Here is a 144179-nt window from a genome sequence, read left to right as displayed (position 1 = left end):
CAGTTTGCATAAAAAAGTACCCCTGTAGAGCATAGATGGTCCACCTGCAGAGTCACATATACGTGGATGATGACCTGCGTTCTGGCTGGCAGTTTCACTGAACAATAATTGCGTAGCTAGCATACACACACAGAAAAAGAGCTTTTTTTGTGGAATGATAATTATTAATATGAGCTTTTATTTTTTTACACTGTGGAAGAGCACCCCTGGATAGGCAGTGCACTCCTGGAAAACACAGCACCCCTTTATGTAGTGCAGTTCTAACCCATTGATGGACAGGACAACACAGCAGCACCCCATTATGTACTGCAGCCCCTGCCCCTTTATGGACAACACAGCAGCACCCTTTTATGTACTGCAGCCCTAGCCCCTTGATGGTACTGCAGCCCCAGCCCTTTGATGGACAGGACAACACAGCAGCACCCCTTTTTGTACTGCAGCCCCCCTTTATGTACTGTAGCCCCAGACCCTTTATGGACCACACAGCAACAGCCCTTTATGTACTGCAGCCCCAGCCCCTTGATGGTACTGCAGCCCCAGCTCCTTGATTGACAGGACAACAGTGACAGCAGCCCCAGTCTGACAATACTGCACCCTTGAGAAGTTGAGAACACATGCACAGGCAGAGCAGCACAGAGCACGTCTGTTCTGTACATTCTCCACAGGTGGAGTGAAAATGAAGCCAATCACTGGGACCTTTATAGAAACCAAAACCCGCGAGTATCCGACAGCGGGATGATGAAGATTTGCCTCATTTTGAATTCCGAGTTAGGTGGGAAAACCCGACCCAGACTCAGATCCTACTCGGATCTTCTATGTTCGGGTGGGTCCGGTTCTCCGTTCATCTCTAACTAGAATAGCATAAGACCTATCCCTGACAAGTAATTACTGGACATACCACCGTTACATGTGTTGCTGCACTACATGACTTTGGTACCGCATAATAATAATCTGTTCTAATATAATAGGACATTATAGGACATGTTGGTGTATGTGGTTTGTGCGTATGTGAGTGTGTGGCCAACTAAGAACCAGTAATGTTATAAGAGATTAGACAAATGGCTGGACAACTGCTTGTTTAAAAAGACTGGAGTGTGGTCAGCAATATTAAAATGTTATTTTAACATGTTGGTTAGTGAGGTAGATAATGCTGTTGGTGTGCATGTGTGTGTGTGTGTGTGTGTGTGTGTGTGTGTGTGTGTGTGTGTGTGTGTGTGTGTGTGTGTGTGTGTGTGTGTGTGTAAGTCATTTCTGAAATACACCCTTATCTTTTTCAAAGACTGTGAAAAAGATAACTTGTTTATTGAAGCGTGTCACAGATGTTGAGAGCATTAACTGACTGGTAAGGAATAGGAGCATTTGAGCCGGGATCCCGAGACTTTTAGCGTGGGACTTTGATATGACTGTTCCACTAGTAATCTGGTAAGGAGCTGAAAGGGTAATGTTTATATGAGAAGCTGAAACAGTTTTTATTGCTTGCAAGTGTAACTATTAAATGTAATTATTTTAAGATTAGTTATTGTACTTCAGTATATAGAGTTTTATTTTCTTCTATGGTATCTATATGAAATTCAACTTGCTGTCAAAAGGTCACTTAAACAGAGGAGAAAGAGACCTTGAGATATACTCATTTATCATATGGAGCCAGTAAGAGCAACTGAGCACACTAATTGAAAATCAGTTAAGTAAATATAAAATAACACATACATATTTGGACACTTGGGTGTTATAATTGTGTCTGTTAAACTTTTTCTGGGTTTTTTTTCTGTATTTTCTGTTTTTTTTTATGACTATGGATTGATAAATACCACAATAAGAAGACATTTGTAGAAAGCACAGTTCCTATCAAAAGTAATTTATTATTATTTTTCCCATTCATATATGTCTACTTTCGAGCCCTTCGCCAGCGTCACATGCTTTCCATAACATATGTGGCATACCCTTAATTGAAGAAAAGAACATAAAAAAACAAGATAGAATAAGTCCCACCTTGATTAATTTGCCTGATCACACATTCCCAAACCACATAACTATGGGCCCGATTCAGACCCAGACGCTAAGCCGCGGACGCACACGCTATGGCCGGTAGTCGCCCGTCTTTGCATGCGTATGCATCACAGTGCACGAGCACGAACCAATCACTGCGATCAGGAATCGTGCGCTCGTAGCACAAAGTCTGAGCGGTACTATGAGTGACAGATAGTGCTGTTTGTGAGTGGTCACAGGGGAAGGTGCTTATGAATGGGGGAGTGGTGGTGCGAACACAGGCGTGTCTGGGCGTCAAAACATAGTTTTATGGGTGTGCATAATTAGCATGGAAGAACTAATATAGGATATACATATTATACAGTTTATAAGTTTAATGTCATGATTCTTTCTTTATAATTTTCCAGATACATATATTAAAAAATTATCCCATATCCATGTCAACTTTTTTTTTTCCCCATGAACAGGTTGATTTCCTTTGCATCAGGGCTCAAACAGTTTATACATAGTAGTATTACACATAAAATAATAATTGTATTGCATACTGTTTGTATTACATTTGTCTTAATCCAAATATACATCAGCAGATGTTTTTATTGTATTAAAGGATGTGGCCACATTTTAGTATTTGTTTCAAGTTCATCTGTACACAAGTCTGCATTCTTGCTGTTAGAAATGATGTGAAACTGCATTTCTAGGACAACAGGCTTCTGGGGCTAGTTGAAAACAATATTTTCTGTCACACTTGCCGTTTCCAAGTGCTAATAATACACAGCAACTAGTCAGCAAGGTGCAAAATTTGTCATGACCCCAAGTTGTATTGATAACCTACGGTACTGTTACAGTAGAAAACTGTGATACAGTCGGGGGAGGGCTGGGGACAGTAGAGCATCAGAGGCTGCAGGAAATGTCTAGGCAAAATCTAATCAACTAAAACGTTATAATATTACAGGTGATATAATTTCCAATTACCATCATATTTCACAAGAAAAGTGGTGTGTTAGTCAAGTCTTAGAGCCTCATATTTTAGCGGTCTCCTTATTACTTTAATACAGTATCAGCACATGCTGCTAGGAATGCTAACAACACAGCATTCTTACAATGTTATTGCACTGTACATAAATTACATCAAGTAAGGGTAGGTGCATTATATGAGGGACAGAGCGGAGAGATTTGATATCTGCATTCTAGCAAAGTGGGCAAAAAGAAAGGAAAATTCCCATACAGTGTCTTAGCATGGATTAAAGTAATATTTGCTGACTTTAAAAAAAGTCCCTCTTTGAGAGTCCTAGAGGCAATAACCATGTTCAAGGTGCTGGTGGTGTGGCAATGTGATCATGTTATTGTGACTCTGCCATCCGCTGTTCAGACCTGCAATTCAATGCAAATTGCATCAACAATCCCCCGGGCTTAAAGCTGGATTAAGGCTTTGGGGGGGGGGGGCACTAAGACTGGGAGGACCTAATGTTCACTTCAGCAGTATCTTAATGCCGAGTATCCCCATGTACAGTGCTTGGCAATATGATACTGCTGAAGTGAACATAGTACTGTAACTCAGTGTGGTCCCATGGTTGTCACTATGGGAGTTGTTCTTTATTTGATGTTTGATGCTATATTGGGGAAAGATTATACCCAATTCTCGAGCTGTGTGAAACCCAATTAGTTACTGAAGTAAATAACCCTGACCCATTTGATAATGTTACTGATACAGTAGCAGTGGGAATGTTCCCTGAGTCTGAAGTGTTCCCTTTACTAAGCATGATTGGGGAGTCAGAAAATGATGAGAGCAGTAGTGGAGTGAAGAATGATGTCCCACTACTGAAGTTGAAAATATTGTTGAACCAGTTGATTATAGTCCTGATCATGAAGTGAGAAAATACATTTTTGCCTCAGAACAGTTACAAGACCATACTCTGGTAAAGGTCAGAGAGAATGTAAAAGTGATTGATGGAAACCCGGTGGAGTCTGATAGTAGGTTGTCATACCCTCACATGGCAGTACAGCAAGATATTTTGTATGAAATTTCCACAAAAAAAAGAAAATATTGTAGAACAATTGATAGGTCCTAAGGCATATAGAAGAATGATGTTAGACATGGCCCATGGTCAAAAAACTGTGGGACATCTAGAGAGAACCTCTGGCCATGGGATCATAACAATTTATCTGACTACTGTGCATCTTGCCCTGAGTGTCAGTACAAAGCTCCCAGGCCACATTATACACTTATCCAATTAGTCATTTTTGAGGTCCTATTTAAGAGAATAGCTGTATATTTGGTTGGACTTCCAATAAAGTCTGCCCAGGGTCATCAAAATATATTTTGGTGGTAAATGATTACCCTACCAGATACCCGGAAGTGAAACCATTGCACAATATTTCAACAAAGACAATTGTTAGGAAACTAGTACATGTCTTTAGAAGAGTGGGAATACATAAGGAAATCTTAACTAATTGGGTTTAAGATACGCCATTTATGTCAAGAATCATGAAATAGATGTAGTTGTGTTGCCTGTTTAATCTAACTCAACTAATGACCCCTGTGTTTCACCCTCAAACTGATGGTTTAGTGGAAAGAATTAACAAAACCTTAAAGAATATGCAAAAAAAAATGGTGGATAAAGATGGTCAAGATTGGGACTATTTATTACTATATTTATTGTTGGTCTTTAGAGAGGTTCCACAATCTTCCATAGGGTTCTCACATTTTGATTTGCTGTATTGGAAACAACCAGGTTTTTTTTGGGATATTGCAAAAGAGACATGGGAGGGGCAACCCATTCCTTATAAGATGGTCCTTATCAGATCCAATTTGCCTTTGGATTCAGCTACTCCATGTACAAAATGGGACTTAATTGTAGTTGTATGGAGGACTTAAGGCTTCCTCTTTGGAGTGAGTAGTATTCCTAAAAGAATTTTAAGTGGTGACAGACAACAGTGAGTAATATATTAATAGTGAGTGGGAGAGATAGTGGGAAGTGTAATAATTATGGCAGAGAAACCAGGTGGTTGTTTTTTTGATTAACTCTATGTCAGACACACATCATGCAGGCTCAAGTGAGTACTGATCTAGATCAAGTTATGGACAGCTGTTACATATTAGAGCATCTTGGAACTGGGTCCTTGTCACTAACCTTCCAAATATATTTCCCTGTGATTGACACACATGAGAACCTAATCTAAGAAGATAATGAGATTAAGCAAATTGTAATCGTTGCTAGATGACTACCCACCCATTTGCCTTCATGTTAGACTTTCAGGCATTCTAATATTTGGGTCTAGCTGGAGATCAAAATCACAGCTGCACATGACATAACCAACATCCCAGTTTCAGGCTAAAATCACACTCCTTCAGTCTGATGCAAACTGTCAACATGAGCAGGATTTGAATTCCTGAAGGCTGAATAGAAAATGTCAGCAGCGTATGATAATCTAGGTCACATGGGAAGGCTTGGCCAATCATTCTTGGTGATGATTCTGCCTCTCAAACAAAAAAAAGACCAAACCAATGCTTAAATCCACATATAAAATATGTTTTTGTCCATTTCTTTTAAGGGCCTCTGGGAAACAGCAATTGTTTTGCATGATCAATTACAAATGTGCCCTTGTAGGGTAGTAGAGCAAGTCAAAGTTAAAGGGAATGCACACAAACAGTCAAAGTGGCTAGAACCCTTGGAGATTTGCTGGCAGACAGAGCGGGGGGAACAGAGCTTACATCAGGAAGCACAGAGTAAAACCCAAGGGACAGTAAGTTGTTCTAGTGCAAACACATGGGCCGCACATTGATTGTTTCCTGTCAGCTGCCCAACCATCTAAAAGTGTCATACACAGAGTTGCTATCTTATAACATTAAACATTGATCAGCTCAGTAGATCTGCCAATTATCTTAAAAATTAGTCTTTCGGTAGCTGTAATGCACAGAGCTTTAAATTGTACACTTGGATTTACTGTAACCATAAACTAGCTATCCCTGTATTTAGTAGGTAAAATATATATTCTTATATTGAAGGTGTTCCTCACTTATTAGTAGTATTTACTTGTACTTGATTGTTCTTTGAATGCTTTGTACTCTGTACAAGTTATATTTTTTATACACAATAATTCCTCTACATATTTATACTTATTGATATATATAAGAACTAACATTTTGCTTTTTCTATGTAGACAAAGTCCTTTCTGGTGCAGGTTCCCCCAATTGAAGGGTCAATGATATTTCTTAAAAAGAATGCTATTTATTAGGGATTCATCACAGATCATAAATTTAATCACATGTCTTAATAGGCGATGATCCAATACAGTTTACATAAATTCTGCATAATCGCTTGGTACGGTTTCAGGGGACTACTGCCCATTTCTAATGATTGAAATCCCAAATCTTGGGGTAAAAATAGTACATTTTATTAATTGCAGTGTTTTGGGATTTAACCTGTTTTCTGTCAGGAGTTCAAATAGTGGGCCTGATTCAGAGCCGCTCGCTCTGACAGAGCGCTCGCTCTCAATCAGGGCCAGGCTGTTTTTTTTTTTGGAGTGGCCTCTTGGCCGCTCGCATAGCTGTGGGTGACCACCCACAGTTATAGCGAGCGGCCATGATGATTGTCGCGATAGTCAAGACCATCGCGACCATTGGGCTTGCGACGAGACCCTTGTGGTAGGGTCTCGTTCATCGCAAGCCCCACTTGTGATGTCAGTGGGGCCTCCCCCAAATGGCAGGCGTTCTCATGGGAACGCCTCCATTTGGGCAGCCACCCCCCGACCAGCCCACCAAAGGGGGTGAGCTGTCACTCAAGATTGACAGCTCGCCCCATTTGGGGTGAGACCCGGAGTGACAGATTGCCCATCGCTAGCTGGGTCTCGCGCATGCGCATGACGGAGCCAGCTCCATCGTGCGCATGCACTGTGGGCCACCATCGACCCGGTTGCGAGCACTTAGCGCTTGCAACCGGGTCTGAATCAGGCCCAGAGTGCTTTGCCTGTCATAGCTAAATTCAGTATCCTGTTTAGGGTGCCCGTCTAATATAAGACCTAATTGACCACACACGGCAGCATACATGGACCCAAAAAATAGTACAGGATGTTGGTTATCATCCAAGCACAATATCTGTGCCCTCTATGAAATTTTTTCTCATCAAAGAACGTCATAAAAAAATGCATTCGTCAAAGAAAGTAATTACTAAAAAAGTTTTAGTAGCCATATACATGAAGTAAACTTATAAATACATTAATGTACAGCTTATTCAACAGGTGTATTTTCCAGTATATATTTACATACACAATCATTTATATAAAATGTTATATTGTAACATTTATGTTTTTAAAGAAAAATAATAAGCTCTAAAATGAAATTGCGAGTTTATGAGTCCATCTGCTCTCATCCACAATTAATCCTTCAGTGGTCATGATGTTTTAAATATAATTTCTCCTTTCCCTTGTACTCAATAGCTATGTGCTTGTGTAGTTGAATTATTGATGAGCTGTTGAATAAAACAGCTGCCATGCTCTCACATCCCTTTGATATTCCTAAAATAATGGATGGCTCCTAATTTAGCAATATATTACACAAAATGTAATTCTATAACCCAACATAATCAACATGTATGTACATTCTAACTATGTTTCCAGCATTAATCATCTAGGGAGGGAAACAAGAAATACTGTACAGAAATTAAAAAATATATATATACAGAATAGAGAGGTCAAATACTTGTATGTTGTATAATCATAATATCAATATAATAAGACCTAACACAAAGTATCTAAGTACTGTTGGAAGTATCAATCTAATCTTGTTATTCTAAACTGGATCTTTTTTTAATTTGTTCATAGGCTATTCCCTCATTAGTGTCACTCTATATTATATTTATTTAGTTAGCTCTACTTTTTAAGCATCTAAAAATCTGCAATTGCATTTTTACTTTTACAGTATGTTTATTTGACAAATGGAATTGCTTATTGCTGCATGTAATGTATTGTGCTAACAATGTATGTATGTATTTTATGACCATTGTACAGTTCTTAACTGTTGTCAGGAAGAGTTGCACACTGGCCGTCATCAGGGGGGGACTGCCGGGCCCATAGTCCCGGGCTTGGAGAGAACGGGGGCCCAGATGGCAGCGGTGCTATTATGCACCTGAAGCCAGGGAGAAACAAACAGCACTGCCGCCGGCTGCGAGCAAATACAACTCGCGGACCAGCAGCCAATCAGGAGCGGTCGTTCCTGATTGGCTGTCGGTCCGCGAGCTGTGATTGGCTTGCGGCCGGCACCATATATATGAAAAGTGTCAGCGGCAACGCTGTCTGTTTCTTCCTAGCTGCCGCTGCATACTGCATATCTGCCCTCCCAGTCCAGCCAAGTTGCCCTTGTTGCAGTGTCCGGTGTCACGGTGGAGTACTGGGAGAGCCCCTTGAGCAGCTGGCCCGATACTTTGAGCAGACTCCGGAATAGCGGTGGCTGCAGGAGCTCAGGTCCCGGACCAAGAGGGAGTCCAGCTCAAGCTCAACGACCCCTATAGGATGGGCCAGATGGTGAGGAGGGGGCCACACTGAGAGGTAAACACTGAGGGGGAGGAGGGGACCACACACATACTGAGGGGAAGAGGTAGGGGTCACACTGAGAGGGAGAGGAGGGGGCATTACATTTAGGGGGGTAGAGGGTAGAGGTAGAGGGCTGGGGGGGGCCTGCCCTGCTTATTTTGTCAGTACCGAGCACCACAATTTCTGGTGGCAGCTCTAGTTGCACATACTGTTAATATTGCCTTTTATTATTGCCTTTTGTTTGTGTACTGTAATATGCCTATTGGCTATTGTATCTGCACACACAGATGAAGTGCAGTAGGGGTCTCTCTCCTGGACAGTGGTGATGCATGGTTATTGATCCGGTTGGACTGGTCGCAGAGTCACAAAGTTCCAGCTGCAAGTGGAACATGAACACATGAACACATTGAGCACTGGGCATGAATCAGACCCGGTCGCAAGGCTGCGTTCACACACAGCCGTCCAAAGCCAAAATATGCAAATCCTGCTATCTCTAGCAAGACATTAGCAAGCCCACTATGTTTTGCCGTGCAATTGCGTTATGAAATTAGATGCCCACCTGCCTGACACAAGATGCCCACTTTCACTTAGTAACATACGTCATCTCCAGGATGTGCATGAAACAATCGGTAACATCGGCTGACATCAGACCCATACGCACCACTTGTGGCTGACCATACCCTGCTGTGTTTAATTCAGCCATGTGACGTGTATGCTGACGATGCGTCTTAATTATGCACGCCACTGAAATGGTGTTCCAATGCACAGACACGCCTGCATTTGCAGCACCACACTCCCGTTACCATCGACCACCCCCTGTCACCACCAACAAATGGCACATCTTGTCACTCATGCTTGCAGAGCATCTGTGTACTGGTTGCGAACGTTTCCCAATCGCAGTGACTGGTTTGCGCACGCGCACTGTGTCTTGTATGCATGCACAGATTGCAAACATCAGCAGGCTGTGTGCGACAGCAGCCTTGCAACCGGGTCTGAATCAGGCCCTCAGTCCCTACCACATGGGTAGAGGAGTGAAGAGCATACTGTAGCTTGCAGACTATATTGCACATCAAAATGGCTGGGACAAAGACACTAGTTAGGTACTTATTGTGGTGACCTCCATGATATTATTGTATCGGTTTTACCATTATTTGTGCTGCTGGGAAGACAAGGGTTAATGGATAAGTATGGCCTATAGGTAAACCAGCAACATTTATTATTTTGTGGCAATAAAAATGGTCCACACATCGTAAAATAATATATGTCGACCCATTATAAAAAAACAACATGTTTTTACACCAAATACCCATTAATATATTATTTTAGTTCACAATATTGCTCTCTTAGGGATATATTTACTAAAGTGCAGGATTTTAGAAGTGGAGTTGTTGCCCATAGCAACTAATCAGAAAAGTCATAAATCCACTGCACTCGCCACTCCCAGATTTGGGGTGCAAACCTGCACTCGCCATTTCCAGGCCTGCGGTGCAAAGTGGCTTGTGACCACATTGCTTAAATAAATAAAAGCAGAAAACTCAGCAATCACCATTTTTAAATTACTCACATGCTACATAAATAATGGGGGTTTGGTTCATGGATTGATCAATGCATTTAAGCCTGCAGCCCACATCACGGGACCCCATTTTTCTGCAGGTCCTACACTATATATCATACTTATGGAAACCTGGTAGCTGCTATCACAGAGTTTAAACTGAAAACATGCTAACTGGTTTAAAGCTCACCTGCCAACTAACTTATGGCTTTTCAAGGCAAGGCAGTCACCAAACAGCTTCTATCATACTACCAAAAATGCTGGTTAATATACATGAGCTTGCACAGGGGTGCATGAGAAAGCTGTGATCACAAAAGGGTTAATTAAAAATTAACCAAATAAACAAAGTAAAAAATCCTTGAACCAAACCCCAATTATTTATGTAAACTGGGCGGCCACTTGCATCCTGACCTCCCGCCTCTGTTGCGGTCGTTAGGCTGTGGGTTAACACCCACAGCTCTAACGACCGCTCGGGTGATGGTCGCGATGGTCAGAGACCATCGCGACCATCGGGGCTTACGACGAGACCCTAGGGTAGGATCTCACTTGTTGTAAGCCCCGGAGAGCTTCTGGCTCTGTCAGAGCCGGAAGCTCTCCACTGACATCATTAGTGATGTCAGTGGGGCCTCCCCCAAACGGTATGGGAACGCCTCTGTTTGGGCTGCCACCCCCCTGGCCCGCCTTCCAAACGGGGCGAGCTGTCAATCAACATCGACAGCTCGCCCCCTTTGGATCGAGACCCGCTACGACCATCGCTGTCGGTCGTAGCGGGTCTCACGCATTCGCACGACGGCGCCGGCGCCATCTTGCGCATGCTCTGTGGGGGGCCATCGACCCGGTCCGAGTGCATCGGCGCTAACGACCGGGACTGAATGACCCCTTGTGTTTCCAAGAAGTATCAGTTGAAAAAAAGTATAAAATAAAGTTTTAAAAAATATATTTTGTACTGTTTTGTGTTGTTGTACCACAGTGCGTTTGTTCACATACAACAAAGCCCTTTGAATCCCCACAGTGTGAGCTGAGCTGCAAATTGAAAAATGGATAACAATCAGTTAAGAAAAGACGAGAAGTAGGAACAACATCATGCAGCTGCTGCCACCAGTCATGATGATACTAGTCCTTCAACTGCATCTAAAGCCGATGCCAAAAGGCATAGAGGGTTTAAGTCAGGGCATCTAAAATCAAAGAACCAATATTTTACAGTGGTAAAGAAAAAACATCAAAGTTGGCTGCAGAAAAACATAAAATTGCCAATATGCCATTCATGACAAGGAAAAGCTTGGCCTTTATTTATAAGTGTTGGTTCTGCAAATGTCAATGAGGCATGTTCTTCTACCTCTTATTATGACAATGTAAGTTCTTTTCAATCTAATAGAGGTGTGAAAAAAATTAAAACCACTAAGGCATGGAAACCAACTGTGTGCTCAGAAACATCACACATCCCTAAGGAGAGTCTAAGTGATTCTACGGGTGCAATGTGTGAGCCTGACCTATCCAATACTGTACTCGAAGAGGAGTCTTCTTCCACCATTTGCGTGCCCTCTGCAAATGTTGGGATGAGCAGCACAAGGCAACATGCTGACATAGAAATTGAGGATGCTGCTGTGAAAGCGCACCAGGATGAGGAGGATATTTGTGTAGCTGACACTAATAAGGATGTTGATGATGAGTATGTGGTTGAGGAGGATGTTGTTTGTGTAAATCAGGCAACAGTGAAAACAGTTGTTCCACATGATAAGAAAAAGCTCATTGCCATACCTGGGCATAAGACAGAAAATCTACCACTTATGTGTGGAATTAATTCTACCCAAGTCCAGACAACAATTGTCAAGCCATCTGTAGCAATTGTAAAGCCAGAGTAAGTAGAGGTAGGGACCTTAACCATCTAGGAACCTCTTCCCTGTTACGTCATCTGCAGCATATTCATCAAAAGTTTTTGCTAAATTCAGAAACTTTGGCTAAAAAAGCAACAACAACCAGTCTAGCATCAGCTAGCTCCCTTCTGTCTGCTACATCCAAGCACCTGCCATCTCCACCACTAACACCTTCATCAACAATATCCTCAATAATGATCGGAAATAGTTCTGCATCCAATTTGATAAGGCTAGCTGAGTCCTCCCCTATCCAGGATTCCTCAGAAGAATCCTTGAGCACTACACCTGCTGCCGCTGGGAGTGGAACTTCATCCCAGAAGGGGATCAAGAAGTCTAGAAGTAGTAGTTTAAAAGAACAATTGACTGTTAAACAGTCATTTGCAAGGGGGACCCAGTATGACAGCAGTCATCCAGTTGCATAGTGGTTCACTGACGCCATGATGGCTGTACTAGTATTAGATGGTGTAAATAATAGAAATTGAGGATGATAGTATGGAGGAAGTGCAAAAGGAGGATGAGGGGGATATTTGTCTCCTATCTGACACTAATGAGGATGTTGATGATGAAGATGTTTGTGTAAATCAGCCACCAGTGGCGGCAGTTCTTACTCGTGATAAAAATAAGACCAGAAAATCCACGTCTTGTGTGTGGAATTATTTTAACCAAAATCCTGACAACAGTTGTGAAGGCATTTGTACCATTTGTGAAGCCAAAGTTAGTAAAGGTAAGGACATTAAACATCTAGGCACCTCCTCCCTATTACGTAATTTGAAGTGAGTTCATGCAATTTGTTTAACAAAATGATAATCATTTGTAAATTAATAACAAACAGTCCGGTATCAGATACCAGCAGTTTGGACCATTACATGCAATCTCCACCACCAACACCCTCATCATCAACCTCCTGCTTAATGTTTGGAGGTGGTCCTTCCAAATAATTGTTTTGTGGGGGCCCAAACAAACCTAGGACTTCAGCCACAAAAGTATCAGTCCTTGTTGCTGAAGTGTTTGGTTTTTTAAACTGTGCATGTTCTTTTTAATATCCCAGTTAAAAGAGTGTGGGAGGGCCCTAGGATAATTCCATCTTGCACCTCCTTTCTTTACATTTTGCACAATTTGGTTTTGCTGACTGACATTTTTATAGTTTATTAAACTGCCATCCTATCTGCTACTGCTGTGTGGTAATGTTTATGTACTAATAACTGATTTTTTATAATTTTTGAAAAAAATACAGATCCAAAACTAAAACATGCAAGGGCGGTTTTGCAAAACCAAAGTCAGATCCAAAACAAGAAGGAGGTACAGATCCAAAACCAGCAAAAATGGTCCGGCGCACATCTCTAGTCATAACATATATTTCAGTCAGGGATCACCTATATCCTGGTTTAGGGGTTAATCAAGCTTTTGCTAGGCAGTTTAGATTAGAGATGTGTGGGCCTTGTTCTCAGGAAACTGACAACAACAAACTTAGGGGTTCCTATTCAAACTAGGGATGTGCAGGCTCGGATAGGTTCGAGTTTGCACGTGGAGTTCGGATTTTTCCCTCCAAAAAAACGGAACTCAGAACGAGGCAAAACGTCATCTTACATGGACGAACATCATCATTCCTGGTCTTTTGTCCAGGAATGATGATGTTCGTCCATGTAAGATGGCGTTTTGCCTCGTTCTGAGTTCCGTTTTTTTGGAGGGAAAAATCCGAACTCCACGTGCAAACTCGAACCTATCCGAGCCTGCACATCCCTAATTCAAACCAGATCTTCCTGTGGTTCGGAACTCAGATATAAAAACCAAACTCGCGTTTTGGATTGTTTGAATAACAGGTCAAAATTATGTTATTTTAGCTGTTTTTTTATTTAAAAAAAAAAATACAGTTCCAAAACCAAAACACAAAGATGAATCTGGATCCAAAACCAAAACACGGGGGTCAGTGCATATCTTAGTTTAGATATGGTTGTAAGTTATAGTGCACTTCTTTGTCTCATTTTGACCTCGCATTATATTACTTCTCACAGGGGCATTTTAAGAGAGGAGGGGGCCTGCGTGCAGTCTCATTTGGGCTCCCTCCTCTCTGGTAGAGCAGTAGATTCTGGCTTAATGCTCATAAGTGAGTGTCCGGGAAAATGGCGCTTGCACCTTATTCCTGCGGACATCTTTCCGCGCATGTGCGAGTCACTGGGAAAGTGGGAGCCGCTATTTTACCTGTGATTCTTACTGCTCTGCAGTGCCAGCCCAGCACTGCATTGCAGCACTCTGGAAACTGCAGATAGGTAAGTATAACTATATATGGGTGCAGCCTGTGCGGTGTGGGTCCCTCTGGACCCAGGGGCCCGTGTGCACTGCACACCCGGCACCCATTATAGATACGCCCCTGACTCTTCACTAATAACCTACTACAGGAGCCAAATAGAAATCAATAAGGCAGACAAGTCAATCTTGCCTCACAGCATGCTCTGATGAACACTTTTACTGGCCTAGATGCCGCATCTAGATTACTGGCCTAAATGCTGCACCGTAGGTACAGCCTATATTGATAGGAGGTTCATTATTATAAATAAATAAATAAACACTGTTTTATTTTAAAGCATCTCTGGTTGTCACACTAGGCACTCTCCTAGACTGCCAAAGGGTAATCTGTTCCAGCTCAAAATGACAAACCAAAAACTCTCCAGTGTAATATTCAGATTATGGGGTAGCAACCAATCAGATTCTAGCTATTATCTTCTAGAAGGAGCTAAATAAATGCTAAGTAGTATCTGAGTGGTTGCTATGGGCAACAACTCCACTTCTAAAAACTAGCACTTTAGTAAATATACACCTATGTGTGTATGAATGGGATCAGTTTTGTTTCCATTATTACATTATTGTTTTCAAAACTGAGGCATCAAAATATCCTGATCCCATTATTTCCCCCCCCCCCCTGCACAGGACAGGAGAAACCAAACTGATTTTGATCATTCTTTTAAACCAGTACTAGAGTTAAATTAATGCAATTATAGCATGTATGTAAACACATTGGACGGGATGTACTAACCTTGTGGAGTACATCCCGCCAGTCACCGCATCCCTACTGATCACATATGTACTAACATATGCGATCAGTACCGCAAAGGACAGCTCTTCCGATAAGAGCTGTCTTTGCAATCAGCGCTGTCCCTGGACTTCCAGGTTTAAGCGCGTCGGCGTGGGGCATGCTGGGAGGGATCCGATTGGATCCCTCATACCAGCGCGATGCGGTAGAAGCAAATAGGCTTCTATAGGGTAACACCAGCAAAATCTGGCGTTACCCTCCGGATCGGAGCCCCAGTGGCCACCCAATTGTACATATGGAAAATGTGGTAATACCCCCGAAAACTGGGTTTTTATTGCATTTTCCATTTAGTACATCCCACCCATTGTGTGTTTACTAGTCCAGCATGTAAACTATACTATTTTGTGCAATATGGGCTTTATGCAGATATGAGAGAAAATAAAAAAGGAACAAATTTGCACTTTTGGCAAAACCATGTTGCACTGCAGGGGGTCATATGTATAATGAGTATATAGATTCAGCATTGGGAAGGACGTGTCTGACTGTTACCTAACTCAATTCTAAATGTCTGTGTAAAAGCAAAGCTGCCCAGTGTTTGTGTGCTACATGCAAGATCATCTTGTATTTTCCCTGCATCGGGGAGAGATGATGAGCTGCTCAGCAATATTTGTACAGTCTAAAAAATCCTTATTTTAATGCCTGTTGGAAAAATCACATATCTACCAGCATTTGTACTTGCAGCATGGAGCATTTATACATCTTGCACTGTTTTTTAGACTCCATTTCTTGTGATCAGTGTAAATGAATGCATTGGGCATAATGGATTGTCCTCCTGTGAGGAAATGTTTTGTAAAGACATTTAAAGCAATGCTGGTGGGTTACCTTGAGGCAGTGTGTGAGTGACATAGACTCAGGAGAAACCAATACATCAGACAGGGGAAGATTGGATTAACAATAAATCATCTATTGATCAGACAGCTAAAAGTGAAGCAAATCTATCCTTTCTTTTAGGCTAATGATAAAAAGCAATTTAAACATAACTAGAGTAAACCATAGAGCTACTTTCATTTTCAAAAATATTCTGTGGATCAGGGATCAATCAATTCAGTCAATTGCTCCCAAGTGCTACAGTGACTTCACTAACTACACTAGCATTTAACTGTGATGACACAAAGGGGCAGATTCAAGTAGCCGCGGTGCTTACAGAGCAGCTAAATCTCTGCCTGGTGCTATTCAATTACTACTGCTTTTGACGTGAATTTTTCCATAGTTCCAGAAACTTTAGCTGCACAATAAGCCCCACAGCTAATTTAATCTACCTCTCAGTATCATTTCTATTTTTAGAGAGAACGTAGTACAACTATTACTGTGCTGAAATGCTTTGGGTCATTCTGGGTAGATAACCCAAGTAACTCATTATGAGATAGGAATTATTATCTGTGCTTATCAGGAATGCATAAGACACAGGTGTCTATTCATTATGATAATTTTCGGGGTCCGGATGGACCCTGATAATTAACATTCCTACTCGCAGCGAACGCCGGAGTAATTCATCATTGCAATTCATTAAAAAAAATCACATATCTGTGATATCTCCTGTATTACTTTTACTATGAATGGCCCCAAAACTTAATTTCTACAAAAGCAGGCAAAAATTTTCGCCTGCTTTTGTAGAAATGAAGTTATAATGAATAGAGCCCACATACTTAAATGACCTCTTTCCAGTTCTGTGGTCCCATTCTACTGTATTGCAATTGACAGCTCTGTAATAAAGTTAAAAGTGAGGTTCACAGAATATGAATCTACCGTATACAAAGAAAATGTTGGGTGAGTGCACTTTAATATTTCTGTTCGTCTTTACACAACAAAATATACAGGAAAGTGGTTTCAAAAGTTTATTTCTGTACTGCAATATTCCTATGCCAGGACACTTATACCCAAGTGACAGAAGCAAAACAGCATAAATATGTTTCTGCATCATAACAGCTGCAGTCACAGGAGTTACAGTGTCTGACTCAGGCCTGCAAAGATATAGACACACAGAGGGCCTGATTCAGAGCCGAACGCTCTGACCAGAGCGCTCGCTCTGAATCAGTGCCCTCCTCCCTAAAAATGGAGCAGCCTCTTGGCCGCTCGCATAGCTGTGGGTTACCACCCACAGCTTTTGCGAGCATCCATGATGATGGTCACGATGGTCAAGACCATCGCGACCATCGGGCTTGCGACAAGACCCTGTGGTAGGGTCTCGGTGACCGCAAGCTCTGGAGTGATTTTGGCTCTATCAGAGCCAAAATCACTGCCACTGACATCACTAGTGATGTCAGTGGGGCCGGACCCAGACATTAGGCGTTCCCATGGGAACACCTCCGTCTGGCAGCCACGCCCCTGGCACGCCCACCAAAGGGGGCGTGCTGTCAGTCACCATCGACAGCACGCCCCCTTTGGTGCGAGACCCTGAGCGACGTATTCCTCGTCACTCGCCGGGTCTCGCGCATGCGCACGACGGAGTCCCTCCGTCGTGCGCATGTGCATTTGCCCAACATCGACCCGCTTGCGAGCGGCCTTCGCTCGCGAGCGGGTCTGAATGACCCCCAGAGTCACACACACGTGCACATAGTCACTTAGATACTCTGGGCCTGATTTAGAGAGGTACGCTAATGGAATCGGCATTAGATACCACCGGACGTGAGCTCGGCGGACCTAATACCGACAACAAAGTTAGAAGATGAAGATCCCAACAAGATAATTTTTTTTCCTTTCGCTAACCCTTTCCCCTGTCTAACCCTAACCCTCCCTTAGGGGTGCCTAACCCTAACCTCCCCTCTAGTGCCTGACCCTAACCCCCCCTAAGTGCCTAAACCTAACCCCCCCGTCCCCGCAGCCTAAACCTAAGTCTCCCGTGGGGGTGCCTAACCCTAACCTCCCTCCAGGGGTGTCTAACTTTAACCTTCCCTTCCCTAGCCTAACCTTAATGCTTCCGGGGGGGTGCCTAACCCTCGTTCCCCCCTAGGAGCCCCTAACCTAACCCAGCGCCCGGCTTACCTTCTTTCGATATGCCGGGCGTCGGGCTCCCAACGTAGGTATTTCGACGCCTGTCATTTTTTCCCCTCCCGGGATTTGAGAGTCGGGAAGCCGGCGGTCAGCATTTTGACCGCCAGCTTATTGACTGCATCCCACGCTAATGCCATCAGAGCTGCGATCTCATGGATTTGCAAATTCGAAAACATGCTAATGATTCATTTGCCATCCAGTGATAAGAGATGCCCACTGACAGCATCTCACATCTGCCGCTCACGCACAAAATAGAAAACATCAGAAACATTGAACGCAGATCAGGCAGCCATCAGCCTTCTAAGTAAGTCTAAGCTGCCGCAGACATAGCGGGTCTCCAAACATGGAGAGGGGTCTCCTGCTGGGAGTAGTGTCTAAATTATGTACACCCAGAAAACAACATTTAAACAATCCTGACTTACCTGCGTTACCTGTTACCTCCTCCAAATGCTGAATACCTGTCACTCACTTTGAGAGTGAATCCTCTGTGCAAGCTTAATCGGTGCACGTGCACAGTGTGTCTTATAGCAACAATGGCTAAATATCAGCAATGTGTCCATCTCTGAATCAGGCCCTCTAAGCATGTCTGTGTGACCCTGTCCATAGTAGCTTTGCTGTTTGATGTGGTACGGTCCCCCCACACACTTAATCCAGCTCTGAAGCAAAGTTGAGAGAGAAAGTTAGAGAAAGTAGTTTGGGGACAGAAGGAAATGTGAATTGTCAATTGGGATGTTTTTGGGACAAGTTTATAGTGTCAGAATATAAAAAATAAAGGAGCCAGGTAGATAAATATTCAAAGAATTCCTAGGGTGATCCAGTGGGACAATGGATTACAGATACACATAGTCAGAATAATTGTATATGCTTCAAAACATGAAATACTGAGTGTAGCAAAACATGAACTACTAAGTGTAGGATGTGAGGTAAAGAGAAGCGAACCCTGACCTCCTTTTCTACTTTGAGGTCTGAGTGTGGGTGGGAAAACTGGGTTTTAGGATACAGACTATCCAATATTTGATTGCACAAGCCATCTAGCTGCTTTTAACAAAAGGATGACATTGTTTAAGAGGAACAGGTCATGGAGGAAAGTTCCTTATTCCAAAGTACATTTAAAGGATTTTGAAAGTGGCATGAAACTGATGATATGCGATATGAGTATTTTCTGATGTCAGTAGTGTGCCGAATCAGAATGAAATCCATGGAAGATTTAAGGGGGCCTGAATTTAGTCATGTGGACCTAAATTTGGTGACTTGGTTTCTAAAAGCAGAAAGATTTTTAGATGTAGAAAAGCAGTTAGTAGATTTAAATAGTCTCATTTTGAACAGTTTGAAAAACTTGCAGTAAAGGATCAAGGATAAGTGAGAAGTTTATGAATGTTATGAGCCCTATTCCTCTCCTTTACCTCCAAAATACTTGAGCAACTTGTAACTTCATATATAGTTTTCTACCCCATACCTATCTTTACTGTCTTTGCATTGGGCTTCTACTACCAACATTCTGAGACTAACAAAAATAATCAAGTACACATGTCCATATTCTTCCTCTTGGATCTCTGTGTTGCTTTGACACCATAGATCACCCTCTTTGTCATCATACAGTGCCATACTTCATTGCCTGTCATTACACATTTCCTCCAGAACTCATTACCTATCCAACTATTTCTTTAGTGTCTCTACCTTTGGCACATCCTCCCATTGGGTTGGGTATGGGATCCCAGCAGTCAGGATGACAGTCACAATCCCGACATAATTTTGTAAGTGTTATAACCCTTACCATAACCCTCCCCTCCTGCAGCCTAACCTGTAACCCTCTCCTCTGGCAGCCTAACCCTAATCCTCCCCCTAGTGACTTAACCCTAAACCTAAACCCTAATGCTCACCATCGGGATGTCAGCGGTCGGGATCTGGAGCCGGGATTCAGACTGCTGATGGGATTCTGGCACCAGGAATCTCACCGCCAACATTGTGACCATCAGGATGCTGACTACATCTCCCTCCCATTGACTCCCACTATTTGTTGATGTCCCGCAAGGCTCTGTTCTTGGCCACTTCTTTTCTCATTGTACCCCTCTTTACTTTGTGCATTAATTTTCTCATCTGACCAACAGTGTCTCCTTTATACTGGAGATACACAAATCTACCTCTCCTCCCCAATGGGTTGGGTGTGATATCCCGGCTGTCGGGATGCCGCTAGTCAGAATAACGATAGCGGCATCCCAACAGTCAGAATCCCAACACCCATAGGAGTGAATGGTGAGTAATTTTCTAACCCCTACCCTGACCCACCCTTCCCGGTGCCTATCCCTAACCCTCCTCCCTGCACCCTAAACCTAACACTCCCTCCCCTGTGCCTAAACCTAACCTCCCCCACTAGTGCCTAATCTAACCCTCCCTCCCCGATGCCTAACCCTAACCCTCCCCCTTGTGCCTAACCCTAACCCCACTAGCTGACGCTAACCTCCCCCTGCACCCTGATACTTACCTTTGGGATGCCGACGGTCAGGATACTGGTGCCAGGATCCCAACCCTTTTGAGATTTTGGCGCTGGTATTAAGACCGTCGGCATCCCGCACGCCAAGATGCCAACTACATCCCCTCTCCAACCTATCCTCTACTCTAATATATTGTTTGACCAACTGTCTCTGTGCTATTTCCTCATGGATGCATCAATAGTGTCTAAAGTCTATCAAGTCCTAAACAGAGTGAAAAAATTGTGCACTATCGAACGTAGTAAGGTCCCAAAGAGAATAAACAGAGAATAAGCAAATACAGTGTAGCAATTTTATATAAAAGATTTAAGAAAGAAGAAACTAATGTACATCAATAAAATATAAAAAACATCTGGATAACAAGAAAAAGTCCAAAGAGCTTGAGCAGAGTATCCTGAGGTCCCCTCTGCCTTGCAGATAATTTATTGTTTTATTTTTCTGTTACAGTATGGAACCACTTATTGCCACTGTCAGCAGTGTACTAATGTGAGATAAAATACAACACAATAGGTGAATTTTCTTTTTCAAACAGTGACTGCTGAGATGGCTGCCATCCTAAACAGCTGAAAGGTGTATTTTACATATCAGAGTGGTTTTATGCTATCCGGTCTACTTCAATATACAGTATATATATATATATATATATATATATTTGTATATATAAATATATATTTATATGTAATGCAAACGGCAGCACTCACAGAACTTCTATTTATATACAAGATTTAACGCTTACAACATGGTACTGACAAGTATTGAACAAATCAACATTTTTCACAGTAAATATTTTTGTAATGGGGCTATTGTGATGAAACCCATGCAATCCACACATACAAAGAAATGAAACCATAGATGTCCACAAATTAAGTTATTTGTAATAATGTGAAATGACACAGGGAAAAAGTATTGAACACGCTTACTGAAATTTATTTAATACTTAGTACAAAAGCCTTTGTTGGTAATGACAGCTTCAAGATGCCTCATGTATGGAGAAACTAGTCGCATGCATTGCTTAGGTGAGATTTTGACCCATTCTTCCACACAAACTGTCTTCAAAACTTGAAAGTTCCGTGGGCCTCTTCTATGAACTCAGGGCCTGATTCAGAGACGGACGCTATTTGCGGACGGTCATTCTGAAAAAGGGGCTGAGTGTGTCCAGGTTCCCATGGTGACAGAATTGCCATGTAGTAACCTGGATACAGAATAGGGCGTTACAGTGACATAATAAATATCCAAATAGAGTGCACATCACAAAAAATCAATGAATATACAGTGAATACATGTTCCAGAAACAGTGGTAATAAAACAATGCCATATACAAAACCTATACTGTATAAATATATCTTAAAATGTTGTAAAACAAAACATTGCATACTGGATAATTAAATATGTGCTCATTCTAACTACTTAATAGTTTAAAAACACACGAAGATGTTGCTGCCATTCAGGTTAATCCATTTTACTTAATGCAGAGACCATGACCCTGCATATATAAACTTTTAGTGTCAATGCCACCATTGCATCAAACTGCAACAAAAATGCAAGTTAGTTAGTTAACTCCTTTTCTTCGAGGTCCATAGGGTCCACAGAATCTACCTTTGGGTATGTAGTTGGAGTAATACATTGCAAAAAACAGCTTACAGCTTTGAAGCTCCCAGCATGCATAGGTCCTCCTCCCTATATACCCTGTCCCCAGCCACAGGCATTTAGTTTGTAAACAAGCCTAACGGCAAGTGACGGGAAGTGAAGAAGGAAGTACAATGTACCCAAGAAACACTCTCAAAACACGAAGAGGGATACAAAAAGAAAGGAACAGATCCCAACTGAGGTCAGGTTCATCAGGGTGGGTGCCCTGTGGACCCTATGGACCTTGAAGAAAAGGAGTTAACTAAGGTATGTTATAACATAACTCTGATTTTCTTCTTCAGGGTCCATAGGGTCCACAGGATCTACCTTGGGGATGTCCTAAAGCATTTCCCTTAAGGGTGGGGATGCTCCAGAGCAGAGAGGAGAATCCGCTGCCCAATGGAAGCATCCAGGGAGGCAAAAGTATCAAATGCATACAATTTGATAAAGGTATAGATGGAAGACCAAGTGGCCACCTTGCACAGCTGTTCAGCCGAGGCACCATGTCTAACCGCCCACGATGGTCCCATGGGCCGAGTAGAATGTGCTGTCACCTTGTTCGGGACATGAAGATCAGCCTGTGTATAGAACTGAGAAATAGTCATATGCAGCCAGACAGCCAAAGTCTGTTTGTTAGCTGGCCAGCCTCATTTGTGGAAGCCATATAACACAAAGAGCACATCTGATTTCCTGATGGAGCTGGTACGATCCACGTAGATATGCAGACCTCGGACATCCAAAAATTCTTCACCCCTAGAAAGGTCTGAAAGGCAGGTACTACAATCTCCTCGTATTAAAATGGGACACCACTTTTGGGAGGTTACCCGCTCTAGTACGAAGGACAGATCTATTTTGATTAAAAATCAAATATGGCGAGTGACATGACAGTGCTGCCAAATCAGAAACTCTGCGAGCTGAGGAAATAGTGAGAAGAAAATGTGTCTTCGCTGTCAACCATCTAAGGTCCACCTTATCCAAGGGTTCAAAGGGAGCAACTTGCAGTGCCCTGAGAACCAATGATAAATCCCATGGTGCCACCTGAGGGACTAATGGAGGTTGCAGATGGAGAACCCCCTGCAAAAATGTTCTAACATCTGGCAGGGGAGCAATTTTTGCACTGGAACCAAACTGACAATGCAGAAACCTGAACTCTCAAGGTAGCCAGGTGAAGACCTATGTCTAATGCAGCCTGAAGAAAAGCAAGCACTCGCCAGACCTTGCAGACTTTAGGGTCAAAATATCTGTGGGAATACCAAAGAAAAATTGAATGCCAAATCCTGTGATAGATGCGGGCAGAAGCCGGCTTCCTTGCCCTTAGCATCATTTGGATCACAGAAGTAGAGAAACCCTTTGCCTTTAAGATGGAAGACTCAAGAGCCATGCTGTCAAAGCCAGCCAAGGTAAATCTGGATATAGGCAGGGACCCTGCTCTAACGTGGACTGTCTATGGATAGACAAGTCAGATCTGCAAACCAATGGTCTCCTGGGCCAGGCAGGAGCTATTACTATTATCCTGCCACCTTCCTGCTTGAACTTTGTGAATACCCTTGGGAGGAGGGAGATTGTAGGAAACATGTATGCCAACCTGAAGTCCCACCTCACCACCAGAGCATCCACAAAGGCGGCTGAGGGGTGCCTTGTTCTGGACCCATACCTGGGGACCTTGTGGTTGTGATGTGATGCCATGAGGTCTACGTCCGGTAATCCCAACCTGTCCACCAGTATTTGAAAGACATCTGGATGAAGAGCCCATTCTCCATCGTGTATGTCCTGATGACTTAGAAAGTCAGCTTCCCAGTTGAGGACTCCTGGAATGAATATTGCCGAGATTGCTGGAAGATGGAATTCTGCCCACAGCAGAATGTTTGCCACTTCCCTCATGGCTGCTGGACTTCGTGTGCCTCCTTGATGGTTGATATAGGCCACTGCAATTGTGTTGTCAGACTGAATCTGGACAGGCCTGCCTTGAAGGAGGTCCTGTGCCAGAATGGGCTCTTGGTGCACTGCACAAAGCTCCAAAACATTTATGTGACTTTCCTGAGCCATCAACCTTCCCTGAAAAGTGTGATGACTTGTCACCACTCCCCATCCTTGCAGCCTTGCATCCATGGTGAGGTGTACCCAATCTGGGACCCATACCGGGCGACCCTTGTCTAGATGAGTCATCTGCAGTCACCAGGTGAGGGAGAGCCAAACTTCTGGCGAAATGCAAATCATCTGAGACTATCCGATGATACTGACCATCCCAATTAGACAGAATCCATTGTTGCAGGGACCTGGAGTGGAAATAGGTATAAGTCACCATTTTGATTGTGGATACCATGGAGCCCAGCACCTGCATTGCCAAGTGAACTGACACTACTTGCTTGCAAAATAGACTGTGCATGCGGGATTGTAGTGCCACAATCTTGTCCTCTGGTAGAAGAATCCTCTGACCCAAAGAGTCCAGCAGTGCCCCTAAGTGCACCATTTGCTGAGTTGGAGAAAGAGAAGACTTTTTCCAATTGATTATCCAGCCATGCTCCTGTAGGCAGACAATTGTCATCTGAAGATGACACTGTAATTTCTCCTGAGAGTGTGCTAATATAAGGAGGTTGTCAAAATATGGCAGTATCCTGACTCCTTGCCATCTGAGATGAGCCATCATCACTGCCATTATCTTGGTAAATACCCAAAGGGCTGTGGCCAGCCTGAAGGGTAGTGCCTAAAATTGGTAATGTTGCTGATCTACTGCCAACCTTAGAAATCTTTAGTGGGATCGTGCAATCGGAACATGCAGAAATTATCCTGTATGTCCAGGGAGACCATGAAATCTTCAGGCTTCATTGCCAGCATAATTGACTGTAGGGTTTCCATACAGAATTTGGGCACATGAATGAATCTGTTGAGAGACTTCATATTCAGGATAGGGCGATGTGACCCATTTGGTTTCTGTACCAAAAGCAAATTTGAATAATAACCCCTTTCCTGTTGCTTCACAGGAACGGAGATTATGACTCCCGACCTCAGGAGGGCCCCAATAGACTCCTGGAAGGCCGAAGACCTGACCAGGTCTAAAGGTAGGGTTGTACCAGCAATTCTTTGAGGGGGATGCCTCAGGAACGTGATGACATAACCCTGAGAGACCACCTCTCAAACCCAGGCATCTGTCGTGGTCTGATGCCAGGCCTGAGAAAACTGTAGGAGTCAGCCTCCAACCCTGAGACCCCCCAGGGGGAGGCCCGCCCCATCAGGCAGTGGGCTTACTGTCTGGCTTGGAAGCAGGACTCTTGGCTGACCAGGAATTCTTGGTCTGCTGTCTTCAGTGGGAATTATCCTGTCTAGAGGAAGACTGTCCATTTGCTGTACCCTGTGGGCAAAAAGACCGAGCTGACGACTACCTATACTTAGGGGTAGTCGTAGATGGCAACTCCGCAGTTTTAGACATTGCCAGAGAAGACACTATGTCATCCAGCTCTGGTCCGACCAGTACTTGCCCCACAAAAGGCAAGGATTCCAGGGCTTTCTTGGAACCTTCCAGGTTTTTAGCCAAAGGGTTCTTCGAGCTGCAACTGAAGATACCGAAACCCTAGAAGCTAAAATACCTGCATCAATGACCGCTGCCCCCATATGCATAGCTGCTTCTCACATCTGACAGAGGGAAGACAGCTGCTCTCTGGTAGCATTTTGCATGCTATCCTCCAAAGACTTTGTCCATTCTTCTGTAGCCTTGGCTACCCAGGCTTCAGTCATAGCTGGCCTGGCAATAGCCCCAGATAATGAAAACACTGATTTTAAATAGTTGTCAAGTTTTCTATCTGTAGCCTCCTTCAACGAGGATGCCGTAGGAATGGGTAATGTAGAGTTCTTGATCAATCTAGTCACGTGAACATTTACTGATGGGGGAACTTCCCATTTGCTACATTCGCCCTGAGCAAATGGATATCGAGAGGTTAAATTCCTTGTAGTACGGAAATGCTTATTTGGAGTAGACCATGCTTCAGACATAAGATTTGTCAGTTGCTCAGACTGAGGGAAATAATTATAGCCACCCTCTGACACCTAAAGACTGGAGTCTTAGCGGTTGGCAGCACCTCCTCTTCCTCTATACTGAGGACAGATCTAACTGCTCTCACCAGAGGGGGGACAGCCACAGAGGATTGATGGTCTTCTTACACTGAGTAAGACCCAGAACCCTGAGTATCAGAGTGTGATGAGGCGGCCGAGTCAGAATCCTTAGACAATGTCTGAAGAGAACCTCTGTTATGCCCCTGCTTTACTGCCAATGGTCTATTCACCTGCACCTGCTGAGGGGCTATAGATGGCAGCATACTCTGACTAGAGTGACCAGAAGAATCAAACCAACATGGATACATAGGGGACATGTACATAGAAGGATGCAACTGCTGTGGGTATCCCACAGTAAAAGTCAATATAGTGGCAGGAGCATGCAACGCTGCAACCTTATCCACCATATGCGACAAAACCTGCGACCAAGATGCCACCCAAGATGGCTCTTGTGTAAATGCAGGTGTACAATATAGGAAACGTGGCTCTTTACAACAAGCACTACGCAATCCATCCTGCACAAAATCCTGTTTAGACAGGCCTGCCAAACAGGATTCACATGACCCTTCCCACCTTTACCCTCAGACATGACCAATATGTGATCAGTATAAGGTGTAAAGTATAAATGCAAAGTGACTCACTTGAAAAAAAACCCACACACCTTTTCAGAGGGATGAGGAGAAGCACAGTGATAGGTATAACTGACAGTTTGAAAAAGCAAAAGGCAGTATATATACAGCAGCTAGCATGAAAGTCACATTCAATGCATAAATACAAACATTTGTTCTGCAAATTGACTCTGAATCAACTGACCAGCCCTGCCGGGGAAATGGCAGGATATAGGCCCTGATTCAGAGCCGTACGCTCTGAGCAGAGCGCATGCTCTGAATGAGGGCCGCCCTCCATAAAAATGGAGCGTCCTCCTGGATGCTCGTATAGCTGTGGGTCACCACCCACAGCCTATACGAGCGTGCAGTTTGATGGCCGCGATGGTCTTGACCATCGCGACCATCGAAACTGCGAGCCGGAGCCTGCGGTTGAGGTTTTCAACCGCAAGCTCCGGAGTGATTTTGGCTCTATCAGAGCCAAAATCACTCCCACTGACATCACTAGTGATGTCAGTGGGCCGGCTTCTGATGGGAGGCGTTCCCGTGGGAACGCCCCCGTCAGGGAGGCACGCCCCTGGCACGCCCACCAAAGGGGGTGTGCTGTCAATCAACATCGACAGCACGCCCCCTTTGATCAGACACAACGAGCGAAGGACTTTCCTTCGCTAGTCGCGTCTGGCGCATGCACACAACGGAGCTCCCTCCATCGTGCGAATGCTCAGTGCAGAACATCGACCCACTTGCGAGCGGACAGCCGCTCGCGAGTGGGTCTGAATCAGGGCCATAGAGTGCTATTTACCAGACCCAGAGGAGAGGTATACAGGGAGACAGACCAGACCTCTGAGACAACCAGCCTGCAGCAGTATGCACAACTGTGAACTGCGAGCGTCTCACACACGAGGTGGTCAGAAGTAGCAACCCAGAGGCGGGAATCCATAACTGGAAGTTGAATCTGGGTTAGGGGAGGATTGGTCGGGGGAGCGCCCATCTCCCCTAAGCTGTGATTTTGATGGCACGGGTACGCTGGCCTCATAGTAGTAGACGCTAACTAGTACGCTCTAGTGCATCTACTACCCATCCCCGGCGATAGACAATATGGCCCCGGCCGCCTTAGTGAGTACTCATTACACGAGGCCTTCACTCGCAGCTGCCTCTATTGCGTCTCCTGCACCAGAGGCCTGGACTGCATTGCACACGATTCCCCTCACAAGGAATCGCTTACCTGCCATCTCCATGAATCCGATTGCAGTCCAGACCCCAGCAACGCCGCTAGCTAAGCTTCGCTGGGGCCCACCAAAATCCCCAGGCATATAGTGGTACTGGCGTTTCGGCATCGGCGGAGGTAGATGGAGTCGCAGTATCTGCATCCTATTCGACGCCTAGTACTGCTTGTCTCAGAAGTTCAAAAAAACGAAGGTAAATCATAACAGAAAAAGCCTGCCTAGGAAGTCCCACTATTAAACAGCTGTGTATGGATACTTGCCGCACACCAAACAAAAAAATGAATGCCTGTTGCTGGAGGCGGGGTATAAAGGGAGGAGGACCAGTGCATGCTGGGAGCTTCAAAGCTGTAGCTGTTTGGTGCAATGGATCTCTCCAACTACATACTCCAAGGTAGATTCTGTGGACCCTATGAACCCTGAAGAAAAAAACACTGAATTTAAATAGTTATCAAGTTTTCTATCTGTATCCTCTTTTAATGAGGATGCTGGAGTAATGGTAATGGAGAGCTCTTGATCAATCTAGTTACATGAGCATCTAGTGATGGAGGAACTTCCCATTTGTTACATTCACCAAGTGCAAATGGGTATCGAGAGGTTAAATTCCTTGTAGCATGGAAATGCTTATTTGGAGTACACCACACTTCAGACATGAGATTCGTCAGTTGTTCAGACTGAGGAAAATAATCTTTAGCCACCTTCAGATGCTTAAAGACTGGAGTCTTAGATTTTGGTGGAACCTCCTCTTCCTCTATACTGAGGACAATTCTAACCGCTCTCACCAGAGAGAGGATATCCATAGAGGATTGATGGTCTTCTTCCACTGAGTAAGACCCCGAACTCGAAATATCAGAGTGTGATGAGGAGGTTGAGTCAGAATCCTTAGACAATGTCTGAAGAGAACCTCTGTTATGCCCCTGCTTTACTGCCAATGGTCTATTCACCTGCACCTGCTGAGGGGCTATAGATGGCAGCATACTCTGACTAGAGTGTCCAGAAGAATCAAACCAACACGGATACATAGGGGACATGTACATAGAAGGATGCAACTGCTGTGGGTATCCCACAGTAAAAGGCAATATAGTGGCAGGAGCATGCAACGCTGCAACCTTATCCACCATATGCGACAAAACCTGCGACCAAGATGCCACCCAAGATGGCTCTTGTGTAAATGCAGGTGTACAATATAGGAAACGTGGCTCTTTACAACAAGCACTACACAATCCATCCTGCACAAAATCCTGTTTAGACAGGCCTGCCAAACAGGATTCACATGACCCTTCCCACCTTTACCCTCAGACATGACCAATATGTGATCAGTATAAGGTGTAAAGTATAAATGCAATGTGACTCACTTGAAAAAAAACCCACACACCTTTTCAGAGGGATGAGGAGAAGCACAGTGATAGGTATAACTGACAGTTTGAAAAAGCAAAAGACAGTATATATACAGCAGCTAGCATGAAAGTCACATTCAATGCATAAATACAAACATTTGTTCTGCAAATTGACTCTGAATCAACTGACCAGCCCTGCCGGGGAATTGGCAGGATATAGGCCCTGATTCAGAGCCGTACGCTCTGAGCAGAGCGCATGCTCTGAATGAGGGCCGCCCTCCATAAAAATGGAGCGTCCTCCAGGACGCTCGTATAGCTGTGGGTCACCATCCACAGCCTATACGAGCGTGCAGTTTGATGGCCGCGATGGTCTTGACCATCGCGACCATCGAAACTGTGAGCCGGAGCCTGCGGTTGAGATTTTCAACCGCAAGCTCCAGAGTGATTTTGGCTCTATCAGAGCCAAAATCACTCCCACTGACATCACTAGTGATGTCAGTGGGCCGGCTTCTGATGGGAGGCATTCCCATGGGAACGCCCCCGTCAGGGAGGCACGCCCACCAAAGGGGGCGTGCTGTCAATCAACATCGACAGCACGCCCCCTTTGATCAGACACAACGAGCAAAGGACTTTCCTTCGCTCGTCGCGTCTGACGCATGCGCACGACGGAGCTCCCTCCGTCGTGCGAATGCTCAGTGCAGAACATCGACCCACTTGCGAGCGGACAGCCGCTCGCGAGTGGGTCTGAATCAGGGCCATAGAGTGCTATTTACCAGACCCAGAGGAGAGGTATACAGGGAGACAGACCAGACCTCTGAGACAACCAGCCTGCAGCAGTACGCACAACTGTGAACTGCGAGCGTCTCACACACGAGGTGGTCAGAAGTAGCAACCCAGAGGCGGGAATCCATAACCGGAAGTTGAATCTGGGTTAGGGGAGGATTGGTCGGGGGAGCGCCCATCTCCCCTAAGCTGTGATTTTGATGGCACTGGTACGCTGGCCTCATAGTAGTAGACGCTAACTAGTACGCTCTAGTGCATCTACTAACCATCCCCGGGGATAGACAATATGGCCCCGGCCGCCTTAGTGAGTACACGTTACACGAGGCCTTCACTCGCAGCTGCCTCTATTGCATCTCCTGCACCAGAGGCCTGGACTGCATTGCACACGATTCCCCTCACAAGGAATCGCTTACCTGCCATCTCCATGAATCCGATCGCAGTCCAGACCCCAGCAACGCCGCTAGCTAAGCTTCGCTGGGGCCCACCAAAATCCCCAGGCATATAGTGGTACTGGCGTTTCGGCATCGGTGGAGGTAGATGGAGTCGCAGTATCTGCATCCTATTCGACGCCTAGTACTGCTTGTCTCAGAAGTTCAAAAAAACTAAGGTAAATCATAACAGAAAAAGCCTGCCTAGGCAGTCCCACTATTAAACAGCTGTGTATGGATACTTGCCGCACACCAAACAAAAAAATGAATGCCTGTTGCTGGAGGCGGGCTATAAAGGGAGGAGGACCAGTGCATGCTGGGAGCTTCAAAGCTGTAGCTGTTTGGTGCAATGGATCTCTCCAACTACATACTCCAAGGTAGATTCTGTGGACCCTATGGACCCTGAAGAAAAAAACACTGAATTTAATTAGTTATCAAGTTTTCTATCTGTGTCCTCTTTTAATGAGGATGCTGGAGTAATGGTAATGGAGAGCTCTTGATCAATCTAGTTACATGAGCATCTAGTGATGGAGGAACTTCCCATTTGCTACATTCACCAAGTGCAAATGGGTATCGAGAGGTTAAATTCCTTGTAGCATGGATATGCTTATTTGGAGTATACCACACTTCAGACATGAGATTCGTCAGTTGTTCAGACTGAGGAAAATAATCTTTAGCCACCTTCTGATGCTTAAAGACTGGAGTCTTAGATTTTGGTGGAACCTCCTCTTCCTCTATACTGAGGACAATTCTAACCGCTCTCACCAGAGAGAGGATATCCATAGAGGATTGATGGTCTTCTTCCACTGAGTAAGACCCCGAACTCGAAATATCAGAGTGTGATGAGGAGGTTGAGTCAGAATCCTTAGACAATGTCTGAAGAGAACCTCTGTTATGCCCCTGCTTTACTGCCAATGGTCTATTCACCTGCACCTGCTGAGGGGCTACAGACGGCAGCATACTCTGACTAGAGTGAACAGAAGAATCAAACCAACAGGGATTCATGGGGTACATATACATAGATGGATGCAAATTCTGTGGGTACCCCACAGCAGGAGGCTGTATCACTGTGGCCCTATCCACCAAATGCGACAAAACCTGAGACCAAGAGGCCACCCAGGGTGGTTCTTGTGCTGGTGCAGGTGTACAAGATAAAAAAAGTTGGCTGTTTACAACAGACACCACACAACCCATCTTGCACCAATCCTGCTCAGACAGGCCTGCCAAACAAACAGGATTTACATGACTTCAGCACAGGAGGCACATCCTTCTCTCCTTTACCTTTAGACATGGCAATGTGTAACAGGTATAAGGTATAAATGCAATGTGACTTAACACAAATGAAAAACCCCACACACCTTCAGAGGGATGAGGAGAAACACAGTGATAGCTATATCTGACAGTTTTGAAAACAAAAAGGCAGTATAAATACAGCAGCAAGCATTACAGTCATATACTATGCATAAATATAATCAAATGCTAATGCAAATGGATTCTGAATCAACTGACCAGCCCCTCGGGGTATTGGTAGGATGTAGAGTGCTATATACCTGACCCAGAGGAGAGGTATACATGGAGACAGACCTAACCTCTGAGACCATCAGCTTTCAGCAGCGCACCCAAGATGGACTGTGAGCGTCTCACACACGATGTGGTCAGTAGTAGCAAACCAGATGCGGGAATCCATAACCGGAAGTTGCCTCTGGGTTGGGGGAGGAGTGGCCGTGGGAGCGCCCATTTCCCCTAAGCTGCAATTTTTACAGCGCAGGTACGCTGGCCTCACAGTAGTAGATGCTACCTAGTGCGCTCTAGTGCATCTACTACCCGTCCCCGGTGACAGACGATATGGCCCGGCCGCCTTAGTGAGGACACGTTAAACGAGACCTACACCCGCAGCTGCCTCAGATGCATCTCCTACACCGGAGGCCTGGAATGATTTGCGCACAATTCCCCACATCTTACCTGCCATTTCCGTGAATCCGATCACAGTCCAGACCCCAGCGATGCCGCTAGCTGAGCCACGCTGAGGCCCACCAAAATCCCCAGGGCATATAGCAGTACTGGCTTTTCGGCATTAGCAGAGGTAGAAGGATTCGCAGTATATGCATTGTATTTGGTGCCTAATAACACTAAACTCTGAAGTTCAAATAACTAAGGTAACTCAAAAAAAGGAAAGCCTGGGACAGCCTAGGCAATCCTGCTGGGGGCGAGGTATATGGGAGGAGGACCTATGCATGCTGGGAGCTTCAAAGCTGTAAGATGTTTGGTGCAATGGATCACTCCAACTACATACCCCAAGGTAGACCCTGAAGAAGAAATAATATACTGAATGTGCAATAATGTCTTAGCTGAATTGTAACAACTCAGATTGAATGCTTCATTTATCCCACTAGGGCTGATCGTATTTAGAGTAAAAATCCATTTGCTTTCTATCTTCAGCAATCTTCTGGAACGATCAGCTCTCATGATGTCATGTGGTACATGATCTATCTTCCAATAGTGGGGCATGGCCATATTATGGTTGGCCTCAGCAAAGTGATGTGCCACCGCTTGTTCACTACTACCCTGCACTAAGGCAGCTCTGATAGCTGCTCTGTGCTGGGCCATCCGTTCGTTGAACTGTCTCTGTCTTGCCCACATAGTGTAACCCACATGGGCAAGACAAGAGATACACAACAAATGTAGAAGTACATGTCAGGGGATATTTTATTAAATATATCTTACCTGTGTATGGGTGAGAAAACTTATCGCCTGGTACCAGAAAACTGCATGTTACACAGTCTGTACACTTATAACATCCACCGTTCCTGCTCATGAAATGTGTTTTGGTCCTACCTAACCCAGTTATATCAGTACGAACAAGTAAATCCTTTAAGTTAGAACCCCTAGTATAATTGGGTAATCATTTGCTATGTTGCAGCATCTTCAACTGTGGGTCAGAAGTAACTACCAACCACAGAGCTTTGACTCTTTTGGTAGTACTGTATAATGACTTTTGAGATTAAATTGATTGACCCATGGAATGCAACTCGCTGCTGTGCTATTACATGGCTTCACTGTTAACAAAATATCTCTGTCTATTTCACATGCTTTTCGTCTAGCTCTGACTAATTCCTTCATGGGGTAACCCCTATCTAGGAATTTGTGCACCATGATATCCAATTGTTTTTCACGATTCCCTAAGTCACTATTGATCTGACAAACTGTGAATATGGTAAACTCATGATGGTAGATCTGGGATGGAAACTGTGTATATATCTTCATTTATTGACTATATCCACTGTTCAGGTTTCACAGCTCACTTACCTGTGCCAGAGTATTATTGCCTTTGTAACAATGTATCTCTTTTTGTTTATATGGCAGTTGATCCTTTTGGTTCTTGAATTGGCTCTAATTTCTTGACTCCAAAGATCTACTTTTCTCATTGCACTTCTCTGCATTGCTGAATTACCTGCTTCTTTCTATCAGTCTATTTCAGTGGATTTAGATTCCAGACATCATTCCTCAAAGTTATTTCTCTTCTTATCCTAAGGAAAACTCTGCACCAGCATTGTATTTGTAACAGTCTAAAGGAATCTACTTCACTGTAATTAACCATGCGTGTATAGATTATGTTTACCCAGTCTGCTTCTCCTGCATTTTACTCCCCAGTTTATTTGATTGTCTGTACACAGCTTGGAGGGATCAACTATTAACTCATGCATTTCCAGAGAAAATATATACAGTATCTGCAGTTTCAACTAGAGATGTGCACCGACTCCCGTGTTTTGGTTTTGGTTCTTATTTGTCATCGGGTTTTGGTTGTTCCAAAACTGCCCACACGTGTTTTGGTTTTGGATCTGTATTTTTTTTTCAAAAATGTATTAAAACAGCTATACTCACATAATTTTATGTGATTTTGTTCCTACAGTACTATTAATCTCAACAACAGTCATTTCCAGTCTATTTTGACCACCTCACAGCTCACAATATTTTCATCCAGTTTAAGCCAAAAGGTTGCATCGATTAAGCAAAGTGACAGCAGTGGGCGGTAAAAACACATGGTAGTTCAACTTCCAACATGGCACATCAAGGAAACAGAGTGGCACTGCAGTGGCAGACAGGATGGCAGTTTAATAAACTATTCAACTCCATAAAAATAAACCAAGATTGTTTTCATTAATCAAGAACTAGATCAGAGGCCCGAGGGAGGTGGAGTATGTATGTAGTTGAAGGCAGGGATAGGTAGGAAGAATTAATTCATTTGTAAATGTAATTACATTTATTTGATTCCAAAGCAAATTTATGAGGGAGGAGGGGAGCACTTTACAGAGAAAATCTGGACATTAACATCAGTTCCTACCCCAGTGGAGCTTACAACAATCTATGTTCCCTATCACATGCACACACACATATACACTAGGGTTAATTTTTTTTTGGGAACCAATTATTAACCTACTAGGTATATTTTTGGATTGTGGGAGTAAAACGGAGTACCCATAGGAAACCCACCAAGCACAGGGAGAATATACAAACTCCACACATGCTTACTGTTGATAATTTAACCATAAAAAAGCAAATCAGAGAAGTGGAAAGCATTGTTAAAACAAGCATCCAAAATCCCAATGAATTTGATTCTTCAATATTTTAGGCCTAGTCAAATTCAATAATTAATTATACGATTGCATGGCACTGCAAGATACAAAAGAACATGAATGCCCCAGTAAATTACAGTAATATACAGTACACAAAAAGTGGTGCAAGATGGAATTGTCCTTAAGCACTCCCTCCCACCCTTATGTTGTATATTAAAAAGGACATACACAGTTTAACAAACCAATCACTTTAGCAACAGGGACTGCAACTTTTGTGGCTGAAGTTTGTTTGGGCCCCCACAAAACAAGCTACCAATGTACAGCTGACATTGCTGGCAATGATCTCTACAGAGGCAAGATGTTGTCACCATTATCATTCTCATCATCAGTGTGTACATCATCTTCACACAATATTAATTCAAACCTCGCTGGAATCCACCATTGCAGGTGCCTTTGTACTTTGACGTACTTACCGATAAAGGTCATCATTGTGGAATTTGTAGTTAATTTTGATGAACATCATATTTTCCACATTTTGAGGAAGTAGTCTCCTATATCGATCGCTGACAAGGTTCCTGGCTGTGCTAAAAACTCTTTCTGAGGGTGGGCAGCAAAAGCCAGTTTGTACAAAGGCCTCCAAATTTACATTATTTCCTCCCAGTAGTCATTGGGACTGTCTGACATGCCTATTTGGATACTGTCTATAAAATAATCCTCCACCATTCTTTGGATGGTGACCATATTAGATGAAGTCACAGTAGAGGTGTCACTAATTTTAGACAATTCTTTTAGACCCGACCAGATGTCAAAATGTTGTGTTGGTTCATCTGCATCACCAGCGGGTCTCTTGAGAAAGCTCATTTTTTTCCTGGCAGCAGCAGTTGCTGGAGAAAATGAAGGAGGAGATGTTGTGTCATGTGCTGCTTGAACTGACAACTTGCTTGCCAGGAGCTCTTTGCATCTCTTAAGATCTGTGTCCATTGGAAAGAAAGACATGATGTACAACTTAAATCTAAGATCAAGCACGTCCGCCAAAATACAGTTATCTAAATTCAAGATATGAATAATCTTGGACTCTGGCAAAGTGAATAAAGGACTTGATCTACGAGTATGACATACTTATCAGAATCGCTTCATTTAATCTCTCTCAGTTTCTCTAGCTGCTTTTCCAAAAGTCTAGAGAATCACGTGACTCAAGCTGGCAGTGTCTGAACTCACTTCACAGGTCAGCACCTTACACAACACGGAAAGTATTCTCCACTGTGCTCGAGTAAGCTACATTCCCCCTCCTCTCCCTTTGTCATGGCTTGTTGTGCAGCTTTGGTTGGATTTTTGCTGTTCCCCCATCTGCTGAAGCATATAAAGTGTGGAATTCCACCTTGTTACTACCTCTTGCTTCAGCTGGTAGAACTGTTGTTGCAGGTGCTGCAATCTTCTACATGCAGCTGCTGAATCCTGAAACTGTCACAAAATTGTTCGGGCCACAGACAGCATTTCCTGAACACACTTGTCATTTCTTTTTTTAAATCTGCACCACTAAATTTCTTGTTTGAGAATAACATGGGATATGTTTGTAATCAACCAGCTTTAGTGCTCTCACAATATTTATGGTGTTTTCAGAAATCAAGACAGTCCAAGCAGGGTAAGCCGTTTTGCAAAGACATCCCTGAGTTTTTCTGAGAGGTTGACACCAGTAGCCACTGTCGGACTGGAGCATGAAGGGCCCACCGGGGGAATGCAATGGTAGGGGCCCATGCTTTGGGGTGTGGTCAGTTGCTACAGGGGATGAGGCCAGCCCCCACAGAGGTTTGGACAGACATTAGAGACCATGTAACTGACCCTCTAATAGAGTAACAATTTTTAATTCAAGTGCACAGTCTGGAACCTGACATTAGAGCAAGTGGTGGGGCCCTTAGGCAGTGGGGCCCACTGGGGATTTCCCCTGTAACCCTGTGGGCCAGTCCAACCCTGCCAGTAGCCTCTTATTAAAACCGGTGATACAGAGAGTAGCCTGCCTCTGAATGAGCTGGCGTTTGTTAGATGTTGCTACTGTTCATGCTGCTGAAGGCAATACACTCACCCAGTAGACTGTCACAGTCATGTAATCTTTAATTTGTGACTGTGGGTACAACAGCATTTTGTAGGCCAATAATTATGTTTTTTTAACATTCATCTACAGGCGGGGAATTACTTTTCTAGAAAAATGTAATCTAAATGGGATTTGCTAGCAGGGACACAGGACTTCAATTAACTGTCTAAAACCTTCTCTATTAATGGCAGATATTGGACGCAGATCTAATACTAACATAGCCATCATGTTGTCAGTGATACGCTGTGAATGCTGTCATACTTTCTTCCTCTTGCAAAGGATTGTTTAACAGTCAATTGTTTTTTAAACTACTACTAGTATACTTGGTCTTCTTCTGGAATGAAGTTCCACCCCCAGCAGCAGCAGGCCTAGCGCTCAAGGATTCTTCTGAGGAATCCTGGATAGTGGTTATATTAAGAGTGCCATATTAAGGAGCCAAACTTATTTAATAATTATATTATGAGGGTTATACTACTTCATTCTTAATGGGAGCAATACTAGGAAATAATAAGTGTTGCTCCCATCACAAATAATTTAGTATTGTCCCAATAATAAATTTTTTTAATAATATTGCCCTCTTAATATAAGCATACATTAATTTGGCCTCCCCAACACAGTGCAAATTAGTGATGGACACTATTTAGATGTTTTTAGCTGTTGGCCAATGTTCAATGATCTGTGCATGCACAGGAGCCACACTGCACATATACAGATCTGGGGATGCGATGTCACTCACAGTGCCCCAAACACTGCAGCATGATTGACATGGGGGGCATGCTTAAGCCAGTAGCTGTATCCTCGGATACATCTTCTGTAGCTTTGGCAGCATGATTACACCGGACATCTGAGTTAACCTCAGGTTTACTTAGATGTCTGATGGTCATGGAGAGAGATTCGATGCTGTGTCGTTGGATGCAGCAGTTGATCAGAGAACTCATTAGGAGGCATCTTTTTACTTGAGACACCTCCTGCGGCATTAGCATATTTTACCACAGCTGCTGTGTACAAAGATGGGTTTGTAAGACTGCTGGAGAGACATAGGGGTGAGGCTGTGGGAGAGACACAGGGATGATGAGGTTGCTGGATGGTCATAGGGGGCTGATGCTGCTGGTGAGACAAAAGAGGGCTGAAGGTGTTGGAGAGACACAAGGGGCTGGGACTGATAGAGAGACACATGGAGTTAAAACTTCTGGAGAGACACATGGGGGATGAGGCTGCTAAAAGAGACAAGGGTTGGCTACTGGAGAGACACATGGGGTGATGTTGCGGGAGAGACTCAGGTGGAATAAGACTGCTGGAGAGACACAGGGGGTGAGGCTGTTGAAGAGACACAGGTGGAGGCTACTGGTGAGACATGGGGGATTATAATGCTGCTGGAGAGGCACAGGTGGGATGAGACTGCAAGAGACAAAAAGGGTGGGGTGTGAGGCTGCTGGAGAGACACAGGGGGGTTGGGCTGCTGGAGTGCGACATGTTGGATGAGACTGCTACTGAAACACAGGGGAGATGTGGCTGGAGAGAAACAGGTGCTGGAAATCATCCACAACTTTCAAGATTAGAAGGAAAAAGACTAGGCACAATAATCTTCATTAAGACACAAACTCTAAATAAAAAAAAACATATTACTGATAGAAATGTATACCACTTTAGCAAATATAGTTTCATAATGCAAAACTATTTGATCAGGGAAGTTCACATTTTACCTTGCCCCAAAACTTCTGTTACTATGCATTATCTGGTTGAACCTTTGTTATGTGATAATTACATTTGTTATATTTCTTTGCAAACAAGAGTCTTCCAGACCATGTTATCTCCTACATAACAGTAAAAACCAGGGATGTGCAGTCAGGGTAGGCAGAGCCTCCCCTGTCATACTTCTGAGATTTGATAGAAAAATTATTCAAATAATACAAAGAAGATATTTAAAACTTATAAACATCTTCTTTGTTTATTCTAATAATTTTTTTATAGTTAACACTCACCAGCTTTGCGTAGGTTTGGGACTGCAGGGAGACAAGAGATGAGGCAGCAACAGGCCAGGCTGTTTGCAGAGCTGGCGGTGGGGCCACACCATGGGCAGTAATCTGCACAAAAAGAGAGGTAATAGTGGCATGCCTCTGAGTATGGAAGGCGAACCTTGAGCACTGATGGACACCTTGGATGTGTCATGTGACCAGGAAGTACACTGCAATGTTTAGAGATTGCAGTAGCAAGAGAAGACACTGTGATGCAGGTAGAATCAATGGAGACTGAACTTAATGTAGTGAGGGGAGAGTTTCAATGAATAGGGGGTGAGACAGGCTGCCAGCACTTAAACCCATATCCATGTGTGCCCCCACAGCCATTGACCGCCTGTCACTGGCAAAGACCAACTGAAGACATTGTTTGCTCAAGGAGGATACATTTTTTCAGAGATTACCAGTTGCAGAAAAACTGCCTTGAACGTAAGAAAATACTTAAAAAGGCCAGCCTGTACTTACAGGGGAGAGAGGGAGGGGGGCACCAAAAACATACAGTAAGTGATCTGGGTCCCACAATTTATGTTGCAGGTCCTGAATCTGCACCCACTACTCTACTCCCCACTCCCTCTATGCGTCTGTCATGTAGGACTGAGCTGGTGATCACTAGAACCTGCTGGAGCTCAGATAGAGAGGCCTGACTTCTGACATGTGCTACTGCCCATGAATGCAGTCTCCGTGCATCTTTACTCAATGGCATGGATGATGTGATCCAGAAGATTCTCACCACTTTTGAGCCTAGCAGTGCCACTGTATTACCTGCAAGTACACTATACCCCCACTGTTTTACACTACACTACAAGTGCTACCATCTAAAAGTGCCAGCACTGCAATCAAACACAGCGCACTATAATGCCAAGCTATAATGAGCTCCGGGCTGCCAAAAATCTATATGTTATGCCTACCGCTTACCGCTGTTACACCTATGATATTCCCTGTGTCATATGCTACCTCCTGTTCTACCTGATATAATAAATCTAAGAACTGGTTAAGCATACCACATGTGGACTAACCGCCATAAGCAACTACTGTGTTACACACCTATTCAATATTACTCACATTCTGGCCAGATATATTATAGACTTATGCCCCAACTTGTCTGGAGATCTACTGCACCCAGCACAATTCACTTTGCACTTTATATTAAAATCAGCCCACATGTACTATAATTGATAATTCTGCCATTGCTCTGCAAATAGTTTATGGACTCAGAGTGTTCCAATACATTACTCTGCTAATAGTGCAATGCTTTAATGTTTAGCATCTTGCAGCAGAAGGCAGGATACTAATGAAATGCTTTGCAGCATCATCAAACCCCCAGACTTGTTGCTTTACTGGGGAAGTGGGTGGGATCTAAGAGGCTGTTCTACTCTCCTGGGAGTTCGGGAGATCTCCCCAAAATTTTGGGACAGTAAGATAGTATGTACTAGGGCGCAGGAATTTGTCTTTTTTTCTATGTTGATATGGGCTTCCTCTGGACAGCTCAGTATGATCTGTTGACAGTGATGCTCAGTTTCAGACAGAGGCATGAAGGGCCCACCAGGAAAATGCTATGGTAGAGGCCCATGCTTAAGGCTTGTGGTCAGCCAACATAAGGGAGTGACACAAAGGCATGGCTAACAATTAGATAGTGCATGGTCTTGACCCCTATATATACTAAGAGCTGAAGGCTAGAATGAGCCCCTTTTGTACCACCATTGGTATAACAGGGCATCAACTCCCTACAAGCCTAGGCTGTTACTAGGTGCATTATACACTGACAGTTTCCCCAAAGTGAGTGATGCTCATGCAGCAACAGGTACAGTATAAAAGGAATGGCTGGGGACCAAACCTTGAGTCTGCTGGGAAAGCTGGAGTGGATAGGAAACTGCGCAGCGAGAATGAATGTGCATTATCAGAGAGGCAGGGCTGAAGGGAGAGAAGGAGCTGCCAGCTGAGACCCCTGATATGCCCCATGGAGGTGTGTCACGAGGAGGCGGTTGTTGCTGTGATACGGGAGGCAGCACCACCAAAAGAAGAGCCACCCACAATCTCTCCGGAAGATGGATGCAGCACTGAAGGAGAGTTGTGGAAAGAGGGGGTATACTATCCATCATTACCCTGCCAGTGACAGCTTTCAATTGCCCATATCAGTGAAGGAGGGTGGTATCCCGGCAGGAGAAACAGCAAGGATAAAGCTAGAGCCAGGAGCGTAACAAGGTTTTTGAAGGTCACATAGCAAATGTTTGTAAGGGTCCCTATGTACCACCCAATGGTGAAAAATGAAGCTTTGGGTCCCATAGCAGCTGCACCCCTTTCACCTATGGTAGTTATGCCCATGGCTAGAGCTGTCCAGCTGCACCCAGTTCTGATCTGCTGACAAAGGCAAGGAAAACAGATGGTATTGTAAATACCTTTCAATATTTAACAAACAGCGGTAAACTAAGATTACTGCTGTTTGTCAGATCAAGAGAGTTATCTGGTCCTCATTGCTGGCAATGGGGATCCAGTAACAGCCTTTCTGACTTGCAGGCTTTAATATGTCCCTGCCAGGTGAAAGTGTCATATGCAAGTGCAGACTGGCGCATGACACCAAAGCCTATAGTCGGCAAAGAGGTAGGCTACCATCAACAGAGTGGAGGATACCACTGATGAGGGGGTCATCACTGGACCTCGCCAGAGGGGCAAATAATGTTAAATATCAGTGGCATAGTTGTTAGTAACACTGCAATACTAAATGAAATATGATCCTGGTACTAAGGTACATCAGTAAATGGGGCCCTAAGTATTGACTCAAGGCTACAGATATGCCCATCTATATCACATGAGTTTGTAGAAGGGGACCTGAGTGCAGGAAGTAGGCAAGATAAAGATGGCTGAGGCAGGAGGGAGAGCGACCTGGTGATATGGTTATGTGGTGGAAGGGTATGCTTTGATTAGCAGGTGGGTTATCAGTGCACATTTGAAGCTCTGCAAGGTCGGGGAGAGCCTGATTGAGTGTGGGAGCTCATTCCAGTGGAGGAGGGCAGAACGGGCAAAATCTTGGATGCGAGCATGAGATGAAGTAACCAGGGTGGAGGAGAGGTAACAGGCATTGGCAGACCGGAGTGAGCGGGAGGGAGTATGTAAGGAGATGAGGTTGGAGCAGTAGAGTTAGAGAGGGCCTTGTATGTGAAGGTGAGGAGTCTGAAGAGGATTCTGTAGAGGAATGGGAGCCAGTGCATGTTTTGGCAGAGGGGAGCAGCAGAAGTGGAATGGCAGGAGAGGAAGATAAGTCTAGCTGCAGCATTGAGCACAGATTGGAGGGGAGCCAGATGGCAACGTGGGAGGCCAGGCATGGCGCAATCAGCCACAATGTAACTGGGCGCATCTGTACCTTAGCTGAGTAAGGCAGAGATATAGGAAAAGGCCACAGCCTTGTAGGAATCATCTATTGTTACAGCTGCAGTCCTGCAGAAATCATCTAGTGTTACAGTTGCAGCCTTGCAGGAATCAACTAGTATTATGCTGGGTACACACTATGCGATCCTTTGAATGATCTATCATTCCAATGCTGATCACTACAATATATTGTGTGGATCGCATAGTGTGTACGGACTAGTTGCACGCCACTCCTGCGGTCGCATGCGATATTGTCTGGTCAGCCGTGCAGTATGGCCAACCATACAATATCGCATGCTGCGCCATTGTAGGTAATGAAGGATGGAACAAGGGATCATTCCGTCATTCATTACGACTCTCAATGTGTACCCACAGTACGATATGTCAGTCCGTTGGCCCGACATATTGTCCGGGAACACATGAGCAAGTGTGTACCCAGCATAACAGTTACAGCCCTGCAGGAATCATTGAGTATTACAGTTACAGCCCCGTGGAAATCCTCTACGTCAGGGATCTTCAACCTTTATGGGCCACATTAAAAAATGTCACGAAGCCAAGGGCCACTAAGCTATAGTGCGGTATTTAGACTGTGTCCCCTCCTCACAGAATTATGTCCCATAACTGCCCCCCTCTGCAGTGCCCTCAGTAGTACCCCTTATACAGTGCCCCCCAGTAGTGGTCCCCCTTATGCAGGCCTCCAGTAGTGATCCCCTTATGCAGCGCCCCTTACACAGTGCCCCCAGTAGTGGTCCCCCCTATGCAGTGCCCCCAGTAGTAGACCCCCCTATGCAGTGCCCCCAGTAGTAGTCCCCCTATGCAGTGCCCCCAGTAGTGGTCCCCCCTATGCAGTGCCCCAAGTAGTGCCCTTTGTATATTGCCCCCAGTAGTAGTCCCCCCTATGCAGTGCCCCCAGTAGTGCCCTTTATATAGTGCCCCCAGTAGTCCCCACCTATGCAGTGCCCCCAGTAGTAGTCCCCCCTATGCAGTGCCCCGAGTATTGGCCCCCCAGTAGTGCCCCAAGTAGTAGTCCCCCCCCCCGATGCAGTGCCCCCAGCAGTGCAGACAAAGACACATACGTTAAAAAAAGATAAAGAAAACAATTACCTGAATCCCCGCTCCGGCTCCTGCTCCCGCTGCCATTTACTCCTCCGTCTCCTTGGGCCGGCCTGCTCTGCATTATGTGAGAGACATCATGATGTCTCTCCCATCACCCACTGCGGGAGCCAGAAGATGGAGCTCATGAGTGAGCTCCAGCCTGGCTCCTGCAGTGGGCGCAGCAGCCAGTGAGAGTCTGTCTGACTCTCATTGGCTGGCTGGCTGGCTGGCTACCAAAGCATACACACTGCTGGCGGTGGGCATTGTGCTTGTTTCTGTGTGTAGTGCAGACTGCACTCACTGCGGTCTGCACTACAGTAACCATCGGCAGGCCACGGGTTGAAGACTCCTGCTCTAAGTTAAGTATGACTCCTCAGGAGATGGAAAGCAAGTAATTGTGTTTGAAGGAGCTACAGTTTTCCAAAATTCCTAATTTTTTTTTAACAGTGTAAACGTTTTTCTACTTAAAGTGGTCACTTAAAAATGGGGCGTGTCAACATGACACACCCCTTTATTTTCATGCTGAACATTCCTATCCATATGCACCTTAACCCCAGTAGTACCCCTTATACAGTACCCCCAGTATGCAGTTGTGGTCCCTCTTATGCAGGCCCATAGTAGTGCCCCTTATACAGTATCCCCAGTAGTGGTCCCTCTTATACAGCCCCCAATTAGTTCCCCTTACTCAGTACCCCCAGTAGTGGCCCCCCCAAATGCAGTGCCCCATGTAGTTTTCCCCCTTATGCAGTTTCCCCAGTAGCAGTCCCCACAATGCAGTGCGCCCAGTAGTGGTATCCCCTTATGCAGTGCCCTTTATATAGTGCCCCCAGTAGTAGTCCCCCCCTATGCAGTGCCCTTTATATAGTGCCCCCAGCAGTAGTCCCCCCCATGCAGTTTTCCCAGTAGTGGTCCCCCTTATGCAGGCAACCAGTAGTGATCCCCCCTATCCGGTGCCCCCTGTAGTGGCCCTTCATATTATTGCCCCCAGTAGTGGTCCCCCCAGTGCAGTGCCTCTGGTAGTAGGCCCGTTTTATAATGCCCCCATCGTAGTTCCCCCCCCAAGCAGTAGCCCCCAGTAGAGGTTCCCCCTCCCGATTAAGTGCCCCCAGTAGTAGCCCCCCCAGTAGAGGTCCTCCCAATAATGGTGCCCCCAGTAGTAGCCACCCCTCCCCCGTTGTGCCCCCACCCCCAGTAGAGGTCCCCCCAGTAGTAGCCACCCCCCTCCCCCATTGTGCCCCCAGTAGTGCAGACAGGTTTAAAAAAAATTATATAAAAACATACTTACCTGAATCCACGCTGCTGCTCCGGACCGCCCGCCAGTCCTCCCGGGCTGGCGCACTCAGCATTATGGGAGAGACGTCATGATGTCATGACATCTGTCCCATTACCCACTGCAGGAGCCGGACGGAAGCCCGGCTCTTGCAGTGGGTGCTGCAGCAGTCAGTGAGAGTCTATCTGACTCTCATTGGCTGCTGTTTAACACACGCATCGCCGCCAGCGCTGGCGGCGATGCGTGTGTTATGCACAGCCTGAGCCCGCCTCCTGGCGCTATTCGGCAAGCGCTCAGGGGGAGGCAACGGGCTCAGCTGTGCAGCACAGGAACGGAAGAAATGTGTGATTTAAAATAAAGGAAATGTAACTGAATAACAAGGAGCTCTCAAGTTACGTGCATGAATGTGGTATAAGAGGATTGGTATCCATTCCAAATCCATTTTCTTGGAGGGTTCTTAAAGTATAGGTGTTCTATATATGTTACACATATGTGTATATATCATGACAAAAGCACTGGTAGGGTTATACACAGCAGATATATCTGTCCCAGATTTCTGATCTATATGTACTGTATTAAAACCCCAGGAAAATGTCTATGATTGCAAAATAGACTTGATAGACATTTGGGCTTTAGGAAAAGCTGGTTAAGGGTTCCTGGGGTTATGGGGTCTCATGAGAGAGGGAATCTGTGTGTTTCATCATCATCATCATCATCATCATCATCATCATCATCATCATCATCGTACGGGACAAATCAAATTCATCATGCCCCTTCCTCATGAGGCCATGCCTCTTTTTCAAGCTCACATCTTATGTCTCTAATTGAAAAATGCTCTTTCTTGCACAGGGCACAAGAAAATGTTGTTACACACAAAATTGGAATAGGGAGTATAGCACTAGCTATACCCATGCTGGTGGAGACCTGGGTTTGGGGGACCTCTTATAAATGTTGCTATGGGGCCCACAAAGTTCTAGTTACACCCCTGTATATACCATATATATATATATATATATATATATTTATACACATACATGTATATATATATACAGTATATATATATATATATGTGTATAAATATCTATGTGTATATATATATATATATATATATATATATATATAAACTCCAACAGGAAGAACGGCACTCTGAGACTTAATACTTGCAAACATCCATGTATTGTAAAGTCAGTCAGCACATGTTTCGGGGATACCACCCCGTCGTCAGGACCACATACAACAAATGACATACATTCAAAACACCCCTTAAATACCCCCCCAACAGTGTACCTGAGCTCCAGTCACCCACAATACTCACATGTCCAGCCATTGGGCTTCCGTTGACGTACTTCCGGGATCTGCCAGGATGTGTTACCATGGTAATGCACAACTTGTTTTCCATAGTTCTCACCCTCCTGCGCTCCACCGGATACTGCCGCCTGAACTCCCGTCGGCTGTAGGACCAGTAGCGATAGGTGATAAGCACATAGTATCACAACAAAGCTGAAAAACAGTAAACATAAAAACAAAAAATCAGACAGTACAGTTAGATACAACAAATGCAACTTGCTGAATAGCAAATCACAAACCCCTATTTTTTGGTAATGGATGAAAACCCCCCACATACACAGAAACTTACTATTATCGTTATATCAAAAACACAAAGGCCCTCATTCAGAGCCGTACGCTCTGAGCAGAGCGCACGCTCTGAATGAGGGCCGGGCTCCATTTTCATGGAGCGTCCTCCTGGATGCTCGTATAGCTGTGGGTCACCACCCACAGGCTATACGAGCGTGCTTTTTGATGGCCGCGATGGTCGAGACCATCGCGACCATCGAAATTGCGAGCCGGAGCCTGCGGTTGAGGTTTTCAACCGCAAGCTCCGGAGTGATTTTGGCTCTATCAGAGCCAAAATCACTCCCACTGACATCACTAGTGATGTCAGTGGGCCGGCTTCTGACGGGAGGCGTTCCCGTGGGAACGCCCCCATCAGGGAGGCACGCCCCCGGCACGCCCACCAAAGGGGGCGTGCTGTCAATCAACATTGACAGCACGCCCCCTTTGATCGGACACAACGAGTGAAGGACTTTCCTTCGCTCGTCGCGTCTGGCGCATGCGCACGACGGAGCTCCCTCCGTCGTGCGCATGCTCAGTGCATAACATCGACCCACTTGCGAGCGGACAGCCGCTCGCGAGTGGGTCTGAATCAGGCCCAAAGTCTGCATATATATATATATATAAAAAAACAAACTTATACACAATATAGCAGATGACTATCTACATAATACTGTTCCAATTAATTTTATCATTAAGTCCGGTAGGGCCAATAGTGTCTAAACGAACAATCCATTGTGCTTCTCTCACAAGGAGTCTTCTAGTTCTGTTCCCACCTCTTAATGAGGGAGGTACATGATCAATCATGAAATATCTGAGTGTTGAAAGTGGATGGGCCCTTTCTTTAAAGTGTTTCGCCATAGGTTGGTCAATAGTTCTGCCACTCAATGACAGCCGAATGGCAGAACGATGAACTGCCATGCGCTCACTGAATTTTCTCGTAGTTTGACCAATGTAGCTAAGACCACATGGGCTTACAATCATGTACACCACATGCGTACTGCTACATGTCAAAACATAACGGATATCGTAAATCTTGTTGTTATGGGGATGTTTGAAAGATTTGCATGATATCATAAAAGAGCATGTTGTACAATTATTACATTTATAGCAGCCCTGTGGTTTATGATAAATATTGGGTGAATTCCGAACACCCCTGCCAGTAATATATGAGTCAGAATCCCCTATTAAGTAATAAGTTAAATAAACAAAAACCATTGAATGAGAAGGTGTGTCCAAACTTTTGACTGGTACTGTATATATATATATATATATATATATATATATATATTTGTATATAGTTAATAACTATGATGGAAGGGAATCGGTATGAAATACTGCCTCGCCGACAAAAGCAGAGTTCCCGGCAGCGGAAGCTCGACAGCGCTGGAAATCCAAATCGTCGATAGGTAAGTACTTACGAACCTAACCCCCTAACCCTAATCCTCCTTAGGGGTGCCTAACCCTAACCTCCCCCCCAAGTGCCTAACCCTAATACCCCCTCTAAGTGCCTAACCCTAACCCCCCCTTCCCTGCTACCTAAACCTAAGTCCCCCGGTGGGTGCCTAAACCTAAGTCCCCCCCGGGGGTGCCTAACCCTCCCTCCCCCTAGCCTAAACCTAACCCTCCCGGGGGGTGCCTAGCCCTAAGTCCCCGCCGTGTGCCCTAAACCTAACCCTCCCCCCTGCGGCTGTACGCTCGCGGTGCCCGGCATCCCTTCGATCGGGATGCCGGGCACCTGTCTCCCGGTGTCAGGAAAATGTCAGGCGTCTACATCTAGACGCCTGGCATTTCACCCTCGCCGGGATATGACAGTCGGGAAGCCGGCTGACGGTATTAAGGCAGCCGGCTTCCCGATTGTATACCGATGGAAGATGATGATGGGGTGTCTAAATAACAGACTGAGCATGTTAATGCGTTAAAATGATAGGTAAAACTACCTACGCTTCTTGTGCAGCACTAGCTATACCCACACTGGTGGAGACCTGGGTTGGGGGGTGACCCTTAATAATTTTGCTATGGGCCCACATAATCCTAGTTATGCCCTTGGGTAAACCCGCAGGCTTTGGGGCCCACTGGGGATTTTCTCTGTACCCCTGTGGGCCAGTCCAACCCTGGTGATGCTGTCAGCAGTCAAAATGTGGACTACATTATGTCGACCAAAGAATGTAAATGTAGTAGTGTTATTTAAAACATTTTAACCATGTTAGCATAATAACTTTATACATGATGCTTTATCATCAACTGTAAAGTTATAATGTTGACACACTTAAAATTTTTTAAATAACATTACTACAACGTTAACATTATGCTGTTGACATTTTAACTGCTGACAGCACCACTTTCAACTAATTAACCACCCTTCCCTCTGAATGCTCGGGTTTTCCACCACATTCAAGAATCCTACAGATAAAATAATTAGCGTCATATTAAATTGTCCTAAACTCATCTAAGGTAGGGACTGGTGCTACTAAACTTTCTCTGACTGAACAGAGCTGCAAAATATACTGGTGCAAAAGAAAAGGCTATTCATAATAATAATAATAATAATAATAATAATAATAATACAACACACAGTAACACAGATTATATTTAAGAATTAAATATAGGAATTCAGCACTAAATTAAAATGTAGATAATTTACTGCAGTATCCTGCAAACTAACACAGCTCTTAATTGCAAATGTTCAAATGTATAATATTCTTTTCTCCATTTATCTTATTCCAGATGATCGTGTTACGAGCACAGCAGTCACCTCCTGTGAATTCATCCCACCCGTCTGAGCTGCAATAATTAATCACCCACGTTGCCGGTGTTGGTGATTTGCTCCAGATCTGCCTGGTGTCCACCCCTGCTGTGTCTATAGAGGAGAGGGCCAACACCAATAGGAACAATGACCACAGAGGCGGAGCGAACTGATAGCTCTGCTGATGCAGAAAGCACAGAGGCGGATCTAGATAGTATGAGAGGAGGATGCCAAGCAATAGATGCTCGCCAGCCTCAGCAGCAGCAGCAGCCGGCAGAAGCAGGGCTACAGGCAGTACATCAGCACAAGCAGCAGACCCAGAAGCATGTGAGCCAGAACGATAGTGCCAGGAGGCACTCAATGGAGGAACATGATGAACATCCGATTCCAGGAAGGGCTCAGGATTTAGTGAAAGGAGTCTCATTGCCTGTGCTGTCATCAGGCATTAGTTCGGCTGCACAGCAAACTGGTGAGTTGAATAATAGATTTTTTTTCTTCATGTATATCCTGCTGTTTTCTTCTTATCTCAGCTGGTGAGGAAATTATCTGATTTGCAAAGTCAAACTGTTAATAAGCCCTTAGCAGTGGGACAGTGAGCCCCTGACATGTAAATCTGATGATTTCATAAATCACTTGTACGACTGAATGATGTGCTTTATCATTTTAAAATCCAATGAGATTGTACACATAATGCATTCAGCCTCTTTCCAATATTTCAGAGTTTGTCAGCTTTGCAAGATGTACAGTACATAGTGTTAGTGTACAAATGTGTCTGGCAGAGATTGTGGTCCTTTGGCATTGGGCCATAAGCTTAAATATTTTGATCAAAATGTGAACAAAATCCCCATGCTTTTATTTGCTAGATACACACAGATTGTCAATGCTAGTGTTTGCGCCCACAACAATTGTCTGTTGTCACTTTCCCTTTTGGGATTCTTGTTAAATCAGTTTGTTGGAAAGGCAGACACAACAGCTATTGCAACAATGTATTCTTTTTTTCCTGCAAAATTTTTGTTTGATGGAATGAGAGTGAGGAGTACAGGAGAGCAGCGTTCTTAACAATTGCTGTAGTTTTTGCTGAGGGTCCAACGCCGGACGGTTCCCCTTGTTTCCTTGGAAACAGGCCCCAGACTGCAGGGCCCCCGAGATGCAGCGTGCGTGTGCTAAGCACCTCTAGGTCGTCTCCTTGTATTTGTCTCAGTGACATCCGACCGAGAAGAATGCTTGCGTTCAGCCAGGTCTCTGCTGCATGAATACATTTGTATCTATGTTGGATCGCTATGGCAACGTGCAGAGCAGCACATGTGAGACACACAGAGCTCGGCAGCTGCGAGCAGTTCTGCAGGTTCCCGAAGACCATGTCGCTGGGGGTGAGTGAGCTCAGCTGGCTCAGTGGGAAAGGGGGCAACGTGTGGAAGGAGGCTGTATGTGTGATACTATCCTCAACCTCTTTCAGACCTTACACACATATTCTGCAATGAAACCCTTGCCTGGTTCCTAGAAGACAAACTGTACATGCACTATGTGGTATTTCACTAGCAGAATATAGGGAAAGATTTTTAGAACATAAACTCTAAATTAATTCTTGTTATTTGGTTTCAAGTCCAGTTGAATAATCTTAATGAGCTAACATTTTGGTTCTATGCAATATGGCATATGAATAATTATATCCTGAAGGTCTTTCCTAACTGACATTTATAGCCCTTTAATGGCACGTGGATGAGTAGGTGCTGGTGAAATTGCTTATATATATGACCATCTGCTTTCTATTTAAGTCTTACAGCGGACAGGCAGGGTAGTTTTAATGTGTTCCTCTCCCTACGTACAGTATACAACATTCCTCAGCTAGAAGGATTATGCTAAAATATAGTCACTATATATATGTCACAGGACGGCATCACAATTCAGTGAGTCTAAGTTGTGTTGGAGGCATGTTTAAGATAGTGGTCAGATACAATCAAATAACACATTGTCTATTTGTGTCCTAAAATCACACTGCTATGTTCTACTGGTGTGTTGCAAGTGCACCCATTAGTCCCTAGAGTAGGTCAGTGACTGGTTCCATTGATTAGCAATGTAATTAGCTATTACCAATGCTCATTCTGGGCAATAATAGCTTCCAAGCCCTCAGATGTGTATGTAATAAACAAGGAGTATTATTTTACCATAAACCATATGTCAGTCAGCCTTTCACAATAATCTGAGGTTTAGGAGTATACGTACTAAGCTGTGAATAGCCTGAGGCTGATGTGTAATATTATACAGTAAGCAGAGGTAATATTGGTAATGCATTATTATGCATCAGTGCAGTAGTATTGCCTTCTCCATACAAAGAATTAGAATGAAGTGAAATATATACAGGGCGTATTATATTTGAAAGGGTATGCAGTGAAGACAGATATAGATATAGCATATACAGTATACACGTGGAAATATTAATAAGAATGTCAGTGTGTGATAAATCTGAGTAGACAAAGAGGCCTAAGCAGTGTGTTTTTCCAGAAGCGATCAGTTAGTGACTCCTGTGTTAATGGATTAGAAGGGAGTGAAATATACCACATGTTAATGTACAAGGTCAATAAGGTTAAATATAGGACATTTTAAATTGTGTTCATTCCTTATTTACCTTTTTTATGTAGCTGAGACCTCGAAGGTCATTTTGGCTTTGTTCTGTAATCCTCAGTACAGGTGGTTTAAAAAATAAATATTTTGGGGTCAATTCAATTAGTTGCGAGTTGGGCCTGCAAGCAGGGGCGTATCTATAATCTGTGCAGAGTATGCGGGGAACACGGGCCCCTGGGTCCAGGGGGGCCCCGCACCGCACACCCTGCACCCATAATATTACTTACCTCTCCAGAGTTCCACGTCTCCAGAGTCCGGCACTGTAAAACGACTGGAAAATGGCCGCGGCGGCCATTTTCCTGCCATTTGCGCATGTACAGTACAGGGAAAATGGCCGCTGCAGCCATTTTCCCGGTGACCTGTGCAGAAACTATAGACTCTGGGCACACTCTAGTGCCCAGAGTCTATTACTCCGGTGCTGGCCGTGCACAGCTCAGTGTGCTGCCGGCCGCCAGGCGGAGAGGAGAGGGCCTGTGTCGGAGACTGCACACGTGCCCTCTCCTCTCTAGAAATGCCCCTGCCTGCAAGCCGTACTCACGATGAACTCGCATATTACATTTGCAATTCAATTCCAAATACGCATTGATTTTTCAGAGGAGATGTGCTTTTTTTGTGTGCATCACCCTGAGCAGGTGAAAAGGTAGAGAAAAATCTTTATTTTAAGGTAAAAATGTCAAGTCAAAGGGCCAGATTCAGAGATCGGTGCTAATGCGATTTTAATGTAGATCGAGTGATTGTTTACCATTGTGGATGCGTATAAGCTACGCTGCGCATGCGTATAAGCAGCGCTGCGTATGCGTAAAAGCCGCCCCTGTGCATGTGCTGTGATTGTCTTGCGATTCTGCATGCACAGAGAACCCATTCGCAAAGTTAGTGACAGGTAGTCAGCGTTTGGTGGAGGTAACGGGGGTGGTCAGAAAAACGCAGGTGTGTTTCACCGTTTAAACACCATTACATGGGTGTGCATAAATTAGAAATTGCGATTACATATGAGGTATGAAAGCTCTCTGCATGTCATAAAAGCTACAGTATTGCGGCCGGTCAGACCTACCACAAGGGCAAAATGACTACTTGGTGTGCGTTGATATTACCGATATTTACGCAGGTAAGTGACGTATTCATATGAGAAGGCAGGGGTGGGCGTCCTGACGCTCTGCTAAGCTTTGGAACTATATATATATTTTCGCAGCTGCATTCCATGTGAAATCACAGCTGCAATCGCATTGGCGTCCATTTCTGAATCAGACCCAAAGTGCAGAACCTTTAGTACACCCCTCCCAATGAATAATCATGTAGTTGGAGAGGTTTATATAGCATTCTTTGTTCAATAAAGAAATGTCAGTTTTCAGGTGAATTTATGTAAAAAGTTCAATAATTGGTTAAATGATGCAGGACAGGTATGTGGAGGTGTAAGTGATATGGGACAGGTATATGGAGGTGTAAGTGATGTGGGACAGGTATATGGAGGTGTAAGTGATGTGGGACTGGTATGTGGAGGTGTAAATGATGTAGGACAGATATGTGGAGGTGTAAATGATGTGGGACAGGTATGTGAAGGTGTAAATGATGTGGGACAGGTATGTAGAGGTGTAAGTGATGTGTGAAAGGTATGTGTAGGTGTAAGTGATATGGGACAGGGATATGGAGGTGTAAGTGATGTGGGACAGGTATGTGGAGGTGTAAATAATGTGGGACAGGTATGTGGAGGTGTAAATGATGTGGGACAGGTATGTGAAGGTGTAAATGATGTGGGACTGGTATGTGGAGGTGTAAATGATGTGGGACAGGTATGGTGAGGTGTAAATGATGTGGGACAGGTATGTGGAGGTGTAAATGATGTGTGACAGGTATGTGGAGGTGTAAATGATGTGGGACAGGTATGTGGAGGTGTAAATGATGTGGGACAGGTGTGGTGAGGTGTAAATGATGTGAGCCAGGTATGTGGAGGTATAAATGATGTGGGACAGGTATGTGGAGGTGTAAAAGATGTGGGACAGGTATGTGGAGGTGTAAATGATGTGGAACAGGTATATGGAGCTGTAAATGATGTGGGACAGGTATGGTGAGGTGTAAATGATGTGGGGCAGGTATGTGGAGGTGTAAATGATGTGGGGCAGGTATATGGAGGTGTAAATAATGTGGGACAGGTATGTGGAGGTATAAATGAAGTGGGACAGTTATGTGGAGATGGAAATGATGTGGGACAGGCATGTGGAGGTGTATGTGATGTGAGACAGGTATGTGGAGGTATATGGAGGTGTAAGTAATGTGGGACTGGAATGTGGAGTTGTAAGTGATGTGGGACAGGTATGTGGAGGTGTAAATGATGTGGGACAGGTATGTGGAGGTGTAAATGATGTGGGACAGGAATGTGGAGGTGTATGTGATGTGAGACAGGTATGTGGAGGTATATGTAGGTGTAAGTAATGTGGGACTGGAATGTGGAGTTGTAAGTGATGTGGGACAGGTATGTGGAGGTGTAAATGATGTGGGACAGGTATGTGGAGGTGTAAATGATGTGGGACAGGTATGTGGAGGTGTAAATGATGTGGGACAGCTATGTGAAGGTACAAATGATGTGGGAAAGGTATGTGGAGGTGTAAGTGATGTGGGACAGGTATGTGGAGGTGTACCTGATGTGGGACAGGTATGTGTAGGTGTAAATGATGTGGGACAGATTTATGGAGGTGTAAATTATGTGGGACAGGTATGGTGAGGTGTAGATTATGTGGGCCAGGTATGTGGATGTGTAAATGTTGTGGGACAGTTATGTGGAGGTGTAAATGATGTAGGACAGGTATGTGGAGGTGTAATTGATGTGGGACAGGTATGTGGAGGTGTAAGTGATGTGGGACAGGAATGTGGAGGTGTAAGTGATGTGGGACAGGCATGTGGAGGTATATGGAGGTGTAAGTAATGTGGGACAGGAAAGTGGAGGTGTAAATGATGTGGGACAGGAATGTGGAGGTGTAAGTGATGTGTGACAGGAATGTGGAGATGTAAATGATGTGGGACAGGTATGTGGAGGTGAAAATGATGTGGGACAGGTATGTGGAGGTGTAAGTGATGTGGGACAGGCATGTGGAGGTGTAAGTAATGTGGGACAGGTATGTGGAGGTATATGGAGGTGTAAGTAATGTGGGACAGGAATGTGGAGGTGTAATGGATGTGGGATAGGTATGTGGAGGTGTAAATTATGTGGGACAGGCATGTGGATGTGTAAGTAATGTGGGACTGGAATGTGGAGTTGTAAATGATGTGAGCCAAGTATGTGGAGGTAGAAATTATGTGGGACAGGTATGTGGAGGTGTAAGAGATGTGGGACAGGTATGTGGAGGTGTAAATGATGTGGAACAGGTATATGGAGCTGTAAATGATGTGGGACAGGTATGGTGAGGTGTAAATGATGTGGGGCAGGTATGTGGAGGTGTAAATGATGTGGGGCAGGTATATGGAAGTGTAAATGATGTGGGACAGGTATGTGGAGGTATAAATGATGTGGGACAGTTATGTGGAGATGGAAATGATGTGGGACAGGCATGTAGAGGTGTATGTGATGTGAGACAGGTATGTGGAGGTATATGTAGGTGTAAGTAATGTGGGACTGGAATGTGGAGTTGTAAGTGATGTGGGACAGGTATGTGGAGGTGTAAATGATGTGGGACAGGTATGTGGAGGTGTAAATGATGTGGGACAGGTATGTGAAGGTACAAATGATGTGGGAAAGGTATGTGGAGGTGTAAGTGATGTGGGACAGGTATGTGGAGGTGTACCTGATGTGGGACAGGTATTTGTAGGTGTAAATGATGTGGGACAGGTTTATGGAGGTGTAAATTATGTGGGACAGGTATGGTGAGGTGTAGATTATGTGGGCCAGGTATGTGGATGTGTAAATGTTGTGGGACAGTTATGTGGAGGTGTAAATGATGTAGGACAGGTATGTGGAGATGTAATTGATGTGGGACAGGTATGTGGAGGTGTAAGTGATGTGGGACAGGAATGTGGAGGTGTATGTGATGTGGGACAGGCATGTGGAGGTATATGGAGGTGTAAGTAATGTGGGACAGGAAAGTGGAGGTGTAAATGATGTGGGACAGGAATGTGGAGGTGTAAGTGATGTGTGACAGGAATGTGGAGATGTAAATGATGTGGGACAGGTATGTGGAGGTGAAAATGATGTGGGACAGGTATGTTGAGGTGTAAGTGATGTGGGACAGGCATGTGGATGTGTAAGTAATGTGGGACAGGTATGTTGAGGTATATGGAGGTGTAAGTAATGTGGGACAGGAATGTGGAGGTGTAATGGATGTGGGATAGGTATGTGGAGGTGTAAATTATGTGGGACAGGCATGTGGATGTGTAAGTAATGTGGGACTGGAATGTGGAGTTGTAAGTGATGTGGGACAGGTATGTGGAGGTGTAAATGATGTGTGACAGGTATATGGAGGTGTAAATGATGTGGGACAGGTATGTGAAGGTATAAATGATGTGGGACAGGTATGTGGAGGTGTAAATGATGTAGGACAGGTATGTGGAGGTGTAATTGATGTGGGACAGGTATGTGGAGGTGTAAGTGATGTGGGACAGGAATGTGGAGGTGTAAGTAATGTGGGACAGGCATGTGGAGGTATATGGAGGTGTAAGTAATGTGGGACCGGAAAGTGGAGGTGTAAATGATGTGGGACAGGAATGTGGAGGTGTAAGTGATGTGTGACAGGAATGTGGAGATGTAAATGATGTGGGACAGGTATGTGGAGGTGAAAATGATGTGGGACAGGTATGTGGAGGTGTAAGTGATGTGGGACAGGCATGTGGATGTGTAAGTAATGTGGGACAGGTATGTGGAGGTATATGGAGGTGTAAGTAATGTGGGACAGGTATGTGGAGGTGTACTTGATGTGGGACAGGTATGTGTAGGTGTAAATGATGTGGGATAGGTTTATGGAGGTTTAAATGATGTGGGACAGGTATGGTGAGGTGTAGATTATGTGGGCCAGGTATGTGGATGTGTAAAAGATGTGGGACAGTTATGTGGAGGTGTCAATGATGTGGGACAGGTATGTGGAGGTGTAATTGATATGGGACAGGTATGTGGAGATGTAAATTATGTGGGAGAGGAATGTGGAGGTGTAAGTGATGTGGGACAGGCATGTGGAGGTATATGGAGGTGTAAGTAATGTGGGACAGGAATGTGGAGGTGTAAATGATGTGGGACAGGAATGTGGAGTTGTAAATGATGTGGGACAGGTACGTGGAGGTGTAAATGATATGGGACAGGTATGTGGAGGTGTAAATGATATGGGACAGGCATGTGGATGTGTAAGTAATGTGGGACAGGTATGTGGAGGTATATGGAGGTGTAAGTAATATGGGACAGGAATGTGGAGGTGTAAGTGATGTGGGACAGGTATATGGAGGTGTAAGTAATGTGGGACAGGAATGTGGAGGTGTAAATGATGTGGGACAGGTATGTGGAGGTGTAAATGATGTGGGACAGGTATGTGGAGGTGTAGATGATATGGGATAGGTATGTGGAGGTGTAAATGATGTGGGACAGGTATGTGGAGGTGTTAATGATGTGGGACAGGTATTTGGAGGTGTAAATGATGTGAGACAGGTATGTGGAGGTATACCTGATGTGGGACAGGTATGTGGATGTGTAAATGATTTGGGACAGGGATGTGGATGTGTACCTGATGTGGCACAGGTATGTGGATGTGTAAATGATGTGGGACTGTTATGTGGAGGTGTAAATGATGTGGGACAGGTATGTGGAGGTGTAATTGATGTGGGACAGGTATGTGGAGATGTAAATGATGTGGTACAGGTATGTGGAGGTGTATATGATGTGGGACCGGTATGTGGAGGTATATGAAGGTGTAAGTAATGTGGAACAGGTATGTGGAGGTGTAAATTATATGGGATAGATATGTGGAGATGTAAGTGATGTGGGACAGAAATGTGGAGGTGTAAGTGATGTGGGACAGGCATGTGGAGGTATATGGAGGTGTAAGTAATGTGGCACAGGAATGTGGAGGTGTAATTGAAGTGGGACAGGAATGTGGAGGTGTAAGTGATGTGTGATAGGAATGTGGAGATGTAAATGATGTGGGACAAGTATGTGGAGGTGTAAATTATGTAGGACATGTATGTGGAGGTGTAAATCATGTGGGACAGGCATGTGGATGTGTAAGTAATGTGGGACAGGTATGTGGAGGTATATGGAAGTGTAAGTAATGTGGAACAGGAATGTGGAGGTGTAATTGATGTGGGACAGGTATGTGGAGGTGGAAATGATGTGCGACAGGCATGTGGATGTGTAAGTAATGTAGGACAGGTATGTGGAGGTATATGGAGGTGTAAGTAATGTAGGACAGGTATGTGGAGGTATATGGAGGTGTAAGTAATGTGGGACAGGAATGTGGAGGTGTACGTGATGTGGGACAGGTATATGGAGGTGTAAGTAAAGTGGGACAGGAATGTGGAGGTGTAAATGATGTGGGACAGGTATGTGGAGGTGTAAATGATGTGGGACAGGTATGTGGAGGTGTAAATGATATGGGATAGGTATGTGGAGGTGTAAATGATGTGGGACAGGTATGTGGAGGTGTAAATGATGTGGGACAGGTATGTGGAGGTGTAAATGATGTGGGACAGGTATGTAGAGGTGTAAATGATGTGGTACAGGCATGTGGATGTGTAAGTAATGTGGGACAGGTATGTGGAGCTGTATTGACGGGTGAGGGGTTTTTAAACTTGCAGATGAGAGGTAAAGTGTTTATTCCAACTTTTTACAAACTTATATGAAAACACAGAAAAATTACTTTACCGACATATTTCTGTACCCCAAAATGCAGGGAAAGGCTTTAATTTGCTGAAAACTACTTGCTTGCTATCATTTTTCAATCATTAATAAAAAGTGCACAAATCAGTCATTTGACACCTGTTGAGGCCCTCCAGTACTTTCCTTATAGCTACTAACATCCTTCTATTTGGTCCTACTATCTCAGTTGTCATTTTTTTTGTAGAAAAGTCGCACAACCTCGTAGTGAGCACGGCAAATTGGCATTTCTAATTGGATTTCGCATTTCTCAGATGTGTGCATTTCATGAAACAAACTCGCTCCTGATTGAATTGATCCCTTTATATAGATATAATTATGGTCTGAAACAGAAATAAAAGTATACCTGTTTTGCTCAGAACATGCTCTTAAAGTGATGCAGAGTCGTACGCATAAAAGTCGCATATCTGCTTGCGACTGAAGTGATGTAATGGGGCGTTCTCAAGGAGGCAAAGGTCAGAATGCTATACTGTATGTCGACTTGAACTGTGCACTATGCAGTTGTATAGGCTGGTAAACCCGGTGGGTGTTTATGGACAGGCCAAAGATCTGTACAGCTCTGCATATGGGCAAATATACACATTTATTTCTGTGCACGCAATGTGGAAGCAATACGACTGACTTGTGTTCTATTTTACATCAGAACCAATTCTTACACATTCTCACATCATTCTTAATAGGCCCATTACACATGCTGAGCGCTATTTTCTGCATGTTTGTTTTTGTGACAGAGCCATTCATTATTAGGTGCCCCAACGAATCCATCTAGTATTCAGCAAACTCTGAAAACTGCTTGCAGGGAACCAAATCCATCTTCAGATGGTGTTGATTCTTGGAGGCCAGCTTCTTCCTATGGGAAGGAGGTTCAGTGCTGTGAAGAGAGATCCGAGCAGATCCCTCCTCCGCCTCCCCACTCATGCCCTTTGGCCATGTGCATGTTTGATCTTAGGTCACGCATGTTCAGTCAGCTGGCACGGCACTGGCAAGTAACACTGCTACTTCGATAGCAGATTAGGGACTTGCTGGGACAGCTGCTTTTCAGAGCAGTCATCCCCACACTGAATTTCTCTGGCATTTAAATATCCACCACCACAACTCACGGCAAGCTGGATACTTAATTATTGGGGTAATCACTCAGAATGTGTCTCCTATTGATCACAAGATAGATGTGCCTGTCAGGATGCGGATCACTTGTGGGTGCTCGACCCCTGGTACAAATGGTAAAAATGATGATGATGATGATGATGATGATGATAGAAAACTGCTTCTGATTGTCTGATTGCATATACTGTAAATGTATCAGTTTTACTATTACTATTGCAATGTGGCTCCTGCAATCTATACCCATTATTACAGTGATATTTGCTATTGGGCCTCAGCAATAAAGCATATCCATAGTTGGTCTTTTATAGTTGAAACCATCAGATATTTGTTTTGAATTTAATTAGTACTTTCATTTTGTCTTTATGTCTTGTACTCATTTCTGCTTCTATTTATTAGGTATTAAAAAGATTTTTGAGACATACCGACATACTGTATCATGTATGACTTGTGCATCTACTATTATCTATGTGAACCCACATCTCCTAGCGTAACTCAGTCCCATAGTCATCCCTTGCTGAGCTGGATGCATCTTGCAATATGGGCAGCTCTACAAGATAAGTAAAATGCATCTTTTTCTGGGACAATCCAACTCCTCATAATCCCTATGTGCTCACATGTAAATTCAATATTATTCTAAGGGATATTAAAGAATGCTGATTCAGTGGATTATCAGGCTCATGTCTATGTAGAGTGTGACCTGCTATAAGCCCCAGAGCTGAAGGGACCTGGCAATATCTACAGTAGTTCTGGATCACAATACAAATGTACAGTATGTGGCCTGCATGAATACTTTGGGAAGCAAATTTGATCTTTGAATTCTGCGAAATGTCTGCCTTGTTGAGAGAGGCTATTGTATACCTCACAACATGTTTACTGCAAGTCATTATTCTAACGGTTTCTAAGTACAGTACAATCATGGAATCTATTATCCTGAATGCTCAGTACTCAGGGCATTCCAAATGAGTGGTCTTCTCTGTAATTTAGAGCATCAAACGTTTTAAAAAATATACATTTAAAAACGACCTTTGTTTCTCTTCCATACATATTTTAATGGGATGTAGTCAAGAAGCCAGCGGTCGAAATGCCGACCACTGGCTTCCCGACTGTGAAATCCCGGCAGGGGATTAATGATAGGCATCAAAATCCCGACGCCTATCATTATTCACCCTCCGAAATCCCGACGCCCAGCATACCAAACAAAGGTACGTTGGGCATCGTGAGCGGACAGCCGCGCGGGGGAACTAAAGGGTTAGGCACCCCCCCGGGAGGGTTAGGGTCAGGCTAGGGGAAGGGGGGGTTAGGCACCCCGGGGGGAAGTTAGGGTTAGGCACCCCCGGGAGGGTTAGGGTTGGGGTGCAGGGGAGTTGAGGGGGGTTAGGTTTAGGCACCCCAGGGAGGAGGTTAAGGTTCGGCACTAGGGGGGGAGGTTAGGGTTAGGCACCCCTAAAGGAGGGTTAGGGGGGAGAGGGGAGGGTTAGGTGGTTTTCTTACCTCCGTTGGGATCTGTACTGTTCGGGCTGCCGGCGTCAGGATTTGAACTGCCAAGCTCACGTTCGGCAGTCATTCATACCGATCCCGTTTTAATATGTGCTCATCACAGTGACAATAGGAAGAAATACTTGTGTACATGGTATTATTACCAGAGGAGCAATTACTTTTTTTATCAACCTTTCTTAAGAACTACTTCCTGGATAATAGATCCTATGCTTGTATTTCCAATGTGCGGTAAAGAACAGATAATAGGGCCTGATTCATCATGGATCGCTATTGCGTAATTGCACGCAGTTGTGCTGCGAAAATATGCTAATGTTTGCAACCACTCAGCCAGCATAGAGACGCCCACTATTGCTTTCTCACATCTGTAATATCTCACAGCAGAGCCGTAACTAGACTTTTTGGTGCCCTGTGCCAACAAGAGCATTAGCGCCTCCCCTTCCACCAATTTATTAAATAGGGACATAAAACACACACCTGAAAAAGGGCCATGGCCTCATGGGGAAGGGCCAGGGAAGAGACAAGGGAGGCCACGATATGCTAGGGATAAAAGAAAAGAAAGCTACAAGTGAGATTGATAATAAATAGAAAATTGACAGGCCCGAACAGCGCCCCCTGCCATGCGGTGCCCTGTGCCATGGCACTGGTCGCACCACACTAGTTACGGCCCTGCCTCACAGTTCTGCATATACATCGGTAACATCGCTCCCTCATTCAGAATAACAGTAGCTCTGTCAAAACTAAAAAAATTGCAAGTCTCATCGCACGCAGTGACTACTGAAGCTGCGTGCATCGGCGCAGTGGCTAATTTATGCATGCCTATGCAACGGCGTTCAAAGGGACAGGCACACCTGCATTTTTTCAAGCACTCCCCTGTCACCACCCCCAAATGCTGGCATCCCGTCACTCACTCTGGGATGGCTTTCTATCTGCGTGCGTGATCGCAGTGCCATTGCAATGCTATCCTGCACACGCACACTGCGGTGCATAGACATGCACAGTGCGCATGCGCAGTATGCATCCTCGGTCGATCTGCGCATGCAATTACGATCCATGCTGAATCAGGCCCATAATGAGAAGAATACTGATGTAAGAGAACAGAATGGGGTATAGGACAGGTTGGTTTTGCAGTAAGCCTTTACTGCTACAAATAAATTTAGCTCAAACTAAAAGAAAAGTCAGTTGTGTCAAATAAGTGGCAAATGTTTTAGCTTCAATTACATTTTATAACTACAAACATAAGAGCTCTATTTGCTAAGAAGTAGGGATGTGCAGGCTCGGATAGGTTCGAGTTTGCACGTGGAGTTCGGATTTTTCCCTCCAAAAAAACGGAACTCAGAACGAGGCAAAACGTCATCTTACATGGACGAACATCATCATTCCTGGTCTTTTGTCCAGGAATGATGATGTTCGTCCATGTAAGATGACGTTTTGCCTCGTTCTGAGTTCCGTTTTTTTGGAGGGAAAAATCCGAACTCCACGTGCAAACTCGAACCTATCCGAGCCTGCACATCCCTACTAAGAAGTCATGCCTTGTGTCTCCCTTATGTGAGAATAGCTCTCTGTAACCAGATGTATCATGCTGTGCACTGACAAGTGTTGTGTGCAGCATCAATGTATCTAGTGTCCTTGATCCTGTGCTGCTTGTAAATCAGCTGTCAAACTGCTTAGCATTTACGTTGAATTTATTAGATAATTAATATTTTAACTTGAGATTGATATTTTAATAAAAATGATACTAATTTTTGAAACATGATAAATTAGATTTTTTAAAGCACAATGGGGGTGATGTAAGAAGCCCTGAAGCGGTATCAGTGCACGTTATGAGCGCTGATTCCGCTTCTCCCTGATGTATGATCGGGAGGTTGGGCAGTAAATGACAGAGGCGCTATGCACCCCTGTCATTGTCGGAGTTGCCATCTACAAGATAGCAGCGCTGATAGCCTGGTTCCTTTGTGAATGGTCAGATCGCCTGACCGTTAAGCCCCGGTGTCGCTATCGACAGCTACAGCCTGGTGCTGCCCTATCCCCACAGCAGGGACAGCGCTGTCCCTGCTGCAGTGGCTGCCGGCTCCAGGCTACACGCGTGGATTTCGCGATGCTTGCGAGATCCCGCGCATGCTCAGTGGAGCCGGCCGGGACTGAGACACAGCGCATCAGCACTAGGCAGATGCGCTGCGGTCTCTAGCGGGTAGCACCGGAGGGGGGAGTTATCGCTCCCCCGCTTCAGTCGATGAGATGTTTATACATCTCATCGGTAGTGCTTCCTGCTTCGCCTCATTAAAGAGGCGAAGCAGGAAGCGATATAGCAGCACGTTAACTATAATACATCTACTCCAATGAATGCAACCTGCAAAATGCCACAGTTTTGACCAGAAAACGTAGATGGTTTGCTGGACCGTAGATGGTCTGCTGGACCCACATCAAGGTGTATGGATCAGCAGCAGACTCTACAGCAAAGTCCAAATCCTAACAATTTACAACCAAAAAATAAAATGTGTCAGTTATTCTACTAAATACTGCTTGGATTATAATATTTATGGCCTAATTCAGGGGTAGGCAATCTGTGGCACTCCAGCTGCTGTGGAGCTACACATCACAGAATGCCCTGCCACAGTTTTAGCATGCTCTATCAACAAAACTCTGGCAAGGAATGCTGGGGTGCATAGTTTCACAACATCTGGAGTGCTACACGTTGCCTAACTTGGCTTAATTAATCATGTGAATGAGGCACAAACTAAAATATCATACTTGCACTTTCTCACAGAGGACGCACTCCAAAATAAACACTGTTCTGGGTTGGGTATAAATGTCAACAGTTATAATGTCAACATTCATCATGTCGACATGAAAATGTCAGCATGCTCATGATGTTGACTTTGTCCATGTCGACATTTATCATGTAGGCAGTGATGAAATACTGTGTGTTGGAAATCATGTGTGTGCAGATGTTGATATTGCAGAGTTATATAGGCACACACCAGCGGATGACTCAGTCTACTGTATGAACAGCCCAGTTACTTAACCAGTGATGTTGGTTTATTGATAGACAGCAGGTACAGCTGTACTCACTGTCACATGTACACTTGTAATGGAGCAAAATTTGAGTGGAACAGGGTCCTTGACAGCTCAAGTAGTGCAGGATCCTGGAACAGCTTTAGTTCTTGGAGCTAATTGGAAGACATCTGTCTTCCACTGTGACACTCTCACACAGTGCAGTGTAAAGACAAAATGGCCCTTGCTCAGTAGTGATCACAGTGGCCATCTTGGAACAGGGCATGAAGCCTACCTGGAGAAGCAAGCAGATTGGAGTCTGCACAGTAGTGCTCTCCTCTTTCAACAATTAGAATGTCCACACTTTGTCCTAGTGGCCTAGCGGTAACTTCTCCTGGATGGCTTCAATGGCTCCAGAAGCATCTTCTGGGTCCTGGCAGTCATGTGATTATCAATTCCGGGTCAGAACTCTGATCCTCCAGCATTCCTGTAAGTATTTCTCTACCCTATCCCAACCCTCCCTCTAAAGCATAACCCTAACCTCCCCCCTGCAGCCTAACCCTAACCTCCCCCTGCAGCTTAACCCTAACCCTCCCCGCAGCCTTATCCTAATGTCAACATTTTGACCATGTCAACATTTTATCTGTTGACATTCTGAGATTATTGTCCAGTTGCCTGTCAATATTTTAACATTGTTGAATTAACAATCAACATTGTTACTGACGACTTTTTGACCTTGTCGATGCCTGCGTAACTGTCTCTTGCCTGTGTAAATTTCTATTTAAGGGACACTATCTTGCTTCATAACCCTATCCGCATTGACGGAAATCTAGGTGCACATGCTTGATGCTAGTGTCGTATTTACCCATGGCCAGATGTCTAGGCTTTCAGGTATTTCGGGCCCCCTCCGGCACTTCAATCTTTTACCTTACTACAGCTGATAGCCTGATCCTGGTACGGTAGCTACAAGGCTACAGTACATAGCACTATATCCATTTTGAGGGTCTCCTGAAGAATTCTATTCACAATTTTTTATATATTTTTATTGTGCGAGTAGAGCTTTTCAGGAAAGCACATTTTGGGGGTATAATGGTAAAATACTGTATTATTTTGAAGTAAATACAATTTTTATTTATTAAAACATACAATTTATGGATAAATGTTCTAATATAAGAAACATTTTTTCACTGCAATAAGGAAGCAGTTAATTATCTTATTAATAGAGATGTGTGCTGAACAATTTTGCTGGATATGGATTTGGCTCTGATTCATTGTCCAGCTTTGGATTTGGATTTGCCAAACTGCCGTGACTGGTTTTGGATTTGGATTTTTTACAAAAATTGCCAAAAAAAGCTAAAATCACATAATGTGTTTTTTTTTTGTTCCTACAGTATTATTAACCTCAATAACATTAATTTCCAGTCATTTACAGTCACTTTAGACCACCTCACAGCTAACAATATTGCTTTCGCCATTATTGGCCAAAGGCTGCAGTGAGCTGGCTGGTTGCTAAGTGACAGAGCAGTGGCACAGACACCGCAGTTTAAAGCACATCTACAAAACATTGCCAAACAGCAATGGCAGAAATGAAAGGTAGTGTAAGATTGAATTGTCCTTGTGCCCTCCTACCCACCCTTATGTGGGATGTTAAAAAGGACATGCACACTTTAACAAACAAAGCACTTCAGTGACAGGGACTGCCACTTTTGTGGCTGAGTGCTTGGTTTGTTTGGGCTCCCACAAAACAAGCTACCAAGCGGCTTAAGGAAATAGCTCTACAGTGGCAAGATGTCACAGTCATTGACATCCTCACCCTCATCAGTGTGTACATAATCGCCACACAATATTATTTCATACCCGCTGGTATCCACCATAAGTCTCTGTACTGTGATGTAATTGCCGGGAAATGTCTTCCTCATGGAATTTCCTGTTCATTTTGATGAACATCATCTTTTCCACATTTTGAGGAAGTAGCCTTCTACGCCGTTTGCTCACAAGGTTCCTTGCTATGCTGAAAACTCTCTCCGAGTACACACTGCAGGGTGGGCAGCTTAAGTAATGCAAAGCCAGTTTGTAAAAGGGTCTTCAAATTGCCTTTTTTTCCATCCAGTACTCGAAGGGACATGTCTATTTGTACTGTGTCATGAAAATAATCCTTTACCATTCTTTGGATGGTGATGGTATTAGATTGAGTTACAGTAGAGATGTCATTAATGTTGGGAAAGTATTTTAGACTTAACCAGATGTCAAAATGTTGGGTTGACTTATCTGCATCACCACTGGGTCTTTTGGGAAAGCTGAATTTTTTTCTGGCTGCTGCTGAAGAAACTGAATGAGGAGAAGTCATAGTGACATGTGTCACTAGGAGCTCTTTGCATCTTTTAAGATCTGGGTTAGTTGGAAAGAAAGACACAGCATACGACTTAAACCTAGGTTCAGGCATGGTTGCTAAAATGTAGTTTTCAGATTCAAGATATTGGCCACCAGACTTGATCACTGCTCACTAAGGCTGCATAGCCTGTGGCTGCCATAGTCCGTGTTAAGATTCAAAGTGTTCAGATTATAAGTATAATTACAATTTGATAAATAAGTCGGAGTTACGCCAGAGTTAAACTGGAGGAAAACTGAGGGAAAACAAACTCAAAACCAGAACACTTTCTGAACGACAACAAGCAACATACTTATGTAAATTAACAAAATCACCATCTTCTGCTGTATGCATATACAGGAAACTACTTACTGCACTCACTGCTTGGACATCACAAATACTGCACTATCTGCGTGCTGCTCTTGTTGATTGATCTTTGCTGATCATAACACTTCGGACTGGATCAGCTCGGGTACATTGTAATTTTGTCCTCATACTACATAAATTCAATTTTTATTGCCTTTTCCAAGTGCGTCACATCTATCCACTTTAATCATTTGTTTAATAATTAATTCCTGCACCCAACACTCACACACCTCTCTGTATATATCACTTTTGGAGCTGTGCTCATACATTAGCAATACTGTTCTTTTACATGTATTTTTGAACATTTAACAACTTTAATCCACACTGTCTCTATATCACACAACCTCCACTCCAGTTTTCATCTCACTTATTACCTCGTCCACAGCATGAACACCCTTACTTAAAACAACCCCCAAATTCTATGTCCAGATAATCCTCTACTTTATTCATCCCTATCCTCCCCCTCTTGTCTCCTCCACTTGTTGTTCCCCCTTTTTTCTCTCATCAGTCTGCTTTCCAACCCTCTGCTTCTTTCCCCCACCTTTCCTGTTCCTCCACTCTCACCCACCTCCCTCCCTCCATGGCCTTGTTACCCCACCACTATGCCCTCCTGGTTCTGCCTGTCACCTCCAGAGCTGCCAAGAGAAATTCTGGGCCTGGGTACTGCAACATCCTGTGGGACCACATCATGTTGGGCATGGCTGCACCCATTTGTGAGTGGGTCTAGCATGTGAGACGCACCCACTCACAGGAGCATGGCATAGCACCCAGCAGCTGTGATTAAAGTAGTCACTACTGTATTAGGATGTCGGGACAGTCCCATAATAGCTGCGTTTTTTATCAGGATGTATGTAGATGCTAAAATGTAACACACTACAATTAAAGTGCTACAACTTTATTTTATACATCTCTCATGTAAATAACACATATACAAAATCTATTTTCTATCATAGAGATAGATGTCTGAAGGACTTAATTTTTACATAACATCAGGTCATCTTAAACACACATTCCGCAGCATATATCCTAACCCACTGATCCATGCTCCTTCCTCACTACCCCATCTGTGTTGCCCCTGTCTGTCTGCCCTTCCCCTTTAGAATGTAAGCTCTCACGAGCAGGGCCCTCATCCCTCACGTGCTTCTCCTCCCCCTAATTATAGTATAATTTACTCCTAACTCCCCACAACTGCACCTACCACCTGGTTGCTCCTGTCCTGCTGCTTGCGTTATGGAGCTATGTTTATAAACCATGTCCTTGTCCTGTATTGTTTTATATTACTATTAACTGTTTTTCTTGCTTGTGTGCTCAATTATGTACTGTGTAAGGCGCTGCGGAACCTTTGTGGTGCCATATAAATAAAGAATAATAATAATAATTATAATAATAATCTACAAGTCTGGCATACTTTGCGGATTCACTTTGTTTAATCTCCGCCTTCAATTTCTCCAGCTGATTTTCCAAAAGCATAATTAGGGGAAATACCTTACTCCAAGTTAGCAGTGACAGCACTCACTTCACATGTGGCTACTTCAAATGGTTTGAGCACCTTGCACAAGACAGAAAGTACTCTCCGCTGTGCTGGGCTAAGGTATATTCCCCCTTCTCTCCCAATGTCATGGCTTGTTGAATAGCTATGGATGGCTTTTTGCTGTTCCTCCATCCGCTGAAGCATATAAAGGGTGGAGTTCCACCTTGTTACCACCTCTTGCTTCATTTGATGGCAGGGCAAATTAAACTATTTTTGCAGGTGCTGCAATCTCCTGCATACTGTTGCTGAATGTTGAAAATGTCCCAAAATTTTTTGGGCCACAGACAGTATCTCCTGCATGCCCCTATCATTTAAAAAAAAAAACCTGCACCACTAAATTGATCATGTGAGCAAAACAGGGGATATGTTGAAATTCACCCAGCTGTAATGCTTTCACAATATTTGTGGCGTTATCAGAAATCACAAATCCTGAGGAGAGTCCAAGTGGGGTAGCCATGTTTCTATGACATCTTTTAGTTTTTCTAAATGGTTGTCAGTGGTATGCCTCTTATTGAATCCGGAAATACACAGAATAGCCTGCCTCTGAATGAGCTGGTGTTGTTTGTTAGATACAGTTTCTGCTGTTGCTGTAGGTGATTCACCCACCCAGTGGGCTGTTACAATCATATAATCTTTAGTTTGTTCACTACTGCTTGTCCACATATCTGTGGTTAAGTGGACATTGGGTACAATGGCATTTGTAGGCCAATAATTAGGGGTTTTCTTTAGTCCTGGTACAGACGAGGAATGGCTTTTCGGGTAAAGTGAAACCGAGATTTAATTTGCTACCTGGGACACAGTACCTCAATTAACTGTGCAAAACCCACTGCATTAACTGCGGATATTGGACGCAGATCTAATACTAGCATAGCTGTCATGGCATCAGTGATCCGCTGTGACTGTTTTTGTTTTGTTAAACTACTACTAGTAGTCTTCTTGGTCCACTTCTGGGATGAAGTTCCACTCCCAGCAACAGCAGCAGGCCTAGCACTCAAGGATTCTTCTGTGGAGACCGGGAAAGGCAAGGAGTCACCTAGCAATAACAAATTGGATGCCAGACTACCTCTGATCATCACTGAGGATAGTGAGGATAAAGGTGTTAGCAGTGGAGATTTCAGGTGCTGGGATCTAGTAGGGAGAAGGGAGCTAGCTGATACTGGGCTGCTTGTTGTTATTTTTTTAGCACCAGTTTCTGATGTTATCAAATACTTGTCATGAGCTCACTGCAGATGATGTAATAGTGTGGATATTTCTAGATGCTTAACGTCCCTACCTCTACTTACTGTGGTACTACAACGGCTCCAGATGGCTTGACAAATGTCAGGATTTGGGTAAAAATAATTCCACACAAATAAGAGGTGGATTTGTTGGTCCTATGCCCAGGCATGACATTGGCCTTCTTCATATTCTGGCCAAGAGCTGCTTCCACTGGTGCCTGACTTACACAAACAACATCCTCATTCTCAATATCCTCATTAGTGCCAGTGTCAGCTACCTGTATACAAACATCCCCCTCATTCTCTTGCAATTCTACATTGACATTCTCAATTTCTATGTCATCAGCAATACTTATACTGCTCATCCCCACAAATACAGAGGGGGCATAAACTGTGGATAGTGACTTCTCTGAAAGATCAGGCCACACAGCACTTGTGGACACACTTAGACTCTCCTCAGGGATTTGTGACATTTGTGTTTCTGAATGCACAGTTTGATCTACTGCCTAGTGGTTTTCAGTTTTTTTACACTTTTTCTAAAGTCTGAGTGAAAAGGTCTTTAATTGTCATGAGAGGCAGAAGATGCCTCACTGACAGTTGCAGAACCACCACTCAGAGATAAAGGTCAAGGCCTGAACCTTTCCTTGCCACTGCGTGTAGTGAATGGTATGTTGCCAATTTTCTGTTTTTCTACATAGCCACTCGTCTGGACACAGACTACAGCCACTTTAATCAGCAGAGTAGTGCAGCATACATCAGCATGCAGTGTGCCCCCCTATAAACAGTCACATAACAGCACAGCCACTTGTGAGTCTGGAGTGGACACAGGCTACTACAGCCACTTTAATCAGCAGAGTAGCGCAGCATACATCAGCGTGCAGTGTGCCCCCTACAGTCACTTTACCAGCACAGCCACTCTGGACACAGACACTTTAACATATGCAGAGAGATATTGCAGAGCAGTGCGCAGCATGCGAGTGAACAGTGAAATGGTGCAGAGTTCCGGTCGCGGCACCTTATATAGAAACCAACTCTCATGAAAATCCGATGTCTGGAGGATGACGTTCGGCCTCCAAGTGGGATCCAAGTCAGACGGGAACACTCGAGCCGCGGCTCGGGTGGTCTCAAATCCCCGTTGTGTGGAGCTCATCTCTACTTATTAATAAAGGTTATGTAAGAGAATCAATTGTAATTTATCTGGGGTTGTTAATGCAAAAAAAGTAAAATAAAAGAAAATAGGAGTGAAGCAAAATTCTTATATATTTGTCCTATTAGGACATGTACAAGTTCTATATCAATTATACCATACGTCTCCCTCACCCTGAATGGTTTTGGATGTCCTTGTGCATGTGTCATGGTGGTGTTCTGCACTATGCTTTTATCATTAGGCTGTAGAGTCCGTCCTGGTGTGTGCACTCTGGATTTTCAATTCATTTGGCTCCACCCCTTTGCTGGCATATCCTTGCTCTGCACTCATTGGTGTGGTCTCTCTACTGGGCAGCCACTAGTCCTGCAAAATCTCCAGTTCCTTTGTGTGCTGAGGTCTGGAAGAGAGAGATCTTCCTCCATGTAGCGACGGTGACACATGGTTAAATGTCATCCCACAGAGGTGTAAGTAATCCTGACACTAGTGCGCTGATGGTACGCTGCCCCCCCCCATATTGTCTCAAAACAAATCTCAGCCAACTACAAGTGTGTCTTGCAACTTCTCCCTGCTTCAGCCTAGCCAGACTTACTAAAAATACAGGTCTGTTTGATGTTCACATTCAGAATAAAGACTACTTTTCAGTTTTTGAAGTGACCTTTATTGTGTATAACATTTCTGTCTGAGTTTAAAATAAAAATATACAGTATATTCAGTCATAAATTAATGCTGCTCCATTCTGCTCCCATAGATTGGCAGAAATGTGGGCTCTGGAGACAGGGATCTCCATAGTTAGGGAGAACTTACCCTTGTTGGAGCTGGTTTTCAAAAAGTTTGCGGCTTCAGTGTTTTTAGACCTTTTTGGCAGATGTTACTATGGTATGCTGAGGTAATTTTGCAAAACATTTCATAAGTGTCAAAGGCTTTTATTGACAATTACATTAAGTTTATGCAAAGAGTCAATATTTTCAGTGTTGACCCTTCTTTTTCAATTCTTTTTCTTTTTCTCTTTCATCTTTGGCAATGCTGGGGGTTTAAAAAAACAAAAAGTTCTGTGTTAATAGGCCAAGGCTCCATTCAATTAAAACCTTTTAGAAACTAACATAGTGCTACCAATGTGTTCTTACACATGTTTGCTGCAGTTGTGCTACAAAGCCCCTTTCGGGGTGCCAGGTTCAGTGAGACTCTGCTAGTGCTGTGCATCTTTTTTGCATCTTTTTATTGCCAAAATGCATCTTAGTCACAATGTGATGAGTAGACGCACAAGTAGAACGTTTTGATTCATTTTATATGCAACACTTGTATAGCTGTGTGGGAATGAGTTCCTGAATCTGTATACGAAGTGCTACAATGTAGCGGCCACAGCTTTTTTTCATTCCAAGTTCTGTTGTGCTCATATACAGGCTCAGGTGCACACAGATATCCAAGTGTCACATATCAAATAATCAGCACAGTCTCCTGGTTCATCCTACATGCATCGCAAATTAGATGCATTTTCGGCAAGAATAATGCCCAATGCTAGCAGAGTAGCATGGGATAGGGGCAAATGCAGGATTTTTGCAGTGGGGTTTCCACACACACACATATACAGCCATGGCCAAAAGTTTTGAGAGTGACACAAGTACTGGCTTTCAAAAAGTTTGCAGCTTCAGTGTTTTTAGACCTTTTTGGCAGATGTTACTATGGTATACTGAGGTAATTTTGCAAAACATTTCATAAGTGTCAAAGGCTTTTATTGACAATTACATTATTCTATGCAAAGAGTCAATATTTTCAGTGTTGACCCTTCTTTTTCAAGACCTCTGCAAATCGCCCTGGCATGCTGTCAATCAACTTCTGGGCCACATACTGACTGATGGCCACCCATTCTTGCCTAATCAATGCTTGGAGTTTGTCAGAATTTGTGGGTTTTTGATTGTCCATCTGCCTTTGGAGGATTGACCACAAGTTCTCACTGGGATTAAGGTCTGGGGAGTTTCCTGGCCATGGGCCCCAAATTTCAAAGTTTTGTTCCCCGAGCTGCTTAGTTATCACTTTTGACTTATGGTAAGGTGCTCCATCATGCTGGAAAAGGCATTGTTCATCACCAAACTGTTGTTGGATAGTTGGAAGAAGTTGCTCTTGGAGGATGTTTTGGTACCATTCTTTATTCATGGCTGTGTCCTTAGGCAAAATTGTGAGTGAGCCCACTCCCTTGGCTGAGAAGTAACCCCACACATGAATGGTCTCAGGATGCTTTACTGTTGGCATGACACAGGACAGATGATAGTGCTCACCTTTCCTTCTCTGGACAAGCGTTTTTCCAGATGCCCCAAACAATCTGAGAAAATAACTTTACCCCAGTCTTCAGCAGTCTAATCCCTGTAACTTTTGCAGAATATCAGTCTGTCCCTGATTTTTTCCTGGAGATAAGTGGATTCTTTGCTGCCCTTCTTGACTCCAGGTCATCCTCCAAAAGTCTTTGCCTCACTGTGCGTGAATATGCACTCACACCTGCCTCCTGCCATTCCTGAGTAAGCTCTGCACTGGGGGTGCCCCGATCCCGCAGCTGAATCAACTTTAGGAGACCATCCTGGCACTTGCTGGACATTCTTGGGCACCCTGAAGCCTTCTTCACAACTATTGAACCTCTCTCCTTGCAGTCCTTGATCCAATAAATGGTTGACTTAGGTGCAAACTTACTAGCAGCAATAACCTTGCCTGTGAAGCCCTTTTTTTACAAAGCAATGATGACTGCACTTGTTTCCTTGCAGGTAACTATGGCTAACAGAGGAAGAACAATGAGTTCAAGCTCCACCCTCCTTTTAAAGCTTCCAGTCTATTATTCTAACTCAATCAGCATGACAGAGTGATCTCCAACCCTTTCTTCGTCAACACTCTCACCTGTGTTATTGAGAGAATCACTGACATTTTGTCAGCTGGTCCTTTTGTGGAAGGGCTGAAATGTAGTGGAATTTTTTTTTATGGGGATGAAGTTCATTGTCTTGGCAAAGAGGGACTTTGCAATTAATTGTAATTCATCTCATCACTCTTCATGACATTCTAGAGTATATGCAAATTGCCATCATAAAAACTGAAGCAGCACACATTGTGAAAACCAATACTTGTGTCATTCTCAAGACTTTTGGCCATGGCTGTATACTGTGTATATATATATATATATTACATACAGATATATACATATACAGTATATACACACACATACATATGTCACACATACCCCAAGAATGTCCAGCAAGTGCCAGGATGGTCTCCTAAAGTCGATTCAGCTGCGGGATCGGGGCACCAAAAGTGCAAAGCTTGCTCAGGAATGGCTGCAGGTAGGTGTGAGTGCATCTTCACGCACAGTGAGGAAGACTTTTGGAGGATGACCTGGTGTCAAGAAGGGCAGCAAAGAAGCCACTTCTCTCCAGGAAAAACATCAGGGACAGACTGATATTCTGCAAAAGTTACAGGGATTGAACTGTTGAGGACTGATGGTAAAGTTATTTTCTCAGATTGTTGGGGCATCTGGAAAAACTCTTGTCTGAAGAAGGAAAGGTGAGCACTACTATCAGTCCTTTGTCATGCCAACAGTAAAGCATCCTAAGACCATTCATGTGTGGGGTTGCTTCGCAGCCACGGGAGTGGGCTCACTCACAATTTTGCCTAAGGACACAGCCATGAATAAAGAATGGTACCAATACATCCTCCAAGAGCAACTTCTTACAACCATCCAAGAACAGTTTGGTGATGAACAATGCCTTTTCCAGCATGATGGAACACCTTGCCATAAGGCAAAAGTGATAACTAAGTGGCTCGGGGAACAAAACTTTGACATTTTGGGCCCATGACCAGGAAACTCCCCAGACCTTAATCCCATTGAGAACTTGTGGTCAATCCTCAAGAGGCGGATGGACAAACAAAAACCCACAAATTCTGACAAACTCCAGGCATTGATTAGGCAAGAATGGGCGGCCATCAGTCAGTATGTGGCCCAGAAGTTGATTGACAGCATGCCAGGGCGAATTGCAGAGGTCTTGAAAAAGAAGGGTCAACACTGAAATTATTGACTCTTTGCATAAACTTAATGTAATTGTCAATAAAAGCCTTTGACACTTATGAAATGTTTGCAATTTTACCTCAGTATACCATAGTAACATCTGACAAAAAGGTCTAAAAACACTGAAGCCGCAAACTTTGTGAAAATCAATACTTGTGTCATTCTCAAAACTTTTGGCCTTGGCTGCATACTGTATATATACATATATATATATATATATATATATATATATATATATATATATGTAATACATACACATACAGTACATATACACATGCGTACATATTTCACACATACCTTACACACACACATACACCTACAGTATGTCACACATACGTGACACACATACTTACCTTGCAGCAGCTGCGGGTTGTAGACCCTATAACGATGAGACCTGGCAGGCTGGCACCATGTCATTAGGCCCCTCCCCTAGCAACAAACTGCCATGATTCGCTGGTCAATAAGAATTCGGCAGAGCCAAATGATGCGATTCCAATGGAATCACGTCATATTGGCTCCACCTCCTCCGATTGACACGCAAATCCAGGCATTTTGCCGCAAGGGGGTGGGGCTTATGCCACTGTTATATATAGAAAGCAGAGATATATAAATTCAAATGGGATCATTAGTATCATTTCCCGGCTTTGGTTATATGGCACAATGATCCCTATGGCTACATGCATTTTCTGAAAAGTATTCATCAACAAATAGATCTTTCTAACTGTTTTGGGGTCATTTACATGTGAAAGTAAGTCAAGTTTATGACACGTCTCTCAGATGTAGCAGTACACGTCCACTTTACCACCACACTCATAGGTGTTGCATTCACAATCTCCCTAAAAAGCTTCTTAAAAAGTAGGCAAGTATGCTCTTCCCTCATGTAATTTTCCTTCCCTTATTTATACTATCATATACTCCATATTCCCTACAACAGTACCCAATCCTTAGTGTCTGCCACCCTGCTTCTTATTTCAGTGTTACAACCACTAATGCAGCAATATTTATAAACCATGTACGAGATTGAACTCAAATTTGTCATGCATTGTGTTGTACTGTAAGTCACTGTTTTCTTGTGCTGCTCATCTGTTTATGTACTTTGTTAGGTATAAGTATAATAATAGTATTAGAGATGTTTGGGTTCGGTTCCCAGAGAACCGACAACAACCAAATTTATTGGAACCGAGTCCGAGTTCGGAATCACTTTGGGGTACCGAGTCGAACAGAGGACCTGATTCAGACCCGGTCGCAAGCGCTGAGTGCTCGCAACTGGGTCGATGGTGGCCCAGAGCGCATGCCCACAATGGAGCCGGCGGGCCGGGGGGGTGGCTGCCCAGATGGAGGCATTCCGATGAGAACGCCTACCATCTGGGTGCGGCCCCACTGACATCACAACTGATGTCAGTAGGAGAGCTTTCGGGTCTGTTTGAGCCGAAAGCTCCCTGGGGCTTGCGGCCACGAGACCCTACCACAAGGGTCTCGTTGCAAGCCCGATGGTCGCGATGGTCTTGGCCATCGCGACCATCATCATGTCCGCTCGCTATAGCTGTCGGTGGTCACCCACAGCTATGCGAGCGGCCAGGAGGCCGTTCTAAAAAAAAAAAAGACCGGCCCTGATTCAGAGCGAGCGCTCTGTCAGAGCGTCCGGCTCTGAATCAGGGCCAGAGTCCTCGGTTCGGATCTTCCCCGGGTTTGGAACTTGGATTTTAAAACTGAACTCGTGTTTTGGATTACATGTAAACAGGTCAAAATTATATAATTGTAGCTGTTTTTTTTATTTTAAAACTAAAACACACGAGGGTGGATTTGCAAAACCAAAACACGAAGATGAATCCGGATCCAAAACCAAAACATGGGAGTCGGCGCACATCTCTAAATAGTAATAATGTATCTGGGTGTACCTTATTACCCTTGCAGCAGAATAGTTTTGATCCATTTATTATATTTTATTATGCATTTACCTTGTAAGAAGGATGATAATTCTCTAATCATGCCTTTGTATAAGATTATATTCTGGTAGTGGACAGTTTTGTGTAACAGGACAGTGCTAAGCCCAGCACATATATCTCTTTGTGGGGTGAGGAACATTGAGCAGAAATACAGAGCTGCCCTAGGAGTTATTTCCATTTACATTATTAAATGCACATAAATCTGGGTGTACCTTATTACAAAACATATAGATATATATACAGTGAATACAATAATACTTATACTGTATATAGCACTATTTCCCTTTTTAAAGTGATTACATTTTATTAGTGTATAGAATGATAGTCGATAGCCACTAATTACTTTGGAACTAAAAATAAGTGAAATCAGCTGCATTTCAGAATGCCATTGTAAGCTTATATAATATATCCTAGCAGTGTGTACATGATAATGGCTACATAGTATAACTGTGTTATTAGGTACAGGACATGGCACTCTGATAAGAATTATTATTGAAGCATAGATTTTCTATGTGCGGTTTCTATAACATACATTAATTGCACATTATAGATCTTTTTTAATGAATTTTTATCATGCTGGGAAAACAGGGAGTCTTTTATCTAGAATGAAGATGACAAGAGAGAGCAGTTGCTGAATTTTTAATGTCACACAGACTAGTGACTAAGCCAAAGCTTTCAAATGGAGCTGGCAAGGTATCAGAACTGCTCTTGCTGGTAGTTTGTGAAATAAAAACCTTTGGAGAAAGAAACATCTTTGCAAAGCATAAATATAATGCTAGAATGTAGAAAAACAAACAAACAAACTACCCAGTGGTGTTTTTATTAGCAATTTAGAGCTGGCTGTAGGCTTCCCAATGCATTTACTGTATATGCAGCAGAACACTACAGCAACACTAATACAATGCAAAAAAAAATCACTTATTATTACAAAATGAGAGAACATTAGTATTACATTTGAAAATCCTGGTGGCTATAATCACTTACATCTATAATCACTATGTCTTTATATTTTAAGGAATAGTAAGGGCAATGACAGTAGCTTTTACTGCAACACATGACAATGAAATCAGTCCTATGCATGAAATATGGCAAGATTACAATTTGTAATTATAACAGATTAGAAGAGTAAGTTCATTTGAACAATATTTCCTTTTCTCAAAGCTGTTCTAATAACTGACCAACCACTCGCGTTTTTTATATTGACTGGAAAACGCTTGGGAGAATGAGTGCCATCTGCTTCTCTTTTCCTGCTGTGAATGGACCATTGGTATTGGTACAGTGCCCAGAACTAGATCTGTAGTGCTGTTCATTAAGCATCGATTTGGAGAGAAAAACCATGTAAACTCTTCCTATTCATGGTAATTATGCAGTACTACATTGTGTTCCAAAAGCAAGCAGGCTTCCTTTTCCCTTATTTGAGGTATCAAGCATACTTGCCTATTTTGAAAAAGCATTTCAGGGAGATTGTGAAACAATACCTAAGAGCGCACATTAAGTGGGCGTGTACTGCTACATGCGTAAAAGGTGTGTCATAAAATTGATTTACATCCAAATGTAAATGAGCCCCTAAGCAGTTAGCAAGATCTACTTGTTGATGAAAACACACTGATACTATTAAGAAATGGCATGTAGCCATAGGGATCATTGTGCCGTATAACCAATGCAGGGAAATTATACTAATGATCCCATTTGAATGTATCTATCTCTGTTTTATAATTTTGTATTTAGCAACTACATAATGGGGGTAGGGTGATTGCTACGACTTCAGGGAGTTTGCCTGACAATCAGATTGAGTTGGCAAGTCTGGGTATAAATACCACCTCTAGCCTTGTTATCCCATTCTCCATTATTAAGCTGTATCAGTTGCAACATATCAGATATAATAACAAATTACATTTTCTTTCTAAACAAAAACAAAAAATGTAATTTTCACATTTTGATCTAGCACAGTAGCAGCTCAGACACAGAAGCTGCTGCAGGCAACAATCAGAGGTTCCTCTGGTCATGTTAATAAGATAACTTACTGAGCGTCAAAAAGCCACAATACAATATATACATGCAGTTACTGATTGAGAAGTAGATATTTTATCTTAGGTTGATCTAAAATATGAAAGGAAACAATCACAGGTAAAGTGGTTTTCTAGACTTATTGTCTAGGGGGCCTGTGTTTCTTATAGATTTAAGATCAGATAATTGAAATGTATTGTGAGATACAGTACAGTGATGTGTTTTATTGATTTTCTTGCTTTCCTATTTCCTAAAGGTTTTCCAGACTCTATAAAAAACAAACAACTTTCAGTAACTTAATACCAAATATGATGTAATTCTTTTATCTTAATTAAATTTTGGGTCCCAAAAAAATATAATTACTAATAGGGAAAAAAAAACCTTAGTTGCAGCATTTGATACAGTATGTTCACATGTATTCTGTGTAACCAGGTAACAGTGAACAATGTACTATACTTACCAGCTGGCTGATTCTAGGTCTGTGTTGTCAGCGTACTGTAGATTGCCTCCACGTTTGTTAATGACCATCATTTAATTGGAAAATACTGTGATTAATTACAGTTTTATAGCACAGCAATAATACCAATATACACTAGGAATTATAATTACATTTGCCATGCGGTAGCATTGTTGCATAAAATACTCTTTAGCAGATTCAGTGGTTTCACACCTGTTATAAAATTCTTTAAAGTGCCATGTGCATTAGTTTGCACAAGTATTCCTAGATTTCTGCCAAATCACTTAGGTTATGATGCAATATGTAAACATTTGCGGAAGGAGTTGGTCAGAATGGTGGAGATCCTTGCTAAGTAGACTTGGTTCAGCACTTAGCTTTGGTGTGCAATACAAAAACGAAATGACCATTTTTGCAGTGAGAATGTTAAAATAAGGTAAATTAGTTTATTTTATCCATTAGCACAATTTCATCTCTGCAAATGAATTTGACTTTCCCCCAGCTCGGGGCTGACAGATAGTGGATATCACCCTATATTTTTGAATGTGTCTTGCCCCCTTCCTGTTGCTTTTTGTCATAGAAGCACATTTTAGGCAACCTTTGCCAGGGCCGTAACTAGGGGTGTGCGAGAGGTACCGCTGCACAGAGAACAGGGCGGAACTGTTGCTGCATCATGGTACAGGCATCTGGCTAGCAGTGTGACTGCTGCAGACATGCAACCTGGAGCCTTTACAGGACCTGGGAGCTTTAATCTGTGGCCCCGCCTCCTCAGCATGACATCATGCGGTTGCATGCAAGAGATCTGCTTCCTGGGAGTTTCATGGGAGAGTTGTGGGCATGTAGCCAAAAAAGTCTGTGCTATTCTGAGTTGCGCATACAGCAAATGGAAGCCTGTTTCTGACAGAATTCTTGCATCCAGCTTGGGGCAGGTCTGAGTGCCAACTAATGATGACGGTTGCAGCTGTGGATGGAAAAACAGTGGGCAGTGTGGTTTTCGACTTGAAACTGTTTGAATACTTGCAGTAGCATAAGGTAGCAAATCTGGCTTCTGCAGCTTCCCGCTATTACAGCCACCTTGCGTCCAACTCCGAATAAGGCCCTAAATATGGCAATTTTCATACTGCGTGACTGGTCTTCTTCTGACTACACTAGTAGGCCCACATATGGGTCTATCCTGACATGCAGCGCTCAAGATGAGTGTCAGGACCATTCTACTTTTAGCTCAGGGTTTCCCAACCTCGGTCCTCAAGACACACCAGCAGTCCAGGTTTTAGTGATATCCATGCTTGTTCACAGATGGTTAAATCAAAATAACTGAGGTACTAATTAAAACACCTGTGCTCATGTATGGCTATCCTTGAAACCTGGACTGTTAGTGTGCCTTGAGGATCGTGGTTTTAGCTGCTTTAAATCTTAAGTGCAAGTGAGTTTTTCAGAAACTGCTACAGCTCTCACTAGTTTCTGTTACCGGAAATATTTGTTTTGTATACACAGCACCACCTGTGTGCAGCTATTGTAAGGGATCACTCTGAAAGTTTTACATCAAAGTGGATTAAAGTCATCTACTTATTAGTGCATTTTATTATTACAGAATATTAGTTGATATGGTTTTATATAAGTGAGATGTGAAAATGAGAATTGGCTGAGTTTTGTGCTGTATATAGCCAAAATCAATAAGGAGTATAGCTTAGTCATGATTTAAAGGGTTGGAAATAGGTTTGTTGAACACATTGAGGGCAAAATTGTAAGATGTGTAGCCAGTGCCGGACTGGGGCATGAAGGGCCCACCGGGGCAATGCAGAGGTAGGGGCCCATGCTAAAGGGGTGTGACTAGTCACCAGAGGGGGTGTGGCCAAACACCACAGGGGCTTGGCTAACCAATAGAGAATACATGGTGTGGGCCTCTTTATAAATAAATATATATATATATATATATATATATATAATGAATTAAATACTAATTTGTGATAATGTACCAGATTGATAACAATACATTTAGCGAATACACCATAAACCTGAGAATGTAGTTTAATGTAACATATGCACAGGCTGGAACCTGAAGATTAGTGGAGGGGGTTGGGCCCTCAGGTAGTGGGGCCAACCGGGGATATCCCCTGTACCCCTTTGAGCCAGTCTGACCCTGTGTGTAGCACTTGCTTGTCTACTTTTAAATTCTCCTCTCTGGGAAAAGCCTGGAGAACAGATATAACTGATGACTTTGGGGGGTGGGGCTGACTCTTACATCTTTAGGCCCCGCCCCCATCATGACTTAATGCTACTAATCGCAGGTCCGTAGGGAGGGGACAGGCTAAAAAGATGCAATTTGCATCATTGAGCACCACCATCCCTAGGGACCCGCAATTCCTGGTATTATCTCCACATCCTGCCCACTTCACTAGGAAGTGGCCAGGATGCGGGAGATCCACCCACTGTTCCAGTGGTGTGGAGGACTACTCAAAAAATCAGGAGTCTCCCGCACCTTAAGGAAATTAGAATTTCTATCCGGGATGTAGTTAGATTACCGGCGGCCGGAATGCTGGCCGTTGGAATCCCGACAATGGAAGCCAGACCCGACTAAACATAGGAGTCGAAATCCCAATGCCTATCTTTAGCTCAATGCCAAAATCACACCGGCCGCTATCCTGAATGAAGGTAAGTGGGGCTTTCTAGCTGTTAGACATGGGAGAAGGGGAGGGATAGGTTTAGGCATCCCCGAGGGACTTAGGGTTAGCCACCCTGCTCCGGGGAGGGTTAGAGTAAGGCTAGGGGAAGGGGGGGTAGGGTTAGGCACCACTGGGGGAGGTTAGGGTTAGGTGCCCCTAAGGGAGGGTAAGGGGGTATAGAGGAGGGTTAGGGTACTTACCAGCAGCTGCCGGGATGTAGACCATTCGGGCTTCCGGCATCGGTATTTCATCTGGCGGCTAATGAGCCGCCAACATTACATACCGATTCCATTCTATCCATATGGGAGTCTACCTTGTCTGATATTTTAGATACACATTTGCAATTAATGTTCACTCTAAAAAATAGGATATACTTATTTGTTGATTGCTGTTATTATGACTTTGTTATGACAGAGGGACCAATTCAGAATTACAAACAAGTTGGCAGCAATGACACTTGCATTACGTGTAGTTTTTAGAAATGGAGATGTTGCCCATAGCAACCAATCAGTACTAGCTATCTTCTATAAGGTGATGGCTAAAGGTTAGTAGAATCTGATTGCTTGCTATGGGCAACATCTCCACTTCTAAAAACTGTCACTTTAGTAAATATACCCTAAGGGGTAAATTTACTAAGATTCGAGATGGTCCCGATTTTCAAAGTGATTTATCTTGCTGGAATTCGCCCAAATTCGGGTGATTACAGGTGTGTTGTGTTTTTTTTTAACCATTTCTTTACAGGTGAAGTACAGGTACCAGTGGACCCTTAATGCCCCACATGCTGGTACTTGTGGTTCTCCAAGTACCAGCATGCGGGGTAGGCTTGCTGGGTCCTGTAGTTCCACTGTAAAGACAATGATGATACATCCATTTTTTACACTTCACCTAACACAATAAACCCGCCACCCACCACCAAGGGGTGGCGGGGATAGCCCCGGGCTATCAGCCTAGGCCAGGGGTGCCTCCAACTCCCCAGGGATCCCTGGCCTGGGCTGACTAAAGGTCAGGGCTGATGCTGTGGCTGGGGGGCCCGGTGTAAGGGCACCCCTGGCTGTGGCATCAGCCCCCTGATAGAAAGGGTCCAGGGCTGGTTTTAAATATACGGTGGAACCCACGTCATTTTTTATCACCGTATATTTAAAACCAGCTCTTGTGCTGGTTCTTACATTACAGGGGATCCCTACACATTTTTTTTCCCTGTAATGTTAAGAACCTGGACAGGCTGGCAAGCCCGAGGCTGGTTATTGTTTTTGGGGGGGACCTCACGCCATGTTTTTTTCACAATTTATCCCTATTTTTTACAGTTACAGAAAGAAACATACACAAATAACAATGATTTGTGTATGTTTCTGACCATCTCGCAGCTCAAGGGGTTGAGAGTTTGAAAAGTGATTTTGACAGAGAGTTTGCTCCTATCTTACCCAAGCTTGTCATCCCAATTTTTGGTAAATTTGAGAGATGTATGTTTTAGGCGAAAAGTACTTCCGATTTGGCCCGATGGTGATTTGATTCGAGACTGCTATCTCACCCAAGTTTCACGAGGGAGATGAGAGAAATCTATCTCTAACTCACCCGACTTTGCCTTTAGTAAATTTGCAAGCAGGGAAAAAATCAATAAATCACCCGAGATGGTCATCTCGACCTATCTCGATTGTTATTAAATTTACCCCTAAGTGTGTATATTCACCTGTATGAATTTTACATGCCTATGTGACTGCGCCGCCCCTACCCTTACACTTAGTTTCGTAGTCCTCATCATTATTGGTGCACACTTTCATCAGCCCTATCCTTCTTGAAAGAGATCCGTCTGTGCATAAGCATAATTCAGCATAGCACACGATTCTGTCTACACACCCTCTATAAACTTAGCCCCATTATCACCCACTTATCCCATCAACCACATGTGGAGATGGGACAGAGGTGTGCACTATTCTTAATAGCCCGTAGAAGTATACATTCAGCCACAGAGAATGCACAGTGTGAATAAACATGAATGATCCATCCGCAAATCAGTCTTGTTTGAAAAAGGTGTGAGTCTGCACTTGCTGGATGTAATAGAGTGAGAGAAGGTGCAAAGTCGCATGAAACTCAAGTTTTCTTGTCTCATACAAACTCGCATCCAGATGTTCTCTTATTTTAAACATACAGGGCCTGATTCTGTAAGGATCGTAATTGCAAAGCTGCACTCAGGCAGCTTTGCAATTGTGATCCTTGCAGATATGGTAATGCACAAGAGATATCATGCACCCTGTGCATTACTTAACTGAGCTGCTTTGTTCAATGCAGCATCGGTTAATCTGTGTACCATCGGCCGACTGGGGTGACCGATAGGGACCTGCAGCTGGTTGCCAAAGTTTAGAGGAAGAGGCCAGGAAACCAGACGGAGATCCTGGCCTCTTCCTCCCCCCCCCCCAACGGCGGCGACACACCTCCGTTTCAGGTAATGAAGGCTGTCACCGCCCCCTCCCCACCCCCAATCACTGACAGTTTGCTGCCAGTTTGCAAGCGTACTCGCAGATCCGTTCTGTATATGCGCAGAACGGGTCTGGCGCCTGCAGATTCCCAAACATTGGGAATCTGCATTCAGCAGTGCACTTGTCTTCTACTAGTGTGCACTGGTGAGTCAGGCCCACAGCTCACACAATGTTATAGGATGTGAGTTGTAAACTGTAAAACAATAGACCTGCTTTATGATAGCAAGTTTATTCTGAGCAGCAGCATGTATAGCAGAAGCCTACACAGATCAGTGAGATTTGTGTAGGCTTCTGTGTGGTAAAAAGGAATTAAAGTGTTGAAATTTTTTTTTTTAATTACGTGAGATCCCCCCCCCCCTAAAAGCATAACCAGCACTGGGCTGTGGAAGCCAGTCCTGGATGTCAAAATATGGGGGGGAGACATAGTAGTCCCCTGTATTTTTGTCAACCAGCACCAGGCTCTGTGTGCTGTTCCTGGCTGTGGAAATACAGGGGACAAAATGAGCAGGGGTCCCTCATATTATTCACAACCAGCACCGGGCCTTAACTAGAAGGGATGTAATGCCGAAGCCGGGGGACATTCCTCATGGGGTCCCCCGGCCAAAGCATTTAGCACCTCACAATAGTCAGCACAGGCTGGAGATCCTTGAGGAGATGGGGATCCCCAAATAAAGGAGTCCCCCCTCTCCAGGGTACCCCAAGCTGGTGGATGCTGTAAAAAAATAAATATAAACTAATATTGTCTTTTACAGGAGGTCTAGAGGTCTTGTCAAGCCTCTGCCACATGCGGGTACCTGGAGAACCACAAGTACCAGCTTGCAGGGCTTTAAGGACCTGCTGGTACCTCTAGTCCTCCTGCAAAATAAATATTAAAATATTTGCTAGACACACACACTGTATGTTGTATATTTTTATTACACATACACTCATTCATTTACTCACTCACACTCACCCGCACTCATACTATATATAATCCCTTGTTCCTTGCACCAGGCTGTCCCCTTGTCCAGTAGGATACACGATTGCTGTAAAAAAAATACATACCCACCAATCCCTTGGTATCGATCCTCTTCATTACGTTGCATGTTACCCCCATAAAAACTCTCATGGACTCGCATCTCTGAAATACATTACTGTAAAGTACTCGCACCCTCCAACTCGCACTCTATTACATAGTGTAACTTTTAGTACAGACTTGCGTCAAGCTCGCTGCTGATTGATGCGAGTTCATAGTCGCACTAAAAGACTCTATTACATTTCCTGCTTGGATTCATATGTTTATATTAGAGATAAGTGGTTTGGTTTTACTGAAAACACCCGAACTTTGGGGCTCCAAGTCGAACAGAGTCCCAGCTTGTAATTACTTTGGGGTTCCGAGTAGAAGCACGTCCTGACAAGTTCGGAACTCAGATCTAAAAACTGGATCTTGCATGTTTTGGATTCCATGTAAGTCCCTCCCTTGTTATTTTAGGTGCCATTTCACACAGTACAGTGTGTATGGAGCTGGTGTGGGATGTAGTTCATGCTGAATACCACATACTAGTCACCGTTAGATAGAGTTGTAGGTAGATAGAGTGGGTGGGAAACCTGTAAAAAACTGCAGGCATCTTTGTCACTGTGTATGTTTGTTTGTCAGACACTAGCTAACACCTGCAATCCAGTACAAACAGGCTCTTGTGTGAGCTGCACTTACTTTTATTGATAGATGTGCTATATCATTTTAAAGTGCCATGTGTTTGTGCTGCTGTTCTGTCACTTACTTTATCCAGCCAGCTTGCTGTAGCCTTTGGCCAAAATTGGTGAAAGCAATATTGTGAGGTTGTCAAAATTGACTGGAAATGCCTGGAAATTAATGTTATTGATGCTAATAAAACTGTAGGAACAAAAACACACCAAAATTACACAATCTTAGCTGTTTTTACCAATGTTAAAGAAAACTAAAATCTAGCCAATCAAGGGTGTTTTTTCCAAAATCAAAACACAATAATATTAATAGCCTTAACACTATCTGTGCAGAGTGTTGCAGTTGGAGGGCAGTGTATTTAAAAAAACTTCAGGCCGTGATACTGTGTCTGTGATATATATGCAACAGAAATGGTCAGTAGGTCAATAGCCACTGCCTTATAATACTATTGTATCTGTGCAGTGTGTTGTAGTCGGTGGGCAGTTAATTTTATTTTGTTAAAAAAACTTCAGGAATATCATTGGTGAAAAAAACACTAAGGCAGTAGAACAAACTGTGTACTGTTCAGAAAAATCACAAATCCCTGAGGAGATTGTCCGCTAGTGCTGTGTGAACCTGACATTCTGCTACTGTACTCATAGAGAAGCCTCCTTCAACCATTTCTGTACCCTGTGCCAATGTGGGAATGAGGAGCACAAGTCAAGAAGAGGCTGACCTAGAATTGAGGATGTGACAGTGGAAGTGCAACAGAATGAAGGGGATATTTGTGTACTGATGCAGGCGCTAATGAGGATGTTGATGATGTTGATTATGAGCATGTTGTTTGTGTAAGTGAGGCACCAGTGGAAGCAGTCCTTACCCGTGATAAGAAGGTCATTGTCATGCCTGTGCATATGATGAAAAAATCTACTTCTTATGTGTGGAATTATATATACCCAAATCCTGACAACAATTGTCTTGATATACGTAGGCTATGCCACAGTAGAGGTAGGGTCTTTAACCATCTAGGAACCTCCTCCCTGTTAAGTCATTTGCAGTGCATTCATAAAATATTTTTGGCAACATCAGAAACTTATGCTAAAAAAGTAATGACAAGCTGTCCAGTGTCAGCTAGCTCCCTTCTCTCTGCTAGATCCAAGCACCTGCAGTCACCACCACTAACACCTTCATCATCAATATCTTCAATAATGATCAGAGATAGTCATGCATCCAATTTGATAAGGCTGAGTCCTCCCTTATCCTGGATTCCTCAGAAGAATCCTTGAGTGCTAGGCCTGCTGCTGCTAGGGATGGATCTTCATCCCAGAAGGAGACCAAGAAGACTACTACTAGTAGTAGTTTAAAAAACTATTGACTGTTAGACAATCCTTTGCTAGAGCAGGCAAGTATGACAGCTGTCACCCAGTTGCACAGCGGATCATTGATGCCATAACAGCTAGAAATGCAATTCCCCACATGTACATGGATGTTAAAAAAACTTAATTAGTGGCCTACAAAATGCCATTGTACCCACTGTCCACTTAACCACAGATATGGGGACAAGGGGAACTGGGCAAACTAAAGATTACATGACTGTGACAGCCCACTGGGTGGGTGTGTTCTCTTCAGCAGCACGAACAGCAGCAGCAAATAGCAAACACCAGCTCATTTAGAGGGAGGCTACTCTCTGTATCATCAGCTTCACTAGGAGTCATACCAGCGTCAACCTCTTAGAAAACCTCAGGGATGTCATTGCAAAATGGCTTACCTCATTTAGCCTCTCAGGATTTGTGATTTCACGTCCCACGTTTTGCTCACACAATCATTTTGGTGGTGATTATTTTCCTTTTAAATGACAGGGCTTTGCAGGAGATGCTGTCTGTGGCCCGAAACATTTAGGGACATTTTCAGCATTCAGCAGCTTTGCAGCATCTGCAAGAACAATTCAATTTGCCCTGCCACCAGGTGAAGCAAAAGGTAATAACAAGGTGGAATTCTACTCTTTATATGCTACAGTGGATGGATGAACAGCAAAAAGCCATCCAAAGAACCATGACATACGGAGAATGTACCTTACTCCAGCACAGTGGAGAATACTTTATGTGTTGTGCAAGGTGCTGAAATCCTTCTAAGTTGTCACCTGTGAAGTGAGTACAGACACTGCCAGCTTAAGCCAGGTGATTCCCCTAATTAGACTTTTAGATAAGCAGCTTGAGAAACTGAAGGAGAAGATTAAACTAAGCAATTCTGCTAAGTATTTCAGTCTTGTAGATCAAGTCCTTTATTTGCTTTGCCAGGATCCAAGGGTTATCAGCATCTTGAAATAAAATCAATTCATTTTGGCAACTGTGCTTGATCATAGGTTTAAGTAGTACATCATATCTTTCTTTCCAATGAACACAGGGCCTGATTCAGCAATGCACTGCTGAACGCAGATCCCTGATGTTCGGGAATCTGCGCAGGTGCATGACGGGTCTGTGAGGCCGCACGTAAACTGGCAGCAGACTGTCAGTGATTGACAGTCTGCTGCCATTTGAGGGGGGAGATGGGGTGACAACAGCCTCCATTACTCAAAATGGAGGCATGTCACCGCCATTGGGGGGAGGGAAGAGGCCAGGATCTCCGTCGTCTCCGTTGGGCCCAAATAGACCAATCACTTCAGCCACAAAAGGCAGTCCCTATCGCTGAAGTGATTGGTTTGTTAAATGCCCTGTTTAATATCCAGCATTAGGATGGGTGGGAGGGCCAAAAGACAATTCCATCTTGCACCTCTTTTCTTTGCATTATGTGATGTTTGGGGCATTGCTGTATGTCTTTTTGCATAGACAACAAACATGTTTATAGTTTATTAACCTGCCATCCTGTCTGCCACTGCTGTGTGACAATGTTTCATATATGTCCTATATTCTTCTAAACTGCCATGCATTTGTGCCGCTGCTCTGTAGCTTAGTTTTGCCAGCTAGTTCGCTGCAGCCTGTGGCCTATATTGGTGAAAAATGAAAACAATACTGTGAGCTGTAAGGTGGTCAAAATTGACTGGAAATGAATGTTATTGAGGTTAATAATACTGTAGGAACAAAAACAGGCCCGAATTATTTTAGCTGCAATTATCAATTTTTAAAGAAAATACTGACCCAAAACCAAAACAGTCGAGGGTGGTTTTGGAAAAAACAAAACCCAATGACGAATTAGAACCAAAACACAGGGGTCGGCACACATCTTTAATATAGGTGTGTATATACATATCATTTTTTAAAAAACATATATTTTTTTGTTCCGCTGGCTATGTTGACTGAACCCCACCCCCTATATAAGGTGGGGCCATGTGAATCTGTGCTATGGTCCACTAAAGAACTAGTTACGCCCCCTGTCCAACAACATAGGTCATCTGGTATTCAGGTGTTGGTAGATTAGTCAATGAACAAGTGGTTTGTAAGATTTACCTTCTTGTTGATGTATCATCTGTTTTTAATTGGTTTTCACCTAATTGGAAATTGAATTGCTCAATCTGAAAAGTTCAATACTGTATCTGTTTATCTTCTGTAAATTTATTAAAATGCATATCTTTTGCAGGAATGTAAATATTCCGTTACTAATCATTAAGGTTTTGGTAGTGCGCCATTTTTCAGTTTCAAGTTATTTTAACTCCATAAAATAGAAAATTTTAGTTGCAGCAATTGTGTCTGTATATACACTCAAAATACATGAGGCCAAACTTCCGTGGTGTGCTTGATAACAATTGCAACATCAACAGTTAATTTACAAAACTGTCTTGTATAGCTGGATGACTCAATTAACACAACAGGAGAAAATTTGCTTGGCTTCAGAAACAACATTTATATATATTGTAGCTCTTTTTCGACAGACATATTTTATATGTACTGTATACGTAATATACGTTTATTTTATTATGATCATCTCTCTTTCACTGTCTCTATCCTTCCCACATGCCTCACCAAAACCCCGTTCTCTGTCTCCCCTGCCCTCTCTCCTCTCTCTCTTTCTCCACCTCCCTGTGATTCTCCATCTCTTCTCACCCTCACACTTTTCCTGCCTCTCTCTTTCCCATCTCTGGGGTATACTTGCTAATGCTAGATGTTGTGTTTCTGGGTCTAAATCACATTTACTAGCAGACAATTCTTGATATGAAGTATTAGTAAATGTGTGATTTAGTCCCAGAAACACATCAATTTTGATTGATTTTAAATTGCTCAAAATCAATTAAATCAATCAACCTTTAATAAATATGCCTGCCTCTTTCTTTCTTTCTTTCCTTCTTTCTTTCTTTATTTATTTCTTTCTTTATTTCTTTCTTTCTTATCCTACATCTCTCACTCTCCCCTTTTTCTATTTCACCCTTCTCTCTCTTTCTGTATCTCTTTTTTTGGGGGAGATTCAATTAGCCGCAGGGTTTACCCTGCACATTAAGATCAGAGGTTTAATGTGCAGGCTAGTTTGCAATGAGTGCTTTGTTGGTAGAAAAAAGAGAACTTTGTGGGATGTGAAACTCTATTCCAGAACACACCATGCTATTATGACTGTGTGTGTATGTGTGTGTGTGTAGGGAAGCCAATCCTGGGATCCCAGGGTTTAGCTTCAGGATGCTAATCCCGAGATTGCTGCCTCAAATCCTGGCTTTTTGGGATTGATTAAATGAAACACGTGTCAGGCCATGACTGAACCCATGCCATCCTCCAAAGCCAGTGCTCAATTAACTTCTAGACCAGGTAGCACTTGGCTCTTCCGGCAGCTCAGACGTGGCCCGGGCCGTGACCTGTCAACAGCAATGCGGTGACGTCATGTAGCTGCACACTGTTCCACACACACAGTGCACTGTCTGCAAACAAACTCTGCAGTAGTGTGACTGAGGCAGGCAGGCAGCCACTGAGGGAGGGGCTGGGAGGCCGAGCTCCTCTCCGTCCACTGCATGACTGACTGCGTCTCTGCTGTAAGTTAGTTCTTTTGCTGCCAGTGAGAGCCTGACAGTAAGTGAGGTCAGATGACAGATCAGTCCTCTGTGGGGGCTGGGGCAATGACTGTCTGTTTTATTTTTTTTCTGTTGAGCCCAATGTTTGTGTTATGTGTTTTTTTTTCCCTTAGAAATTGGATAGAATAATAATAGCTGCTTTGTGCAATGCATAGTGCTCAGTACTAAATTGACAAATGTAGTCATACATTCCTCTAACATGCACAACATTAGTGCCTATTAACTGGAAATGAGTCACAAAAAAAGAAAATAAGGTACCAAAATACTGGAGTAAAGATGATATTATATGAAATCATGAAACATTTTTACATTATGTATCTGTGTACCAAAAGGTGAATCGGTATGAAATACCGCCGGCCGATTCCCTGCAGGGCCTGGCCGACCAAAGCAGAGTTCCCAGCAGCGGAAGCCCGACAGCGCTGGAAATCCCGATCGTCGATAGGTAAGTATTGACTAACCTAACCTAACCCACTAACCCTAACCCTCCTTATGGGGGGCCTAACCCTAACCTCCCACCCCAAGTGCCTAACCCTAATCCCCCCTCTAAGTGCCTAACCCTAACCCCCCCTTCCCCGCTGCCTAAACCTAAGTCCCCTGGGGGGTGCCTGACCCTAAGTCCCCCCCGGAGGTGCCTAACCCTAACCCTCCCTCCCCCTAGCCTAACCCTCCCCGGGGGGTGCCTAACCCTAAGTTTCCCCCGGGTGCCCTAAACCTAACCCTCCCCCCTGCGGCTGTCCGCTCGCGGCGCCTGGCATCCCTTCGATCGGGATGCCGTGCGCCGGTCTCTCGGCGTCGGGGAAATGTCAGGCATCTACATCTAGACGCCCGGCATTTCACCCTCACCGGGATATGACAGTCGGGAAGCCGGCTGCCGGTATTAAGGCAGCCGGCTTCCCGATTGTATACCCCAAAAGGAGATGTGAAACTCACATCCTCAGTGCTGTGAGGCAGTAATTCTAAAAATTACACCGTCTGTGCTGCCCAAACATATATAGTGTAGTATGTATGTTAATACAATTAGCATATTTTAAACAGTAACTCAGAATGTGTACATATTACATATATAACAGAAACGGCTCATCAAGACAGCTTTTATCTCCAAATAATCCTCCAAAATCCAATCCTAAAGGGAATATTACCTCTAAGGAACTCTTACTGAGAAGAAATGCATTGTACTTTCCCATGAATGCATTTCATTGTGAGGCTACTATCTTCAGAACATGGACTCACCCAGGACATATTTTATGGCATGAAGCTGTTGTTTATGGTCAATAAATAAATACAAACAAGTGTTGTTTTTTTTATTTGCTTCTTTGTACAGGCATTTTTTAGTTTTTTATTATTGGGTTTCCATCTATATTTATGAATTAACACTTGATGTAAGCAACTTCATACAGAAACTACTGCTTTTATGAAATAAAAGATTATTTTATTGTATTTTTGAGGAAGTTTCTTATTTATTACTGATTTATTACTGATTGTGGCCATCCTGGCCCTCTTTGTTTGGGTGTATTCTGGTGTAAGGATATCTTTCAGTGAGACTACAAAGAACAATCGGATATCTTGAGAATGGTGTATCCATTTCCTCTAATGTCATTTTCAACCATAAAGATCAACAAGGGCTCAATAATAAGAATATTCTTGAGAGAAAAAGAATCTACCATCTATTTCTTCATCTAGGACTGTTCATTTCAGCACTTAGATTGCTACTTATATTAACTGTACTACATCTGGTTTTATTAATTTTCATATTTAATATGTCTGTGAGTGCCCTTTTCTTTTTGTGTAGACATTTTATTGTGTTTAATTAATTAAAAGTGTCTACTTTAACACTACATGTATATTGTAAATTTTCTTTTGAGTGGCCTTTAGAAATGTTCCCTTTGGGATTGGCAAATGGAATATTATTTTGAGGGAAAGGATTAACATACAAGGGGGAAGTCACCCACCCTCCAAACAAATGCTTCAGGGCAAAAATGCGCTTCACAATCTAAAATCGTAAGTTTCTGGTCATATTAAAATTTCTATACAATGTCCAGCAAATCTATCATATCCTCAGATCAATGGATATTATGTTATGGAGCTGAAGGCCAGTCATAAAGTCAATTCAAACTGGTTGTAGTGGAATCAATCACCAAGATAGAAAGATAGAAAAATAAGATTGAAATAACATCAAAGGTGTGCATCTGAAATTATACTGATTCCACTAATGTCAAATATTTTAAAAGACTTTCAATATATTCCTGATTGAGACAATCTGTCAGTCTCAAGAGAGGCTAGATTGCTTTATGGATGACCCTACGCTGCTACAATCCTATAACCTCAAGCTGGGTACACACTTACAGATATATTGTCTGATCAATTTATCGTCCAATATATCTGGTGCCCGTCGGCCCGTGTGTACCAGCGATATGTCTGTGAACGACGTCGTTCACAGACATATCGCGTCGGCTGTGCACATGCAGCGGCAGCCGCGGGGAGGGGTCGGACCCACCCTTGACCCGCCACCCGGCCAGCGGAATCCGCGGCTGCCTGGAAGATGATGGTCGTTCAGTGTATATAAACTACCATCATCTACAGTTATATCTGCAGATCACTCTGCATTTTACCCATGGAGTTAATTATATTAATTTTACTGTCATGTTTTAGCACTAGTAAGATGTACATAAACAGGTATGACACTTAACTAGTGTTTGAGGTAGAATTACAATTTCTGCTTTGTATTTTGGAACACATTCTATTTATCCATTTGTTGTTACAAGTGCTACAAGTGAGCTGCAAATGGTAGTGAAAAAACTATTAATTACATTCACACTAGCATTACTAGAAATTTGAGATATCTTATTTGCAGCAACAATTATTGTAGTGCTGTTGAATAATCTGTAGATTCACATGGCTGTAAACATGCTCACATAACTTTAATAACTATGAGTCACATGCTGCACTATACAATGCTGTTCTAGTAGCACTGACAGAATGTCATCAAGAAGCTATAATAGATTTATTTCCTTTGAGATAAATACATTAATCAGATATTTAAAAAAAAAAAAAAGAAAAAAAAGTGCTATATAGAAATGTTAAGTTAAAACATATTCTGTCAACAATGTAATCAAAATAAAGAAAACCAAATGCCTACAAAGTGAGGAATACAGTACAATTACGATTCAGAGCATGTTTGTTAACCTTTCTCAGCTATCCACAGCCAGTGCGGGGCAGTTAAGCATTTGTCCATCATTGGTGAGGCCCACATATGTACAAGCCACTTATGAGGCAGTTTACTCTAATGGGCTAATTTAACAATAATCACATACTCAATGATCTGGGCACGATATTAGTGCCCTAAATCACATTGCAGTATGTGATAATACCGCTGGCATGTATCAAATAGCACATGCAGGGCAGGGGCTGTGAAAGGAGCCTGCGATGTGCTCGGAGTGTGCATCAGCGGTCTCTTCACTCCTCTATCAGGACTCCTGCACATGCACGGTATACTGACCTCGACCAAAATTATAAACTGTACAGTGACACTGAATTATAAGAAAATTAAACCATTAATGTCACACAGACAGGGGTGGGATGCAGGGCCGGATTATAGGGGGGGCGACAGGGGGCGGTCGTCCCGGGGCCCCCACACCTAAGGGGCCCCCACACAGCAGCAGCAGCTGCACAAGAGTAGGCACCTTTATTAAGCCCCACCCCCTCCTCGTGGCAAAATGCCGCGATTCGCGGGTCAATCGGCTGGAGGCGGAGTCAGTATGGTGCACTTCCATTACAATTGTGTCATTTGGCTCCACCCTTTTCCAAAGCCGTGTGAGAGGCGGAGCTTAATAACATGGTGCCTTCCTGTCAGGTTCCCTCCCCATCCACAACATGCAGTGCAGATGGTGCAAGGTAAGTGTGTGTGTGTGACTTGTGTGTGTATGTATGTTTGTGTGTAATGTATGTATGTAATGTATGTATGAAACATGCATGTGTTGTGTATATATGTGTTTTTCTGTGTGAATGTATGTATGTGTGTGTAAGTATATAAATATATGTGTGTGGTGTATGTGCATGTATATATAAATATACACAATTATATTGATAGAGGCCCCCACAAAGTTATTGCCCCAGGGCCCCCGCAAACCTTAATCCGGCCCTGGTGGGATGCATTAAGCATCGCATTTTGGATGCAATGCATCCCGCCAATGATCGCATGAATACCAGCGCTTAGTAACGCCGTATGCCTGATTATTTAATCAAAGGACATCTCTTCCGATAAAAGCTGTCCTTTGCGCCGTGGGAATTTCCAGGTATACTACCAATAGCCTACCTGATTTATTCTGATCCAACACCTGCCAGTATGTAGTTATTATACAGCTACTGACAGCTTTATACTATTGTGTAGTACAATGAATATATATTGAACTGTAAACTTGTTTTCGACATGTGTCTATCTGTGTTTATATTCTGCACCTTCTATGAATATATAATGTGTACAGTACTTGCAAATACAAACTTGCCAGGTTATGTTTGAGAAATTATAAGGTGAGTTAAATTACCTTTTCTGAAGGTGGACATCAGTTTGAAAGGGTTTTAAATGTAAGTGCTTGATTAAAAGCTTTATGAAACAGCACACCATTAGTTAATAATTCTGATATAGAAAGCATTCTAAGTGTAGGCAGCTTTGTAGGCCACACGGAGCCACAGCTGCCTATCGAAATTGAGATAAATAAATATATATATATATATATATATATATAAATAAGCATCCAAATTTGACTAGCACTCGTGTAATTAAAGAAGATGCCTGGGTGCCTTCCACATGTATAGCATACACCATATACATAACCCAGGAACGGCGGCTGTGAGCCACACCCAACTAAGCCCAGTTAGCGCCGATAGCAAAAGTTTTTCTGTTTATATATTTATAGTAGGGGTGAGCGGGTTCGGATTTCTGAAATCCGAACCCCCCCCAGCCCCCCCGATCCGAGGCCGATCCGAGTCAGGCTCGACTTTTCCCGCCTGACTCGGATCTGAAATCGAAGCAAAACGTCATCATCCCGCCTTTCCGAGTCTCGCGGGTTTTGGATCCTATATAAGGTACCCGCGTCGGCGCCATTTTCTCACTCGGCTGTGGACAGTGAAGAGGGAGGGTGGGAGTTAGAGCTGGCTGGGCTGTGTAGTGTAGTGCAGAGTAGTGTTGTGCTGCGCTGTGCTGCTGTTGTCCACTACTTCAAAGTCCATAGGGGCTGGCTGTGTTGTGCTGTGCTGCTGTTGTTAATAGGGGCTGTGTCCACTACTTCAAAGTCCATAGGGGCTGGCTGGACTGTGTTGTGCAGTCAGTTCTCCATAGGGGCTGTGTCCACTCCAAAGTCCTGTGCAGTGTCCCAGTCCTAAAGGGGTGCTGTAGTGTTGTCCAGGGGGTGCTCTGTCCATCAGGGGTGCTCCCCCCAAGTGCTAAAAAAATAATATTTTTTGTGTGTTTGTGAATTGTGTGCGCAGTAGCCGCACGTGCATCAACAAAGTAGTGCCAAGCGTGCGCCTGTGTCATAAGTAAAGGGCCGGCTGGCTTGACCGTTAAAGGGTGCTGTAACCCCCAAAGTACAATCCAAACCAAAAAAAAAATTTTTTTCTGTGTTTGTGAATTGTGTGCGCAGTAGCCACATGTGCATCAACAAAGTAGTGCCAAGCGTGCGCCTGTGTCATAAGTAAAGGGCCTGCTGGCTTGACCGTTAAAGGGTGCTGTAACCCCCAAAGTACACTCCAGTCCAAACCGAAAAAAAATATATTTTCTGTTTGTGAATTGTGTGCGCAGTAGCCGCACGTGCATCAACAAAGTAGTGCCAAGCGTGCGCCTGTGTCATAAGTAAAGGGCCTGCTGGCTTGACCGTTAAAGGGTGCTGTAACCCCCAAAGTACACTCCAGTCCAAACCAAAAAAAAAATAATTTTCTGTGTTTGTGAATTGTGTGCGCAGTAGCCGCACGTGCATCAACAAAGTAGTGCCAAGCGTGCGCCTGTGTCATAAGTAAGGGGCCGGCTGGCTTGACCGTTAAAGGGTGCTGTAACCCCCAAAGTACACTCCAAACCAAAAAAAAAATTATTTTCTGTGTTTGTGAATTGTGTGCGCAGTAGCCGCACGTGCATCAACAAAGTAGTGCCAAGCGTGCGCCTGTGTCATAAGTAAAGGGCCGGCTGGCTTGACCGTTAAAGGGTGCTGTAACCCCCAAAGTACACTCCAAACCAAAAAAAAAATAATTTTCTGTGTTTGTGAATTGTGTGCGCAGTAGCCGCACGTGCATCAACAAAGTAGTGTCAAGCGTGCGCCTGTGTCATAAGTAAAGGGCCAGCTGGCTTGACCGTTAAAGGGTGCTGTAACCCCCAAAGTACACTCCAGTCCAAACCAAAAAAAAAATTATTTTCTGTGTTTGTGAATTGTGTGCGCAGTAGCCGCACGTGCATCAACAAAGTAGTGCCAAGCGTGCGCCTGTGTCATAAGTAAAGGGCCGGCTGGCTTGACCGTTAAAGGGTGCTGTAACCCCCAAAGTACACTCCAAACCAAAAAAAAAATAATTTTCTGTGTTTGTGAATTGTGTGCGCAGTAGCCGCACGTGCATCAACAAAGTAGTGTCAAGCGTGCGCCTGTGTCATAAGTAAAGGGCCAGCTGGCTTGACCGTTAAAGGGTGCTGTAACCCCCAAAGTACACTCCAGTCCAAACCAAAAAAAAAATTATTTTCTGTGTTTGTGAATTGTGTGCGCAGTTGCCGCACGTGCATCAACAAAGTAGTGCCAAGCGTGCGCCTGTGTCATAAGTAAAGGGCCGGCTGGCTTGACCGTTAAAGGGTGCTGTAACCCCCAAAGTACACTCCAGTCCAAACCAAAATAAAAATTATTTTCTGTGTTTGTGAATTGTGTGCGCAGTAGCCGCACGTGCATCAACAAAGTAGTGCCAAGCGTGCGCCTGTGTCATAAGTAAAGGGCCGGCTGGCTTGACCGTTAAAGGGTGCTGTAACCCCCAAAGTACACTCCAGTCCAAACCAAAAAAAAAATAATTTTCTGTTTGTGAATTGTGTGCGCAGTAGCCGCACGTGCATCAACAAAGTAGTGCCAAGTGTGCGCCTGTGTCATAAGTAAAGGGCCGGCTGGCTTGACTGTTAAAGGGTGCTGTAACCCCCAAAGTACACTCCAAACCAAAAAAAAAATTATTTTCTGTGTTTGTGAATTGTGTGCGCAGTAGCCGCACGTGCATCAACAAAGTAGTGCCAAGCGTGTGCCTGTGTCATAAGTAAAGGGCTGGCTGGCTTGACCGTTAAAGGGTGCTGTAAACCCCAAAGTACACTCCAAACCAAGAAAAAAATATTTTCTGTGTTTGTGAATTGTGTGCGCAGTAGCCGCACGTGAATCAACAAAGTAGTGCCAAGCGTGCGCCTGTGTCATAAGTAAAGGGCCGGCTGGCTTGACCGTTAAAGGGTGCTGTAACCCCCAAAGTACTCTCCGTCCAAACCAAAAAAAAAATTATTTTCTGTGTTTGTGAATTGTGTGCGCAGTAGCCGCACATGCATCAACAAAGTAGTGCCAAGCGTGCGCCTGTGTCATAAGTAAAGGGCCGGCTGGCTTGACCGTTAAAGGGTGCTGTAACCCCAAAGTACACTCCAAACCAAAAAAAAAATATTTTCTGTGTTTGTGACTTGTGTGCACTGTGGCTGCATGTGCATCAACAAAGGAGCAGCGCCAAGCGTGCGCCTGTGTCCCATAAGTAAAGAGCCGGCTGGCTCATTTCTTAAAGGGTGGTGTAACCCACAAAGTGCACTACTCTCCAGCAAAAATAAAAAAATATTTTCTGTGTTTGTGTGCGCTTTAGCCGCACGTATATATCAATATAACATAAATGGAGGACCAAACTTTCTCCGATAAAAATAAAATAGGGAAAGATCAAGAACCACTTCCTCCTAGTGCTATTGCTGCTGCTGGGAGTTGTTCATCATCCCAGAGAGGAAGTAAGAACATCACTACTTTTACTAAACAATTGACCCTCCAACAGTCCCTAGCGATGAGGATGAAGTACGACAGCAGTCATCCTGAAGCAAAACGTATAACTGAGGCCTTGACTGCTATGTTGGTGTTAGACGTGCGTCCGGTATCCGCCATTAGTGCAGTGGGATTTAGACAATTGATGGAGGTAGTGTGTCCCCGGTTCCAAATCCCATCTAGATTCCACCTGCGTCCTCAAAGCAGCTGCGACAAGCGTGCGTCTGTCTGTTAAAGGGTGGTGACACCCTCAAAGTGTGCTACACAAACAATAAAAATATTGTTCTTTTTTTTTCTGTCTTTGTGAATTGTGTGGGCTGTAGCCGCACCTGCATCTTTAAAGCAGCAGCGACAAGCGTGCGTCTGTCTGTTAAAGGGTGGTGACACCCTCAAAGTGTGCTACACAAACAATAAAAATATTGTTATTTTTTTTTCTGTCTTTGTGAATTGTGTGGGCTGTAGCCGCACTTGCATCCTCAAAGCAGCAGCGACAAGCGTGCGTCTGTCTGTTAAAGGGTGGTGACACCCTCAAAGTGTGCTACACAAACAATAAAAATATTCTTTTTTCTGTCTTTGTAAATTGTGTGGGCTGTAGCCGCACTTGCATCCTCAAAGCAGCAGCGACAAGCGTGCGTCTGTCTGTTAAAGGGTGGTGTAACCCTCAAAGTGCTCCAAAAAATAAAAAACTATTTTTTTAATGTGTTTGTGACTTGTGTGCGATGTAGCCGCACGTGCATCAACATAGTAGCAGCGCCAAGTGTGCGCCTGTGTCATAAGTCAAGGGCTGGTTTGGACATCTGGTCCGGACTGAAGGACGTGCCAACAATTTCTGACAAGTCTACTGTCACTGCATATGATACTGTCCTCAAAGCAGCAGCGACAAGCGTGCGTCTGTCTGTTAAAGGGTGGTGACACCCTCAAAGTGTGCTACACAAACAATAAAAATATTGTTCTTTTTTTTCTGTCTTTGTGAATTGTGTGGGCTGTAGCCGCACTTGCATCCTCAAAGCAGCAGCGACAAGCGTGTGTCTGTCTGTTAAAGGGTGGTGACACCCTCAAAGTGTGCTACACAAACAATAAAAATATTGTTCTTTTTTTTTCTGTCTTTGTGAATTGTGTGGGCTGTAGCCGCACTTGCATCCTCAAAGCAGCAGCGACAAGCGTGCGTCTGTCTGTTAAAGGGTGGTGACACCCTCAAAGTGTGCTACACAAACAATAAAAATATTGTTCTTTTTTTTTCTGTCTTTGTGAAATGTGTGGGCAGTAGCCGCACCTGCATCCTTAAAGCAGCAGCGACAAGCGTGCGTCTGTCTGTTAAAGGGTGGTGACACCCTCAAAGTGTGCTACACAAACAATAAAAATATTGTTCTTTTTTTTTCGGTCTTTGTGAAATGTGTGGGCTGTAGCCGCACCTGCATCCTTAAAGCAGCAGCGACAAGCGTGCGTCTGTCTGTTAAAGGGTGGTGACACCCTCAAAGTGTGCTACACAAACAATAAAAATATTGTTGTTTTTTTTTCTGTCTTTGTGAATTGTGTGGGCTGTAGCCGCACTTGCATCCTCAAAGCAGCAGCGACAAGCGTGCGTCTGTCTTTTAAAGGGTGGTGACACCCTCAAAGTGTGCTACACAAACAATAAAAATATTGTTCTTTTTTTTTCTGTCTTTGTGAAATGTGTGGGCAGTAGCCGCACCTGCATCCTTAAAGCAGCAGCGACAAGCGTGCGTCTGTCTGTTAAAGGGTGGTGACACCCTCAAAGTGTGCTACACAAACAATAAAAATATTGTTCTTTTTTTTTCGGTCTTTGTGAAATGTGTGGGCTGTAGCCGCACCTACATCCTTAAAGCAGCAGCGACAAGCGTGCGTCTGTCTGTTAAAGGGTGGTGACACCCTCAAAGTGCTACACAAACAATAAAAATATTGTTCTTTTTTTTTCGGTCTTTGTGAAATGTGTGTGCTGTAGCCGCACCTGCATCCTTAAAGCAGCAGCGACAAGCGTGCGTCTGTCTGTTAAAGGATTACATTGGTGACAGCATCCAAATAGGAATGTCAGACAGGCCGTACCTGTACTGGCAGGAAAAAGAAGCAATTTGGAGGTCCCTGTACAAACTGGCTCTGTTTTACCTGAGTTGCCCCCCCTCCAGTGTGTTCTCCGAAAGAGTGTTTAGTGCAGCCGGGAACCTTGTCAGCGAAAGGCGTAGGAGGTTGCTTCCACAAAATGTGGAGAAGATGATGTTCATAAAATGAATTATCAACTCTTCCAGGGAGACCAGCCTCCAGAACGTACAGAGGGACCTGTGGTTCCAGCGGGGACGAATTAATACTCTGTGAGGATGAGGATGTACACACTGAAGAGGGTGAGGAATCGGTGGATGAGGAGGATGAGGATGACATCTTGCCTCCGTAGAGCCAGTTTGTGCAGGGACACATTAATTGCCAGCTTGTTTTGTGGGGGCCCAAACGAACCAATCATTTCAGCCACAGTTGTGTGGCAGACCCTGGCGCTGAAATGATTGGTTTGTTAAAGTGTGCATGTCCTGTTTATACAACATAAGGGTGGGTGGGAGGGCCCAAGGACAATTCCATCTTGCACCTCTTTTTTTTCTTTGCATTATGTACAGTTTGGGGCCTAGTTTTTCAAACTGCCATCCTGTCTGCCACTGCAGTTTCACGCCTAGATGGGTCACGTGTTTGTGCCGCCCACTCGTGTCGCTTAGCATAGTCATCCAGCTACCTCGGTGCAACCTTTTGGACATAAAAACACTATTGTGAGGTGTGAGGTGTTCAGAATAGACTGGATATGAGTGGAAATTAAGGTTATTGAGGTTAATAGCATAGGAGCAGAAAAACCTACAAATTCTGTGATTTTAGCTGTTTTTATGCTTTTTTTCAAAAAAATACAGATCCAAAACACAAAACCCAGAACCCAAAACACGGAAGGGTGGTATTGGCAAAACCAATCCAGATCCAAAACACGAAGAAAGATCCAGATCCAAAACCAAAACACAAAACACAAAAAGTGGCCGGTGCACACCCCTAATTTATATATATATATATATATATATATATATATATATAAATATATATACACATAACCCAGGAACGGCAGCACTCTCAGGACTTTCAATGAAACTCAAATCATAGTGCAAACACGCAGATAGCCACCCCCCTCCCTGCCTACAAAACGGGGCGAGCTGTCGATCAACATCGACAGCCACCCCTTTTGTAGTGTGCCCCAGAGCGAGAGAAATTCTCTCTCTCTCCTGGGCTTGCGCATGTGGGTCGATGGTGGGGTACTGCGCATGCGCAAGCCCAGGAGCGAGAGAGGGGGTGCCTATCCCTCCCTCCCCCTAGCCTAACCCTAACCCTCCCGGGGGGTGCCTAACCCTAAGTCCACCGCGGGTGCCCTAAACTAAAACACGAGGTTGTCCACTCGCGGCGCCCAGCATCCCTTTGATCAGGATGCCGGGCGCCTGTCTCCCGACGTCGGGGAATGACAGGTGTATAGATATAGACGCCTAGCATCCTGATCGTTGTCCTCATCCTCATCCACCAATTCCTCACCTTCTTCAGTGTTGTGTACATCCTCATCCTCACAGAGTATTAATTCGTCCCCGCTGGAATCCACCACCACAGATCCATCTGTACTTTCTGGAGGCTGGTCTTCCCGGAAGAATTGATAATTAATTTTGATGAACATCATCTCCCCCACATTTTGTGGAAACAACCTCCTACGCCTTTCGCTGACAAGGTTCCCGGCTGCACTAAAAACTCTTTCGGAGTACACACTGGAGGGGGGGGTAACTTAGGTAAAATAGAGCCAGTTTGTACAGGGGCCTCCAAATTGCCTCTTTTTCCTGCCAGTACAGGTACGGACTGTCTGACATGCCTACTTGGATGTTGTCACCGATGTAATCCTCCACCATTCTTTCAATGGTGACAGCATCATATGCATTGACAGTAGACATGTCAGAAATTGTTGGCAGGTCCTTCAGTCCGGACCAGATGTCCAAACTTGGTCTTGCCTACCCTGCATCACTGGCAGCGGGTTGGTTAGGATATCTAGGTTGTTTCCTGGCAGCCCCAGTTGCAGGAGAAAATGAAGGAGGAGCTGTTGCCATGTCACGTTCCGCTTCAGCTGACAGTGTTTTCACCAGCAGGTCTTTGCACCTCTTCAGGCTTGTGTCCGCCAGAAAGAGAGACACCACGGTGCAGGGAGGGACGTTGTGAGCGTGCCCCAAAAAAGGGGTCATGGCCTCGTGCAAAGGGGTGTGGCCTCGTGGAACCCGGGGCGTGGCCTTGCACCCTGATCCCTCTCGTCCTGTTTATTTATATTACTGGGAGGGGGTGCTGACTGCATTGTGTAGCAGTGCCGGCTCCCTGACAGTATCAGGAGCCGTGTGCTGCACTTAATACTACAGTGAAGCACCCGGCTCCTGTCACTGTGGGGGAGTGTCAGTCTGCACCTTGCTGTCACCCCTCGGCGGGTGACACCCGGGTGCGGCCCGCACCCCCCTTGTGACTCCACTGCTTTTTGCCACTTACCTTTCCACCGAGTCCCAATTCCACAGCTTCTGAATTGAATACGGGGATAAGCGGTCCGATACTTTATCCCCTGTCAAACCTCTGATGTGGTGCGAAAACTCCGGCATGCGAAAAGCCCTGACTTTTCACACCAAATTGAATACCCCCTAAGGCTTAGTGAATAGACCGCATAATATGGCGAATGGAAAGATCAGAAATATGAAAAAACATTCAGAACTTTTTAGTTCAGGTAAGCACACACAGTTTTCAAGAGTAGCAATAATAAGTTCTTAAATGCTTCATGTGTTCAGTTTTCACTATTTTTTTTTACATTTTATATGTAAACATATTTTGCATCTTGTATGCTTGCAGTGTGTATAGGCCCATACTGGTTGCCATGGTAACTAAAGGAAGGACATCAGGTTCATTGTATGATTGTATTGTTCTTAGCAGCATTGAAAATGAGAACTCTAAAGCTGTGCAGACCATGGAAGTACTGGTATGTGAAGTGGTACTGTAGATTCACAAAAAGAGACAGGAATTCTGTATTTTAAATGAATCACTAAAGTATTTACTCTACTTGGGCAGCACAAACGGTGTAATGGTTAGCATTACTGCCTCACATTCTGGCAATTTGATTCCCACCACGGCCCTAACTGTGTGGAGTTTGTATATTCTCCCGGTGCTTGCATGGGTTTCCTCCGGGTACTCCGGTTTTCTCCAACACTCCAAAAATATACTGGTAGGTTAATTGGCTCCCAACAAACTTAACCCTCGTGTGTATGTCTGTGAGTATGTGGAAGGGAGTATAGATTGTAAGCTCCACTGGTGCAGGGACTGATGTGAATGGCCAAATTTTGTCTGTAAAGCACTGCTGAATATGTGTGCGCTATATAAATAACTGGTAAAAAAAAATAAAAATAAATAATATGTTCCTATAAACTACATTCCCTAGATGTTCTTGCTTTGAATTTGAGTAGATATACAGTAGCTACAAATAATACTTCTGTAACAGTAGACATACAAGATTATTTAAGGCTGTCATTCACAGTATGTTATATTATGCATGTAATTTGCCAATTTTGCTTTTATTTAGTTATTTTGGAATACATCTTACAATAATGATTTGTAATGAAATAAGTTATATTTTAAATAACAAATACGGTGAAAGTGTATACTTTCCTGATGTCGACATTCAAAATGTCAACAAGAGAATGTTGACAAGGTCTGAATGTTTAAAATGTCATCATGGATAGGTGGTTAACATGACATAATGTAGTTATGGTAAATGTCGACACGATTTTAGGGTTAGGGTTAGGCTGCGATTAGGGTTAGGCATATTCACCTTTGCAACACAGATCCACATGTTCGACATTCTGGCAATGCCAACATTATGTCCATGTCAACTTTGTGAATGTTTTTATCACTCTGGGAGTGTGTCCAACACGCCTGGAGATGCTGGGCTGCCCCCAGGGCTCTCACCACACTGTGAACACACTGGGACGTAATGTCACCTCCGCGTGTCAGACACTAAGCGCGCACACTGTGTGCACAACTCCAGGCTTCCTTCAAACTGCACCACAAGACACCAGGAACTACAAGATATAGCCAGAAAAGGATAATCAAGAAAATTATATATATACAGTAATACATAATTTTATAGGTAAATTCACATTCTTGTGGTAGCAGTTTTTTCTGCTGATCACCCACTCTCTTATGGGGTTTAATGTGGTCAATAGGCATAAAGCGAAAGTCTTTTAAAGTTTGTCCCCTTTTTTTAAAAAAAATATTGCCTGGCAACAGGTGGTGTGCTTTGGTCTATGCCCATTGCTGCTTCACTGATTGATGAGCGATGCAATGTGATAAGCTCAATTTCGTTGTGACAGATCCTGGAATCCATTGGCATATTATTAAATCAGATCCCACTCTTTTTAGCTCCTTGGAACTGGATGCAAGCTACTATTTTATGTTTATGTGACTGCAGCAAACTTAAGGACTATTTTGTGTAAGCATCAGGGTGGTCCTAGGTTGGCTTCCATCTTTCAAGTCAAGAGTGCCTTTGATCCTCTTTACTAAACCCCCCATTGACACTTTTTATGAACAAACAGAAATTGTCATATTCTATTATTAATAAACAAGAAAGACAGGCTATTATTCAATTAAGGGAAAATACAGAAGTCTATTATCATCCGTCTGGCTGATAAAGGTGGGGGCACTATTGTCATGAACAGGTGTGATTATATTGCTGAGGTGCGTAAGCAATTATCTGATTTGGTATGCTATAAGGAGATAAAAAACATAGATTAATGCAGTTATTGCCATTGGCTTGAATAATGGGTGGATTAATGAACAGACTGCTAAATTTTTGACTCAGGAGTATCCTATTACTCCATTAATGTTTATCCTCCCTAAGATCCACAAGCCCTTGACAAAACCCCCAGGAAGGCCTATTATCTCCTCCTGGGTATCACTGTGTCAAATGCTTTCCCAATAAAAAGATTTTTTCCTTTAGCCCGTGGTTCAAAATACAAAAACTGTACTTAGGAACACTACAGACTTTTTGACTAGGCTTAATTATTTTGGATAACTACCACCTACATGTTTGTTAGTCATGCTTGACAGTACAAGTCTCTATACTAAAATTAGTCATGATGAAGGTTTTCTTGCAATTAGGAAGGCTATCACAACTAGTCCACAATATTTGGGGCCTCTGGGTGAATACCTCTTACTTTTGATGGACATTTTCCTCCATAAGAACTACTTCTTAATAAAAAACTCTTTTATCTGCAGTTATATGGCCCCTGCCTAAGCCAACCTTTTTATGGTAGACTATGAAAATACTCATATATTGATTAACAGGAGTTTTTCAACATTTATCGCCTTTTACATGCATTTATTGACAATATTTTCTTATTGTGGACTGGGGGTGAGTTAGCCCTTGTTAATTTTGTCCCTTTTCTTAATTCTTTGACCAGTACCGCTAAGTTTTCCTGTTCAAGCAGCCTTCTCAAGATTGATATACTGGATGTGCTGATTTCTATTGTTAATGATACGTTTGTGACCAGTGTTTGATTTCATTTGGTTGACAGTTTTCACCCCGATCCATCTTAAAAAGGGACTGTCATTTTCCCACTTGATTTGAATGGTACAAATCACCTCAGACATTGGAGAAGACATTCTCTAATGTGGTTATGACTGAAGGGAAGGGAAATTGAAGAAACCATACGTTTCTGACCCTAAATCGGGATACTCTACTGCAAACTGAGAATGAAGATACTAATAGGGATCGTTCCAAGTACATACTCAGTTTCATTGCGACAGATGCGGGAATTCATTCTGAGGCATTGGTATATTATTAAATCAGATCCCACTCTTGGAGCATATTGCCCAACTAACCTGCTGTTTACGTATAAACGCAATTGTAATTTGAAAGACTTTCTCGGACATCAGCCCACAAATGGTTAGTGGCATTTGTCTTTTTTTAAAGAATGGCTCTTTTTAATGTAGCGACTGTGTTAACTGTCATCACATTATGATGGTTGAGCCCTTTACACAACCCACGACAAGTATGGTCCATTTTTAAAGCATTGCATGTCCTATGAGAGTAAATTTGTTGTTTATCTCATCCTGTGTCCATGCTGAATGATTAATATAGGCAAGGCGATCCGTATACCAATGCATCACTCATCAATCAGCAAAGCAGCAATGGGCATAGACCAAAGAAATTTTTTTGAGAAGGGACAAACTTTAAAACACTTTTGCTTTATGTGAATTTATGTATAAGTTGAAAACGCTTTCCACTGTTGGCCTTAATCATGAACCTAAATTTAATGTTTTTCTTTAAGGATTTTTCTTTAAATACTGTAGCTTTTTTAGGAAGGGCTGCTTGACAATAGTTGGTGATGTTTGGTTTTGGTGTGTATATTTATTTATTTTTTTGTATCATTTATTTATTTCTATTGAGCGTAAATATATGTAAATATATGTACATTTTCTTGATATTTCTTTTCTGGATATATCTTGTTGTGCTGGGAGTTTTGTGGTGCCTGTCAGACTGTTACAAAACCTCATTGCCTAATTTATGGTATTTCATAACTATGCCGCATCATCTCTGGTCCAGAGGTTCTCTAATATTGTTGCTAAACACAGCACCTAGCTTGTTGGTTGCTCTGGTTATGCCGCTTCACTTCCAGTCTGTACACATTGTGCAGGAGCTGGAGGTCCGAAAGTGATGTCACGTCTCGCGGCATTCCAGGAACTGGCTTGATTCTCTAGTGAGGACTTCTGGGTACTGGTAGCCGGTGAGGATGATGGCACCTAGTATTGTACAGGTGTTTGTGGTTTGTTTGATTGATTGGGTGCCAATTTTCTCCTTATAGTGTAGCCTCTTTCAGTTATGTCTTGTGCCCTTAATGAAGGCGGATGGTCCAACTGAAATGGCAGTTGGTCCACTGGCTGAACACTCCCACATATGTGTGCTTATGCTGATAAGGGAATCGGTATGATATCCCAGCGGCCACATGGCCGGGAGTTTGAATCCCAGCAGCGGCAGCCTGACAAAACAGCAGAGCCCAGCAGCAGAAGCCCGACAGCGCTGGAAATCCTGATCGTCCTAAGGTTAGTATTTACTAACATAACTTAACCCCCCTAACCCTCCTTAGGGGTGCCTAACCCTAACCTCCCCCCTGTGCCTAACCCTAATCCCCCCCTGTAAGTGCCTAACCCCCCCTTCCCTGCTGCCTAAACCTAAGTACCCTGGGGGGAGCCTAACCCTAACCTCCGCCCGGGGGTGCCTAACCCTAGCCCTCCCTCCCCCTAGCCTAAACCTAACCCTCCCGGGGGGTGCCTAACCCTAAGTCCCCCCCGGGAGCCCTTAACCTAACCCTCCTCCCCCGCGGCTGCCCGCTGGCGGCGCCCGGCGTCGGAAAAATTACAGGCATCTAATTTAGACGCCTGTCATTTAACCCTTGCTGGGATAATGCAGTCGGGAAGGTGGCTGTCGGGCTTACGTCAGCCGGCTTCCCAATTACATCCCACTGATAAGTAATATGCCTGTATCATGCTGCTAATAATGGAGTTTTCGGCTATTATCATGTTTTTCTCTATGGTGGTGTGCTGGTCTCTTTTTAGCTCTTTAGAGCTGGATGCAAGCTACTATTTTATGTTTTTATGTTTGTGTGACTGCAGCACCCATGAACTGAGAATAATATGATGGAAAGTGAGGGCGGTTTTTCCATTTTCCGATCAGCCTCATACATTAAACCACCCAAGGCGTGCATATATACTGTATCAGAACATGACCTCACACCCAAGAGTAGTATATCATTCTTATAATATGGCCCCTGTTGTGACAAATTAGTTTTATGTGAAGATGATGTAGGTTAAAATAGATACAAAATAAGAGATTAAAGTAATTCAGAATGGGCTGTTTATTTTTAATTATTTTTAATGAATAAACATTTAACTGGATGGCAGTGGAAGTGAATAAAACAATTGTGCATTCAGAATAGGTAGTTTAAATAATGGAACATTAATGACTGCTGACACTTTAAGAGTGGTTAATTTTGGAATGTAAACAGGTGTTGAACAGTAAATCGTACTACAGGTACAAGTGCTAAATGCTTTTTTCCGGTCAAAGCTGGTATATCTACTTACTGTTTGCTCTGCTGGATTCTGATGTGGCTGCTCAGGTAAGTTCTGTTCAAGTTCTTTGAATTGATTATCATAGTACCAGTCACCTTTGGTGATAATTGGTGTCAGGTTCTTTGAGTTGACTAATGTTTATTTTTTTTTATATTTTTCTGTCAGAAATGTCTATTTCTATCAGTGAGGTGCTGCATTCTGTGAGCAGTGTCTATGAGAGATGTTATTGTTTACACTTGTGGAGTGATACAGCTGCGGTGATGGGTATTTTGAGAACAGTGGGAGCAGATCAGGCGTGAGGTGTGCAGTCATTGGGTAATAATGCACGGTCATGTGATCTAGTGTGTCCAATCATGTCGGTGTTTTTTCTCTCATTACACACGATTATATTTACAGCTGGTGTAAAAGCTCCTTCTGAAATCAAAGTGATCTCTGCGTATGCTTAACAGTGAATCCACCAATATGCCCAGTTACACTCAGCTGAAAGTGGAGATGGGAACAATCCGTCCACAGTTTCTTGGACAGTATGCTCAGTTACAGTGCATGGGCAGTGCAAAAAATTGCAGAATCTGTCCAGAAAACAGACTTGCATACAACTCTTAAACAGCCCTAATATGTTTCTATATTATAGAATGTATAGATATAAAGTCCAAAGCTGATGTGTTTGCAATTGGAGCAAGTGCATTATTGTTTTCTGTAAACAGTGCAAGACTAAATGAGATGTTCATCTTCAACATGAAAAAAAATATGAATTGTTCCATCGAAATTGGTGCAATTCCACATCACATCTGCTGGACAATACAGATCAGATATTTTTTATCCCTAAAGCTACCAAAATAATTATTTTAATAAAAAAAGTGTAACATAAAAAGTATCCAGGTCACTTATCCTGTAAGACTGCAGTTTCAGACCAAATAATTGGGGCTAGGCTATTTCAGTACATTCAGTAAAGTGTTAAATTAAAATCTAATGGTGGCTCAAGCTTCTGCTAACTGAACAGAAACATAAAGACGGCAGCAGAACTGGAGACTGTAAACAGGGCTGCATTGTGTCTCGGATGCTTCTGACACTGTACACAGGCCAATGCTGGTTGCTATGGCAACTAGAGGAAGGATAGCAGGCAAAGCACCACAATAAAACTTAACGGTCACACACACTGTGATATCACAGCAGACAATGGGCACTTGGATAGATGCTGCAGCGTCTGAGGCCCCAAAATCACCGCAAACATAAAGAATTACGTTAACGAAATCTGTAAGAGAATATTTCGGCTTGGGGAAAATGACCACTATTGGCGTTTACATTCAAGCCTTTCTGACAAGCTGCAGTGAAACTGGCATGAATTTGGCATGAGATTCCAGTGTTTGGATACCCATGAGAGAGAGAGGGTTTGTAGGTTGAACATAGGGGTCAAATATTGGCTACATTATTGGACACTTGTTGCAATTAATTAAATAATTCTGCAGAATTACCATGGTATTAAGCCAAATTTCCATAAAATTACTTGCTGTTTTGGTAATTTACCATACCAACCTTGCTCTTTTTTTTCACTAAGTTCTGCTAGACTGTCACACTCAAAAAATGTTGTCAACCACATCCCCTTCTGTAAACAGTGCAATACTAAATGAGATGTTCATCTTCATCATGAAAAAATATATAATGCTTTAATGATGGGCGTACAACCTTTTTAATGTTTTTTTCCGAGAACAGTATAATGCTTTAATGGTGGGCATACAACCTTTTTAATGTTTTTGATTCCATTTGTTCATTTCTTAACCCTTTTTTTGTCTTATATTCTTCTTTTCACAGGAGCTGGAGTAACTTATCAGGCGTTCTGAAGTCGGCATGATTGCCACTGGGGGTCTGTTGAGGATCTCTGCACGGAAACAAGATCCTCTCAGACCCAAAAGTCAAACTCCAAAACGCAAGCGGAAAGCGAAAAGGAAGCGTAAGAACGATGTGGTGGTAGTAAAAGGCAAACTTAAATTTTGCTCTATCTCTGGATTAATTGCTCTATTTGGAATACTTGTACTTCTAGTTGGAATTGCCATGGCTGTTATAGGATACTGGCCAAAAAGTCACTCAGTTCATCATGGAAGTCAAGGAATGAATAAAGCCAAATTCCCATCAAGTGACACAAATGTAATCAGTGCAAATAAAAATCAATCCCGGAGCCATCACAGCAGTCACGGCGCTAATCAAAATGCCTTCAAAATTTACGACACAAACTTAACGAGAAGTCTTCAGCAAAAAACATCTGGTTTCTTTGCAGGTCTGTTTTCTGGATACTTGCACTCAGATAATCTTAAAGTTTTTGGTCCTCTAATAATGGGCATTGGAATATTTCTATTTATTTGTTCAAATGCTGTTCTTCATGAAAACAGAGACAAGAAAACAAAGATCATTAATCTGAGGGATCTCTACTCTACAGTGATTGATGTTCATGGTATGAAATGTAAAGATGGAGCTCCTCTAAATGGGTTTGTAAATTACATGCAATCTCGGAGCATGGATATAAAAGGTGGAGACACATTTGGGGCAGCAATGCTAGCCAAGAGCTCCTGGCATTCTGCGCTTGGAGGTACAATTAATTTCTCTCCTCCAAATCTAAAGGAAACAAGGACGTCCTCTCCTAAGGTGCACCGTCATGCGACAGAGAACGCAAACATCAATGATGCAATATATAGTATTTACAGGGAGAGGTCAAACTCTGCCCTACAATTTGACAGAATTTCAGGGAGAGATCGGGAAAATAGTTCCCTCTCAGGATCACCTGACTTGGAATGGGGTAGGAGCAGTACATGTTCTATTGTTGGCCCTTCTCTCAGTGCATTTACACTGCCCATTGTTAAGTTAGATAGTTGTCTCTTGGAGAAGAAAGAAGAACACGGGGAAGGAGGAAAAAATGCCAAAGAAGTATCCAAGGGAGAGATTGAATTAAGTTTGACCAATTTTAGCCATGCAGACTTAAATTGGGAGATTCCCAAAACCCATAGAAAAGTACCTTTAAGGCGCCAGAGCACAAGCTGTCTGCCTGACTTTAGGGGACCTATGTCACCTGGGCCTCTGTCAGACTTAGGTAGCCAGTCGCTAAGTAGCACAGACTTAGACTGCAGCCTTTTGGTGAGAGCTTCTCCATTTGGCAAAACAAAACCTGCTGCTTTTGTGGATTCTCTTACAACAGCACCATTGATAAGAAGAGATTCTCAGAGCTCAGGGTCTGACCAATCAAGCAATAAGGGCTACATTCATCTTGAGGAGGCAGGAACCTCCTTTGAGTCTATAGACACCTCAGCCAATAAAACCCAAGACTGTGAGGAAACCAAGGCTATAGACCTAAAAATGTCCTCAGAAGATGCCAGCACAGAAAAACATGTAGTACATCTTCAGAGACAGTACACAAATAAAGAAAAACTGTTGATGCTCTCCAGGTCTCACGCTAAGTCCGACAATGATGATATAGATAACACAAGTATTTAAGGCACAAATTAAATTATAGCAAACATCTACTGTACCCTAAGGTTTGTCCATGCAATGTTGCGAAAAATGTTGTAATACAGGGATCTTGCCACTATCCAAAGACCTGCAGTGTCAACAGTTTCCATACGTATAAATAACCATCAAAAACATCTGATTGTATGTATGATTTAAAACTGTATTAATAAACTGTGAAATAGCCCATCTTTAACTTTCAATATGAAATCAGATAGATTATTATGACAATAACTGTGCACTTCATTTTGAGCTAAACTAGATATATTTCCTGCTGATGGCATGTCAGTAATTGCTTGGTTATGGCGATATAGTTTGACTCAAATGCTTAGGCAGCAAGTCTGCCTATATACCGAATAAACTGATTTATTTTATTTTTGGAGAAACTATTTTAGAGGTTTTATCATTTATGTGATGACAGCATATTAAAACATTTTAAAGATGGACAAATGAAAAAGAATTGCTCTTGTGGGACTGTTAGAGTTTTATTTTAGAATAAATTGAATCTTCTGTAATACTCTGTTCTTTTGGGTGTTCAGGATAATAAAATGACTCATAGCATTATTAATAATAATAATAATAAAAAACTTTACAAGATATGTTTACATTCAACTATATCACTTGCACCAAAATGTATTTTTCATAGGTTTTTTTCCTTTGGTTTATTTTTTTTAACCTCTTGCAGTATTTTAATAATAGCATGCAAACAATCTTGCTTAAAACAAGCAGACTTGAAATGCAGAGTATATAGTAATTTAGAAATCTTTTTGCTAGCTACCATAGAATTTAATTTCTATAAATGGAAATTAAGTGAATGCATGATAAGATGTATTTTTGCTACATTTCATATTTATTCACTGTAGTTTTGCATCACTGGCCCATTTGTCAGAATGTCAGCCTTTTGATGTTTTCTATTATCAAGATTCTTTATAATAACAATGATAACAATACAAATAAAAATAAATAATTTTAATGCAAAAATGTACAAAAGTTTTATTAGTGGGAAAGCCACTTTTTCTGTTTTAACTTTTATTCTGTAACCATATATCATGTGGTAAATATTTTATAATGATGTTAAATTGATAGATAGAGTTGCCGCATTTAAAAAAAAAATTAAATTGGCCTCCCATTTCTGCTTCTAAATAACATTGTTGCCGAGTACCTTTTTTACCGGCAAAATAAGGACATTGTGGCAATTCTGTTTGTAGCTCTTGTAAGTTGTAATATTACATCAATAAGAAAAGCCATTTTAATGTGTAATGTATTTTATAGGAGGAGCCATGAGCCTGAAATTATGTAAAGGAGGATTGTTAATATACTTATGTTTTGTCTGTTATTCTTCCACATATCAAAAATGTATGTTTATACCAAGTGTGTTATATAGTGTATCAATGTTTGTTAAATAAGGCACACAAGATTATACTCCATGAGCTATTAACAGAGATGTGTCTACCGGCCTATATACGAAGCCTTGGAGAGAGATAAAGTGGATGGATATATAGTACCAACCAATCAGCTCCTAACTATCACTTTACAGACTGTCGGTCTATTTACTAAGCAGTGTTAGGAGACAGAGTGAAAAGTGATAAGGTACCAGCCAATCAGCTCCCAACTGTCATCTCACAGGAGTGTGTTTGAAAAATGACAGTTGGTAGCTGATTGGCTGGCACCTTATCACTTTTCACTCTGTCTCCTAACACTGCTTAGTAAATAGATCCCTGTGTTATCTCCAACCACTTTGTCTCTCTCCATGGCTTAGTACATAGGCCTTTTAGACCTTTTGTTTTAAACTGCAGGTTCACTTACAAAAAGTACTAAAATTTTTTAATGTTGTACTATATAGTAAGTAAGAAGCACAAACCTTTTTATAGGTCGGCATCCTAAGAATATAAGGTTACTATTTTGTATAAATTCATATTAATTATACGTCTTTCCTCTTTTAGTAAATATTTCGTAATTAAAACTTGTGTTATGTATGTAAAAAGGTATACAAAGTAGAATATTGTACCTAGGTGAAAATTCACCTGGCCAACATGATTTGAAACTTAATTGAAATAGATGCTGCTATTTTGCTTTATTAATATAGTTTATGGTACTAATATAGTACTATATAGTAATATAGTAATGGTAAAGTCTAGCTCTTACTTTTAGACTATCACACAGTTCTCCTGGCTTGCTCAACTGATCATTAGCCCCTACCCGCATGCAGAGATATGATTTCTTAAAGCCACATACATATACATTGTTTGTCCATTTGATCGTAAAGTGGTGTGACAGGATTAATGTCCAACATATGGTCCACATTTAAAATTCTCATTGCTCGATTTCACTTTCCAGTGCAGACTGTCCCATTAAATTATTTTTTTTAACTGGTCATGCCATAATCTTCACCAGTGTCTTCCAGCTATTGTAGTTATTATTTTAGTGTCAAAATAGCAGACATAAATATAGTGATGCCAGGTAGAAGATGCTATTAAAGTAAGAAGATATGTGAAATGACTACTAAGTCATACAAGTCTAAATATGAGATGTAAATACATATTTGCTTTATATTTTCTATTTAATATTTTAATATTATATTTATGTATTTATTTTTATATGTTAACCTTGGTGTATAACATAAACATTAATCTATCTCACGACTTCAGATAAGGTTGTAAAACACTCATATAGGCTCTGGCATAATTGTCGGTGTATGATTTTATAATTTTAGTCTCATGAGGGCATTATGGTTTTCTGTTGTCTTTCTTACAAGGTTATGTTAATATATACATATGGACTATTATCACGGAAGTATTGAACATTGTGCCTTAGAAAAACTGAACATTTACACAGTCTTTTATTAAACTGTTTGACATTGTTGTCTGCAGGTACTATGCATTTAGTATCTGAAAATGTTATAATAATATAATCATATAATAAAATACATCTTGATTCAAATTCATATATGTCGCTAATATAAAAAATTTACATTTACAGATTACTTTAAAGCAATGTATACAAATCACAATGAATGGTATTTAATATCCTCATTATGCTCCAGAGTTTCTTAACATATGCAGAAAAAACACATACATGAAAAAGTCTATTTATTGCATATTATTTAGTTATTAATCTGTATATATATAGGGCCATCATGTTCCATTATGCAAATACAGTAATAAAATAAAACTGGGAAATAAATAACAGTGTAAGAGGGCCCTGCATATCAGTTTGAAATATAGAGGTTTGGTGCATGAGGTTAAGGTGCCACGTGCATACTGGTCCAGATTGCCAGTGGAAAAAGTGACTTGTGAAACTATGTTATCCAGTTACACAGCAGTGCTGATTTAGGAGGCAATATTATTATTATTATTACTATTATTATTATTATTATTATTATTATTATTATCCTTTATTTATATGGCGCCACAAGTGTTCCGCAGCATCTTACATAGTACATAGAACTAGTAAGTGAACCAGAAACAAGTAACTTACAGTACATTACAGTGCAGGACAAGGACACAATTTATATACATTGCTGCAATAGCGAGTAAAGCACTCACAATAAGCAGCAGGAAGTTGGCAGTCACATGTTAGGTGCCCTAATGGGGAGTAAGGAGTAGAGGAAAATGTAAAGAGAAGCACATGAGGGAAGAGGTCCCTGCTCGTGAGAGCTTACATTCTAAAGCAATAGTACTATACAAGAGAATACATGTAAGCTTTGTGTGGACTATGTGGAGGGGTAGTAATTGGCATACATGCCTACCCTCCTGGAATTCACGGGAGGTCCCCGATTTTTTTGGTTACCCCCCGCACTCCTGGAAGTGTAGGCATTTCTGCCCACTTTCCGTGGCATTTCCGTGGCGATCGCTGGTCCCAGTGTAGGGGGGGGCTTAATGACTAAATTCATCATGAATCGCGTAATTTGGCCCCACCCCCTATTTAAATGAAAACCAATAGTGACAATTTATCAAGAGGAGCAGGGCTTAAGTATGTGAATCATCAGGCCCCTCCCCCCGTCGCCACCCTCCTGCTTCTCTTACCCGGGCTTCTCCCAGTTAGAGAAAAAAAAGTTGCCAAGTATGGTAATTGGGCAACACTGGAAGGTTTAGAGACTTTTTGTAGGGTGAGGGAGGATAGAGAGGACTGGGTGCGGGCCGAATAAAGTGCAAAATAGGATTGGGAACAGGTAATAAGTGTGGATAAAGGATGCAGGTCTTGCATAGGATGAAGGATAGAATTATTTTGAAAGAAAAGATGGTGCAGTTAGTTTCATGGCCTTCTATGTTAGTAGAAGTATTTTATAGTGGACTCTGTAAAATGCAGGAAACTAATGTGGTGAATGACAAAGTGGAGGAGAAATAGTCACATTTTACAAAGAAAAATAGTCTAGCCACTGCATTGAAAATGATTTTAGCAATGAAAGACTGGTTAGAGGAAGGCCAGTAAAGTAATAATCCTCTGTATGTAAAATGCAAAATGTAAAAGTTACATTTTGCATGCAGATATAACCACAGTCGCACACAGAATATAGGCATGCCACATATTTTAATAAGCAGAAGCTGCTTGTGCATCCTATTTGCGTCACTTTGGGAATGAGAGGCATTGTAAGGGAAAAAGTTGCTCGGCGCTACAGAGTCAAACGGCGCTCACGCGTTATGTGTAACGTGACTTGTAGCGCACGGAGGGTAGATGTCTGTGAACACAGACATTATTCAGAAATGATTTCCCTTTGAAACAGATGCAATGTAAGACCATGGATTAGTTTGATAAGGGCTAATATACATGTAGTCATACACACCCACACCCATACCTTTATTGTAGGTCATACGTAAACAACATCAAAGAAACTGTACTGCACAAAATTATATACCTGCAGGCAATATTGTTATCTATACTTTAATGTCAGCAGTGAAATGCAAATGTTTGCAATCGCAGCCTGACATAAGGACGCTCACTTCCCCTTGCTCACATTCATATACTAGGGCAACATAGCTAAACAATCTGTAACATCGAGTTATATCGGATCTATACTCACAGTTAAGGCAGGTCAGATCTCAGGAATTGCTTTCTTCAGCGCACGCTATGAGGCCTCAGGCTGTGTCTGGTATCGCAGTGGCTAATTTATGCACACCCATGCAACGGCGTTGAAATGCACTGGCACGCCTGCGTTTGCCCGACCACCCCCTGTCACCACCCACAAATGGCACTTCCTGTCACTCACTCTGCCATGGGTCTGTGTAGCCTGTGCGATCGCAGTGTGCTTTGCGCATGCACACTGCGATGCATACATGCATGCGCAGTGCAAAATAATTGGTCGATTGCATGCGTATAAGCATCTGCGATCCTTGCTGAATCCGTCCCTGAGTTGCTAAGTCAGTATATTGTAGTATACAAAAAATAAGAAATGTAATTAAATGTTGTACATTCAGATGTATAGCTTTTAAGAAAATGTTGAAAAAGTTAAGAGCTTGTCCATATATAAAGCAACAAAAAAAAAAACAAATTGAAATGGAAAGCATATCATTTACACTCTACCTTCTATTCTTACAATTCAAGAGACAGCATTCACATGTAGAGAGTAAATAAATACAGCCCAAATTATGCAGATTCATGTTTCAGTTGCTTTTTCACGGCTGATACCTAGGGGCTTGTCCTGGACTGGATTATCATTGGTACCAGCTGCTATAAAATACCAGCCTTTACCATTATTATCTTGCTATTTATAGCATTTACCCCCTAGATTAGATGCTCTCCAGTTTTCCTGCTGAGAAAGTAATCGTATCTACTGCTGGACCAACCTCTTGCTTGTGATCTTCTTATCTGCAACTTGCTTTTATAGCTCATTTGCATCTGGCCACTAATTTTTTTTTGCATGCTGCCAACGTCCAATGCCTGCATTTGTTTCGAGTGACTATGTTCTATACTGCCAAACTGTACTACTGGTTACCTTTGGGTACTACAACCAGCATGCAACTTACTGTTGAGTACTAGTCTATGCTGTGGCCTGGCATGTGTCATTCCAGTGTCTGCTGATTCCATTTGTATACCATCCTGCAGTTCTCCAGCAGTACCTTGTCGTGGTACTTGCAGGTCAGTCCTTGTCTATGCTAGTATCTATTTCCTATAAAACTACACTTGATCTATTATCACAAATTCAATTCTTGGGGACAACCAAGCAAACACTTAGGGGTAAATTTACCAAGATGGGTTATATTACGAAGTGATGTTGCCCATAGCAACCAATCAGATTCCAGGTATTATCTTCTAGAAGGTGCTAGATAAATGAGAAGTAGAATCTGATTGTTGCTATGGGCAACATCACTTCTTAAATAGAACACCCATCTTAGTAAATTTACCCCATAGAGTTATTGGGAAACAGGAGTTACTATTGGTGAAAAACTTAATCAAGACCAGTTTTGATAATTTATCTTTTTATTGATTTTTCATATGGTGTGACTATCATAGCCACCCTACCATTAAACTAGGAGCCTTGAATGCATACAGGGTAATAGCTATTATACATTAAGTAAGCTTTAAGATGTTCCTTACTTGCACTTACATTATTTCATTTATAGAATTTGAATTGTTTAATTAAAATGGTGAACATTACTGTGTTTAAGTATGAAGTGTACAATTCTCATTGAAAACCATTAAAACTACTCTACATTATAGACCTTAAGATCAGATGTGATTGAACATGGTTAGACATGTTTAGCTTTGTTAGTCTAGCCCAGAGGTTCCCAAACTCGGCCCCACCACAAGGCACCCTATCAGTCCAGGTTTTAAGGGTATCCATGCATGACCACAGGTGACTTAATTAGTATCTGTCAATTTGATTTAACCAAATGTGCTCAACCATGGATATCTCTAAAACCTGAACTGTTGGGGTGTCTTGAGGACCGCATTTCGGAACTTCTGGTCTAGTCTAAAGTTGTGAATTTATTGCAAATTTGAAAACTTTTCAATAAGTTTAAAAAGCCATTGCTAGAACTACTTTAGAAACAATTCCAAGTGTCCTCAGGACCACACACAGGTCACGTTTTCCAGGTCACCCAGCAGGTGTACAGGTGTAGTAATTACTCACTGACACATTTTAAATGATCCACAGGTGGAGCTAATTATTTCACTTGTGATTCTGTGAGGTAATCTGGAAAACATGCACTGTTTGGGGTCCTGAGGACAGAGTTTGAGAACCTGTGGTTTAAAGGATTAAAATACTTTATTTTGCTGCCTATAGTTAAATTAAAACATGATTAATAAAAATAAATGTTGCTAGCTAAGACATACTGTACAGGGGCTGATGCACAGTTGGTAGTAAAATGAGCCTATGGGATCTGTTTACTAAAGATCGATTTTGGTTTTTGATGTATTTCTAGGTGATTTTCAAATTGGGGATTTACAAAAGGCAAAATCGACTATAAAATTGACTATAAAACCGAACCTCAAACAAAATCGACCATCGACTAAACATCAATACTTTCTCGTAGACCCTACAGGATTCTCTGATTTACGAACAGTTGGATTGAAAATCGGCCTAAAAATCGACTATAGAATCGACAGAAAAAATCTCCAAATAAATAGACTTTTAGAAAACAGGTGATTTTTAGCTTCTAAACACAGTTCTATTGGTAGGAACTTAATGACGCTGTAAATTATCAAAAAACAGGTGATTTTTAGATTCTGAACACTATTCTATTGGTGGGAACTTAATTAAAAAGACTATCAACAAACAGGTGATTTTTAGCTTCTAAACACCATTCTAATGGGAGGAACTTAATTATAAAAAGAGCCACAAACATGTGGTTCACTGTGGCATGCAGATTAACTCCTAACACGAGTTCCTGCAGCATAATTCCCTTGCTGCCTGCCACATAGCCCATTTTGTCGCATTGGGCCGCCAACCAAATAACTCCACCAAGACAGACAACAAGGTGTTTACCAATGCACAATTCACCTCAAAGTTAAACCTGATATTGCAGACAGATTTATTTTTGCCAGGGTGAGGCTCCTCTACCGAATTGGAGTCCTGGCCTTCTGCCTCCTTCATGACACTATCGTCACCAACTTGATCCCTCTCCTCCACCTCCCTATCCTCTCTTGCCCTACTCCAGGCAGCCTTCATAACAAAAAGAAAAATAAATATACAAACTGCATAAAAACTATACTCCACAGGCACACACACACACACACACACACACACACACACACACACACACACACACGCACACACACACACACAGAAATACTGACAGACTAAATAAAAAAATTAGACAAGACAAAAAATAAGACAAACTTCAAAATGACAAGAACAATACAGAAATTGACAGGGTAAAACTCTCAAACATCACTTTTAAGCACCTATGTGAAATCACCACTCTGCTGCTAAACACCCCTCCTCTCACCACAAAACTCCATTTCAATTTGCTTGGGTGTGTGCCAACCTTTTTATTATGAGTTTATGTTACATACAGTACATGTGATATGTTTTGCCCAATAGTTGTACCAAGGGGCATTGGAATGATTTTATGTTGGGGGGGCAACATAAAATTGTTCTGGCATCTGCCCTCCCAGCTTCCCCTCCCTCTCTCCCTCTTACCTGTGCCAGCCCAGAGACTCACTGTAGCAGCGGCCACGGACGGTCAGGGGCTGTAGGCTGCACCATCCCTGCACCGCATGGAGCAGAGGAGGTGTAATGTGCAGTTCAGTGTTTTAACTTAAAGAGCGCACATTACACCTCTTCCTCCATGTGGTGCAGGGGCCGTGCAGCCTATTAAACAGCCCCTGGCCGCCATGCCTTTGAAATTTTTTTGGGGACAAGCCACCCCATTGCCCCCCTGTTCCAATGCCCATGGGTGTTCATAAGGACGTGTTTGTCAATTTTGCAGGTGATTTTGAAGTGCACATTTCAAACTGACCATTTTTACATTCTTGAAAATCGACCCACATCGCATTTGATTTTTAAATTTATTTCAAAATCATATTTTAGTAAATGAGAGATTTGGCCAGTGATTTATACAAACAATTTTAGTTGATTAAAAGCGACATAAAAATAACCTTAAAAATCAACCATTAGTAAATATACCCCTACATGTCTTAAAAACATGCAGGCAAAAATGCATTTTACCAACCAGAGCTTAAGATATGTTCTGGTCAGCAGCAGTAGTATATACATCTTGTTTACGCCAGACACATCACAGACACTTGCATGCCACTTGTATCCATGTTGTAAAGCATTTTTGTCATGCAAAAATTACATTTGCCATTAGGCATCAATTGAACTACAAAACTTCCTAATACAGCAAACACAAATGCCTATGTCACATATTAAAAAACCTCCCACAAATTTTCACACACACAAAAGCATAATCTATATTGGAGGTGGAAATGGCTTGCCGCAAGTTGGAACATTAGAGGGGCATCCTGGATTTCTATGGGAACCAAAACAGTCAATTTATTTGAACAATAAATTTAAAAACATGTATAAAACATAAATAAAAACATATATAGATAAAAATCATAAATAGAAGAATGAAGTGGATATGAAATCTTCATTATCCAGATATCTTGGGATAAATCTTCGAAAACTTTGTCCATTTCAATGAAAGTTCAACATTAAAAGTCCCTGTGTCATAAATAGATGAATTAATCTAAAATGGAACAACAGTTAGTATTTTCATAAAAACCACTTTACCTCAAAGTCCTTATTTAAACCATTGGGCATCAAAGTTTTGTATGTATAAATGAAAGAGATATCTGGGGATCTTATGTTGGGTTTGATAGTCTTTAGACCATAAAACACCAATATCTTGGTGGGAGAATACCCATGTACATCTCTAAAATGCAAGGCCAAAGAGTGGGTCTCAAGACCTTTTTTGATGTTACATAGGTGTTCTCCCAACCGTATTTTAAGGGGTCTGGATGTCCACCCAACATACACTTTATTACAGGTACATGTTATAGCATAAAACAAGGTAACCAAGATTTGGGTGTAGAGGAAGAGATGTCGGTTACTCCTTTTCACCCCAAATCCATTTTTTATCCTCAGCATATGGAAGGCCCTTTCCTTGAAACTTTTAGTCCTCTGGTATTGGAGGACATAGAAAGACTAAACTCTAACATGAATAAAAAAGAACTATGAATTTAATGTTTAAGAAATGGAATGCTTTAAAGATTTTAATGGAAAATAAAAAAATTATTATAAAACCCTCAGACAATAGGGGGGGGGCATAGTTTTTTTAGATATAGAAGACTATGAGAAGGAGGCCTACCAACAGCTGAACGTTGTGAATACATATAAGAAACTGAGAGGGGACCCCACAAAAATGACACTCGCTAAACTCAAAAATATAATAGACAAATACGTCAAAAAGGAGACTATAACACAAAAAGAGGCTCAGTATTTGTTTAACGAACATCCGATGACTCCGGTAATATATATACTTCCAAAGGTACATAAGAGCCTGACAAATCCACCGGAGAGACCTATTATCTCCGGTGTTGATTCGATCACCTCGAATTTATCTGAGTATATTGATTATTACTTACAGCCCCTGGTGGTGTATAATGAATCACATCTGAAATACACCAGGGATTTTCTATAATGTCTGGAAAAGATTAGTTGGAAAGAGGGGGATTTGATGGGAACATCTGATGTTAGCTCGCTATATTCAATCATCAAGCACGTAACAGGTGTTTAAGCCACTAAATATTTTTTAGATAAATCAGACCTCTCCAAAAATGTACAAAGCTTTATTCTGGAGGGAATTTGATTTATTCTCCATAACAAGTTTTTCTTGTTTAAAGAGGGTTTTTTTCTGCAAAAAACGGACACTGCAGTGGGCACCAGGTTCGCTCTGAGATACACCAACCTCTTCATGGGCCTATGGGAATAGGAGGCCATTTGGCGATGTGGGAATCTCAGGGTGGATCTGGTGACCTATCGCAGATATATAGACGATATTTTCTTTGTTTGGAGAAAGGGCAGATCAAGTTTAGATAATTTTTGGGAATTTCTCAACAAAAATAATAAGAACATAGGCCCTGATGCAGAGCCGGACGCTCTGAAAGAGCGCTCGCTCTGAATCAGGGTGTTTTTTTTTATTTTTTGGAGCAGCCTTCTGGCCGCTCTCAAAGCTGTGTTGCAAGCGGCCAGGATGATGGTAGCGATGGTCGCGATGGTCAAGACCATTGCGACCATCAGGCTTGTGACGGGACCCTTGTGGTAGGGTCTTGTGGCCGCAAGCCCCAGAGAGCTTCCAAGCCACCCCATGCCACACCTCCAAAATGGTGCGAGCTGTCGACAGCCGCCCCCTTTTGGTGCGAGAACTGGAGCAATGGAGCGCCTGTCACTAGCCAGGTCTCACGCATGTGCACGTTGGAGCTGGCTCCGGAGTGCGCATGTGCAGTGGCCTAACATTGACCCACTCATGAGCGGGTCTGAATCAGGCCCATTGTTTTAACATTTGATATTAGTGATACAAGCATTTATTTCCTTGATATCACTGTATATGTCAAGGATAATAAGATTTGCACAAAAAATTACACAATACCGACCAATTCAGGAATGTACATCGGTGCAAATAGTTGCCATCGCGTAAATTGGCTAAATTCCATACCTACAGGTCAGCTAAAACAACTTAAGAGAAATTGCACCGAGGAACTAGAATTCATAACACAGGCAAAATTTATGGAAGAAAAATGTATTGTTTGTGGTTATGATAAAAAAGAAAGTGGGGGGATCATCCACTGAGGTTAAAGACATAGAATGTAAGGGATTATTGAAGAAAAGTCAGAAACAAGTACAAATTAAAGATAGGTACCAATGGGCATTCATTACTGAATACAACAATCAATATAGGGATATAGAAAAAATCTTGAAAAAGCATTGGGGACTACTAAAAAAAGACCCGATAATAGGGACAGAAATCCTGGATAGACCTATCCACATATAAAGAAAGGCACCTAATCTTAGACCCAAGGTAGTATCTAGTAATTTACCACATCTGCTAAACCCTTCACAATTGTATTTAAGGATTTTTATAGCTGTGGTGGCTGTCAGGGTTGCAGAACCATTAAAAGTGAAGAAAAAACTAAATTGGAAAAAGGTGGATATCAATAGGAAGGATGCGCAGATCAGAGATTTTATAACCTGTAATAGCAAAAATGTAATATATGCTATCAAATGTACCTGTAATAAAGTGTATGTTGGGTGGACATCCCTTAAAACACGGTTAGGAGAACACCTATGTAACATCAAAAAAGGTCTTAACACCCATTCTTTGGCCTTGCATTTTAGAGATGTATATGGGTGTTCTCCCACCGAGATATCAGGGTTTTATGGTCTAAAGACTATCAAACCCAACATAAGATCCCCAGATATCTATTCAGCATTGGCCAAAGCTGAAAAGAATTTCATTTACACATACAAAACCTTAATGCCCAATGGTTTAAATAAGGACTTTGAGGTAAAGTGTTTTTATGAAAATACTAACTGTTATTTAATTTTAGATTCATTCATCTATTTATGACACAAGGACTTTTAATGTTGAACTTTCATTGGAATGGACAAAGTTTCTAAGATTCATCCCAAGATGTCTGCATAATCAATATTCCATATCCACTTCATTCTTCTAATTATGACTTTTATCTATATATATGTTTTTATATGTTTTATACATTTGAAAATTTATTGTTCAAATAGATTGACTGTTTTGGTTCCCATAGAAACCCAGGATGCCCTCGAAGGTTCCAACTTGCGGCAAGCTATTTCCACCTTCGGCAGGTGACAAGCATGTGTCACTTCCGGTCGTGAGTGTGGCTCAGACGGAGTTAGTAGCAGCTAGAACACCATCCTTTATGTCTTGATAAAGGCTCCCAAGAGAGCAGAAATGCATCGATCATAAGGAGGTGTGCCATTTTTTTGATTGGTCCAGAGGTATGTCCAGAGGTATGTCATTTTTTGGAACTTGCATTTTAATTTTTTAACTTTAAAAAAAACGGATTTCCAGAAGTTTATCTTTATTGTATTTTTATTGTGGAACTATTTCCATTGGAACTTGGATTATGTATGAGTAAATGTTTGGATCGATTGCATCTGGAGTATAAAGTTTCTCATTTTATCGGATATATACAACAAGTGGGCTCAGAGAGAATTTATATAAAGAAACCTTGATGTGCAAGTACAACATAAAAGATATTGTAAGTGGGGTATGCTATTCTAAAGAAACCATTTATAAAATGTTTACCATCCACCTTAGAGTGAGTTAATGGTACGCAGTACCTCTTATCTCTTGACACACATTGGGTGAAGGATTTTCTGTTCAAAGATACCTTTATGGGAGTCCACACAGTGTTTTCCTTGTAAGTAAGGTATGCCCTATATATACACTTAGAGTGTGAATCTCCTTTCTCCTTCTCACCACACTGATGATTGTGCTATATATCAGTGACACAATATATGTTTCTTTGTTTTATGCACATATTATATGGAGGGAAACAACTGCAAAGTAGAAAGAAGAACCTATTAAAGAAAGAAGTGTATGAAGACAAATTCCTAATACAAGGAACGTCTTATGATCTGATTCAATAAGTATATACCTGTACTAAGTGCCTATTTGTGTACCTCCTTTTTTCACTTCTATTTTTTCTGGCTGCAGAGTGCCATTCTAGGCACCCTGCTAGTCAGATAAGGCTAGCAGAAAAAAGCTCAGAGGGCCAGACCAAATGATTCCGAGGACCTTATACGGCCCGCGGGCCTGAAGTTCCCCATTCCTGATCTCGATGAAGAAAGTGCCAATCAATATTGAGAGTTTTGCAAGAAGCCAATCACAAGCGGTGTGCTAGTACCTGTTACCTTCATCATCCTACTCATCCAATTGTAAAACGGAAAATGTTAGCGCTATATAAATGACAATAACTTATTCGCTATTTGCGCCTACCCCAACCACCAGCAAATAAATCAGTTTTTTAAGGCATATATGTATCTTCTCCATAGTTTGCATTTGTTCTCGTTTGCTACCCACCGTTTCTGTAAACATCTTATATGCGAATGTTGCTCCCACCCCCATTCCGCCTCTGCTGTCACAAAGGGAATTTCCATACAGGTTTGCAAGCAAACTAGCCTTCTGGGCAAGTGCGGTGACAATTCCTCCAAGATAAATCTAGTGTCTTGGAGGAATCTACTCACTCTGCTTCAGCTGCACAGTGTAAGATAAAAATGCAAGTTGGTTGGATAAGAGAAAAAAATCTGCCAAAATATGCTTAAACTGTATGGAGCGACTATCCTAAAGGGATTCAGTTGAGATGCCGGCACTCAGAATGCTAGCACCGGAATCCCGACGGTAAGTATTGGAGTTAGGGGGTGGGTTAGGATTAGGGTTAGGCAGTATGGGGAGGGCTAGGATTAGGCACTAGGGGGAGGGTTAGGGTTAGGCAGCGGGTTATGACATGTGTCAGTATCCTAACCCTGTCGGGAATGCCAGCATCTGGAATCTCCACCAGGGTCCTGAACGCTGGAATCCCGTGCCCAACTCATCCTAAATAACCCCCAACCATTTCCAGCAATTACAAGCTATGATAACTTGTGGAAATGGTATTGTGAGATATCTAAAAAAAATTACCACATTTTAGAGTTTGGCTTTCATTGGTTTATAATTGTCTAGTTCCTCACTTCTACTGTGAAGCTTCATTTTTTATGAATAAACATAGGGAATGTTTATAACATTATAGACTTAAGGTGTCATTGTCAGTTCTGTCTTGTTAACATTTCACAGCACACATTCCATCCTTCTATGACCAAACTGCCCATTTATTGTGGTTACTATTATTGTCACTTTTAAAGTTGGTTATTTGCAGCTGTTTTACTGAAGACCGACAGTATGTTTTTGTTACAAATGCCATTAATGTCACTTTAGGCAAAAATATCTAAATAAACCATGATAGACCCATTATAATCTATTTTCAGCACTCGTTTGTTCTTATTGTAAGAGTTAATCAGACAAAATGAATGTGAAATGTGTACATACTGTTTTAAAATATATAAAAATACAACTTCCACAAAGTTATTCAATTGTATAATACCAGATAATATATTTGGCTGATGTTTTCTTAGGTACAGTAACAATAAAGAATATATCCCTAATGACACTGTGTCTTTCTCTGACAGCAGGCAGCTGTATGATGTTATAGTAGCTCTACAATCGGTAAGTAAGTGTATAGGACAGTGCCGAGCAGGTAATGTGATTGTCAGTAAATAAAGTAATATTATAATATACATTCCAGACCCATGATTTACATTGTATTTAACAATGACTTATCTTTTATAATACTTTTTGAATAAAGGTCTGCCCCCTCTGTCTTTTTTTTATTTATTTAATATGCAGACCTTTCCTCCTGGCATTACTCAGGTATATTTTTAACTAAAAGTAGGAGTCACATACAGTGTTCATTTATGCCCCTTATGAAGTTGTACTATATCCAACCAAACATATCAGGATTACAGATGTGTCCTGCTACAGACGATCACGCTACAAACGTGTGCACGCATTGCGCAATACGATTATCCGCTATGGCGCACACTGCAATTGCACCATGCATTCCTATGGCAACGTGAGTGCGAATGCAGTGCGCATATCCGCTTGCGGACACATGCCTTGCGCCATGCATGGTGCGAATTGCTGCTTACTCAGCAAAGATGTAGCAGGACACATCTGTATATGGATTTCACACTGATTTTTTTTGCCTACATGGCTTCCATTTTATGCGTATTTTATACCAGTTTACCAAACAGTGCATCGGTCATCTGAGATGTTATATACAGAGGAGACCTACTACATTGCAAGGATTATTGCTCAATCTAACTCAGGTTAATCAGAGACTATTCACCATGCTGGGGAGAACAGTATTCTACAAGACTTCTGGCTAATTAGGACCTCAGACATAAAGGAGACTGGTAAAACTATTGCTTTACAGGTGCTATTTTATTCAAGCCACTGAGGCCGGCATTCATTTCTATTCTATAGTATCTATTATCTACTTCATTCATTTACAATTTAATTTATGACGGGAATGTTTAGTCGATTAGAAATTTGATACATATGGTTATGATTTTTAATTTATTTTACTTGAATTAACTATATATATGGATGTGATTACAATTGACGTTAGTGAATCCCTTTTTACCTATTGATAAACTCATATTTTTTATTTTAATCATTGAACTAGAAAAGGGAAACTGTTACACTGAAAATCCTTTAAAAGCCTTATAGTTTTAAAAAACAATGTGGTATTGAAAAACTATTCCAAAACTGCAGCAGTATTATAACAAGATCCAGGCAAAAGGGAATAAGAATTCCAAACAGTGCAACATTTAGTTAAAGTGAAAAGTCATACTATTGTTTAGAACATCTGAAGATACAGAATAAAGAAATATAGTGTAATATCTATTTTTATTTTGAAAAAATATCTGTCAAACAGACATAACTGTGGCTCACTAGAGCTTAAAGTACTTATAGCTTGGTCTCTTTACAAGGACATAATCCAATGACACTAGTTAATGAAACAATGCTTCTAGCAGTGTTATTTTCCTTACACACTGAAAGCAGTCCCTGGCCAAAACATGCTTCACAATCAATACTTGCAGTCACATCTCATTCCTGGGTGGTATGTAATAAGGGCTGTTAGTCACAGGTGTTGCATTGAATTACAGTGTTATTTGTTACTCCCAGGAGAGAACCACTTGGTTTCAGATAGCTATTAGAGGCACACCATGACCAGCAAGCACCTTATTCCTGATAGGATGGGTGTCACATCTGAGGGTTGGTTTGGGTTGGAACAGGTGTGGGAGGCTGAAGAGGAGATTTGAGAGGTGTGAATGAACTTAGGTGGTTTGAGCCAGGACTTCGTTATATATAGATGTGAGGAGGTAGAGATATGGCAGTGGATGATGGGCCCAGAGGCGAGAACAGGAATAGAATGTCTTGATTGAAGAGGAGGTTGGAATGTAACTGGACATAAAATACTGAAGGAATGTGCAGAATTGGATTGGGACCGATTATGTTGGATTGAAAGCTGGATCGGTTTGAGACCGATGTTGATGAATTGAAGAGCTTGATGGGTTTAAATCCGATGTTGATGAATTGATGAACTTGATCAGTTTGGGACTGATGTTGAAGAATTGAAGAACTTAATTGATATGATTCCAATGCTGGAGGCATCGGTTGAGACCAATGGTTGGATGTATCGGCTGGAACCGATGGCGGCCGTAAGAACAAGTCTCAGTGGTAAAACCAGACTGGTGTGCAAGATGGTATAAGAGACTTGTTTACCATATATAGGAACTGGATATAATGGACTGGAACCGTTCAGATACAGAGTACATGGGAGCTCAGCACTGAATTGTAACTTCAGCAAGAAGCAACGTTGTACTGGCAACAGATGGCAGTCAGTAAATGGAATTTATAGAGGTGGATCCCCAGGGATTGGATGCTGCTATCAGCTGGTCTGGGAGCCATGCTCTGAGTGGATGAAGAGTGTCAGGTGACAAAGTCTGACATGGCTGTGCCCAAACTGTGGTTTAGGAGGGAACTCTGGCATGCAGCTTGTGTGCCATCTTGCTGGGAAGACACACTGTGAGCAAGGAGCTGCAGAGAATCATCTCCATGCTCAGTGACAGGACACTGAGCGGACAGAGCAGGAGCAGCACAGACAGACCTCAGCACCAGCCAGAAGCACTGTGCAGTGTTAGAGGACCTCTGTACTACCCGGGAGTGATGCACAGCGCGAGAGGACCTCAGTGCTAGTCTGGACAGGCACCGCAGAGGTAAGAAAGTGTTTTTTAAGGGCCGAAATATGACACAGCTGAGGTCAGTGGTGGAGACGGAAGTATTGTGAAGGATGAGGTATATATGTAGAATCATGATAGGCAAAGCTGAATTGTCAAACAGGGAAATTGAACAAGACTCTTGAAGCACAAACAGATAAACTAAATTCCAACTTGGTAAAAAAAATTGGTAAGCTGCGTATCTGTGAGGTATCTTAAGCTTAATTGATTTGACATTCCGTAAAGCTTTGATAGCAGTCAGTGAAAAAAATTGTAGTTAGTGTTAATGGTACATTGCCACCTGTTGTTGGAGAGCAGAGCGGGTGCATGAACATCAAATGACTTAATCCAAAAGTGGTTATTTCAGTGCACCGGGTACTGCATGTCTCTTCAGAATCTACAGGTATGAATTCCAGGTTGCCCTCTACTGCCTTTTGTTTTGGTAATGGGCCCTACACCACTGGTTTCAGAAGGGAGAGGTGAAACATTGGTTGGAACCAGAAGGAATGTTATTGCCGTAGCTTAAGAGATAATGAATAAAAACTGTAGCGCTACTATGAGTCACTTATTAAATATAAAAATGCACTTAATAATTAGTTTATAGTATGACTATATGTCCTCCAGCTGCTGCACAGAGCCAGGTAGTCTCCTGGTGTGTAAATATGCATAAAATCAGTAACTAATCCAGCATATCAGGATTTACGGTAATATTAGTACTTTAATGGACTTAAGGAGTTAACCACAGTACAGTACATTCGGATTTCTCACCTATTTATTTCACCCCCCCCCCAGTGCGCAGTTTTTATACACTACTGAAATTGTGTCATATGTATCTTATGATAAATAAAATATTGATTGTCACATTTTACAGCATTTATCTATGTAACTTTGATATTTACTGACCATATACTCCAAGCGCTGCTACATGTTAGTTAGTGATTTTATGTATATTGCCATAGCTTGTATGCTACTGGTTTATGTACCCACAGTTTGGGGACTACCCAAAGTACTTAGGCCCTATATTTAATAAAGACATCTTTGGGGTGGTTTGTGTGGAGAGCCACATTTTTTTACTGCCTGACAATACTGGACGATTCTGTCTCCTTTGGTCTGCAAACCTTTTTCTTGTTAGTTATCACTGTTTACAGCAGCTCCTGCACATGCATGTCTGCAAAATGAACATCAAATGGGGCATGGGGTGATAGAATAACCATCAGGTGAAAACAGTTTTTAAAAAAAAAGGATGGATTCCCATGAAGTCCAGCACTTGTGTGTTCTGTGAGTGCAAGCAACAGGGACTAGTCTTTCTGGGAATCCAAAATTAAGAACCATAGAAACTACTTAAGTCATTGGATTACATGCTTTGTACATTTGACTTGGGGTGGTACCCAGCCAAAAAAATCGAGTGAAATTCCAAATGACAGTATATTTACACAGAAGACCTCCGCCTCTCTAAGCCAATGAGGGGCTCCCATCATTAACTTCAAAATGGGAAAGGTTAGGTTAGTAGAGTGCATTCCCAACATTAAAGTCAATGTTGGGAACTGCTCATTGGCTGAGAGAAGGAGACTCGCCTCTATTATCCAATGTATGTTCAGCCTATGCATTTCCATGGAAGTTGTGTCATTCGCGAAGTACTGTCCTTAGAGGATGGTACTATGTCCATGGGTACACATTTTTTTATTTTTTTTATTTTAAGAAGGATATCTACATGGAACGAAGAGGACCAGAACCAAGGGAGGGTATTTCTTTTGCAAGTGAACTACAGGTGAGCCCTTAATGTCCTGTATGCTGATACTTGGAGAGACCCTTAAATTAATAAATATCAATAACAGCCCCTGTAATGCAATAAACTATCCATCCTCTAAGTATAGGGGGTTTGGCTGGTCAGTAAGGTATTCTATAGGAAATTAATAATTGCTATATTTTATAACAAGTTGGGTAAGTGCAAAGTAAGTAGATAAACCAGATAAAATGCTAAGGGATTGGTTCTATATCATCTTTTACTATGTATAATTCTAAGGTAAAATCTGGATGAGGCACTGTAGCTGGTAAGAACCAGACAAACAATGAGAGACTGAGATGTTGCAAACCAGTAAGTTTTTATTCTAGACTTGAAAAGGCATAGCCAGTGTAATGGCTTCTTACAAAAAGGCAAACAACAGTTCAGGAACAACAATTCAGCTTACATGAGACGGCAGTTCAAACGAGCAGAGTATTCACCACAAAGTCAGGATTCAGGTTGTCCAGCATAGAGAGGGCTGCCAAAGGTGCAACCTCTCCCTCACATTCCACTGACTAACACCTCTAATCAGGCTTTTATACCTTAGCTGGTCTTGATTGAGGAAAGGGTGTCGTTGCTCCCTGGGCTACAGGAGGTTAACCCTTTCCTCAGAATAGATAGACCCACTATGCCACATTTTGAAATGACCATTTAAAATAATTTGGTAGCCTTCTGGGTTTAAGAAAACAATGAGTCTGAGATATTCATTAAGGTAAGTTTGTTTCCTTTTTTTCACATAGGCTAAAACTAAGAGGAAAGCTAGTTTCTTAGATTAAGACACAAGGGACCTGATTTAGAGGTGATCGCAATGCAGTTGCTTGTGCAGTTGACTGATGTTTTTCTACTGCGCATGTATCCAAGTTGCACAGCGCATGTATCCCATTGGCAAAGAGATGGCGGTCTTAGTGAAGATTTGGAAGCAGATTGATTGACAGTCAAGGACCATTTGCGGGAGTTATTGGTGGTGGACACTCAAATGCAGGCTTGTTTTGTGAGTATGTTTCGACTGACATTCTGAGTGACCATAGGGTTTCTCAAAAGTCTGATGTGCAACCGATGGTGCACCTTTGTATGCAAGTGGCAGACTTGAGATGCCACTAGCAGGTGTCTCAATACAAATCCCAGCCATTTGCATATTTTCTCACATTCACTACATACGGGACCACAGCCGCAAAGGGATTTGCATCCACCTCTGAATCAGGCCCAGTATCCGATAAGAAAGTCAAGGTAGCCCAAAACTAGAGTAAAGGGTATCTTAGCATTAGTTAATATTTTTCAGCAGGTATGTTTTATAATTATTTTCCTTTCTATGGTACACTGACAAATATACAAAGCTTTCATGCAAAGGTATATTGAAAGATTTCCTCCATTCTATTTATGAAGCTGTCATATTGTCCTAACATATAACAACTGTATGTACAATATGACAGATAAGTTGGAGCATTGTGTATCTCTGGGGATGCAAGAGATTGAAGATCTAATTTCTCAGCTCTCAGTTCTAAAGTATTAATAAGAAGGATAATTTCCTCCTCTGACCATTCATCTTGTATAGCTCTACATTGGGAGAAAGCTTCCTAACCCAGAGAAGATACAACTAATGTTGTGTTAAAATCAGATGATGGTTTAGCACAGGATTGTGATTAGGAATAGGTATTACAGCCCAACTGGAAATCTTGCATATAAAATGGAAGAACAGGTAATCCATGTCTGAGTAGCTGTGACAGGTGTGTAAGAGAGACCTGAGGAGAGATTGTGAGTTCACATGTGGGAAAGGTATGTGAAAGTCGAAAGGGAGTAATTAGTGCCATTATCTCATTAGGAGACATTGTGTGCTTTTGCAAGAAAGTCAGAGCTAAATTCTATATTACTTGTCATTTCTCTGGAGGAGCGCCTAGGGAGAAATAAGGGGCACCCATTAGGTCCCATTATTTAAAGCATGTAATGGAAACAGGGAAGCTCTGTCAGGATTCAAACATAGGGATCTTGCTTTTAGATGATTTTGCTCTGCTGACTGAGCTATTTTGACTGTTTATGACAAAGGCCAATTCTATTAAGAGAGGGAAGGTTCTCTCCCTGAGGTCTGTAGTACAAAATCACTATTAGCAAGTCATCCAGGTATAACAAATGTTCTGTAATGGTATTTTCCTCTCAAACACACCTTATACAATCTCCAGGGTAACTACATGTGTTACCCTGGAAATTTTATAAGGGGTATTTGAGAGGAAAATACCATTACAAAACATTGGTACAGTAGGTCTTTCCAATAAAACTGTAACCTTCCGTTGTTTCGGTATATTTAGATGGACCTACTTTTGTACAGAAGCCATTCTGGTCTAGTAGAAAGGGAATGTCATGCAAACCCTTCATATGAATTCTTTTAGATTTTGAAAAGCGGTTTAGCACTAATTTAATACTGGTCTGATTGACCCATCTGATTTTTTTTTTTTTATAGAGAAAATATGGCTGTCAGACATCCAAAAATGGGTTTGTAAACTGTATTTTGTTCTGGTAGAGTAAAGATTTAGTTTAGACAGTGGTTGCATGTCAAACAAGGTATGTGCATTTGATAAGAAATTTAATTAATTGCAAGCTGAAGACAATTGTATTGTTTTTAACAACCGTTTGTCTGTGCTAAACTCTACCTCTTTTAGAAATTTCATGAGGTAGAATGTGTGCCCTATTTAATGGAATTCCTCCTCCAGACTCCCGTGCTCTAGCGGCATAACCTGAATTCTATGGACTGGTATAGCCTGTATAAGGATGGGTCAAGCCAATAGCTCTAGAAGCCTGACACCCCTGCAGAAAGTGCTTCATGAGCTCATCTGAGCTCTATGTTTTAGCACTGTGGAGGACCTATAAGTCTTATACAAGAGCTTACTCCTGACAGAAACTTAGGTGCAAAGGAGTCTTACTACTAGCATAGTCCCAGCAGAGGTTCCCAAACGTGGTCATCAAGGCTTCCCAACAGTTTAGGATTTAGAGATATCCATTGTTGAGCACAGGTGGTTAAATAAAATTGAGGTACTAATTAAGCCACCTGTGCTCAACCATGAATATCTCTAAAGCCTGAACTGTTGGGGAGCCTTGAGGACCGCATTTGGGAACCTCTGGTCTAGAGCCTTAGGACTTACTGTATCAAGTGAGCAGGCAAATTATCATTGCTTTTCTGTCTAAGACATATACAGTAGTAGAGATCCTGCTATGACTGTGACTGACTATAATTGAATTTTCCTCAGAGTCTTTTTGACTCAGCAGATAGTTTACCACTAAGTAATGCATTAAGAGCTGCATCAATATCTGGGTGAAAAGAGTTGGCACATCTTGCAAATCTATGAAACTCTTGTGCACTAATTAATACTTTTATAAGTGTGGACCTGAACGCATATTTATCAATTTTATATACCTCAGAATGCTCATGCAAAGCCCATTGTGAGGAGAATAGGTGTCCTCATGATCTGGTATTAGGATTCTTATTCAACATCTGGGAATTATCCGGAGGAGAAGGTGGGTGCTAGTAAGAAGAACCAGCAGTCACATCATCATCAGGAGAACCCTTATTTAGGGAATCTCTAATGCATCTTTCAGACTCGCAGCTGCGATAATATGCAAAATCTCTGAGACACCCACTTTCAATGTATGGACTCAAAGACACCACCATTGGCACACTATTACAATGTCCATGGGCACAGTATCTCCTTCTAAACTTTGTCTAAACATGGCCTCTGTGGCTCTGTGTTTGAGAACACTTACATGCCCATGACACTCGCATAACACGACTTTTCCTGGCCATTTCTTGCATTCAATACAGGTTTCCTCCCAGATATCTCCAAGGAATGCCCATCCCTTTCCGCCATCATCTGAAAGGATTTTGATTGCATACGCATCATTGTCCTTTGTAAAGTCAGTTGTGCGCATGCACTGTGAGGGTTTCCAGGACTTTTTGCGGATGTAGCAAAAAAATTACTCAACTGCACAAACATCGACACTGCATTCACCTCTGAATCAGGCCCGCAGCTCTCCCAAATACTTCCCATCTACCACAAAAGAGGGACTTGAGGATTATTCAATATATGAAGCACCAACAATGAGTTTATCGTGAAATGACACTTTAATAAAACCTGGGGTCTCCACTTGATGCCAGCACCAGCTAAGTTACTATGCCAGCTACAGGCAGAACTGTTCTTTTGGCTCCAGATGGGATACTTTTTCCTGCTATGGGCAATTCCAGGGAACGACAAAATAGATTTGACTTAACAGGCATCCCTGTGGGAAATCCATATTATTTTTATTTAATACTAACATACTTACCATAAAATGGAGGAAAAACACCTGAATAATTAGATCAAAGTTTTACCCTCAAAATCTGAGGTAAATTAATCATCAGGTATTCTTGCTGACAAATTTCTCTGAAACATCCTTTTCTCATATGAGAAAGAAGTGCCAAGGTTTGTTATGTCATTGTAACAATTATATGAGGAAAAAACTGTGTCAGTCAGAGAGACTGAAATGCATCCTCCATCCTTAAGCGCTGAAGAAAAATGTACATCAGTGAAGCTGTGGCACTGCCTAGTGTGCATGTGACTTGTGCACAACCTAAACTGATGGGCATCCCCAGCTTCAATATTAGTGTTGCCAGGTTAATGATGGAACAATTTTTCTCCTCTGCCTTTCAGCAGAGATAAGGGATGCTTGTCATCTAAGTGTATCTACTGTTGCTACAGTAGGTAGCAATATCTCAAAGAACAAAACAAATGTCCTTGAGTGGCTCAGTCAAGGTTCTGAAATTTAACCCATTGAAAATATGTGGCAAGACCTTCAATTTATCCATTGCTGCTCCCCAACTAATCTGAGTAACCGATGTAATTTCTCCCTGTGTAAGTGATTTTCCTTTGGATGATCTAGTTTACTCTCACAGTGCAAAAACATACTGGGAGGACTCATGACTGCTTACAAAAGGCCTGATTCAGAGATTCACACAAATGCCATTGCGACTGTGATTCTGTACACAGCAAACTTGCTGTTTGCTAATGTTTCAGCCGCTGTCTGTTGCACTGAGACGACCAACTTTCTGTGTCTCACATCCGCTGCTCTCGTACAAAAGCAGGGGCATCGGAAACATTGGTAGCATATTGAACCTTTGAGCATGCCTATGTTGTCATAGAATGAGTGAGTCACCAAAAACCCTTGAGCGAAGAACGTGTGCAAAGGTTAAAGTATTAAGTCTAAGTACTGTTTACTTCCAGTATCTGTTTGTGCTCCCTCTACCCATTATTAGCTGGCACTTTTGTTGTTTTCAATGGCTTATCTATAATGGGTGCAGGCTGTGCATGCCCACACCGCACACCCTGCACCCATATATAGTTAAACGTAACTCTCGGCAGTCTCCATATTGCTGCTCTGCAGTGTCTGGCCAGCGCTGCAGAGCAAGCAAAATCACAGGAAAAATGGTCAACGCAATTTTTCCAGTGACTTGTGCATGTGCAGTAGAGATATCCCCGGGACTAAGATGCAGGCTCCATTTTCCCAGAGACCCATTGAAGTGGACACATATTGAACAAACTGTAGCCAATCAGATTATTAGTATGCTCATATCAGTATGTTAGTGCGGGAACAGTGACAGTGTTATTATGTAAGAGGAGATGAGAGGCGGCACATAAGTCACCCATTTGTTTTATTATTCCCTTTTGTTAATTTAACTTAATCCTAAACCTAGGAATAAACACACTGACACATGTATGGAATTAAAAGAGGTCACAGCCAGAATTTATTGATCAAATTGAAATTTTAGAATAGGTGGCAAGAAGAAAGCAGTGCTCCAAGGCCACAGCCCGATGGATACCAATACTAAATAATAGGGGCGGATCCCTACCCTGCGCAGACTGACCTGGGGCAGTACCATCCTCCCCTAATTGGCACAGCATTGGCCCCTCCCTTGGAACAAAGACCATGTCCCCCCTTTAGGCGGTGACAAACTGGCAGCTCTCAAAGGAAAGATGCTACCACAGGCACTCCTGCGCTAATAATAGGCCGCCCGTGAGCACTGCTTCCCGCCAGGCTGCACCTCTACCTGTTGGGAGAAATCACAGACAAAACCACGATCCAACAAAAATAAGGATGATAGAAACCAGCTTAAACGGGTGGGTGGGTGGGGTTGAATAAACTGGAAAGAGGAAGATGGCTCCCTTCCCCAGACTATTTATATGGGACCTCTAAGCCCTCCCAGAAATCCTACCATAGGCTTATACTCCTCAAATGACCAATAACTAACCGCACCCCCCTCCAGCTTTTAACCCTTAACTTACCTAACAAAATTACATATCAAACAGGGTTCTTATCTATCCTCAAACTTATTCAAGTATTCGGATGCATTAAGTCACCCATTTGTTTTATTATTCCCTTTTGTTAATTTAACTTAATCCTAAACCTAGGAATAAACACACTGACACGTGTATGGAATTAAAAGAGGTCACAGCCAGAATTTATTGATCAAATTGAAATTTTAGAATAGGTAGCAAGAAGAAAGCAGTGCTCCAAGGCCACAGCCCGATGGATACCAATACTAAATAATAGGGGCGGATCCCTACCCTGCGCAGACTGACCTGGGGCAGTACCATCCTCCCCTAATTGGCACAGCATTGGCCCCTCCCTTGGAACAAAGACCATGTCCCCCCTTTAGGCGGTGACAAACTGGCCGCTCTCAAAGGAAAGATGCTACCACAGGCACTCCTGCGCTAATAATAGGCCGCCCGTGAGCACTGCTTCCCGCCAAAGCCCGGTTCGCAGAACCAGGCCCGCCACCAAACTGTGACCTTCCTGAAAATAAAGGGAAACTGCAGAGGTCCCTGATCAACCACACTAGCCCCGCGCCCAGGAGTTTAGCCCCATTGGGTCTATGAAAGCTCTCCGCCCTGTAACGTAAAAAACTTGGGTATTGCATGACGCGTCCGCCAACGCTAAATGACAAGTGTGCAATGACCATATCCGCTCAATACCCATGCATGCGCCCAAATCATTGCCTCCCAAGTGGGGCCCCAAACGTCTCGTCTGCTGCCCATAGGGCATCTAGCAGGCGCTTCCAATGCATTTCTCGTAATCCTAACAATTGCAATTTACCCACTCACAACAAAAAATTGGACCTGCAAATCCAAGGGGTGCTGGCTAGCCCAGTAAAAGGAATTTACCCACACCCGACAATTAGTATTCCCGGACAAACCTGTCCGAGAGTTCACGTAGACATAAATTGGCATTTATACAGACAGATATTGGAATTTAATACAGACAGAAATTGGTATGTAATAATAACAACAACAATTTAACCCCAAGGAAAGGGAAACAAAATAGTTGGGTGACCCATCTGAAGATGAAAAACAGCAAAACCTCTTTGAGGGCAAAAGCTGAAAATCCTTTCAGAATCCCTAGCGGCAGTAGGCATAAGGCCCCTAGGTTTCCCAACAAACTCGCAAGGAGCGCAACTACCTAGTGCAACTTATCCTCCTTTAAATACGACCTCACCACCCTAACTGTTTTTAATAAGTCGACTGAAACACCTGTCCACGCTGCGCAAGCTGCTGCCCCTAACTAAATTAATGAGTCCTGCAAAGCTCCGTAGCTATACCTAAAGCAATAAGATAATTCTGAAACACCCTCATAAACTTCCACCTGGACAAAGGGGGTTAGATTAGCAAGGATAAACCAGTGCCCGCCACCTGGAGGGCGAACATTATTAAAGCACCCTGCCTGAGCAACTGGACAAATTCACGAGATATGCAAGCGCCTGAATAGAAATGCAACGCCCCCTGGCCAGCTAATTTGTCTTAAACCTATGTAATTAGCATAAGATCAATACCTGCTTAATAACCACCTTATTAAACCTTAAACCTGCTAGCACATAAAGCTTATTAGCAGCAACTAGCTTGCCCATGCTTAGTATAATGTAATTGGCCAGATCCGCCCACGGCGTGCCTGGAAAAATTTAGAGATACTTGATAATGCTAAAGACAAACCGCCTTGGAATGACCCCTTTCGTGGCATGCCCCAGACAAACTCTGCTATATAATCATCAATCGACCTACCTCACCCGCTCTTGGAAGCTAAGACCCTGCCCATCGTACCAAACCGCCGTGTAGGTCTTTAATGTACTAGGCGTCAATGACTTCAGTGTGAGGTCCTTGATGCCAGCCCAATGAAATGCCGGGCATGGAAAGGGAAGGTTAAACCATTTAAACAGGAGGCACGATAAAATGAACCTGTCCCACTGAAAAAGATTTTAGGCGTCCGCCATACCGTTTGCAGCGCCTGAAACCTGCCATGCCCTAAATTCAATATTCCTTACCCACTTAGCAGTGTAAAATACATCAACAACCATAAGGCCGGATCTAAGTCCGTCCCTGATTAGCACCGACCTACACCACGCTTAAGTTATCCAAAAGGGAATTCGCCTATTGCAAATCTTGCTCTCCTACAGCTACCTACCATTGGGAACACTCTCTAAAAGAAGGATGTTCTTGTTTAGGCCCTGAAACCCATAAGTAACCGGCCCGGGCTCCATGCACCACACCCTTACAAAATGCACCAAAACTTAAGGAACCGGACACATCTGTAAACAGTTGAAGTTCGAATTGGCTACAGATGCCGGAGGCCATATCTTTACGCCATTGAATTCGCACATAAACATCCAACCAAAAACGCAGAACCTCACTCAGCTCCAAAGAGATGCAGAATGAGGTTATGAGGCTTCCTAACCCCCGCTGAGGTTCCTCCTAGCCATCTGCTGAAAAAAAAAAAAAACAACTCCTAGGTATGACTCTAAACGCGAAACCGAGGGGACCCAATAGCGATTGCAACTACATTAACTAAACCTTCTTTACCGAAATGAACGCTTCTAGCAACTCCCCCGAAATGCCATGCCCTCTCCATAGACAAGTGGCATAACCCTATCGAGGTATCGGGTTCTACATCCAAGTAATATATGCGCATAAGTAGACCTTACTAACGACGAACAAGGCCGGCAAGCAAAAAAGTAACTAAACCCTCGAAAAGTAAACGAAATGAAACAGCCCATCGACAGACATCAGTCTACGTAATAGAGCTCTACTACTTTAATTCCCACACATCTAAAGTACTCGGGGTGAATGGGCAACAGCCGTAAAGCAGATTCTATATCCGCCTTAGCTAGTAGAGCCCTCCCCCCGAAACTTTGTACTATCTCCAGGGCGTTTTTTTTTTTTATAAACAGATTGGCAAACGACACGACAATCTGATGGGCATCATGCATGGGAGCCCAACCCTTCTATCTGGGCAAGAGAGATGCTGTATCAACCCAAATCTACTCGGTTCCCTCTACGGTGCCGCCTTAAAGGCGGTGCACCTAAACTTTCAGAAAAGGGGGGGGATGCAAAAAGGTGGCCGCACATGCGCCCTAACCTGGCTTCCGCCTCCACCGTACACCTAACGACTTCCAGATGGACATGCGCTGATTTCAGAATCTTCCTAGAAAACCCAGATATCGCCAATGTCAAAGGTAAACACCAACCCACGCCAAAACCTTGCCCCCCCAAAAAAAGGCTGCTTCCTCCCCAAGGGGATAACGACCCAACCAACTCCTCAAAACCCCCAAATTACTCAGAAACGGCGCTTCATTGAACACCTCAGCGATGCTCGTTGCCCTATTCTCCTCAACCTGTTCCTGCGCCGCAGACCCCCTGCACATCTTGGCTGGGTGACCACTCCCGCAGAGCATGCAGATATGCCAATATCCACAGCCTGCCCCTCATGATGCTGCGTGTTATTACACGCGCAGCACGGCACGCAACTGATGCCCGCAGATCCAGGGCGGATCAGAAAAGGCTGCTTCAGACCAGCCGAGGAATCTGCTGGTGCGTTAGGCAGTTGATTGACTGCAAGCCAAACCTCGACGTTCTTGAAACCGAATTAAAATACTGCCACCCCCTCCTGCTGTGTCCTAAATGCGTCATATTGCCACCAAGCGGTACCTTTAGCTGACTAGTTTAAGCCGTGTACCATGTGCATGTATTTTAGCACATTCATACTCCCCAGGCCTGGATTTAAGGGGCGTGCCGCAAAAACATATACACGCGCCACCGAATTCTGGTAAGAACGACATGTCGCCTCCGCAACTACCCCAGCTGACTAAGTCCGATCCAAAGACCTACTTGCGTAATCCGCAACCGCAAACATATGCACAAATTTACTCTTCTTGATCTGCTCCCTAAATTTAGAACTTAAACCCTTAAGGAGAGCCATATTCGCGCAGTGAACCTAATCTCCCGATGCATCCGGCACCTTAGTTGCCGACACTGTGTTAGACCTCTTATGGCTCCCCCGCTTTGCCTTAATTTTTATTTATTTATTTATTATTATTATTTATTTATTTTATTTTATTTTTTTGCGCAAAGTAACGCTTGAGATTGCGCGGCCTATCAGATGAACTCGAAGAATCGCTAGAATCAGTGGAAGATAAATGTGCGCTGCGAAATGTAGAAAAACCATGTTCACCAGAAATTGCCGCCGAAGGACCAGACATTTCCTCCTGAGCGTTCGCCAACTGTCCCTCGCTGCATGGTGCGCCCACCATGATTTGACTCGCTGATACCACTGCATCATCCATCTGCTGGACCTCGATAACGCGACTGGAAAGATCAGAAACTCCTACCTGGGGGCTTGAAACAGTAACTGGTGAATTGGACCGCACAGCAACTGTGCCTGCGGAATGGGGGACAGGGGGGGCAATGGGTGGCAGTGGGGGGCGTGGTCAGATTGCGGGGAAGGCAGGGGGGACAGAAGGGGGGGTTGCAGCATATGTGTAGTTTGGGAATATGCAGGTGCGGGGGCATGAGGCAGGGAAAAGGGGTGAAAAAACCTGATAGGAAGGTGCAAAAACCTTGTAAAAGGGGGTTAGGGTCTGGAGTTGCAGCAGGGGGTACACGGTACACGATGGTACACGGAAGGGGCAGGATGGTAAGGGGCAGTATATTTCAAGGGCATTCTGCGTGTAGTGTGGTGGTGTATAAATATGGGGACCTGTCCTACTGCTGAGCCAGAAACGGGGCGAAGGGGTATAACTCCCGCCCCTGGGTGCCGGCAAACAACAGGGGAAAGATTGCTGGGTGGGGCACCTGGGGCCTTGGAAAACCCTGTTACTAAAGAACAGCGGGGAGTGCTGGGGGGGGCCCTGCTCCTGGAGCAGAGGGGGCAGATGAAGGGGGGAACAGGACCAAGCAGGGCTCCCTGCGTAGGCCGAAAATATATAAAATGGCTGCCGTGACCCTGTGGCCGGGGCCAACCGCCGGCGCAGGGAGCGGGCTGGCCGTGATCTGCTGTGCTGGGATGGGGGGCTGTGGCCACCTGAGCTACTCGCGGCGCCGCCAGAGAGCCAGACGGCCATGATCTGGGCCATGTGCGGGAGCGCAGACAGGCGCGTGGTCGCGGCCTATAGCAGGGCGCGCCCCGCTAAAAGGAAGCCACTGTGGTGAGAGGCGGCGGGGGGAGGGCGTTGGCTGAACGGCGGGGCCTGGGAGTAACTGAGGGGGGTACTGGAAGGGGACGAGGGGGCCGCAGGGCGAGAGGCCTGGGAGCTTCCATAAGGCGGCGGGTGGGGGGTGGGGGGCGGCTGAACGGCTGGGCATGGCTGAGAAGATACTGGCAGGGGACAGGGGATGGATGAACACAAAA

The 144179-nt window shown here is 42.9% G+C and overlaps 1 protein-coding gene across 1 annotated transcript; it reads left to right on the top strand.

The window, feature by feature from the left end:
* Positions 1-49579: 49579 nt before the first annotated feature.
* TMEM200C (transmembrane protein 200C) lies at positions 49580-114404 on the top strand. Its single transcript, XM_088469811.1, has 2 exons — positions 49580-49789; positions 111220-114404. Exon 2 carries the CDS (start codon positions 111256-111258, stop codon positions 112888-112890), a length of 1635 nt encoding a protein of 544 aa, XP_088325937.1. The 5' UTR covers positions 49580-49789; positions 111220-111255; the 3' UTR covers positions 112891-114404.
* Positions 114405-144179: the final 29775 nt, after the last annotated feature.

Source organism: Taudactylus pleione, unplaced genomic scaffold, assembly GCF_031769625.1.
Source record: "Taudactylus pleione unplaced genomic scaffold, aTauple2 ptg000093l, whole genome shotgun sequence".
Taxonomy (NCBI): Eukaryota; Metazoa; Chordata; class Amphibia; order Anura; family Myobatrachidae; genus Taudactylus; species Taudactylus pleione.
This window is presented reverse-complemented; position numbering and strand designations above follow the sequence as displayed.

What these genes read in the sequence shown, in the direction of transcription:
- TMEM200C (XM_088469811.1), top strand. Translation starts at nt 111,256, where the DNA reads ATGATTGCCACTGGGGGTCTGTTGAGGATCTCTGCACGGAAACAAGAT.